At 41.4% G+C, this 144,179-nt stretch overlaps 6 protein-coding genes and 1 long non-coding RNA gene across 17 annotated transcripts in view; 3 read left to right on the top strand and 4 right to left on the bottom strand.

The window, feature by feature from the left end:
* Positions 1 to 682, bottom strand: part of LOC110487489 (NLR family CARD domain-containing protein 3) — a 36,153-nt gene extending 35,471 nt beyond the window's left edge. For all 3 annotated transcript variants that reach the window (XM_090197601.1, XM_090197600.1, XM_090197597.1), the window contains exon 1: positions 1 to 682. This exon is cut by the window's left edge and continues 602 nt beyond it. The gene's annotated coding sequence lies outside the window, so the exon portion shown is untranslated.
* A 518-nt stretch (positions 683 to 1,200) lies between these two features.
* On the bottom strand, positions 1,201 to 3,901 carry LOC149979013 (uncharacterized). Its single transcript, XR_016486122.1, has 2 exons — positions 3,291 to 3,901; positions 1,201 to 2,410 (listed from the first exon to the last, which is right to left on the bottom strand). It is a non-coding gene; the product is annotated as an uncharacterized LOC149979013 (long non-coding RNA).
* Positions 3,902 to 11,106: 7,205 nt separating this feature from the next.
* On the bottom strand, positions 11,107 to 44,879 carry LOC110487469 (NLR family CARD domain-containing protein 3-like). Of its 2 annotated transcripts, XM_090197595.1 has the most exons (9): positions 44,500 to 44,879; positions 20,314 to 20,430; positions 20,031 to 20,115; positions 19,675 to 19,903; positions 17,526 to 19,311; positions 17,089 to 17,262; positions 13,225 to 13,398; positions 13,015 to 13,061; positions 11,107 to 11,999 (listed from the first exon to the last, which is right to left on the bottom strand). In XM_090197595.1, the coding sequence occupies exons 1-9, from the start codon at positions 44,799 to 44,801 to the stop codon at positions 11,455 to 11,457; spliced, it is 3,459 nt and encodes a 1,152-aa protein (XP_090053721.1). In that variant the 5' UTR covers positions 44,802 to 44,879; the 3' UTR covers positions 11,107 to 11,454. The 2 variants fall into 2 exon arrangements, with proteins under 2 accessions (XP_090053721.1, XP_090053722.1); XM_090197596.1 differs by lacking the exon at positions 11,107 to 11,999 and having other exon boundaries at positions 13,004 to 13,061.
* A 21,804-nt stretch (positions 44,880 to 66,683) lies between these two features.
* Positions 66,684 to 74,395, top strand: LOC118937865 (NLR family CARD domain-containing protein 3-like). 2 transcript variants are annotated; one of them, XM_090197610.1, is made up of 7 exons: positions 66,684 to 66,818; positions 68,613 to 68,981; positions 70,904 to 71,020; positions 71,272 to 71,356; positions 71,486 to 71,714; positions 72,201 to 73,959; positions 74,206 to 74,395. In XM_090197610.1, exons 2-7 carry the CDS (start codon positions 68,629 to 68,631, stop codon positions 74,393 to 74,395), a joined length of 2,733 nt encoding a protein of 910 aa, XP_090053736.1. In that variant the 5' UTR covers positions 66,684 to 66,818; positions 68,613 to 68,628. The 2 variants fall into 2 exon arrangements, with proteins under 2 accessions (XP_090053736.1, XP_090053735.1); XM_090197609.1 differs by having other exon boundaries at positions 71,272 to 71,714.
* Positions 74,396 to 75,249: 854 nt separating this feature from the next.
* LOC149979012 (ribonuclease inhibitor-like) lies at positions 75,250 to 83,589 on the top strand. The gene is made up of 7 exons (XM_090194374.1): positions 75,250 to 75,269; positions 75,601 to 75,774; positions 77,333 to 77,506; positions 80,298 to 80,471; positions 80,669 to 80,715; positions 81,647 to 82,867; positions 83,196 to 83,589. The coding sequence occupies exons 1-6, from the start codon at positions 75,250 to 75,252 to the stop codon at positions 82,186 to 82,188; spliced, it is 1,131 nt and encodes a 376-aa protein (XP_090050500.1). The 3' UTR covers positions 82,189 to 82,867; positions 83,196 to 83,589.
* An 11,224-nt stretch (positions 83,590 to 94,813) lies between these two features.
* LOC110485296 (NLR family CARD domain-containing protein 3) lies at positions 94,814 to 116,924 on the bottom strand. 5 transcript variants are annotated; one of them, XM_090197586.1, is made up of 12 exons: positions 116,783 to 116,924; positions 116,208 to 116,296; positions 115,954 to 116,097; positions 109,017 to 109,133; positions 108,623 to 108,707; positions 108,265 to 108,493; positions 105,650 to 107,441; positions 100,894 to 101,067; positions 100,187 to 100,360; positions 99,021 to 99,194; positions 98,689 to 98,735; positions 94,814 to 96,564 (listed from the first exon to the last, which is right to left on the bottom strand). In XM_090197586.1, the coding sequence occupies exons 2-12, from the start codon at positions 116,285 to 116,287 to the stop codon at positions 96,008 to 96,010; spliced, it is 3,573 nt and encodes a 1,190-aa protein (XP_090053712.1). In that variant the 5' UTR covers positions 116,288 to 116,296; positions 116,783 to 116,924; the 3' UTR covers positions 94,814 to 96,007. The 5 variants fall into 5 exon arrangements, with proteins under 5 accessions (XP_090053712.1, XP_090053710.1, XP_090053713.1 ...); XM_090197584.1 differs by having other exon boundaries at positions 108,265 to 108,707; XM_090197587.1 differs by lacking the exon at positions 116,208 to 116,296 and having other exon boundaries at positions 116,783 to 116,904.
* A 7,225-nt stretch (positions 116,925 to 124,149) lies between these two features.
* On the top strand, positions 124,150 to 139,507 carry LOC110487488 (NLR family CARD domain-containing protein 3). Of its 3 annotated transcripts, none has more exons than XR_016486113.1 (9): positions 124,150 to 124,269; positions 128,985 to 129,211; positions 129,369 to 131,163; positions 131,496 to 132,685; positions 134,748 to 134,921; positions 135,015 to 135,188; positions 136,644 to 136,817; positions 138,053 to 138,099; positions 138,597 to 139,507. XR_016486113.1 is itself a non-coding variant. In XM_036942473.2 (9 exons), coding segments are annotated over exons 2-9 (3,099 nt in total). In that variant the 5' UTR covers positions 124,150 to 124,269; positions 128,985 to 129,210; the 3' UTR covers positions 139,154 to 139,507. The 3 variants fall into 3 exon arrangements, 2 of the variants coding, with proteins under 2 accessions (XP_036798368.2, XP_090053733.1); XM_036942473.2 differs by having other exon boundaries at positions 131,496 to 131,672; XM_090197607.1 differs by lacking the exons at positions 134,748 to 134,921; positions 135,015 to 135,188 and having other exon boundaries at positions 131,496 to 131,672.
* The last annotated feature ends 4,672 nt before the right edge of the window (positions 139,508 to 144,179 follow it).

Here is a 144,179-nt window from a genome sequence, read left to right as displayed (position 1 = left end):
GAAATACAACCAAACCAAATACAACCAAACCGTTTGACATAGAAACACCAGATTTTTTGGCGGGTCTTTTGAAATAATATTGAATAATTATGAAAACTATTAATAACATTCCACCAGGTGAAAGAAGAACAAGCAGTGATCCATCTCTCCTCTACTTTGAGTCATTAATTTAACATTTATTTAACTAGGCAAGTCAGGGAGAGATGGACATGCATATTATTCATGTTAGCTCTCTGTGTACATCCAAAGGCCAGCCGTGATGCCCTGTTCTGAAAGTCCCTCTTTGTGGCACCTGACCACACGACTTAACAGTAGTCCAGGTGCGACAAAACTAGGGCTTGTAGGACCTGCCTCGATGATAGCGTTGTTGAGAAGGCATAGCTAATATTAACTACCATCTAGATGTCACCTTGATACATACAATCTACTACTCAATGTGGAGGAAATTAAAGGTAACAACACCGGGACACAGGAACCCTTGGTTCCCGCTTGACAAGCACTACTGTCCGGCGACAGCGTGGGAAGTAGCTACCTAGCCAATATCAAGGTGACAGTCACAGTATTTGTTTTTATGTTGAACCTTTACTTAACTAGGCAAATTAGTTAAGAACAAATTCTTATTTACAATGAAGGCCTACCCCGGCCAAACCCGGGGTAGGCCAAACCAAACCCGGCTAAACACAATAGCCCATAATGACAAAACAAAAACTGTTTTTTTGACATGTGGCAAAAGGTCGCAAAGTTCAAGGGGGCCGAATACTTTCGCAAGGCACTGTAAATAGAGCAAGGGTTGAGGGAATAGGGAATGTTTTTCCTAAACAAATTAGGGATTTTGGTAACAGAACTTTTCAGTCAGAAATGGCTGTAATTACGTTGTAACACGGACAGCGCGATAAACACTTTGATGTTCTGTGCTGGTGACCTTTAGCAGGGAGCAGAGAGAGACAATGGTTGCTAGTCACAGTCACTGACTGTCTTGTTTTTTGACACAACTGAGCCAGGCCCGGCACTATCAAATCCATTGCTAGTCGGACTTCCTCAAGTAATTTGTGTCTTAATTATTTTATCAAACCCTATGCTTAAAGCATCAGACAACGTCAGTAAATATAGTTGATTTGATTAAAACACATAGGATGTGTCAATATACGAAGAAAAAAAAAAAGTGTCGACCAATCGACCAATCAAAAGAACAGACGACTCTTGGTCGACCAATATTTTCTTTAGTCTGATACAACCCTTCAAGTCACACAGAGAACTAAGACAAACCCTCAGCGCCACAATACTGGTAGACCAAACTGAGTATCACCCAGGTTGGTATACTGTGAAAAGTCATAAAAACAAGAACGAAACCCAAACGAGATGGCACCAAGCCAAACCGGGTGGGGGGACAGCAGAGCACCCTGATGGATAAGCTAGTTAGCTGTTCCAAGCTATTGAATAGCTATGGGTATACTTCTGATAGAGAGGCTAGCTGGCTGCTCCAAGCTATTGAATAGCTATGGGTATACTTCTGATAGAGAGGCTAGCTGGCTGCTCCAAGCTATTGAACAGCTATGGGTATACTTCTGATAGAGAGGCTAGCTGGCTGCTCCAAGCTATTGAATAGCTATGGGTATACTTCTGATAGAGAGGCTAGTTAGCTGCTCCAAGCTATTGAACAGCTATAGGTATACTTCTGATAGAGAGGCTAGCTGGCTGCTCCAAGCCATTGAACAGCTATGGGTATACTTCTGATAGAGAGGCTAGCTGGCTGCCCCAAGCTATTGAATAGCTATGGGTATACTTCTGATAGAGAGGCTAGCTGGCTGCTCCAAGCCATTGAACAGCTATGGGTATACTTCTGATAGAGAGGCTAGCTGGCTGCCCCAAGCTATTGAATAGCTATGGGTATACTTCTGATAGAGAGGCTAGCTGGCTGCTCCAAGCTATTGAACAGCTATGGGTATACTTCTGCGTTTATACACGCTAACATAGAGCTCTTACAAAGCGAATCGTTCTTCTTCGGGATTTGGTTGACAGATTGCATCCAACTTTTAGGTGCATACACTGCCACCTACCTACATTATATTCTTTGATACAATAATACAAAGTTGGGAAAGAGGGAAATGACCCTACTAACTATTATCCCTCTAAGAAAAAACACCACCCATTCCACTATTTAACCCGACCTCGTCCTAGTCCAGACCAACGGACTGAGAGGACATATCGCTACCACTCAACACCCCCTGCAGCTGTTTTGCAGTAAATCCTAGCTATCCCAAGTACTTCTCTGCAGCTGCCACCACAACCTCTATTTTCTGTGACTTTCATTCCATTTCTGCAGTACATTTGACATCCATGGCTATGAAGGGCAACAACAACAAAAAAATACCTTACTAAGCTATTCCTATCACTCTCAGTTAACCTTGGCCTACTCACAGGGATCCTGTACCCATCTTCCTCTACCACTCTCTTCACTGCTTCATCATACAACACTTTCTGTACTACTGTAACCCTGGCAACCTCAACCAGCCTTTCTCTCAACAGACACCTATGATCTCCAGCCCCTTGATCACCCCTACAACCAACACACACAACTTTCTCCACCGATACTTTACATTCCTTCGCCTCATGCCCTCCTGCACACTTCTCCTGCACACTTCCCACATCTAGGCATCTCCCTCCTACACAATGCATCGGTCATCGATCTATACGCTGATTCGTTGAGTGAGTTTATTAGGAAGTGCATTGGAGATGTTGTAACCACTGTGACCATTAAAACCTACCCCAACTAGAAACTGTGGGTAGACGGCAGCATGTGCGCAAAGCTGAAAGCGCGAACCACCCATTCAACCATGGAAAGAGGTCGGGGAATGGACGGATATAAACAGTGTAGTTATTCCCTCCGCAAGCAATCAAACAAGTGAAATGTCGGTATACGGACAAAATGGAATCGCAATTCAAAGGACCAGACACGAGACGTCTGTGGTCACGGACTACAAAAAGAAAAACATCCACGTCACGGACACCGACGTCTCGCTTCCAGACAAGCTAAACACCCTCTTTGCCCGCTTTGAGGATAAAACAGTGCCACCAATGTGGCCCGCTACCAAGGAATGCGGGCCCCCTCTCCTTCTCCGTGGCCGACGTGAGTAAGACTTTTACATGTGTTAACCCCCGCAAGGCTGCTGGCCCAGACGGCATCCCTAGTCATGTCCTCAGAGCATGAGCAGACCAGCTGGCTGGTGTGTTTATGAAATATTGAATCGCTCCCTATCCCAAAATGCTGTCCCCACATGCTTCAAGATGGCCTCCATTGTTCCTGTACCAAGAAGGCAACGATAACTGAAATAAATGGCTATCACTAAATAGCACTCACTTCTGTCATCATGAAGTGCTTTGAGAGGCTAGTTAAGGAACATATCACCTCTGCCTTACCTGTCACCCTAGACCCACTTCAATTTGCATATCGCCCCAACAAGTCCACAGACGATGCAATAGCCATCACACTGCACACTGCCCTATCCCATCTGGACAAAAGGAATGCCTATGTAAGAATGCTGTTCATTGACCATAGCTCAGAATTCAACACCATAGTACCCTCCAAGCTCATCTGTAAGCTTAAGGCCCTGGGTCTTGACTCCGCCCTGTGCAATTGGATCCTGGACTTTCTGTAGGGCCGCCCCCAGGTGGTGAAGGTAGGAAACAACATCTCCACTTCGCTGATCCTAAACACTGGGGCCCCACAAGGGTGCGTGCTCTGCCCCCTCCTGTACTCCCTGTTCACCCATGACTGCATGGCCATGCACACCTCCAACTCAATCATCAAGTTTGCAAACGACACAACAGTAGTGGGCTTGATTACCAACAACGACAACCTCTCTCTCAACATTAATAAGAAAACAAAGGAGATGATCGTGGACTTCAGGAAACAGCAGAGGGAGCAACCCCCCTATCCACATCGACGGGACAGTATTGGAGAAGATGGAAAGTTTTAAGTTCCTCGGCGTACACATGACGGACAAACTGAAATGGTCCTCCCACACAGACAGCGTGGTGAAGAAGGCGCAATAGCGCCTCTTCAACCTCAGGATGCTGAAGAAATGTGGCTTGTCACCTATAACTCTCACAAACTTTTACAGACGCACAATCGAGAGCAACCTGTTGGGCTGTATCACCGCCTGGTAAGGCAACTGCACTGCCCTCAACCACAAGGCTTTCCAGAGGGTAGTGCGGTGTGCACAACTCATCACCAGGGGCAAACTACCATCCCTTAGTTTAGCAAGTGATACAAATGCATGCGTTTTCCTACCGTGGGCTCTGCTGCCTCAGCAATACTGTCAATCTATCATCAATATGTCCACTCCTAATGATAGAGTTTATTTGTTTTCTCAACAAAACAACTTTTGTTATGTAGTGATCATGAGATAAGTGATCTCTCCTCTCTGGACTTCCTGATGCTATATATTATTATGGGTGAGGCTTGAGCTAGAATGTGAAGCGAACTGAAGATAGCTAACTTTAGAAAACCAGTATATCTAGCTTGCATCATAGTACACCCCTCAGGTTACGTTGAGGTTTCAGCATCAACCAGGCATCAACATGCCGAGTCATAGGCCACCACTACCTGGGTCGTATTCATTAGTTTACACCGCAGTCAACAGTTTTGCAACATTGCATAAACGGTTTCCTCCAAACACCGTAGAATGTGACGTAAACGGCTTAAGTTGCCAAACGTTTTGCTACAGTGAGCTCTAATGAATACACACAACTTGTTTTGAGGAAGTGTAAGTTGTTGTTAGTCTTTCCACAATATTTATTTGTCTCTCTTTCACACAAAATACTTTCCTGAGTGAAAAGAGTTAACAGTAGATTAGAAAGAGAACGTGTTTGTTCGTTGCTTGTTGTGTTTTAAGCCTGTTTTGAGAAGACAAGCCTATGATACAGTAGGAGATCACCCTGGAGAACACAGATGGGCACGGAACGAATCCTTCCCCCCATCTAATTTACATCAAATACATTTTAAGGAGTGTAGGACTATTATAACACTCTGTCTACCAAAAATATAAACTATATGAATATACATAACAATATCATCACCTATATGAACAGACATAACAATATCATCAACTATATGAATACACATAACAATACCATCAACTATATGAATACACACAACAATATCATCAACTATATGAATACACATAACACTATCATCAACTATATGAATACCCATAACACTATCATCACCTATATGAACAGACATAACAATATCATCAACTATATTAATACCCATAACAATCGTCTTACCTTTCATTTCTCTCTCAACAGAAGCAGAGTCTGAAATGATGGAATGATCACTCAGTCATACTTTTGTTTGCTCAACTAATTTACATATCAGGTTCTGCCTGTTCTCTCTCTCTCTCTCTCCCTCTCCCTCTCCCTCTCTCTCTCTCTCTCTCTGTCTCTCTCTCGCTCTCTCTCTCTCTCTCTCCCTCTGTCTCTCTGTCTCTCTCTCTCTCTCTCTCTCACAAGCACGCACACACAGGCAGGGAATGTATGTGAGAGACATGACCAGCATAAAGTACAACAACAGATCTATGTCAATGTAGACCAGCATAAAGTACAAGAACAGATCTATGTCAATGTAGACCAGCATAAAGTACAACAACAGATCTATGTCAATGTAGACCAGCATAAAGTACAAGAACAGATCTATGTCAATGTAGACCAGCATAAAGTTCAACAACAAATCTATGTCAATGTAGACCAGCATAAAGTACAACAACAGATCTATGTCAATGTAGACCAGCATAAAGTACAACAACAGATCTATGTCAATGTAGACCAGCATAAAGTACAACAACAGATCTATGTCAATGTAGACCAGCATAAAGTACAACAACAGATCTATGTCAATGTAGACCAGCATAAAGTACTAGAACAGATCTATGTCAATGTAGACCAGCATAAAGTACAACAGATCTATGTCAATGTAGACCAGCATAAAGTACAACAACAGATCTATGTCAATGTAGACCAGCATAAAGTACAAGAACAGATCTATGTCAATGTAGACCAGCATAAAGTACAACAACAGATCTATGTCAATGTAGACCAGCATAAAGTACAAGAACAGATCTATGTCAATGTAGACCAGCATAAAGTACAACAACAGATCTATGTCAATGTAGACCAGCATAAAGTACAACAACAGATCTATGTCAATGTAGACCAGCATAAAGTACAACAACAGATCTATGTCAATGTAGACCAGCATAAAGATCAACAACAGATCTATGTCAATGTAGACCAGCATAAAGTACAACAAATCTATGTCAATGTAGACCAGCATAAAGTACAACAACAGATCTATGTCAATGTAGACCAGCATAAAGTACAACAACAGATCTATGTCAATGTAGACCAGCATAAAGTACAACAACAGATCTATGGCAATGTAGACCAGCATAAAGTACAACAACAGATCTATGTCAATGTAGACCAGCATAAAGTACAACAACAGATCTATGTCAATGTAGACCAGCATAAAGTACAACAACAGATCTATGTCAATGTAGACCAGCATAAAGTACAACAACAGATCTATGTCAATGTAGACCAGCATAAAGTACAACAACAGATCTATGTCAATGTAGACCAGCATAAAGTACAACAACAGATCTATGTCAATGTAGACCAGCATAAAGTACAACAACAGATCTATGTCAATGTAGACCAGCATAAAGTATGTTGAAGCTCCTCTCTCCCCAGGGGGAGCAGCTCCTCTCTCCCCAGGGTTGAAGCTCCTCTCTCCCCAGGGTTGAAGCTCCTCTCTCCCCAGGGGTAGCAGCTCCTCTCTCCTCTCTCCTCAGGGGTAGCAGCTCCTCTCTCCCCAGGGTTGAAGCTCCTCTCTCCCCAGGGGTAGCAGCTCCTCTCTCCTCTCTCCTCAGGGGTAGCAGCTCCTCTCTCCCCAGGGTTGAAGCTCCTCTCTCCCCAGGGGTAGCAGCTCCTCTCTCCTCTCTCCTCAGGGGTAGCAGCTCCTCTCTCCCCAGGGTTGAAGCTCCTCTCTCCCCAGGGGTAGCAGCTCCTCTCTCCCCAGGGTTGATGCTCCTCTCTCCCCAGGGGTAGAAGCTCCTCTCTCCCCAGGGGTAGAAGCTCCTCTCTCCCCAGGGGTAGAAACTCCTCTCTCTCCAGTGGTTACAACTCCTCTCTCCCCAGGGGTAGAAACTGCTCTCTCCCCAGGGGTAGAAACTCCTCTCTCCCCAGGGGGAGCAGCTCCTCTCTCCCCAGGGTTGAAGCTCCTCTCTCCCCAGGGTTGAAGCTCCTCTCTCCCCAGGGGTAGAAACTCCTCTCTCTCCAGTGGTTACAACTCCTCTCTCCCCAGGGGTAGAAACTGCTCTCTCCCCAGGGGTAGAAACTCCTCTCTCCCCAGGGGGAGCAGCTCCTCTCTCCCCAGGGTTGAAGCTCCTCTCTCCCCAGGGTTGAAGCTCCTCTCTCCCCAGGGGTAGAAGCTCCTCTCTCCCCAGGGGTAGAAACTCCTCTCTCTCCAGTGGTTACAACTCCTCTCTCCCCAGGGGTAGAAACTGCTCTCTCTCCAGGGGTAGTAACTCCTCTCTCTCCAGCGGTAGAAGTTCCTCTCTCTCAGAGGTAGCAGTAGTGGTAGGTGGAGGTGGATGTAGCTGCGACTGGAACGCTCTCTACTCTGGAACACTCTCTACTCTGGAACACTCTCTACTCTGGAACACACTACTCTGGAACACTATCTTCTCTGGAACACTCTCTACTCTGGAACACTCTCTACTCTGGAACACTCTACTCTCTCTGCTCTGGAACACTCTCTACTCTGGAACACTCTACTCTCTCTGCTCTGGAACACTCTCTACTCTGGAACACTCTACTCTCTCTGCTCTGGAACACTCTCTACTCTGGAACACTCTACTCTCTCTGCTCTGGAACACTCTCTACTCTGGAACACTCTCTACTTTGGAACACTCTACTCTCTCTGCTCTGGAACACTCTCTACTCTGGAACACTCTACTCTCTCTGCTCTGGAACACTCTCTACTCTGGAACACTCTACTCTCTCTGCTCTGGAACACTCTCTACTCTGGAACACATACATCTACAGTGTTTTGCCAAAAACCACTCAACAACTTCAAAATACACTCTGACCTGTCCAATGAGCCAAACTGATTCAAGAATCCCACCGTACACAAAGTCTCTCTCTCTCTCTCTCTCTCTCTCTCTCTCTCTCTCTCGCTCTCTCTCTCTCTCTCTCTCTCTCTCACACACACATACACACAAATACACATACACACACAACAAACACAAATCACATGACACACTTATTATCAAAACAGTATCATGCTTTTAAAACTCATTGTGACTGATACATTTGAAGAAAGATGTTCAACAGGTTGAAACTGAGTGAAAAACATGGTCAGTGTGGATATTGTATGTTAGAACTTATGAATACACATAGACTATATCTGAGCCCAAGCCCGAACAAACTCTGAATAAAATAATGATTGTGCCATTATACAATGCAAAGCTTACCGCATATTAGGCACAGCAGAAAAACTATAAAAACAGAAAAAATATGTCTTCGGTACATAATTAGTCGAGCCTAGACTCCAAAATTAAACACATTCTGGTGATGGCCTTTGAGTGATGACTTTATTATTATACATACTGGATGGACTGGTTACCTTCTGATACACTCCAGACTGTCTATCCATGAGTCTGGGATGGAACGTATAGGAGATGATGTTGGATGGACTGGTTACCTTATGATACACTCCAGACATCCTCTCTATCAGTCTGGGATGGAACGTATAGGTGATGATGTTGAATGGACTGGTTACCTTATGATACACTCCAGACTGTCTATCCATGAGTCTGAGAGAGAACGTATAGGAGATGCTGTTGGATGGACTGGTTACCTTCTGATACACTCCAGAATGTCTATCCATGAGTCTGGGAGAGAACGTATAGGAGATGCTGTTGGATGGACTGGTTACCTTCTGATACACTCCAGAATGTCTATCCATGAGTCTGGGAGAGAACGTATAGGAGATGCTGTTGGATGGACTGGTTACCTTCTGATACACTCCAGACTGTCTATCCATGAGTCTGGGATGGAACGTATATGAGATGCTGTTGGATGGACTGGTTACCTTATGATACACTCCAAACATCCTCTCTATCAGTCTGGGATGGAACGTAAAGGAGATGCTGTTGGATGGACTGGTTATATTATAATGACAGAATAGTGGATATTATAATGACAGAATAGTGGATATTATAATGACAGAATAGTGGATAGTATAATGACAGAATTGTGGATATTATAATGACAGAATAGTGGATATTATAATTACAAAATAGTGGATATCATAATGACAGAATAGTGGATATTATAATGACAGAATAGTGGATATTATAATGACAGAATAGTGGATATTATAATTACAGAATAGTGGATATTTTACTTACAGAATAGTGGATATTATAATGACAGAATAGTGGATATTATAATATAGTGGATATTATAATGTCAGAATAGTGGATATTATAATGTAGTGGATATTATAATGTCAGAATAGTGGATATTATAATGTAGTGGATATTATAATGACAGAATAGTGGATATTATAATGACAGAATAGTGGATATTATAATGACAGAATAGTGGATATTATAATGACAGAATAGTGGATATTATAATGACAGGATAGTGAATATTATAATGACAGAATAGTGGATATTATAATGACAGAATAGTGGATATTATAATGACAGGATAGTGAATATTATAATTACAGTATAGTGGATATTACAATGACAGAATAGTGAACATTATAATTACTATATAGTGGATATTATAATGACAGAATAGTGGATATTATAATGTAGTGGATATTATAATGACAGAATAGTGGATATGATAATGACAGAATAGTGGATAATTTAATGACAGAATAGTGCATATTATAATGACAGAATAGTGGATATTATAATGACAGAATAGTGGATATTATAATGACAGAATAGTGGATATTATAATGACAGAATAGTGGATATTATAATGACAGGATAGTGAATATTATAATTACAGTATAGTGGATATTACAATGACAGAATAGTGAACATTATAATTACTATATAGTGGATATTATAATGACAGAATAGTGGATATTATAATGTAGTGGATATTATAATGACAGAATAGTGGATATGATAATGACAGAATAGTGGATAATTTAATGACAGAATAGTGCATATTATAATGACAGAATAGTGGATATTATAATGACAGAATAGTGGATATTATAATGTAAATACTGAATACACAGTATCACTTTCTGAAGCTGCTTGCTGCAACGTAACAAGGGTGTGTGTTTACACAGGAGACGTCATTGTAGACAACCAGTAACCTAGCAGGCTTAAAAGGAATGCCTGTACAAAAGAAGAAATCACATCACAGGATCTCTTTCCATTTCCCCTAAATGTTTCTGACCTCACAGAGGGTGTTGTGCCAGAGATGATAAAGGAGATTCACTTCAACACACCACTTCAATACAGCTACAACCCCATTGAAGTTGACATTTTACACTGTTAAGGTCTGTGTGTGTGTTTTCATAACAGCTTCCTCTTCAACTGAATGAGTCCCATTTCTATGTACTGAACACAACCCCTATTACTGTACTCCATTTACTGTACTGTCATATTGTGATCAGTATTAAAACATTTACACCTCTCTTCTTCCATCTATTACTGTACTGTCATATTGTGATCAGTATTAAAACATTTCCACCTCTCTTCTTCCATCTATTACTGTACTGTCAAATTGTGATCAATATTAAAACATTTCCACCTCTCTTCTTCCATCTATTACTGTACTGTCATATTGTGATCAATATTAAAACATTTCCACCTCTCTTCTTCTATCTATTACTGTACTGTCATATTCTGATTAGTATTAAAACATTTCCATCCTCTCTTCTTCCATCTATTAATGTACTGTCATATTCTGATCAATATTAAAACATTTACACCTCTCTTCTTCCATCTATTACTGTACTGTCATATTCTGATCAATATTAAAACATTTCCACCTCTCTTCTTCCATCTGATAGATTAACTTTATTAGTCACATCTGTCACATGTACATTTCATTCAGTGTATTTGAGTTGATACAGAAACATGATTGTTGTGTCAAGATTTTGACAAATAAACATTCAACAGACAACAATATGTACAAGCACCAAGAAGCCCAATAACAACAAGACAAATAGTTTGTAAATGAAATTTTTTTTTACAACACAGTGTGGTGATTCATTCTATTAGACTCCAGTTGACAATGTCTGTCAACTTCAATGGTGTTTATTCATGAATATTTACAATTATATGTTTACACACTAGAGATATTCTACATTGTTGCTCCAGTGTGTCTTACTGAACATGACCAGGATTAGAGTGAAACCACCTGACACAGGGACACTGAGGAGTCTCCATACCAAACCCTAAACCCTGGATAGAGGGTCTCAGTGAATGTGGTGTGGAATGTGTACAGGTGGGTCAGTGTGTCAGAGGAGACTCTGTAGAAGGACAGAGTGCCGGCTGGCCAGTCCAGATACACTCCTACTCTGTGGGAGCTGGAGGCGGGGACGTCTATGATAGTGAGATTGTGATTATGCCAGGCTCTATAACTGTTGTCATAGCAGAACAGACTCCAGGACCTGTCATTGTATCCAAGCCCACAGTCATTACCCAATCCTCTCCTTCTGATTCCATTATATGTCACTCCTATATCAGCACCTCTCCCACTCATCTCTACCTCCCAGTAACAGCGCCCAGTCAGACCCTCTCTACACAGCACCTGTGGCCAGACCTCAAATCTCTCTGAGTGATTAGGGTACGGCTGTTCCTCTGTCCTACATGTCACCTTTCTGTTCTCCTCAGACAGAGAGAGGAGTCTGTTTGCTGTGTTTGGGTCCAGTGTGAGATCACAGGCATCTGATGGATGAAACCAGACACAATATTATAAATCATCATCATTCACATTAGAATGTTAACTTACTTTTCACTAATTAATTTAATATAGATGTTTCTAGGTATCAAAAGGAGAAGTTAAGGTAACGTGAGACTTGTTGAATAATCATATATTATACTGTATGGTAATATAAAAAACTCTCATTCCCATTAATGTAACACACACAGAGACACACACACACACACACACACCTGTCTGCATGCATGAACACACACACACATTTCTAATGTAACATGAACACGCCACACACTGTCACGTTGTGTGAAGGATTGGGAGACAGGCGCAGGAATGCGTAATAAGGGTTTATATTGACCCAAATTACAGCGGGCCATGTAAAGGCACGGGGACGAAGACCAAACAAACACGTATACAAAACACAGGGTTGAACCCAAACAAACACGTATACAAAACACAGGGTTGAACCCAAACAAACACATATACAAAACACAGGGTTGAACCCAAACAAACACGTAACAAAACACAGGGTTGAACCCAAACAAAAGAGCGAAGAGTACTTAAAATAAATACAGAGGACGAGACCCGTAAACAAAAGCACACAATGAGGCCCGTAATCATATATGCACATCAAAGTGGCACGAAAGTCAAAACAACACAAGCACAGGTACTCACAGCCACAACAGACATTGCAACAATAAATGGTGAACCAAAGGGCACATTTATACAGACATAAATCAGTGAGGAAATGGAGACCAGGTGTGCGTAATGACACAGTTCAGTTCCTAGAGGCCGGTGACGTAGACCTCCGAAACTGGTGCAACAATACCGGAGGGATCAGTGATACCCACATACACAGACACACACATACACAGACACACACATTGTCAAAACAGCTCTTTCTAAACGTTGGTGTCCCTGACTTCTGATTCTGTAGAACTACAGCTGATATTTAATATGACCAAGTAAGTAATGACTTAAGACTTATTCTTAGTCATATTCTTCACAGCAGTCAACACTCACATTTTCTAAGTCCAGGTTTCATTGTGTACTCTCCACCATGTTCCACACTGTAGTGGTAAGCAGAAGAACAGACAGTCATTGAGTGATACACGTGAACACACACACACACAGCATATAACTTTGTCCAAGGGTTGGTAAGAATGTTTGTCTCAACTAGCTTGATAACTCAAACATGTCTGATATGATTATTGACATAAACCCTCTACATACTTGAGTTTCTCCAGTCTGCAGTTCGGATCCTCCAGTCTAGCAGAGAGCAGTCTGACTCCTGAGTCTCCTGGGTGATTGTAGCTCAGGTCCAGCTCTCTCAGGTGTGAGGGGTTTGACCTCAGAGCTGAGACCAGAGAAGCACAGCCTTCCTCTGTAACTTGACAGCGTGACAGCCTGCAAAGAGTCAAATAATTGTATTTATATTTCCTACTTTTTCAATCTTGGCTTTTCGCTGCAGGTCCCTAACGGGCTCGGGAGAGGTAAAGGTGGACTCATACATCCTCCGAAATATGACCGGCCTAACCGTACTCCTTAACACCCGCCAGCTAAGCCAGAAGACAGCCACAACAATGTGTCAGAGGAAACACCGTTCAACTGGCATCCGGGGTCAGCCCACAAGCACCTGGCCCGCCACAAGAGTCGGTAGAGTGCGATGAGCCAAGTAAAGGCCCACCAGCTAAACCCTCCCCTCCCCTGTGTTGTTCTATGGAACTCCCGCACTTGCTACCTAACGTTAATTTGTCCTATTTAGCTAGCTTGCTGTTGCTAGCTAATTTGTCCTGGGATATAAACATTGAGTTGTTATTTTACCTGAAATGCACAAGGACCTCTACTCCGACAATTAATCCACACATGAAACGGTCAACCGAATCGATTCTAGTCATCTCTCCTCCTTCCAGGCTTATTCATCTTTGAACTTATATGGTGATCGCATCTAAACTTTCATTGTATTACCACGACAACCGGCAACAAAGTTTGTCTTTCAATCACCCACGTGGGTATAACCAATGAGGAGATGGCACGTGGGTACCTGCTTCTATAAACCAATGAGGAGATGGCACGTGGGTACCTGCTTCTATAAACCAATGAGGAGATGGCATGTGGGTACCTGCTTCTATAAACCAATGAGGAGATGACTTTCAGCACGACCTGCGTCAGAAATAGGAATGACTTCTATTTTAGCCCTTGGTGTCGCAGATGCTCGTTGGCGTGCGCGAGCAGTGTGGGGGCAATATTTGAATAACATGGATCTCTAAATTTATTTTGCGACGCTCGCGCACGCGACGTGTCCAGTCTGGTCAGCATGTTAGACCGCTTCGCCACTCGGAAGCTGTAAAATCATTTTAAAACCACACTGCTATACTTGTGGTTTTGCTAGAATTGTTTTTCAGTTTTTGATTTGTTAAAAAAAGCTTGAAATATCCAATAAATGTCGTTCCACTTCATGATTGTGTCCCACTTGTTGTTGATTCTTCACAAAAAATACAGTTTTATATCTTTATGTTTGAAGCCTGAAATGTGGCAAAAGGTTGCAAAGTTCAAGGGGGCCGAATACTTTCGCAAGGCACTGTATGTGAACCCTTTGGAAATACCTAGATTTCTGCATCAATTGGTCATAACATTTGATCTGATCTTCATCTAGTTCACAACAATGGACAAACACAGTGTGCCAGCACCATACCACCCTGCATACCACTGCGGGTTTGTTTCTGAAGCTCAGCAGGGTTGGTCCTGGTCAGTCCCTGGATGGGAGACCAGATGCTGCTGGAAGTGGTGTTGGAGGCACTCTTTCCTCTGGTCTAAAAAATGCCCCAGGGCAGTGATTGGGGACAGTGCCCTGTGTAGGGTGCCGTCTTTTGGATGGGACGTTAAACGGGTGTCCTGACTCTCTGAGGTCATTAAAAGATCCCATGGCACTTGTCGTAAGAGTAGGGGTGTTAACCCCCGTGTCCTGGCTAAATTCCCAATCTGGCCCTCAAACCATCATGGTCACCTAATAATCCCCAGTTTACAATTTGCTCATTCATCCCCCTCCTCTCCCCTGTAAATGAGAATGTGTTCTCAGTCAACTTACTTGGTCAAATAAACTAAGAACACTAATTATTGTATTTTTCTTGTTTATATTGAATACATAATTTAAACATTCACAGTGTAGCATGGAAAAAGCATGTGAACCCCTAGACTAATGACTCTGAAAGGTAAGTGGAGTCAGCTAACCTAGAGTCCAATAAATGAGATGAGATTGGAGACATTGGTTAGAGGTTCCCTGCCCTATAATAAACACACCAAATTTGAGTTTGCTATTCACAAGAAGCATTGCCTGATGAATCATACCTCGAACAAAAGAGATATCAGAAGACCCAAGATTAAGAATTGTTGACTTGCATAAAGCTGGAAAGGGTTACAAAAGTATCTCTAAAAGCCTTGATGTTCATCAATCCACGATAAGACAAATGGTCTATAAATGGAGAGTTCGGCACTGTTGCTACTCTCCCTAGGATTGGTCGTCCTGCAAAGATGACTGGAAGAGCACAGCACAGAATGTGTCAGCTAAAGACTTACAGAAATCTCTGGAACATGCTAACATCTCTGTTGACGAGCCTACGATACGTAAAACACTAAACAAGAATGGTGTTCATGGGAGGACACCACTGAAGAAGCCACTGCTGTCCAAAAAAACATTGCTGCAAGTCTGAATTTCGCAAAATAGCACTTGGATGTTCCACATCGCTATTGGCAAAATATTCTGTGGACAGATGAAACTAAGATTGAGTTGTTTGGAAGGAACACACAGCAATATGTGTGGAGAAGAAAAAGGCACAGCACACCAACATCAAAACCTCATCCCAACTGTAAAGTCTGGTGGAGGGAGTGTCATGGTTTGGGGCTGCTTTGCTGCCTTAGGGCCTGGACAGCTTGATATCATCAACAGGTAAATTAATTCCCAAGTTTATCAAGACATTTTGCAGGAGAATGTACGGCTGGCTATCTGTCAGCCAATTTAAGCTCAACAGAAGTTTGATGATGCAACAGGAGAACGACCCAAAACACAGAAGTAAATCAACAACAGAATGGCTTCAACAGAAGAAAATACGCATTCTGGAGTGGCCCAGTCAGAGTCCTGACCTCAACCTGACTGACATGCTGTGGCATGACCTCGAGAGACCGGTTCACACAGACATCCCAAGAAAATTACTGAACTGAAACAGTTTGTAAAGAGGAATGGTCCAAAATTCCTCCTGACCATTGTGCAGGTCTGATTTGCAACTACAGAACACGTTTGGTTGAGGTTATTTCTGCCAAAGGTGGGTCAAACAGTTGTTAAATCCAAGGGTTCACATACTTTTCCCACCCTGCACTGTGAATGTTTACACGGTGTGTTCAATAAAGACATGAAAACGAATAATTGTTGAATTGTCTGTGTGTTATTAGTTTAAGCAGACTGTGTTTGTCTGTTGTTGTGACTTAGATTAAGATCAGATCAAATTTTATGACCAATTTATGGAGAACTCAAGATAATTCCAAAGGGTTCACATAATTTCCTTGCCACTGTATCACATATCCAAAATTCTGGAGCAGAGCACCAGATTTAATACTGTAAACTTCACTGTCCAAACACATATGATGTGGACTATGTGTCTGGTAAACACATATGATGTGGACTATGTGTCTGGTAAACACATATGATGTGGACTATGTGTCTGGTAAACACATATGATGTGGAATATGTGTCTGGTAAACACATATGATGTGGACTATGTGTCTGGTAAACACATATGATGTGGACTATGTGTGCCTGGTAAACACATATGATGTGGACTATGTGTCTGGTAAACACATATGCTGTGGAATATGTGTCTGGTAAACACATATGATGTGGACTATGTGTCTGGTAAACACATATGATGTGGACTATGTGTCTGGTAAACACATATGATGCGGACTATGTGTGTCTGGTAAACACATATGATGTGGACTATGTGTGCCTGGTAAACACATATGATGTGGACTATGTGTGTCTGGTAAACACATGTGAATCTGGTGAACAGTTATCACTTGTTGACCAACTACAGGAATACTGACCTCAGAGTCTCCAGTTTACAGTGGGGATTCCCAAGTCCAGCAGAGAGCAGCTTCACTCCTGAATCCTTCAGGTCATTGTTACTCAGATCCAGCTCCCTCAGGTGTGAGGGGTTTGAGATGAGAGCAGAGACCAGAGAATCACAGCATTTCTCTGTGACTCCACAGCCTGACAGCCTGATAAAGAGATCATCATGATTTCACGAACACACTGTTAATGTAACACCGGTAGTGTAGAAGGACAATGGCAGATGCATTTGGTTTATTCTCTCAAACAACATATAGATTCGTATTCTGTGTCCTAGAATTGTATGGGCATATTGTTATACTAATGTGAACATCAATGCATTGATTTAATATGTTTTTCAATAATTCATTTTTCTCTAAACTGAAAAGTTCTTTATGATGATCAGTACTTAAAAGTAATTTTATGTACTCACAGAGCAGCTCTGGAGGCTTTGACCACTGGCAGCAGCCTCAGAAGATCTTCCTCTGATCTGGAGTATTTCCTCATGTCAAATACATCCAGCTCCTTTTCTGAAGTCAGCAACACTAAGACCAGAGCTGACAACTGTGAAGGTGAGAGTTTGGCTTCTGAGAGACTTCCTGAGCTCAGGTATCTTTGGATCTCCTCCACTAGAGAATGGTCATTCAGTTCATTCAGACAGTGGAACAGATTGATGCACCTCTCTGGAGAGGGATTCTCCCTGATCTTCTCCTTGATGTACTTGACTGTTTCTTCATGGCTCTGTGAGCTGCTTCCTGTCTTTGTCAGTAGACCTCCTAATTGCTTCTGATTGGACTCCAGTGAGAGGCCCAGAAGGAAGCGGAGGAAAAGGTCCAGGTTTCCCGTCTCATTTTGTAAGGCTTTATCCACAGCGCTCTTGTAGACAGTAACTTCTGGCTTCAGTAGACAATCGTTACTAGATGTTGATTGCAGTTCGGCCATTAGATTCTCATTGTTGTTGCTGAATGAAAGGAACACATATACAGCAGCCAGAAACTCCTGAATGCTCAGATGCTCGAAGCAGTACACCTTGTCCTGGTACAGCCCACATTCCTCTTTAAAGAGTTGTGTGCACAATCCTGAGTACACTGCGGCTTCATTGACATCAATGCCAGCCTCTTTCAGGTCTTCTTCATAGAAAATCAGATTGTGATTCAGAAGCTGTTGAAAAGCCAGTTTTCCCAGTGACAAAATGCTCTCTTTATTCCAGTCTGGACCTGTCTCTTCTTTTCCAAGATACTTTTCATTCTTCTGTTTGGTGTGAAACACCACAAGGTGTGTGTACATCTCAGTCAGAGTCTTGGGCATCTCTTCTCTCTTATGTTTCAGTATGTCTTCAAGGACTGTTGCAGAAATCCAACAGAAGACTGGAATGTGGCACATGATGTGGAGGCTCCTTGATGTCTTTATGTGTGAGATGATTCTGCTGGCCAGGTCCTCATCATCACTGAATCTCTTCCTGAAGTACTCCTCCTTCTGTGGGTCATTGAACCCTCGTACCTCTGTCACCTGGTCAACACACTCTGAAGGGATCTGATTGGCTGCTGCAGGTCGGGTAGTTATCCAGAGGAGAGCAGAGGGAAGCAGATTTCCCTTGATGAGGTTTGTCAGCAGAACATCCACTGAGGTTGACTTGGTGACGTCACAACAGATCTTGTTCTTCTGGAAGTCTAGGGGCAGTCGGCACTCATCCAGACCATCAAAGATTAACAGAACTTTGTGCTTGTCATAGTTGGAGATTCTTGATTCTTTGGTTTCCATTGAGAAGTGATTGAGAAGTTCAATCAAAGTGTGTTTTTCCCTTTTCATCAAATTCAGCTCACGAAAAGGCAATGAAAATACAAATTGGACATCCTGATTTGCTTTTCCTTCAGCCCAGTCCAGAATGAACTTCTGCACAGAGACTGTTTTTCCAATGCCAGCGACTCCCTTTGTCAGCACAGTTCTGATAAGTTTGTCTTGTCCAGTTAAGGGTTTGAAGATGTCGTTACATTTCATCGCAGTCTCTGGTCTTGCTTGTTTCCTGGTTGTTGTCTCAATCTGTCTCAGCTCATGTTCATTATTGACCTCTCCTGTTCCACCCTCTGTGATGTAGAGCTCTGTGTAGATCTTACTGAGAAGTGTTGGGTTTCCTTGTTTAGCGATCCCCTCAAATACACATTGAAACTTCTTCTTTAGATTAGATTTGAGTTCACGTTGGCAAATCACAGCAAGCTCATCTGAATGAAGAAATAACATATGGAATATTAATATTTAGTCTGTTTTAATGCATCTGTTTTAATACAGTATTGTAGGACTATGTTAGAAAGTTGTACGTAATAATAATTGATAAATGCCTGTATAAATGTGTAACACTGTTGTATTTATATTGATTATATCATACCATCACGATCACCTGATTGGCTCACCCCCGTAACTATTCCCCAGGTTGTTGCTGTAAATGAGAATGTGTTCAGTCAACTTGCCTGCTAAAACAAGGAATCATTTTTTGTTTTTTAAACTCTCGCTCTCCCTGTACTTTAGCTTTAGCTTTTAAATGTTTGTTATAAAACAGCATTCAACATGAGGCAGACAGCTCTAACTTTTCTCCAGTGTGTCAGCAAGCTCCTTCTGGTTCATTTTCCTCAGGACGTGCAGTGTGATCTTCAGAGCCCCCTCTCTGGCACTGCTCTCCTGCTTCTCATCTTCAGCATCCACCACTTCCTTATCTTGCTTCTGACTCTCAAAGTCTTCTGGGAGTTCTGGACTAAGAATCCTCTTGAACATCTTCAGCTCGTTCTTCACAAATGTGATAATATTCTCTTCAAGCAACTGAAATAAATAAAGTAAATAAGTTAAGCAAGATAAATGCTTTCTCAATAAAAACACGAATGAATGATTGACAGATCAACTTTACTGGAGGTAAACAAAAACAAATGTACATAACAGGACCACATACATTGAATATAGAGGCCAGGTCTGTTTGATGACTCTGGGAAGACTGACCACTGAGAATCTCTGACTCTGATCTCTCCTGTTGGTTTCTGTGGACAAAACATCCAAGGATTGCACACACACACAAGGATGGAATGTTTAATATCATTTTAGGACTATGAAAATGGAAAAAACGATTTGCCTATGGATTATGAAAACAACAAAAAGAAATTGAAAAATGGGAGAGGACAAATGACTAGAGACAGTGTTGTTTAACTCCCTGACCAGGACCCATGAGTTCTTCTTACCTTTGTTCAGTAGAAAAGTCTCCCTCTCTAAACTCTATAGGTAGTTCCATAGACTGGTCACTCTTCATGGACACACAGCTGGGTACAAGGGAGGCTGGTCTCTCCTGCTTGATTGGGCTTCAACACAACAGGGACAAACATTAAGTATTTCATCTATTCTGGGTACAGATGGGGAAACATGAGAATAGATTAATTCCAAAATGCTATATATCCATTTTCAGAAAATGTTGTTAAATTAGCTTCTATTGTTTAATGAAATTATGAAGGATATTGGTATGTTTTTTCACTGTCTAACTGTGGCATGAGGTTGTTCAATGACAGACATGCATTTGCTTAAAAATGATCACTTGATGGTTTCATTTCAGACAAACGTTTTTTTGCTAAGTGCTAAATATCTGCTTCACTCTCAGAGAAATAACTAGTACTGCAAGGTTTTAATGGCTTCAAATGTAAAATAGTAAATACATTTTTGAATAAAAAACAAATGATACATGTCTGACATTAACATTAATATTTAAAAAAAATATCAATACAGTAATATGAGATTTTTATGTAAAACATTTACATTTGACATTTCAGTTAGGGACTTCCCACTTAGTATCTGGGTCATTCAGGTGGGTGTCTAGGGTATAGGGTTGTGGACCGTACCATTAAATTAGGACTTCTCCTTAGTATCTGGGTCATTCAGGTGGGTGTCTAGGGTATAGGGTTGTGGACCGTACCATTAAATTAGGACTTCCCACTTAGTATCTGGGTCATTCAGGTGGGTGTCTAGGGTATAGGGTTGTGGACCGTACCATTAAAATAGGACTTCTCCTTAGTATCTGGGTCATTCAGGTGGGTGTGTAGGGTATAGGGTTGTGGACCGTACCATTAAATTAGGACTTCTCCTTAGTATCTGGGTCATTCAGGTGGGTGTCTAGGGTATAGGGTTGTGGACCGTACCATTAAATTAGGACTTCTCCTTAGTATCTGGGTCATTCAGGTGGGTGTCTAGGGTATAGGGTTGTGGACCGTACCATTAAATTAGGACTTCCCACTTAGTATCTGGGTCATTCAGGTGGGTGTCTAGGGTATAGGGTTGTGGACCGTACCATTAAATTAGGACTTCTCCTTAGTATCTGGGTCATTCAGGTGGGTGTGTAGGGTATAGGGTTGTGGACCGTACCATTAAATTAGGACTTCTCCTTAGTATCTGGGTCATTCAGGTGGGTGTCTAGGGTATAGGGTTGTGGACCGTACCATTAAATTAGGACTTCTCCTTAGTATCTGGGTCATTCAGGTGGGTGTGTAGGGTATAGGGTTGTGGACCGTACCATTAAATTAGGACTTCTCCTTAGTATCTGGGTCATTCAGGTGGGTGTCTAGGGTATAGGGTTGTGGACCGTACCATTAAATTAGGACTTCTCCTTAGTATCTGGGTCATTCAGGTGGGTGTCTAGGGTATAGGGTTGTGGACCGTACCATTAAATTAGGACTTCCCACTTAGTATCTGGGTCATTCAGGTGGGTGTCTAGGGTATAGGGTTGTGGACCGTACCATTAAAATAGGACTTCTCCTTAGTATCTGGGTCATTCAGGTGGGTGTGTAGGGTATAGGGTTGTGGACCGTACCATTAAATTAGGACTTCTCCTTAGTATCTGGGTCATTCAGGTGGGTGTCTAGGGTATAGGGTTGTGGACCGTACCATTAAATTAGGACTTCTCCTTAGTATCTGGGTCATTCAGGTGGGTGTCTAGGGTATAGGGTTGTGGACCGTACCATTAAATTAGGACTTCCCACTTAGTATCTGGGTCATTCAGGTGGGTGTCTAGGGTATAGGGTTGTGGACCGTACCATTAAATTAGGACTTCTCCTTAGTATCTGGGTCATTCAGGTGGGTGTCTAGGGTATAGGGTTGTGGACCGTACCATTAAATTAGGACTTCTCCTTAGTATCTGGGTCATTCAGGTGGGTGTCTAGGGTATAGGGTTGTGGACCGTACCATTAAATTAGGACTTCTCCTTAGTATCTGGGTCATTCAGGTGGGTGTCTAGGGTATAGGGTTGTGGACCGTACCATTAAAATAGGATCATAAATAAATAATTAGATATCATTTATTTAAAAAATGCCGTTCCCCATGATAGGACAATAAATAAATCAAATGTATAATTTATTTTAAAACTGTTCCACCATGATAGGACAATAAATAAATAAGACATATAATTCATTATAAAAGTATATCCATCATCTGAACAACATTGAAAGCCCTCTCATACCCCGGCTCACAGCAATACATTGGCTCTGGGATATGCAACCATATCATTTCTCACTCACTCAACTTTCCCAAACCTAACAAATAAAATAAAACATAAACACACACCACACCAGCCACACATACTATGCCTTCTGTTTACATAGTTTTAATCTTCACCATGTTGAATTAGTGCTTGTGTGTTCCAATTAGTTATATGTGAAGACATATAGAAAAGCTATTTTTATTTTTATTGTATTGTTACAATTCATAACAGGGCTAGAATTGTGTTTCATTATTTTCCTCATCTATCAGAACTTTGTCATTTTTAAAATAGCCATGGAGTAGTGTGCTTTGTGTTGTGTCTCTGAACAACTGGTTATCGATACATAGTTTATCAACGACTCGTTTCCCTTTTAATCTAGTTTCTTTGAAAATTGGATACAGAACTTTACGCAGTTCTCCAATTTCCTTCGGGAACTGGTCATTCGTGCCAATTTTACCCAGGTTTTTAACCATTATTTTATCTTTAAATGAAGCAAATTTGGCAACGATTGGGTGTTCACACCTTTGGCCTCTCTGTCCGAAGTGGTGTACACGTTCAAGTTGGATTTTGTCAATAGCTTCACGTGGGATCTGAAGCGCTGTAAGGGGGAACTCTCTAACTACAGATTCAGGAACTTCTCCTTCTTTCTCCTGGATACCTGTAAGTACCACATTCTCTCTCATGGATCTAGTTTGTATGTCCAGTAAGGCTTCTCTCAGAACGGTGTTCTCCTTTTTAACTTCATTCACTTCGGTTTCGATCTTATTTTATTTTTTTATTTTTTTATTCCACATTTATTTAACCAGGTAGGCTAGTTGAGAACACCTTTATTTAACCAGGTAGGCTAGTTGAGAACACCTTTATTTAACCAGGTAGGCTAGTTGAGAACACCTTTATTTAACCAGGTAGGCTAGTTGAGAACACCTTTATTTAACCAGGTAGGCTAGTTGAGAACACCTTTATTTAACCAGGTAGGCAAGTTGAGAACACCTTTATTTAACCAGGTAGGCTAGTTGAGAACACCTTTATTTAACCAGGTAGGCTAGTTGAGAACACCTTTATTTAACCAGGTAGGCTAGTTGAGAACAAGTTCTCATTTACAACTGCGACCTGGCCAAGATAAAGCATAGCAGTGTGAACAGACAACAACACAGAGTTACACATGGAGTAAACAAACAAGTCAATAACACAGTAGAAAAAAAGAGTCTATATACATTGTGTGCAGAAGGCGGTAGGCGAATAATTACAATTTTGCAGATGAACACTGGAGTGATAAATGATCAGATGGTCATGTACAGGTAGAGATACTGGTGTGCAAAAGAGCAGAAAAGTAAATAAATAAAAACAGTATGGGGATGAGGTAGGTAAATTGGGTGGGCTATTTACCGATGGACTATGTACAGCTGCAGTGATCGGTTAGCTGCTCAAATAGAAGATGTTTGAAGTTGGTGAGGGAGATAAAAGTCTCCAACTTCAGCGATTTTTGCAGTTCGTTCCAGTCACAGGCAGCAGAGAACTGTAAGGAAAGGCGGCCAAATGAGGTGTTGGCTTTAAGGATGATCAGTGAGATACACTTGCTGGAGCGCGTGCTACGGGTGGGTGTTGCCATCGTGACCAGTGAACTGAGATAAGGCGGAACTTTACCTAGCATGGACTTGTAGATGACCTGGAGCCAGTGGGTCTGGCGACGAATATGTAGCGAGGGCCAGCCGACTAGAGCATACAGGTCGCAGGTGTGGGTGGCATAAGGTGCTTTAGTAACAAAACGGATGGCACTGTGATAAACTGCATCCAGTTTGCTGAGTAGAGTATTGGAAGCTATTTTGTAGATGACATCGCCGAAGTCGAGGATCGGTAGGATAGTCAGTTTTACTAGGGTAAGTTTGGCGGCGTGAGTGAAGGAGGCTTTATTGCGGAATAGAAAGCCGACTATAGATTTGATTTTAGATTGGAGATGTTTGATATGAGTCTGGAAGGAGAGTTTACCGTCTAGCCAGAAACCTAGGTACTTATAGATGTCCACATATTCTAGGTCGGAACCATCCAGGGTGGTGATGCTAGTCGGCGTGCGGGTGCAGGCAGCGAACGGTTGAAAAGCATGCATTTGGTTTTACTAGCGTTTAAGAGCAGTTGGAGGCCACGGAAGGAGTGTTGTATGGCATTGAAGCTCGTTTGGAGGTTAGATAGCACAGTGTCCAAGGAAGATCCAGAAGTATACAGAATGGTGTCGTCTGTGTAGAGGTGGATCAGGGAATCGCCCGCAGCAAGAGCAACATCATTGATACATACAGAGAAAAGAGTCGGCCCGAGAATTGAACCCTGTGTCACCCCCATAGAGACTGCCAGAGGACCGGACAACATGCCCTCCGATTTGACACACTGAACTCTGTCTGCAGAGTAGTTGGTGAACCAGGCAAGGCAGTCATTAGAAAAACCGAGGCTACTGAGTCTGCCGATAAGAATATGCTGATTGACAGAGTCAAAAGCCTTGGCCAGGTCGATGAAGACGGCTGCACAGTACTGTCTTTTATCGATGGTGGTTATGATATCGTTTAGTACCTTGAGCGTGGCTGAGGTGCACCTATGACCGGCTCGGAAACCAGATTGCACAGCGGAGAAGGTATGGTGGGATTCGAGATGGTTTGTTGACTTGGCTTTCGAATACATTAGATTGGCAGGACAGGATGGATATAGGTCTGTAACAGTTTGGGTCCTGGGTGTCTCCCCCTTTGAAGAGGTGGATGACTGCGGCAGCTTTCCAATCCTTGGGGATCTCAGACGATATGAAAGAGAGGTTGAACAGGCTGGTAATAGGGGTTGCGATAATGGCGGCGGATAATTTCAGAAATAGAGGGTCCAGATTGTCAAGCCCAGATGATTTGTAGGGTCCAGGTTTTGCAGCTCTTTCAGAACATCTGCTATCTGGATTTGGGTAAAGGAGAAGCTGGGGAGGCTTGGGCGAGTAGCTGTGGGGGGGGGGGGGGGGCAGAGCTGTTGGCCGAGGTTGGAGTAGCCAGGAGGAAGGCATGGCCAGCCGTTGAGAAATGCTTGTTGAAGTTTTCGATTATCATGGATTTATCGGTGGTGACCGTGTTACCTAGCCTCAGTGCAGTGGGCAGCTGGGAGGAGGTGCTCTTGTTCTCCATGGACTTTACAGTGTCCCAGAACTTTTTGGAGTTAGAGCTGCAGGATGCAAATTTCTGCTTGAAGAATCTGGCCTTTGCTTTCCTGACTGACTGCGTGTATTGGTTCCTGACTTCCCTGAACAGTTGCATATCGCAGGGACTATTCGATGCTATTGCAGTCCGCCACAGGATGTTTTTGTGCTGGTCGAGGGCAGTCAGGTCTGGAGTGAACCAAGGGCTATATCTGTTCTTAGTTCTGCATTTTTTGAACGGAGCATGCTTATCTAAGATGGTGAGGAATTTACTTTTAAAGAATGACCAGGCATCCTAAACTGACGGGATGAGGTCAATATCCTTCCAGGATACCCGGGCCAGGTCGATTAGAAAGGCCTGCTCACAGAAGTGTTTTAGGGAGTGTTTGACAGTGATGAGGGGTGGTCTTTGACTGCGGACCCATAGCGGATACAGGCAATGAGGCAGTGATCGCTGAGATCCTGGTTGAAGACAGCGGAGGTGTATTTGGAGGGCCAGTTGGTCAGGATAACGTCTATGAGGGTGCCCTTGTTTACAGATTTAGGGTTGTACCTGGTGGGTTCCTTGATGATTTGTGTGAGATTGAGGGCATCTAGCTTAGATTGTAGGACTGCCGGGGTGTTAAGCATTTCCGGAAGCAGGCGGCAACAGTGAGAGACTTATTTCTGGAGAGAGTAATTTTTTAAATTAGTAGTTCGAACTGTTTGGGTATGGACCTGGAAAGTATGACATTACTTTGCAGGCTATCTCTGCAGTAAACTGCAACTCCTCCCCCTTTGGCAGTTCTATCTTGACGGAAAATGTTATAGTTGGGTATGGAAATCTATTGACTGTCCCTTTTAGCAACAAGAAGGTCTGATATCATTATTACTGAAACAGGACCCAAGTGGTATATATAAACATCCAGTCCATTAAAAAAATTGGAGACCTCTTACACTTCAGTGTTGTGATGCAAAAATCCTAGCAAAATGGTTGGCGCATAGAATTTAAAAAGTATTGTCAGATATTATTCATCCTAATCAGACAGGTTTTTTACATGGACGACACATTGGAGATAATATAAGACAAGTACGGGAAACAATAGAATACTATGAAATATCGGGGACACTAGGCCTGGTTTTCATAGCTGATTTTGAAAAGGCTTTTGATAAAGTACAACTGGAGTTTATATATAAATGCCTAGAATATTTCAATTTTGTGGAATCTCTTATAAAAAGTTATGTATAGTAACACTAGGTGTAAAATAGTAAATAATGACTACATCTCAGAAAGTTTTAAACTCTCTAGAGGACTAAAACAAGGTTGTCCACTTTCGGCATATCTATTTATTATTGCCATCAAAATGTTAGCTGTTAAGATTAGATCAAACAATAATATTAAGGGATTAGTAATCAGTGGCTTAAAAACTAAGGCGTCATTGTACGCTGATGATTCATGTTTTCTTTTAAAACCTCAATTAGAGTCTCTCCACGGCCTCATAGAGGATCTAGATACTTTTGCTATTCTCTCTGGATTAAAACCAAATTGTGATAAGTATATTACGTATTGGATCACTAAAAAAATGCTAATTTTACATTACCATGTAGTTTACCAATTAAATGGTCTGACGGAGATGTGGACATCTCGGTATACAAATCCCAAAATAAATAAATGATCTCACTCCAATAAATGTTTATAGAACGTTAGCAAAAATAGATCAGATGTTGCTACCATGGAAAGTAAAATACCTGTCTATTTGTGGAAAAATCACCCTGATCAACTCTTTAGTCATATCACAGTTTACCTATTTGCTAATGGTTTTGCCTACACCTAGTGACCTGCTTTATAAATTATATGAACATAATATATATATTTTTCAAATACATTTTTAAAAAATGTATAATTTTTGTGAATGATATCATAAATAGGACTGGTGGAGTTATGTCACACATGCAGCTAACACAGACATATGGAAATGTCTGCTCTACCCAAAATTACAACCAATTAATTGCAGCATTACCACAAAAATGGAAGAGGCAAGTAGAAGGGGAAAAAGTAAGGAACTTGTATGTCGGCCCTGAATCAAAGAACATAAATAGTTAAAGAAAAGTGTGATCAATAAAAACATATACCAATTTCATTTAAGGACCAAAACATTGACAGCTGTGCCATGTAAACTGCAAAATAGTTGGGAAGAGATTTTCGATGTACCCCATTCGATGTACCCATTTGCCGGATGCAAAACTTTGAATTTTTCAATCTAAATTACTATACAAAATTATTGCAACTAATACAATGTTACACATATGGGGGATACAATCTTCCCAGCTCTTTAGATTCTGCTGTGAGGAGGCAGAGTCATTAGATAATTTATTTTGGTATTGTCCATATGTAACTCTTTTTTGGTCACAGGTCCAGGAATGGCTGAAGAATTGCAACATTTGCCTAGAACTAATGCTAACTAACGATTTGAAAAGTCATAGTCAATCAATCAATAATGTAATAATTATTTTAGCAAAAATGTGTATTTTTAATTTACAATCTGTAGAAGCTATGAGAATAGAAAGGTTCAATTCGTTTGTGAAGCATCACAGCACAGTTGAAAAATATATGGCAAATAGAAATCCGAAATGGATGATGTTGAGACAGATGGGAGGGATTGAATGCAGCTGAAGGGTGGAACTAATGAGACAGATGGGAGGGATTGAATGGAGCTGAAGGGTGGAACTAATGAGACAGATGGGAGGGATTGAATGGAGCTGAAGGGTGAACTAATGAGACAGATGGGAGGGATTGAATGGAGCTGAAGGGTGGAACTAATGAGACAGATGGGAGGGATTGAATGGAGCTGAAGGGTGGAACTAATGAGACAGATGGGAGGGATTGAATGGAGCTGAAGGGTGGAACTAATGAGACAGATGGGAGGGATTGAATGGAGCTGAAGGGTGGAACTAATAACAAGATAAAACATGTTAAACGTACGTGGTCTGTAAAATGTATATAGGTTCAGAAATGTTGTGAAATAGCACAGTGACAAATAGAAATCAAACTGGATGGACATCAGAAATAGAGGAACGACTAAAAATAAAGAAAAAAGAACAATTGTAAAATAGACTATGTAAAATGTGTATAAGATGTTAAATTGAAGGTAGAAGCAGAAGTGTTTATTAGTTTACTTCAATTGGGGGATCGGCGGAAGGGTTTGCGGGGAATAATAATAAAGGTCTATTCTTTTTTAAAAGTATGTATGTCTATATAGGTATGTTTATGTATATATGGTTATATGTATGCATGCGTGTATGGATATATATATTTACCCCAAAAATATATGGGGGATTGGAAATGATGCAGACAATTACATTGATGGAACCAATATTCTTACCTCAATATTAAGCTGATCCACTCCTTTAAAAAATAAAAAAAATTAAAAGAGGAAATTGGCTCCAATTAAGCGCCCTCCACAGAGTATTGCATGGCGTTGACAAATGGAGCAGCACTTATGGTAGAGTGGTCAGACGTAAACCCCTCTTCAATTAAAGGCACATAACAGCCCTCTTGGAGTTAAAGACTAAAAGACTCTCAGACCATGAGAAACAATATTCTCTGGTCTGATGAAACCAAGATTGAACTCTTTGGCCTGAATGCCAAGCTTCACGTTTGGAGGAAACCTGGCATATTGGTGGCAGCATCATGCTGTTGGGATGTTTTTCAGCATCAGGGACTGTGAGACTAGTTAGGATCGAGGGAAAGATGAACGGACTAAAGTACAGAGAGATCCTTGATAAAATCCTGCTCCAGAGCACTCAGGACCTCAGACTGGGACGAAGGTTCACCTTCCAGCAGGACAACGACCCTAAGCACACAGCCAAGACAACATAGGAGTCGCTTCGGGACAAGTCTCTGAATGTCCTTGAGTGGCCCAGCCAGAACACAGACTTGAACCCAATCGAACATCTCTGGAGAGACATGAAAATAGCTGTGCAGCGACGATCCCCATCCAACCTGACAGAGCTTGAGAGGCTCTGCAGAGAAGAATGCGAGAAACTCTGCATAATACAGGTGTGCCAAACTTGTAGCATCATACCCAAGAAGATATCACTGCCAAAGGTGATTCAACAAAGTACTGAGTAAAGGGTCTGACTATTTATCTAAATGTTCTGTTCTTGCTTTGTCATTATTGGGTATTGTGTGTAAATTGATCAGGACAAAAAAAGTATATATTATCAATTTTAGAATAAAAAAACTTTGAAAAAGGCAAGGGGTCTGGAAACTTTCCGAATGCACTATTCTCTATGTAACAAATATATCCCCCCTCTCCTTCTCCTCCATCACCTCTATGCAACAGATATATCCCCCCCTCTCCTCCATCACCAATATGCAACAGATATATCCCCCCTCTCCTTCTCCTTCATCACCTATATGTAACAGATATATCCCCCCTCTCCTTCATCACCTATATGCAACAGATATATCCCCCCTCTCCTTCTCCTCCATCACCTATATGTAACAGATATATCCCCCCTCTCCTTCTCCTCCATCACCTCTATGCAACAGATGTATCCCCCTCTCCTTCATCACCTATATGTAACAGATATATCCCCCCTCTCCTTCTCCTTCATCACCTATATGTAACTATATATCCCCCTCTCCTTCTCTCCATCACCTATATGTAACAGATATATCCCCCTCTCCTTTTCCTTCATCACCTATATGTAACTATATATCCCCCTCTCCTTCTCTCCATCACCTATATGTAACAGATATATCCCCCCTCTCCTCCATCACCTATATGTAACAGATATATCCCCCCTCTCCTCCATCACCTATATGTAACAGATATATCCCCCCTCTCCTCCATCACCTATATGTAACAGATATATCCCCCCTCTCCTCCATCACCTATATGTAACAATATATCCCCCTCTCCTTCTCCTCCATCACCTATATGTAACAGATATATCCCCCTCTCCTTCTCCTCCATCACCTATATGTAACAGATATATCCCCCCTCTCCTCCATCACCTATATGTAACAGATATATCCCCCCTCTCCTCCTCCACCTATATGTAACAGATATATCCCCCCTCTCCTTCTCCTCCATCACCTATATGTAACAGATATATCCCCCCTCTCCTCCATCACCTATATGTAACAGATATATCCCCCCTCTCCTTCTCCTCCATCACCTCTATGCAACAGATATATCCCCCCTCTCCTTCTCCTCCATCACCTATATGTAACAGATATATCCCCCTCTCCTCCATCACCTATATGTAACAGATATATCCCCTCTCCTTCTCCTCCATCACCTCTATGCAACAGATATATCCCCCCTCTCCTCCATCACCTATATGTAACAGATATATCCCCCCTCTCCTTCTCCTCCATCACCTCTATGCAACAGATATATCCCCCCTCTCCTTCTCCTCCATCACCTCTATGCAACAGATATATCCCCTCTCCTTCTCCTCCATCACCTATATGTAACAGATATATCCCCCCTCTCCTTCATCACCTATATGTAACAGATATATCCCCTCTCCTTCTCCTCCATCACCTCTATGCAACAGATATATCCCCCCTCTCCTCCATCACCTATATGTAACAGATATATCCCCCCTCTCCTTCTCCTCCATCACCTCTATGCAACAGATATATCCCCCCTCTCCTTCTCCTCCATCACCTCTATGCAACAGATATATCCCCCCTCTCCTCCATCACCTATATGTAACAGATATATCCCCCCTCTCCTTCTCCTCCATCACCTCTATGCAACAGATATATCCCCCCTCTCCTCCATCACCTATATGTAACAGATATATCCCCCCTCTCCTCCATCACCTATATGTAACAGATATATCCCCCCTCTCCTTCTCCTTCATCACCTATATGTAACAGATATATCCCCCTCTCCTTCTCCTCCATCACCTATATGTAACAGATATATCCCCCTCTCCTTCTCCTCCATCACCTATATGTAACAGATATATCCCCCCTCTCCTTCTCCTCCATCACCTATATGTAACAATATATCCCCCCTCTCCTCCATCACCTATATGTAACAGATATATCCCCCCTCTCCTCCATCACCTATATGTAACAGATATATCCCCCCTCTCCTCCTCCACCTATATGTAACAGATATATCCCCCCTCTCCTTCTCCTCCATCACCTATATGTAACAGATATATCCCCCTCTCCTTCATCACCTATATGTAACTATATATCCCCCTCTCCTTCTCCTCCATCACCTATATGTAACAGATATATCCCCCTCTCCTTCTCCTCCATCACCTATATGTAACAGATATATCCCCCCTCTCCTCCATCACCTATATGTAACAGATATATCCCCCCTCTCCTTCTCCTCCATCACCTATATGTAACAGATATATCCCCCTCTCCTTCATCACCTATATGTAACAGATATATCCCCCCTTTCCTTCTCCTCCATCACCTATATGTAACAGATATATCCCCCCTCTCCTTCTCCTCCATCACCTATATGTAACAGATATATCCCCCCTCTCCTCCATCACCTATATGTAACAGATATATCCCCCCTTTCCTTCTCCTCCATCACCTATATGTAACAGATATATCCCCCCTCTCCTTCTCCTCCATCACCTATATGTAACAGATATATCCCCCCTCTCCTCCATCACCTATATGTAACAGATATATCCCCCCTCTCCTTCTCCTCCATCACCTATATGTAACAGATATATCCCCCTCTCCTCCATCACCTATATGTAACAGATATATCCCCCCTCTCCTCCATCACCTATATGTAACAGATATATCCCCCCTCTCCTTCTCCTCCATCACCTATATGTAACAGATATATCCCCCTCTCCTCCATCACCTATATGTAACAGATATATCCCCCTCTCCTCCATCACCTATATGTAACAGATATATCCCCCCTCTCCTCCATCACCTATATGTAACAGATATATCCCCCCTCTCCTTCTCCTCCATCACCTATATGTAACAGATATATCCCCCCTCTCCTCCATCACCTATATGTAACAGATATATCCCCCCTCTCCTCCATCACCTATATGTAACAGATATATCCCCCCTCTCCTTCTCCTCCATCACCTATATGTAACAGATATATCCCCCCTCTCCTCCATCACCTATATGTAACAGATATATCCCCCCTTTCCTTCTCCTCCATCACCTATATGTAACAGATATATCCCCCCTCTCCTTCTCCTCCATCACCTATATGTAACAGATATATCCCCCCTCTCCTCCATCACCTATATGTAACAGATATATCCCCCCTTTCCTTCTCCTCCATCACCTATATGTAACAGATATATCCCCCCTCTCCTTCTCCTCCATCACCTATATGTAACAGATATATCCCCCTCTCCTTCTCCTCCATCACCTATATGTAACAGATATATCCCCCCTCTCCTCCATCACCTATATGTAACAAAATATCCCCCCTCTCCTTCTCCTACATCACCTATATGTAACAGATATATCCCCCTCTCCTTCTCCTCCATCACCTATATGTAACAGATATATCCCCCCTCTCCTCCATCACCTATATGTAACAGATATATCCCCCCTCTCCTTCTCCTCCATCACCTATATGTAACAGATATATCCCCCCTCTCCTCCATCACCTATATGTAACAGATATATCCCCCCTCTCCTTCTCCTCCATCACCTATATGTAACAGATATATCCCCCCTCTCCTCCATCACCTATATGTAACAGATATATCCCCCCTCTCCTCCATCACCTATATGTAACAGATATATCCCCCCTCTCCTTCTCCTCCATCACCTATATGTAACAGATATATCCCCCCTCTCCTCCATCACCTATATGTAACAGATATATCCCCCCTCTCCTCCATCACCTATATGTAACAGATATATCCCCCCTCTCCTCCATCACCTATATGTAACAGATATATCCCCCCTCTCCTCCATCACCTATATGTAACAGATATATCCCCCCTCTCCTCCTCCATCACCTATATGTAACAGATATATCCCCCCTCTCCTCCATCACCTATATGTAACAGATATATCCCCCTCTCCTCCATCACCTATATGTAACAGATATATCCCCCCTCTCCTCCATCACCTATATGTAACAGATATATCCCCCCTCTCCTCCATCACCTATATGTAACAGATATATCCCCCCTCTCCTCCATCACCTATATGTAACAGATATATCCCCCCTCTCCTCCTCCATCACCTATATGTAACAGATATATCCCCCCTCTCCTCCATCACCTATATGTAACAGATATATCCCCCTCTCCTCCATCACCTATATGTAACAGATATATCCCCCCTCTCCTCCTCCATCACCTATATGTAACAGATATATCCCCCCTCTCCTCCATCACCTATATGTAACAGATATATCCCCCCTCTCCTCCTCCATCACCTATATGTAACAGATATATCCCCCCTCTCCTCCATCACCTATATGTAACAGATATATCCCCCTCTCCTCCATCACCTATATGTAACAGATATATCCCCCCTCTCCTCCATCACCTATATGTAACAGATATATCCCCCCTCTCCTCCTCCATCACCTATATGTAACAGATATATCCCCCCTCTCCTTCTCCTCCATCACCTATATGTAACAGATATATCCCCCCTCTCCTCCATCACCTATATGTAACAGATATATCCCCCCTCTCCTTCTCCTCCATCACCTCTATGCAACAGATATATCCCCCCTCTCCTTCTCCTCCATCACCTATATGTAACAGATATATCCCCCCTCTCCTCCATCACCTATATGTAACAGATATATCCCCCCTCTCCTTCTCCTCCATCACCTCTATGCAACAGATATATCCCCCCTCTCCTTCTCCTCCATCACCTCTATGTAACAGATATATCCCCCCCTCTCCTCCATCACCTATATGTAACAGATATATCCCCCCTCACCTCCATCACCTATATGTAACAGATATATCCCCCCTCTCCTCCATCACCTATATGTAACAGATATATCCCCCCTCTCCTCCATCACCTATATGTAACAGATATATCCCCCCTCTCCTCCATCACCTATATGTAACAGATATATCCCCCCTCACCTCCATCACCTATATGTAACAGATATATCCCCCCTCTCCTCCATCACCTATATGTAACAGATATATCCCCCCTCTCCTTCTCCTCCATCACCTCTATGTAACAGATATATCCCCCCTCTCCTCCATCACCTATATGTAACAGATATATCCCCCTCTCCTCCATCACCTATATGTAACAGATATATCCCCCCTCTCCTCCATCACCTATATGTAACAGATATATCCCCCCTCTCCTCCATCACCTATATGTAACAGATATATCCCCCCTCACCTCCATCACCTATATGTAACAGATATATCCCCCCTCTCCTCCATCACCTATATGTAACAGATATATCCCCCCTCTCCTCCATCACCTATATGTAACAGATATATCCCCCCTCACCTCCATCACCTATATGTAACAGATATATCCCCCCTCTCCTCCATCACCTATATGTAACAGATATATCCCCCCTCTCCTTCTCCTCCATCACCTCTATGTAACAGATATATCCCCCTCTCCTCCATCACCTATATGTAACAGATATATCCCCCCTCTCCTTCTCCTCCATCACCTATATGTAACAGATATATCCCCCCTCACCTCCATCACCTATATGTAACAGATATATCCCCCCTCTCCTCCATCACCTATATGTAACAGATATATCCCCCCTCTCCTCCATCACCTATATGTAACAGATATATCCCCCCTCTCCTCCATCACCTATATGTAACAGATATATCCCCCCTCTCCTCCTCCATCACCTATATGTAACAGATATATCCCCCCTCTCCTTCTCCTCCATCACCTATATGTAACAGATATATCCCCCCTCTCCTCCATCACCTATATGTAACAGATATATCCCCCCTCTCCTTCTCCTCCATCACCTCTATGCAACAGATATATCCCCCCTCTCCTTCTCCTCCATCACCTATATGTAACAGATATATCCCCCCTCTCCTCCATCACCTATATGTAACAGATATATCCCCCCTCTCCTTCTCCTCCATCACCTCTATGCAACAGATATATCCCCCCTCTCCTTCTCCTCCATCACCTCTATGTAACAGATATATCCCCCCCTCTCCTCCATCACCTATATGTAACAGATATATCCCCCCTCACCTCCATCACCTATATGTAACAGATATATCCCCCCTCTCCTCCATCACCTATATGTAACAGATATATCCCCCCTCTCCTCCATCACCTATATGTAACAGATATATCCCCCCTCTCCTCCATCACCTATATGTAACAGATATATCCCCCCTCACCTCCATCACCTATATGTAACAGATATATCCCCCCTCTCCTCCATCACCTATATGTAACAGATATATCCCCCCTCTCCTTCTCCTCCATCACCTCTATGTAACAGATATATCTCCCCTCTCCTCCATCACCTATATGTAACAGATATATCCCCCTCTCCTCCATCACCTATATGTAACAGATATATCCCCCCTCTCCTCCATCACCTATATGTAACAGATATATCCCCCCTCTCCTCCATCACCTTATGTAACAGATATATCCCCCCTCTCCTCCATCACCTATATGTAACAGATATATCCCCCCTCACCTCCATCACCTATATGTAACAGATATATCCCCCCTCTCCTCCATCACCTATATGTAACAGATATATCCCCCCTCTCCTCCATCACCTATATGTAACAGATATATCCCCCCTCACCTCCATCACCTATATGTAACAGATATATCCCCCCTCTCCTCCATCACCTATATGTAACAGATATATCCCCCCTCTCCTTCTCCTCCATCACCTCTATGTAACAGATATATCCCCCTCTCCTCCATCACCTATATGTAACAGATATATCCCCCCTCTCCTTCTCCTCCATCACCTATATGTAACAGATATATCCCCCCTCACCTCCATCACCTATATGTAACAGATATATCCCCCCTCTCCTCCATCACCTATATGTAACAGATATATCCCCCCTCTCCTCCATCACCTATATGTAACAGATATATCCCCCTTCTCCTCCATCACCTATATGTAACAGATATATCCCCCCTCTCCTCCATCACCTATATGTAACAGATATATCCCCCCTCTCCTCCATCACCTATATGTAACAGATATATCCCCCCTCTCCTCCATCACCTATATGTAACAGATATATCCCCCTCTCCTCCATCACCTATATGTAACAGATATATCCCCCCTCTCCTCCATCACCTATATGTAACAGATATATCCCCCCTCTCCTCCATCACCTATATGTAACAGATATATCCCCCCTCTCCTCCATCACCTATATGTAACAGATATATCCCCCCTCTCCTCCATCACCTATATGTAACATATATATCCCCCCTCTCCTTCTCCTCCATCACCTATATGTAACAGATATATCCCCCCTCTCCTCCATCACCTATATGTAACAGATATATCCCCCCTCTCCTTCTCCTCCATCACCTATATGTAACAGATATATCCCCCCTCTCCTTCATCACCTCTATGTAACAGATATATCCCCCTCTCCTTCTCCTCCATCACCTATATGTAACAGATATATCCCCCCTCTCCTCCATCACCTATATGTAACAGATATATCCCCCCTCTCCTCCATCACCTATATGTAACAGATATATCCCCCCTCTCCTCCATCACCTATATGTAACAGATATATCCCCCCTCTCCTCCATCACCTATATGTAACAGATATATCCCCCCTCTCCTCCATCACCTATATGTAACAGATATATCCCCCCTCTCCTCCATCACCTATATGTAACAGATATATCCCCCCTCTCCTCCATCACCTATATGTAACAGATATATCCCCCCTCTCCTCCATCACCTACATGTAACAGATATATCCCCCCTCTCCTCCATCACCTATATGTAACAGATATATCCCCCCTCTCCTCCATCACCTACATGTAACAGATATATCCCCCCTCTCCTCCATCACCTATATGTAACAGATATATCCCCCCTCTCCTCCTCCACCTATATGTAACAGATATATCCCCCCTCTCCTCCATCACCTATATGTAACAGATATATCCCCCCTCTCCTCCATCACCTACATGTAACAGATATATCCCCCCTCTCCTCCATCACCTATATGTAACAGATATATCCCCCCTCTCCTCCATCACCTATATGTAACAGATATATCCCCCCTCTCCTCCATCACCTACATGTAACAGATATATCCCCCCTCTCCTCCATCACCTATATGTAACAGATATATCCCCCCTCTCCTCCTCCACCTATATGTAACAGATATATCCCCCCTCTCCTCCATCACCTATATGTAACAGATATATCCCCCTCTCCTCCATCACCTATATGTAACAGATATATCCCCCCTCTCCTCCATCACCTATATGTAACAGATATATCCCCCCTCTCCTCCTCCACCTATATGTAACAGATATATCCCCCCTCTCCTTCTCCTCCATCACCTATATGTAACAGATATATCCCCCCTCTCCTCCATCACCTATATGTAACAGATATATCCCCCTCTCCTTCTCCTCCATCACCTATATGTAACAGATATATCCCCCCTCTCCTCCATCACCTATATGTAACAGATATATCCCCTCTCCTTCTCCTCCATCACCTATATGTAACAGATATATCCCCCCTCTCCTCCTCCACCTATATGTAACAGATATATCCCCCCTCTCCTCCATCACCTATATGTAACAGATATATCCCCCCTCTCCTCCATCACCTATATGTAACAGATATATCCCCCCTCTCCTCCATCACCTATATGTAACAGATATATCCCCCCTCTCCTCCATCACCTATATGTAACAGATATATCCCCCCTCTCCTCCATCACCTATATGTAACAGATATATCCCCCCTCTCCTCCATCACCTATATGTAACAGATATATCCCCCCTCTCCTCCATCACCTATATGTAACAGATATATCCCCCCTCTCCTCCATCACCTATATGTAACAGATATATCCCCCCATGTGGGGCAGCAGGTTGATTTTACTGGGATTTTAAAGTTACATCCATTTTCTCTGAAGCGGAAGATAATTGAACTAGGATACTTTGTCACTAGATATAACAGATATTACTACAAAGCCTGATTTTGGTCTTGACCCATCTTTCACCAAATGTGTAGCGGCAGTTTGCAATTGTACGCCATAGTAGCTGTGCTCATAATCCTAATACCTCTTCATGGACTACAGTTGAACATTGTCTTCTCATAAGGTGTGAACTGGTCTGGTCAGCTTGAATTTTAACAATGCTGGTTATACATCTTGTTGACATTCATCCAAAGACACGTTGACTTGCATTACCCTTTCACTGCAGAAAATGTTTCTCATGAAATCATGTGATTTATAGTTAGAGGAAAGGATTCCTGTAAACGAGGCCTGCTACAAGCAGGAACCACATTATGGACGAACCAGAAATGTGACATATCTGTTTGATAGTAACCCTAAATGATGAATGTGTGAACTATCTTTTCATCTTTTTGGTAATGAACTGGCAGAACAGGTTTAAGCAAAGTATGGTGTCATTGTTTTCAGAAAAGTGTACCCATGGCGATAGGAGGGACAGGAGGCAGATTAAGGCAAAGAGCCACCTGAACTACTGTCCTACAAAGGCAAAGAGCAGCTACACTGACAGTGAATCTGAGACAAATGTTTCTTTTGCTCTCCATGCATATCAACCACGACCAATGACCTGACCTATGACCCCTAAAAAATGGATACTGCACTCTGCCTTTGTTTGACCTTAAACAGCGATATGGGTAATGCAAAAAGCAAAGTGCAGTATCTTGAAATCTAAATGTGTTGATCCAACTTTCATGTTGGTTTTCTGTTGGATGGAAACAGTTTGAGAGTTCCAACCACATTCAACTGTATTTAAATGAATTGAAACCTTTATTTAACTAGGCCAGTCAGTTAAGAACAAATTCTTATTTACAATGACGGCCTGTTCAGGCCAAACCCGGATAACGCTGGGCCAATTGTGCGCTGCCCTATGGGACTTCCAATCAAGGCTGATACAGCCTGGATTTGAACCAGGGACTGTAGTGATGCCTCTTGCACTGAGATGCAGTGCATTAGACCGCTGCTCAACTCAGAAGCCCCTAATGGTGTTATGTAGTTTTGTTTTCCTGTTTTGGCCAACAATTTTTTGGCCATGAGGTTATTTCATTAAATATACTAAAAGATTACTATCAATTCTGTCATTTTCTTATTGTTAGCTATTATTTATATATTTTGTTTGCCCTCTTTTTTACCATTATCTGGGTATTTGCGTTTCAATATGAGTTCAACCGTTGTGCCATGTTTATTCTGGTGATAACTGAATCACTGGCTGTCTCATTTTTTATTTTATTTTACCTTTATTTAACTCGACAAATTCTTATTTTCAATGACGGCCTAGGAACAGTGGGGGCAGAACGACCCCCTAGTCAGCTCGGGGGTTTGAACTTGCAACCTTCCGGTTACTAGTCCAACACTTTAACCACTAGGCTACCCTGCCGCCCCTCATGGAGTGTGTGAGGGTGGTTGACATGGTGGTATGGCCTGATATCGGAGTCTGATAGAATAACAAGGTAAAACCTCAGTAACTGCAGTAAAACATGGTGGTATGGCCTGATATCGGAGTCTGATAGAATAACAAGGTAAAACCTCAGTAACTGCAGTAAAACATGGTGGTATGGCCTGATATCGGAGTCTGATAGAATAACAAGGAGAACCTCAGTAACTGCAGTAAAACATGGTGGTATGGCCTGATATCGGAGTCTGATAGAATAACAAGGTAAAACCTCAGTAACTGCAGTAAAACATGGTGGAATGGCCTGATATCGGAGTCTGATAGAATAACAAGGACAACCTCAGTAACTGCAGTAAAACATGGTGGTATGGCCTGATATCGGAGTCTGATAGAATAACAAGGACAACCTCAGTAACTGCAGTAAAACATGGTGGTATGGCCTGATATCGGAGTCTGATAGAATAACAAGGACAACCTCAGTAACTGCAGTAAAACATGGTGGTATGGCCTGATATCGGAGTCTGATAGAATAACAAGGAAAACCTCAGTAACTGCAGTAAAACATGGTGGTATGGCCTGATATCGGAGTCTGATAGAATAACAAGGTAAAACCTCAGTAACTGCAGTAAAACATGGTGGTATGGCCTGATATCGGAGTCTGATAGAATAACAAGGAGAACCTCAGTAACTGCAGTAAAACATGGTGGTATGGCCTGATATCGGAGTCTGATAGAATAACAAGGTAAAACCTCAGTAACTGCAGTAAAACATGGTGGTATGGCCTGATATCGGAGTCTGATAGAATAACAAGGTAAAACCTCAGTAACTGCAGTAAAACATGGTGGTATGGCCTGATATCGGAGTCTGATAGAATAACAAGGAGAACCTCAGTAACTGCAGTAAAACATGGTGGTATGGCCTGATATCGGAGTCTGATAGAATAACAAGGTAAAACCTCAGTAACTGCAGTAAAACATGGTGGTATGGCCTGATATCGGAGTCTGATAGAATAACAAGGAGAACCTCAGTAACTGCAGTAAAACATGGTGGAATAAAGTAAAATGCAGCACTTACTGCTGTTTCCTTGGTTTTTTATGGAATTTGGTCATTTGACACTCTATTTCCTCTGAAACAGAAGGCAATTGAACCAGGACACTTTGTCCCAAGATAAAACAGATACTACTAAGCTTGATTTTGGTCTTGGCCAAACTTGAGTTTGAAGATAGAGGAAGCAACATCCCAAAAAATAAACAAAAAAAGATTTGCCCTTATAATAAAGTATTGCATAAGTTAGGTAAATAATATAACTGACTATACATATAGTTAATAACGTATTACTATCCACTTTAGGAATGGGAGGCTGTTTTACATTAGTCTGCAAATGCATTGATAGATCTATCAATGCATTTGCAGACTAATGTAAAACAGCCTCCCATTCCTAAAGTGGATAGTAATACGTTATTAACTATATATATAGTCAGTTATATTACTAACTTATTACTATCCAATCTACTATTATCTATATATACAGTCAGTTAAATTATTAACTGATTACTATCTACTATTAACGATATATATATAGTCAGTTACATTATTAGTAGATGGTATAGTAATAAGTTAATAATTTAACTGACTATATATATATATATAGTTAATAGTTGATTGGATATTAATAAATTAATAATATAACTGACTATATATATATATATATATATATAGTTAATAGTAGATTGGATAGTAATCAGTTAATAATATATATATAGTGATTATAAAGACAACACTCACTGGGGCTGATGTTCTCTGCTATATAGTGATGATAAAGACAGCACTCACTGGGGCTGATGTTCTCTGCTATATAGTGATGATAAAGACAACACTCACTGGGGCTGATGCTCTCTGCTATATAGTGATGATAAAGACAGCACTCACTGGGGCTGATGCTCTCTGCTATATAGTGATGATAAAGACAGCACTCACTGGGGCTGATGCTCTCTGCTATATAGTGATTATAAAGACAACACTCACTGGGGCTGATGTTCTCTGCTATATAGTGATGATAAAGACAGCACTCACTGGGGCTGATGCTCTCTGCTATATAGTGATGATAAAGACAGCACTCACTGGGGCTGATGTTCTGTGCTATATAGTGATGATAAAGACAACACTCACTGGGGCTGATGCTCTCTGCTATACAGTGATTATAAAGACAACACTCACTGGGGCTGATGTTCTCTGCTATATAGTGATGATAAAGACAGCACTCACTGGGGCTGATGTTCTCTGCTATATAGTGATTATAAAGACAGCACTCACTGGGGCTGATGTTCTGTGCTATATAGTGATGATAAAGACAGCACTCACTGGGGCTGATGTTCTGTGCTATATAGTGATGATAAAGACAGCACTCACTGGGGCTGATGTTCTCTGCTATATATTGATGATAAAGACAGCACTCACTGGGGCTGATGTTCTCTGCTATATAGTGATTATAAAGACAGCACTCACTGGGGCTGATGTTCTCTGCTATATAGTGATTATAAAGACAGCACTCACTGGGGCTGATGTTCTCTGCTATATAGTGATTATAAAGACAACACTCACTGGGGCTGATGTTCTCTGCTATATAGTGATGATAAAGACAGCACTCACTGGGGCTGATGTTCTGTGCTATATAGTGATGATAAAGACAGCACTCACTGGGGCTGATGTTCTGTGCTATATAGTGATGATAAAGACAGCACTCACTGGGGCTGATGTTCTCTGCTATATAGTGATTATAAAGACAGCACTCACTGGGGCTGATGCTCTCTGCTATATAGTGATTATAAAGACAGCACTCACTGGGGCTGATGTTCTCTGCTATATAGTGATGATAAAGACAGCACTCACTGGGGCTGATGTTCTCTGCTATATAGTGATGATAAAGACAGCACTCACTGGGGCTGATGTTCTCTGCTATATAGTGATGATAAAGACAGCACTCACTGGGGCTGATGTTCTCTGCTATATAGTGATGATAAAGACAGCACTCACTGGGGCTGATGTTCTCTGCTATATAGTGATGATAAAGACAGCACTCACTGGGGCTGATGTTCTGTGCTATATAGTGATGATAAAGACAGCACTCACTGGGGCTGATGTTCTCTGCTATATAGTGATTATAAAGACAGCACTCACTGGGGCTGATGTTCTCTGCTATATAGTGATGATAAAGACAGCACTCACTGGGGCTGATGTTCTCTGCTATATAGTGCCGAATAAGATATTACTGTTCACTCAATAGCCTATTGCGAGTTGAGGATTTTGATGACCTAAAGACAGGTTACTTGTTTCTATGTCTCCTCTCTTTTGTGTTTACCAGTGATTGTAGACTATTCTGAAATATAGGCCTTTTTTAGATGCTTTTCACTGACAAGCGTAAACAAAAATTCAGCTATTTGATATGCCGAGAGCACCGTTCAAATGACGTGCTTCCAGTCTGCCTGTCAGAATACATTCTTCCGTCTTATGGTTCTCGCAACTTGAATGTGCCTGGAGACAAATATTTCACAACAACAAGCCAACTAGGTAAATAGGTCAACTATTCCACTTTGGGGTTGTATCACTAAGAAAAAAATAAATCAGCTAATTATAAATGTTAAGGAAAGATTTGAATGGAGAAACTGATCTGAGAGCCCTTTCTTTCCATCCTATCAGTATCGACACATGCTCCAAGATGCACTTAGCAACAGTTCTCTCTGCGTGGTGTTTTAGGAAACTGCATGTTATGTCTTCGGCCGTTGTAGGGAAGATGCTTCTTTAAAACACTCCTCGTAAGCCTAAATTCCATCGCTATCGGAAACCAGACCAAGAGAGTTAGTGTACGGTTGGTGTATCTTAATTTGATCATCCTGTAATTGCAGGAATTTTCCTGCACGGCAGGAAATTCAAACTTGTAGTTTATTTAAGGTTTAAAAAGTATTCTAAAGTTCGTAATGTCCATTTTAAAATGCCAGAATGAATTTGCCCTGATGAAAATGTTTTATACACACTGAGAAAGGTAATATTGAAGCTACCCACCCATAAACAATCATTTCTGATGGAATAAAAAATAAAAAAATTACGCGATGTATCGTTTTGGAAAGAAAGCCTTCATAAATTCTTAAAGAAAATGTTTATCTCACCTCTTAGCTTTGGTGTCATGTTCCCCAGAGAGACCCATTTCAGCAGGGCCCCCCTCCTCTCTCTCCCCAGAGAGACCCATTTCAGCAGGGCCCCCCTCCTCTCTCTCCCCAGAGAGACCCATTTCAGAGGCAAGGCCCCCTTCCTCTCTCTCTCCAGAGAGACTCATTTCAGAGGCAAGGCCCCCTTCCTCTCTCTCCCCAGAGAGACCCATTTCAGAGGCAAGGCCCCCTTCCTCTCTCTCCCCAGAGAGACCCATTTCAGAGGCAAGGCCCCCTTCCTCTCTCTCTCCAGAGAGACTCATTTTAGAGCTCTGACCCCTAAACAGAGAATGTTGGTTGAGGTTAACACAGTGACAAGAAATTCTTGATTGTAAATTATTCTCTTTCATTCATAAAATTCCCAAAATATTTACAAACAGAAACATCCAAACAGTCAGGTGATTTAATGCGATCATATGAATATTGCTACATTCCCCAACAATAAAGAAATCAAAGAGTCACCAACAACAACCTAGAAGAAACAGGTGGGGTTTTAGGAAGGTTTCTCAAAGACACTCCTGTGTCCAGTAGTGTCCAGCAGAGGAAATGGAGAAGAATATCTAGAATAAGAGACTGTAAGTAGTGTCCAACAGAGGAAATGGAGAAGAGTATCTAGACTAAGACTGTAAGTAGTATCCAGCAGAAGAAATGGAGAATAATATCTAGACTAAGACTGTAAGTAGTGTCCAGCAGAGGAAATGGAGAAGAATATCTAGAATAAGACTGTAAGTAGTGTCCGGCAGAAGAAATGGAGGAGAATATCTAGAATAAGACTGTAAGTAGTGTCCAGCAGAGGAAATGGAGGAGAATATCTAGACAGACTGTAAGTAGTGTCCAGCAGAGGAAATGGAGGAGAATATCTAGACTAAGACTGTAAGTAGTGTCCAGCAGAGGAAATGGAGGAGAATATCTAGACTAAGACTGTAAGTAGTGTCCGGCAGAAGAAATGGAGGAGAATATCTAGACTAAGACTGTAAGTAGTGTCCAGCAGAGGAAATGGAGGAGAATATCTAGACTAAGACTGTAAGTAGTGTCCAGCAGAGGAAATGGAGGAGAATATCTAGACTTAGCCTGTAAGTAGTGTCCAGCAGAGGAAATGGAGGAGAATATCTAGACTAAGACTGTAAGTAGTGTCCAGCAGAGGAAATGGAGAATAATATCTAGACTAAGACTGTAAGTAGTGTCCGGCAGAAGAAATGGAGAATAATATCTAGACTAAGACTGTAAGTAGTGTCCAGCAGAGGAAATGGAGGAGAATATCTAGACTAAGACTGTAAGTAGTGTCCGGCAGAAGAAATGGAGGAGAATATCTAGACTAAGACTGTAAGTAGTGTCCGGCAGAGGAAATGGAGAATAATATCTAGACTAAGACTGTAAGTAGTGTCCAGCAGAGGAAATGGAGAAGAATATCTAGACTAAGACTGTAAGTAGTGTCCAGCAGAGGAAATGGAGAAGAATATCTAGACTTAGCCTGTAAGTAGTGTCCAGCAGAGGAAATGGAGGAGAATATCTAGACTAAGACTGTAAGTAGTGTCCGGCAGAAGAAATGGAGGAGAATATCTAGACTAAGACTGTAAGTAGTGTCCAGCAGAGGAAATGGAGAAGAATATCTAGACTAAGACTGTAAGTAGTGTCCAGCAGAGGAAATGGAGAATAATATCTAGACTAAGACTGTAAGTAGTGTCCAGCAGAGGAAATGGAGAAGAATATCTAGACTTAGCCTGTAAGTAGTGTCCAGCAGAGGAAATGGAGGAGAATATCTAGACTAAGACTATAAGTAGTGTCCGGCAGAAGAAATGGAGGAGAATATCTAGACTAAGACTGTAAGTAGTGTCCAGCAGAGGAAATGGAGGAGAATATCTAGACTAAGACTGTAAGTAGTGTCCAGCAGAGGAAATGGAGGAGAATATCTAGACTTAGCCTGTAAGTAGTGTCCAGCAGAGGAAATGGAGGAGAATATCTAGACTAAGACTGTAAGTAGTGTCCAGCAGAGGAAATGGAGAATAATATCTAGACTAAGACTGTAAGTAGTGTCCGGCAGAAGAAATGGAGAATAATATCTAGACTAAGACTGTAAGTAGTGTCCAGCAGAGGAAATGGAGGAGAATATCTAGACTTAGCCTGTAAGTAGTGTCCAGCAGAGGAAATGGAGGAGAATATCTAGACTAAGACTGTAAGTAGTGTCCGGCAGAAGAAATGGAGGAGAATATCTAGACTAAGACTGTAAGTAGTGTCCAGCAGAGGAAATGGAGGAGAATATCTAGACTAAGACTGTAAGTAGTGTCCAGCAGAGGAAATGGAGGAGAATATCTAGACTTAGCCTGTAAGTAGTGTCCAGCAGAGGAAATGGAGGAGAATATCTAGACTTAGCCTGTAAGTAGTGTCCAGCAGAGGAAATGGAGGAGAATATCTAGACTTAGCCTGTAAGTAGTGTCCAGCAGAGGAAATGTAGGAGAATATCTAGACTTAGCCTGTAAGTAATGTCCAACAGAGGAAATGGAGGAGAATATCTAGACTTAGCCTGTAAGTAGTGTCCAGCAGAGGAAATGGAGGAGAATATCTAGACTAAGACTGTAAGTAGTGTCCGGCAGAAGAAATGGAGAATAATATCTAGACTAAGACTGTAAGTAGTGTCCGGCAGAAGAAATGGAGAATAATATCTAGACTAAGACTGTAAGTAGTGTCCAGCAGAGGAAATGGAGAATAATATCTAGACTAAGACTGTAAGTAGTGTCCAGCAGAGGAAATGGAGAATAATATCTAGACTAAAACTGTAAGTAGTGTCCAGCAGAAGAAATGGAGAATAATATCTAGACTAAGACTGTAAGTAGTGTCCAGCAGAAGAAATGGAGAATAATATCTAGACTAAGACTGTAAGTAGTGTCCGGCGGAGGCTGATGTTTTGGAAGCAACAGTGGGATCCACGGACTGAGGGATCAAACCAAGCTTTGTATATCATTTATCATGTGGTAACTGCTTGTCAACTTTGCTTCGCTTTTGAATTAAACTTTTTCAACTCACTTTTAAATATTAACAAAACAATTTACTTTTTATGGCTGGGTGGCAGTATTGAGTAGCTAGGATGAATAAGGTGCCCAGGGTAAACTGCCTGCTGCTCAGGCCCAGAAGCTAAGATATGCATATTAGTAGTACACTCTGAAGTTTATAAAACTGTTTGATGATGTCTGTGAGTATAACAGAACTCATATGGCAGGCAAATATCTGAGAAAAAAATCCAACCAGGAAGGTGGAAATATGAGGTTTGTAGGTTTTCAAGTCATTGCCTATCGAATATGTGTGTCTATGGGGTCATATTGCACTTCCTAAGGCTTCCACTAGATGTCAACAGTCTGTAGAACCTTGTTTGAGGCTTCTACTGTGAATGGGGAGAGAATAAGAGCTGATTGAGTCAGGGGTCTGCCATGAGCTGGTCAAGCACGCTCCCGTGAGGGGTAGGTGCATTCCTCTTGATTTCTAAAGACAAAGAAATTCTTCGGTTGGAACATTATTGAAGATTTATGTTAAAAACATCCTAAAGATTGATTCTATACATCGTCTATACATCGTACATGCATGGTGTTTTGGGAAACAAGCCTCAACGACCCACTTTCTAAATGTTCTGTCTGCATGGTGTTTTGGGAAACAAGCCTCAACGACCCACTTTCTAAATGTTCTGTCTGCATGGTGTTTTGGGAAACAAGCCTCAACGACCCACTTTCTAAATGATCTGTCTGCATGGTGTTTTGGGAAACAAGCCTCAACGACCCACTTTCTAAATGTTCTGTCTGCATGGTGTTTTGGGAAACAAGCCTCAACGACCCACTTTCTAAATGTTCTGTCTGCATGGTGTTTTGGGAAACAAGCCTCAACGACCCACTTTTTAAATGTTCTGTCTGTATGGTGTTTTGGGAAACAAGCCTCAACGACCCACTTTCTAAATGTACATGTAGTCCAGAACTACCAGTATGCCCATCTTTCCTTCAAAACAACATATTTATCTGACTTTTAATGTTGAAGAGAAATGTGCGCCACAGTTTTAACAGCCATTTTGTAACTAAGTAGGCTAAACACTTACTTTCACTTTCATATGAGGAAATCACATAACTTTTGACGCCCACTGGTGCAGCCGCCCACTTGGTGGGAATTGTAACACGGCTCACACTGCCCCCTCTGAACAAGAAGGCACATCCCCATGCTTCAACTACTCTGGCCCCTCACATGTCCAGTCATTCTGATGGCCTCACAGCCGCCATACCACTTCTGACACCAATGTAGCAAGTGAACCCGGGTTGGTGGAGTGAAAGGCAAACACACTAGCTTGCATAATAGTATACCCCTCAAGCTATGTTCAGGTTTCAGCATCAACCAGGCATCAACAACCGAGTTATAGGCTACTACCTGGGTTGTATTCACTAGTTTACTCCACAGCCAATAGTTGTGCAATGTTGTATCAACGGTTTGCTCTAAACTCTGTACAACGTGACACAAACGGGTTCCGTTGCCAAATGTTTTGCTACGGTGGACACTAATGAATACACACAACCTGTTTTGAGGAAGTGTAAGTTGCTGTTAGTCTTTCCACAATATTTAATTGTTTCTCTTTCACTAAAAATACCTTCCTGACTGAAAAGAGTTAACAGTAGATTAGAAAGAGAACATGATTGTTTGTTGCTTGTTGTCTTTTTAGCCTGTTTTGAGAAGACAAACCTATAGGCCACCTGTGTTCCCCAGGGTGATCAGTAGGAGATCACCCTGGGGAACACAGGTGGGCACTGAACGAATTCAACCCCCGCATCTAATTTACATGAAATACATTTTAATGAGATTAGGCCTATTATAACACTGTCCAACAAAAATATAATATCATCAACCACATGAATACACATAACACTATCATCAACTATATGAATACACACAACACTATCATCACCTTTATGAATACACATTACAATCATCGTCTTACCTTTTATCTCTGTCTCAAAAGAAGCAGAGTCTGAAATGATCTTTACTTTCCTTTGCTCAACCCACTTACATACCAGGCTCTCTCTCTCTCACACATACATATGCATACACAGCCAACCAATGGAAAAAAAATACAAAATTAAGTAAATTAAACAGACATGTACAGAAACATCTCCTTGACTCAAAAGTTCCAAGAATTATTATATTTTAGTGCCAACTGATATTGTATTCTAATGACATCATCATGATATGTCAATGGAACTTTCATTTGAGGCATTAGAATGTACGCAAGAGACATGATTGTGTAAAATCTATGTCAATGTAGACCAGCATAAAGTACAACAACAGATCTATGTCAATGTAGACCAGCATAAAGTACAACAACAGATCTATGTCAATGTAGACCAGCATAAAGTACAACAACAGCTCTATGTCAATGTAGACCAGCATAAAGTACAACAACAGATCTATGTCAATGTAGACCAGCATAAAGTACAACAACAGATCTATGTCAATGTAGACCAGCATAAAGTACAACAACAGATCTATGTCAATGTAGACCAGCATAAAGTACAACAACAGATCTATGTCAATGTAGACCAGCATAAAGTACAACAACAGATCTATGTCAATGTAGACCAGCATAAAGTACAACAACAGATCTATGTCAATGTAGACCAGCATAAAGTACAACAACAGATCTATGTCAATGTAGACCAGCATAAAGTACAACAACAGATCTATGTCAATGTAGACCAGCATAAAGTACAACAACAGCTCTATGTCAATGTAGACCAGCATAAAGTACAACAACAGATCTATGTCAATGTAGACCAGCATAAAGTACAACAACAGATCTATGTCAATGTAGACCAGCATAAAGTGCCAGAACAAATGGACACCCTCGAATTCAGTAAATTCTCAATGACTTTATCGACAAGACCTTGCATCCCTTCCTTGAGTACAACAACAAATCCATGATAGAGTTGACTTATGTAATCATGCCATATAGTGGGGCTAGTCATTACAAATCAGTAAGGACAGACGTGGTAACGACAACTTGTCAAACATTATTTTATTTGTCGTTCGGCTGTGGAAGTTATTTTGTGTTTTTGAATTTCTGATGTTTAATTCATGTATTACATCTTTGAAATCTGCTGTTAAATATTTATTCAACTGTAATTGAGTCAAAGTAAAGATACCTTAATAATAGAAAATGACTCAAGTAAAAGTGAAAGTCAGCCAGTAAAATACTACTCGAGTAAAAGTCTAGAAGTATTTAGTGCCAAATATACTTAAGTATCAAAGTTAAAATCAAAATAATTTCAAATTCCTTATCTATGTCAATGTAGACCAGCATAAAGTACAACAACAGATCTATGTCAATGTAGACCAGCATAAAGTACAACAACAGATCTATGTCAATGTAGACCAGCATAAAGTACAACAACAGATCTATGTCAATGTAGACCAGCATAAAGTACAACAACAGATCTATGTCAATGTAGACCAGCATAAAGTACAACAACAGATCTATGTCAATGTAGACCAGCATAAAGTACAACAACAGATCTATGTCAATGTAGACCAGCATAAAGTACAACAACAGATCTATGTCAATGTAGACCAGCATAAAGTACAACAACAGATCTATGTCAATGTAGACCAGCATAAAGTACAACAACAGATCTATGTCAATGTAGACCAGCATAAAGTACAACAACAGATCTATGTCAATGTAGACCATCATAAAGTACAACAACAGATCTATGTCAATGTAGACCAGCATAAAGTACAACAACAGATCTATGTCAATGTAGACCAGCATAAAGTACAACAACAGATCTATGTCAATGTAGACCAGCATTAAGTACAACAACAAAGCAGACGGCATAACATTATGGAATAAAATTTACATTATTATCTTAAGGAATGTCGTGAAGTAAAAGTAAAAGTAATCAAAAATATACAGTAAATAGTGAAGTACAGATACCCCAAAAAATGTAGTACTTTAAAGTATTTATCCTGAAGTACTTTACACCACCACGTAGAAGGACAGAGAAGCTCAGTTCTGGTGACTTTTCAAAAAGGACATTCTACTGCAAAATGAATGAAGATACAACGATGCTGACTCCATCTAAAACATAGGTTCCTCCTCCAGAAATGAGCCCAATAAATTATTTTTACATTTTGTACCATGCATATAGCCTGTATTGATGGTCTATTACCAGATGTACTCTTAGCAATAAGCATGATCACCTGTAGTCCAACTGATGGAGCATGGTGACTAGAAATACATGGGCTGAAGCATGGGGTTTGTATCTGTATCTACCCCATTGAACACAACATCCTGATTGTTATTATTATTCAGTATCATTTTGTTGTTGTTGTTTTTGTTTCTATTACAAAGTATATGATCACCCATTTAAGATGCCATTGCCCGTTTAAGAGCTCTGTTGAAAATCTGCCTAAATCAAGCTTGAAACTTCGGTTGTAACTGCATTTGTAAAACGATGCCACAGCGCAATTGAAGGATTATAGAGATAAACGTGTTCGCAATGGAAAGCTTCGATCCCCACTCTTTTTCTTAACTAAGGCCAAAAACTGCTTTCAAAAGTGTTTCCCCTGTGATTACATTAATAATTGTTTTGGGTTGACTGCTTGCATACTGACCTACAAAGGCAAAGAGCAGTAACAAGTAACAGTCAAACTGAAGATACAAATGGCTTTAAGGTTGTACTGCTGTCCAGCCAAACATGTTGTAAGTGATAATGCACTGATGTAATATCTTCCTATTTTATATATGTCAACCATGACCACTGATCTGACCTACGACCCCTAAAATACTGATACTGCACTCTGCCTTTGTATGAATTTAAACAGCTGTATGGGTAATACAAGAGCAAAGAAATGTAAATGTGTTGATCCAACATTTTGTTGTTTTTCTGTTTGATGGAAACAGTTTGAGAGTTCTAACTACATTCCAACTGTATTAATGGTGTTATGTAGTTGTGTTGTCATGTTTTGAATGTTGTATTGTAGTATCCCTCAACTGTATTAATGGTGTTTTGTAGTTGTGTTTTCATGTTTTGAATGTTTTAACCCAATTTAACCCAATTGAACACTAATGGGAGATCCTGGAGCGGTGCCTGAGACAGTATATTCCACCAACATCAACAAAACACCAAATTACGGAGTTTCTTGTGGAGGAATGATGTCGCATCCCTCCAATAGAGTTCCAGACACTTGTAGAATGTATTTCAAGGCATATCTACACCAAGGAGCATTGTTCTGGCGGCTCATGGTGGCAAAACGCCCTGTTAAGACACTGTGTTTACTCTATTTTGTCAGATACCTGTAGGGGTATGTCGCTCATCACTGCAATCCATCTGTTGTTGTACTTTATGCTGGTCTACATTGACATAGATCTGTTGTTGTACTTTATGCTGGTCTACATTGACATAGATCTGTTGTTGTACTTTATGCTGGTCTACATTGACATAGATCTGTTGTTGTACTTTATGCTGGTCTACATTGACATAGATCTGTTGTTGTACTTTATGCTGGTCTACATTGACATAGATCTGTTGTTGTACTTTATGCTGGTCTACATTGACATAGATCTGTTGTTGTACTTTATGTTGGTCTACATTGACATAGATCTGTTGTTGTACTTTATGATGGTCTACATTGACATAGATCTGTTGTTGTACTTTATGCTGGTCTACATTGACATAGATCTGTTGTTGTACTTTATGCTGGTCTACATTGACATAGATCTGTTCTTGTACTTTATGCTGGTCTACATTGACATAGATCTGTTATTGTACTTTATGCTGGTCTACATTGACATTTTTATCTTATATTTTGTTCCATTGGTTGGCCTTATCTGTGTGTGTGTGAGAGAGAGAGAGAACAGGCAGAACCTGATATGTAAATTAGTTGAGCAAACAAAAGTATGACTGAGTGATCATTCCAGACTCTGCTTCTGTTGAGAGAGAAATTAAAGGTAAGACGATTGTTATGTGTATTCATATAGTTGATGATATTGTTATGTCTGTTCATATAGGTGATGATAGTGTTATGTGTATTCATATAGTTGATGATATTGTTATGTGTATTCATATAGTTGATGATATTGTTATGGGTATTCATATAGTTGATGGTATTGTTATGTGTATTCATATAGTTGATGATATTGTTATGTGTATTCATATAGTTGATGATATTGTTATGGGTATTCATATAGTTGATGGTATTGTTATGTGTATTCATATAGTTGATGATATTGTTATGTGTATTCATATAGTTGATGATATTGTTATGGGTATTCATATAGTTGATGGTATTGTTATGTGTATTCATATAGTTGATGATAATGTTATGTATATTCATATAGCTGATGATATTGTTATGTGTATTCATATTGTTGATGGTATTGCTATGTGTATTCATATAGTTGATGATAATGTCATATAGTTGATGATATTGTTATGTATATTCATATAGTTGATGATATTGTTATGTGTATTCATATAGTTGATGGTAGTGTTATGTGTATTCATATAGTTGATGATATTGTCATATAGTTGATGATATTGTCATATAGTTGATGATATTGTTATGTGTATTCATATAGTTGATGGTATTGTTATGTGTATTCATATAGTTGATGATATTGTTATGTGTATTCATATAGTTGATGATATTGTCATATAGTTGATGATATTGTCATATAGTTGATGATATTGTTATGTGTATTCATATAGTTGATGGTATTGTCATGTGTATTCATATAGTTGATGATATTGTTATGTGTATTCATATAGTTGATGATATTGTTATGTGTATTCATATAGTTGATGATATTGTTATGTGTATTCATATAGTTAATGATATTGTTGTGTGTATTCATATAGTTGATGATATTGTTATGTGTATTCATATAGTTGATGATATTGTTATGTGTATTCATATAGTTGATGATAATGTTATGTGTGTTCATATAGGTGATGATATTGTTATGTATATTCATATAGTTTATGTTTTTGGTAGACAGAGTGTTATAATAGTCCTACTCTCCTTAAAATGTATTTGATGTAAATTAGATGGGGGGAAGGATTCGTTCCGTGCCCATCTGTGTTCTCCAGGGTGATCTCCTACTGTATCATAGGCCTATCTTCTTGTCTTCTCAAAACAGGCTTAAAACACAACAAACAACAAACAATCATTTTCTCTTTCTAATCTACTGTTAACTCTTTTCACGCAGGAAGGTATTTTGTGTGAAAGAGAGACAATTAAATATTGTGGAAAGACTAACAGCAACTTACACTTCCTCAAAATCGGTTGTGTGTATTCATTAGTGTCCACCGTAGCAAAACATTTGGCAACTTAAACCGTTTAGATCACCTTGTACGGCGTTTGGAGCAAATCGTTTCTGCTTTGTTGCAAAACTCGTGGCTGCGGTGTAAACTAATGAATACGACCCAGGTAGTGGTGGCCTATGACTCGGCATGTTGATGCCTGGTTGATGCTGAAACCTCAACGTAACCTGAGAGGTGTACTATGATGCAAGCTAGATATACTGGTTTTCTAAAGTTAGCTAGCTTCAGTTAGCTTCACATTCCAGCTCAAACCCTCATCCATAGGAATGTAGAGAGCGCTAGTCATCAGGAAGGTGCTCTCAGCAGAACAGAAAATATACAATGACTTGACAGTTTAATCATACAAAATGGCGCTAACTGGACGTGAGCATGTCAAATTCAATCAGTGCAGGCTGCTGAGGGGAGGACTTTCCACCTATTCCACTCCAGCCATTAACACAAGCCCGTCCTCCCCAATTAAGGTGCCACCAACCGCCTGTGAATTCAATATATACAATATTCATTCATCATAATTATACATTTGATAAATGTATGATAAATGTAATTGTATCATAGTTCTACTACAGTGTAGTGATCTATACAACTTCCAACCTGCGTTTACTGTGAACACTGAGGCTGTACCCGCCTCAGTTACAGTTAACAGTGACCAAGAAGGCTATTTGATCACAACGTAGGCCTACCAGAGTGTCCTACCAGAGTGTCCTACCAGAGTGGCCTACCAGAGTGGCCTACCAGTGTCCTACCAGAGTGTCCTACCAGAGTGTCCTACCAGAGTGGCCTACCAGAGTGGCCTACCAGAGTGTCCTACCAGAGTGGCCTACCAGAGTGGCCTACCATCAAAAACAATGTAAAAAAGGCATCCAATAACATTTAACATGGAAGTAGATGTTCTATCATTCAGTCTGCAGTAGCAGCCAATGTGTGGTGTTCAATGTAAGTCTTCATTCCACGAGAAAAACACATGCAGAGCTTCACATGAACCTGTTGATCTACTTGTCCTTCACACAAGGAGGTGACTGAAAATGTTGTTGTGTTTGATGCAAGAAGCCACTTCCCTAAATAAAACTCATCATTATTCCCACACCATTATTAGAGCGAATCAGACACATTATGCTTCCCTCTGCCCATTGGCTGCTTAGTTTTTTCAAACCTGTTTCAAAATACGACACTGCCAAGCGTGTTCAAAGCTGTCATCCAAACAACGGCATTCCAGGTGAAGCTGGTTGAGAGAATGCCAAGCGTGTGCAAAGCTGTCTTCCAAACAACGGCTTTTCGGGCATTATCACTTAAATACAGTACAGTCGGTAAACAGTTGATTTACATAAATATATCTAAGAGAGATAACAAAAAAAAGTGCAAATGCAGTGTCGTGCAATTCTCTAGTGTCCAGTTCAGAGATGACTTGATGTTCTGTGCAGCATAGACAGCATAGTCCTTTAGTCTCTATGGGCCAGATGGCTGGTTGGAGAGGGCCACAGCATAGTCCTTTAGTCTCTATGGGCCAGATGGCTGGTTGGAGAGGGCCACAGCACAGTCCTTTAGTCTCTATGAGCCAGATGGCTGGTTGGAGAAGGCCACAGCATAGTCCTTTAGTCTCTATGGGCCAGATGGCTGGTTGGAGAGGGCCACATCATAGTCCTTTAGTCTCTATGGGCCAGATGGCTGGTTGGAGAGGGCCACAGCATAGTCCTTTAGTCTCTATGGGCCAGATGGCTGGTTGGAGAGGGCCACAGCACAGTCCTTTAGTCTCTATGGGCCGGATGACTGGTTGGAGAGGGCCACAGCACAGCGAAAGTAACTGTTTAGATGGGGGGTCTATAACATCCAATCACATAGGTTTACAGCAGCTGACAGATGCAAAGTCACTGCCAAAAACTCCAATTGCCCTGGTTTAGGTAATGTCAAGCTCTGTACAGTTAGATGATCTTAATTTAATCTAACTGTTGCAGGATAACTCAACATTGTTGGGCTAAAGGGTAGAGCTGCCACTTTCAAGGAGCGGTACTGTAACCCGGAAACTTATAAGAAATCCCGTTATGAGGGATATCCGACGAACAATCAAACAGGCAAAGCGTCAATACAGGACTAAGATCAAATCGCCCTGCTCGTCTCGGCTGGGGAAGCCCAGCCGAGAGCTGCCCAGTGACACGAGCCTACCAGATGACTTCTATGCTCGCTTCGAGGCAAATAACACAGCTGATGACACAACAGTGGTAGACCTGATCACCGACAATGATGAGACAGCCTATAGGGAGGAGGTCAGAGACCTGGCCGTGTGGTGCAAGGACAACAACCTCTCCCGCAACGGGATCAAGACAAAGGAGAGGATTGTGGACTACAGGAAAAGGAGGGCCGAGCATGCCCCCATTCTCATCGATGGGGCTGTAGTGGAGCAGGTTGAGAGCTTCAAGTTCCTTGGCGTCCACATCACCAACAAACTAACATGGTCCAAGAACACCAAGACAGTCGTTTTTAGCCAGGTCTAGGCTAAAAACCTATTCCTCCTCAGGACACTGAAAAGATTTGGCATGGGTCCTCAGATCCTCAAAAGGTTTTACATCAGGACCTCTATACCATGCAGTGTCAGAAGAAGGCCCTAAAAATTGTCAAAGACTCCAGCCACCCTAGTCATAGAATGTTCTCTCTGCTTCCGCACGGCAAGCAACACCAGTGCACCAAGTTAAGGTTCAAGAGGCTTCTAAACAGCTTCTACCCCCAAGCCATAAGACTCCTGAACAGCTAATCAAATGGCTACCCAGACTATTTTCGCCCCCCCCCCAATATGCTGCTACAACTCCCTGTTAATATCTATGCATAGCCACTTTAATAACCCTTCCTGCATGTACAAAATTACCTCAATTACCTAGACACCGATGCCACCACACATTGACTCTGAACCAGTACCCCCTGTATATAGCCTCCACATTGACTCTGTACTGGTACCCCCTGTATATAGCCTCCACATTGACTCTGAACCGGTACCCCCTGTATATAGCCTCCACATATATAGCCTCCACATTGACTCTGAACCAGTACCCCCTGTATATAAGCCTCCACATTGACTCTGTACTGGTACCCCCTGTATATAGCCTCCACATTGACTCTGTACCAGTACCCCCTGTATATAGCCTCCACATTGACTCTGAACCAGTACCCCCTGTATATAGCCTCCACATTTACTCTGAACCGGTATATATCAGGTCTAGTCTACCTGCTCTGTCCTGACACTGGTAGGCCTATATTAAATGAAATAGCACTAACAAACCACTATTATACAGTTGAAGTCAGAAGTTTACATACACTTAGGTTGGAGCCATTAAAACTAGTTTTCTAACCACTCCACAAATGTCTTGTTAACAAACTATAGTTTTAGTTGGTTAGGACATCTACTTTGTGCATGACACAAGTCATTTTTCCAACTATTGTTTACAGACAGATTATTTCACTTATAATTCACTGTATCCCCATTCCAGTGGGTCAGAAGTTTACATACACTAAGTTGACTGTGCCTTTAAACAGCTTGGAACATTCCAGAAAATGATGTCATGGCTTTAGCAATTCTGATAGGCTAATTGACATTATTTGAGTCAATTGGAGGTGTATCTGTGGATGTATTTCAAGGTCTACCTTCAAACTCAGTGCCTCTTTGCTTGACATCATGGGAAAATCAAAAGAAATCAGCCACAACCTCAGAAAAAAAATTTTAGACCTCCATAAGTCTGGTTCATCCTTGGGAGAAATTTCCAAACGCCTGAAGGTACCGCGTTCATCTGTACAAACAATATAACAAACAATATACTGTACAAATAATAGTACGCACAAACAGTGCCTTGCGAAAGTATTTGGCCCCCTTGAACTTTGCGACCTTTTGCCACATTTCAGGCTTCAAACATAAAGATATAAAACTGTATTTTTTTGTGAAGAATCAACAACAAGTGGGACACAATCATGAAGTGGAACGACATTTATTGGATATTTCAACATTTTTTAAACATCTCAAAAACTGAAAAATTGGGCGTGCAAAATTATTCAGCCCCCTTAAGTTAATACTTTGTAGCGCCACCTTTTGCTCCGATTACAGCTGTAAGTCGCTTGGGGTATGTCTCTATCAGTTTTGCACATCGAGAGACTGACATTTTTTCCCATTCCTCCTTGCAAAACAGCTCGAACTCAGTGAGGTTGGATGGAGAGCATTTGTGAACAGCAGTTTTCAGTTCTTTCCACAGATTCTCGATTGGATTCAGGTCTGGACTTTGACTTGGCCATTCTAACACCTGGATATGTTTATTTTTGAACCATTCCATTGTAGATTTTGCTTTATGTTTTGGATCATTGTCTTGTTGGAAGACAAATCTCCGTCCCAGTCTCAGGTCTTTTGCAGACTCCATCAGGTTTTCTTCCAGAATGGTCCTGTATTTGGCTCCATCCATCTTCCCATCAATTTTAACCATCTTCCCTGTCCCTGCTGAAGAAAAGCAGGCCCAAACTATGATGCTGCCACCACCATGTTTGACAGTGGGGATGGTGTGTTCAGCTGTGTTGCTTTTACGCCAAACATAACGTTTTGCATTGTTGCCAAAAAGTTCAATTTTGGTTTCGTCTGACCAGAGCACCTTCTTCCACATGTTTGGTGTGTCTCCCAGGTGGCTTGTGGCAAACTTTAAACAACACTTTTTATGGATATCTTTAAGAAATGGCTTTCTTCTTGCCACTCTTCCATAAAGGCCAGATTTGTGCAATATACGACTGATTGTTGTCCTATGGACAGAGTCTCCCACCTCAGCTGTAGATCTCTGCAGTTCATCCAGAGTGATCATGGGCCTCTTGGCTGCATCTCTGATCAGTCTTCTCCTTGTATGAGCTGAAAGTTTAGAGGGACGGCCAGGTCTTGGTAGATTTGCAGTGGTCTGATACTCCTTCCATTTCAATATTATTGCTTGCACAGTGCCCCTTGGGATGTTTAAAGCTTGGGAAATCTTTTTGTATCCAAATCCGGCTTTAAACTTCTTCACAACAGTATCTCGGACCTGCCTGGTGTGTTCCTTGTTCTTCATGATGCTCTCTGCGCTTTTAACGGACCTCTGAGACTATCACAGTGCAGGTGCATTTATGCGGAGACTTGATTACACACAGGTGGATTGTATTTATCATCATTAGTCATTTAGGTCAACATTGGATCATTCAGAGATCCTCACTGAACTTCTGGAGAGAGTTTGCTGCACTGAAAGTAAAGGGGCTGAATAATTTTGCACGCCCAATTTTTCAGTTTTTGATTTGTTAAAAAAGTTTGAAATATCCAATAAATGTCGTTCCACTTCATGATTGTGTCCCACTTGTTGTTGATTCTTCACAAAAAAATACAGTTTTATATCTTTATGTTTGAAGCCTGAAATGTGGCAAAAGGTCGCAAAGTTCAAGGGGGCCGAATACTTTCGCAAGGCACTGTATAGTTTGAGGATATATATAGTTCATTTTCTGTCTGTATTGGCCGGATTGAACCCTATTTCTAGTCCTTCTTACATTCACGGTAACAAAATGAAACCCTGATGTCCTGTGTTCAGGAGTCTATTGAGTCTGTCATGAGAGGATGTGCTGTGGTGTTCAGGAGTCTATTGAGTCTGTCATGAGAGGATGTGCTGTGGTGTTCAGGAGTCTATTGAGTCTGTCATGAGAGGATGTGCTGTGGTGTTCAGGAGTCTATTGAGTCTGTCATGAGAGGATGTGCTGTGGTGTTCAGGAGTCTATTGAGTCTGTCATGAGAGGATGTGCTGTGGTGTTCAGGAGTCTATTGAGTCTGTCATGAGAGGATGTGCTGTGGTGTTCAGGAGTCTATTGAGTCTGTCGTGAGAGGATGTGCTGTGGTGTTCATGAGTCTATTTAGTCTGTCATGAGAGGATGTGCTGTGGTGTTCATGAGTCTATTTAGTCTGTCATGAGAGGATGTGCTGTGGTGTTCATGAGTCTATTTAGTCTGTCGTGAGAGGATGTTCTGTGGTGTTGAGGAGTCTATTGAGTCTGTCATGAGAGGATGTGCTGTGGTGTTCATGAGTCTATTTAGTCTGTCATGAGAGGATGTGCTGTGGTGTTCAGGAGTCTATTGAGTCTGTCGTGAGAGGATGTGCTGTGGTGTTCATGAGTCTATTTAGTCTGTCATGAGAGGATGTGCTGTGGTGTTCATGAGTCTATTTAGTCTGTCATGAGAGGATGTGCTGTGGTGTTCAGGAGTCTATTGAGTCTGTCATGAGAGGATGTGCTGTGGTGTTCAGGAGTCTATTTAGTCTGTCATGAGAGGATGTGCTGTGGAGAGAGAGAGAGAGAGAGAGAGAGACAGAGACAGAGACAGAGACAGAGAGAGAGAGAGAGAGAGAGAGAGAGAGAGAGACAGAGAGAGAGAGAGAGAGAGAGAGAGAGAGACAGAGAGAGAGAGAGAGAGAGAGAGAGAGAAGACTGGATAACATTCAGTCTGCCTCCTCAGATGGCATCCTATTCCCCTTAATGTACCACACAGCCCTATGGGCCCTGCTCAAAACTAGTGCACCACACAGCCCTATGGGCCCTAGTCAAAGGTAGTGCACTATGAAGGGAATAAGGTGCCTTTTGGAATGGATCCTCAGACTTGAGTCACTGGTCCTGGCGACTGCTAGTTGTTCATACCGTATTGTTTTAATGATTAACCTTGTACTGCAGTGGGCTAAATCAGGCCACACAGAGTGTTTCTGGGTAGTCTTAAACAAATCTACTTCGAAACAAAAGTATACACCTCACACACATGGTTATGGGCTTAAATGTTTACCTTGTCAGATATAGAGTTTAAATATATTCCAATTTGATTTACATCCCAATACTATACTTTATATACATCACAGAAGACTGAAATATAACAAAACCAAACATTGTATTTTCTGATTAAAATTTTTTAATTCTGTTTATTAATTATGAAAAATGTTAGCACTCCACCCATGAGGCCACTAGGTAATCTGACTGAATGTTGAAGTTGGGATAGTAGTAAGGATCCTACCAGGGATTATTTATGTATGATGTTGGTAGAATGTTGAAGTTGGGATAGTAGTAAGGATCCTACCAGGGATTATTTATGTATGATGTTGGTAGTTGATAGTTGGGATAGTAGTAAGGATCCTACCAGGGATTATTTATGTATGTATGATGTTGGTAGAATGTTGAAGTTGGGATAGTAGTAAGGATCCTACCAGGGATTATTAATGTATGATGTTGGTAGAACGTTGAAGTTGGGATAGTAGTAAGGATCCTACCAGGGATTATTTATGTATGATGTTGGTAGAATGTTGAAGTTGGGATAGTAGTAAAAGGCTGGTGTGTAAATGACTAAGATTCAAGCCTCCCGTCAATTAGGGAGCTTTGTTTCATTATTGTGTGTTTATCTGTATGTTACCTTCCTGTAGTCGGCCACCTGGGAGGATTCTGTATGTTACCTCCCTGTAGTCGGCCATCTGGGAGGATTCTGTATGTTTCCTTCCTGTAGTCGGCCATCTGGGAGGATTCTGTATGTTACCTTCCTGTAGTCGGCCATCTGGGAGGATTCTGTATGTTACCTTCCTGTAGTCGGCCATCTGGGAGGATTCTGTATGTTACCTTCCTGTAGTCGGCCATCTGGGAGGATTCTGTATGTTACCTTCCTGTAGTCGGCCATCTGGGAGGATTCTGTATGGAGGAATGGTCTAAGATCACCCCAATGTGTTCTCCGACTCATAAAACATTTAAGAAAAAGTCTTAGTGCTGTTATCCATGCAAGGTGGAGGCAGGTAGCTTAGTGGTTAGAGTGTAGGGGCGGCAGGTAGTCTAGTGGTTAGAGTGTAGGGGCGGCAGGTAGCCTAGTGGTTAGAGTGTAGGGCGGCAGGTAGCCTAGTGGTTAGAGTGTAGGGGCGGCAGGTAGCCTAGTGGTTAGAGTGTAGGGGCGGCAGGTAGCCTAGTGGTTAGAGTGTAGGGCGGCAGGTAGCCTAGTGGTTAGAGTGTAGGGGCGGCAGGTAGCCTAGTGGTTAGAGTGTAGGGGCGGCAGGTAGCCTAGTGGTTAGAGTGTAGGGGCGGCAGGTAGTCTAGTGGTTAGAGTGTAGGGGCGGCAGGTAGCCTAGTGGTTAGAGTGTAGGGGTGGCAGGTAGTCTAGTGGTTAGAGTGTAGGGGCGGCAGGTAGTCTAGTGGTTAGAGTGTAGGGGCGGCAGGTAGCCTAGTGGTTAGAGTGTAGGGGCGGCAGGTGGCCTAGTGGTTAGAGTGTAGGGCGGCAGGTAGCCTAGTGGTTAGAGTGTAGGGGCGGCAGGTAGCCTAGTGGTTAGAGTGTAGGGCGGCAGGTAGCCTAGTGGTTAGAGTGTAGGGGCGGCAGGTAGCCTAGTGGTTAGAGTGTAGGGGCGGCAGGTAGCCTAGTGGTTAGAGTGTAGGGGCGGCAGGTAGCCTAGTGGTTAGAGTGTAGGGGCGGCAGGTAGCCTAGTGGTTAGAGTGTAGGGGCGGCAGGTAGCCTAGTGGTTAGAGTGTAGGGGCGGCAGGTAGCCTAGTGGTTAGAGTGTAGGGGCGGCAGGTAGCCTAGTGGTTAGAGTGTAGGGCGGCAGGTAGCCTAGTGGTTAGAGTGTAGGGGCGGCAGGTAGCCTAGTGGTTAGAGTGTAGGGGCGGCAGGTAGCCTAGTGGTTAGAGTGTAGGGGCGGCAGGTAGCCTAGTGGTTAGAGTGTAGGGGCGGCAGGTAGCCTAGTGGTTAGAGTGTAGGGGCGGCAGGTAGCCTAGTGGTTAGAGTGTAGGGGCGGCAGGTAGCCTAGTGGTTAGAGTGTAGGGGCGGCAGGTAGTCTAGTGGTTGGAGCGTAGGGGTGGCAGGTAGTCTAGTGGTTAGAGTGTAGGGGCGGCAGGTAGTCTAGTGGTTGGAGCGTAGGGGTGGCAGGTAGTCTAGTGGTTAGAGCGTTGGACCAGGAACCGAAAGGTTGCAAGATCGAATCCCTGAGCTGACAAGGAAAGAACCTGTCATTCTGCCCCTGAACAAGGCAGTTAAGCCACTGTTCCTAGGCCACTGTTCCTAGTTAAATAAATGGGGGGAAAAGGTGAGGTGTTGAAGGGGAGTAATTTTTGAGAAATTGAGAAAATAATTATTACTTTCTTAAACAAAATCTCTTTCTCTGAGCAATTGTATTGGTTTAAAAAATCATTTAATTTTCCCATTTTGTTTGAGCATGCAATATATTTCAGTCTTTGAATCATGTATTTCATACAGTCATTTCTGCTACTCTTTATAAAGGCTGTCAATCATTTGGGACCCCACTGTATACTTCATACAGTCATTTCTGCTACTCTTTATCAAGGCTGTCAATCATTTGGGACCCCACTGTATACTTCATACAGTCATTTCTGCTACTCTTTATCAAGGCTGTCAATCATTTGGGACCCCACTGTATACTTCATACAGTCATTTCTGCTACTCTTTATCAAGGCTGTCAATCATTTGGGACCCCACTGTATACTTCATACAGTCATTTCTGCTACTCTTTATCAAGGCTGTCAATCATTTGGGACCCCACTGTATACTTCATACAGTCATTTCTGCTACTCTTTATAAAGGCTGTCAATCATTTGGGACCCCACTGTATACTTCATACAGTCATTTCTGCTACTCTTTATCAAGGCTGTCAATCATTTGGGACCCCACTGTATACTTCATACAGTCATTTCTGCTACTCTTTATCAAGGCTGTCAATCATTTGGGACCCCACTGTATACTTCATACAGTCATTTCTGCTACTCTTTATCAAGGCTGTCAATCATTTGGGACCCCACTGTATACTTCATACAGTCATTTCTGCTACTCTTTATCAAGGCTGTCAATCATTTGGGACCCCACTGTATACTTCATACAGTCATTTCTGCTACTCTTTATCAAGGCTGTCAATCATTTGGGACCCCACTGTATACTTCATACAGTCATTTCTGCTACTCTTTATCAAGGCTGTCAATCATTTGGGACCCCACTGTATACTTCATACAGTCATTTCTGCTACTCTTTATCAAGGCTGTCAATCATTTGGGACCCCACTGTATACTTCATACAGTCATTTCTGCTACTCTTTATCAAGGCTGTCAATCATTTGGGACCCCACTGTATACTTCATACAGTCATTTCTGCTACTCTTTATCAAGGCTGTCAATCATTTGGGACCCCACTGTATACTTCATACAGTCATTTCTGCTACTCTTTATCAAGGCTGTCAATAATTTGGGACCCCACTGTATACTTCATACAGTCATTTCTGCTACTCTTTATCAAGGCTGTCAATCATTTGGGACCCCACTGTATACTTCATACAGTCATTTCTGCTACTCTTTATCAAGGCTGTCAATAATTTGGGACCCCACTGTATACTTCATACAGTCATTTCTGCTACTCTTTATCAAGGCTGTCAATCATTTGGGACCCCACTGTATACTTCATACAGTCATTTCTGCTACTCTTTATCAAGGCTGTCAATCATTTGGGACCCCACTGTATACTTCATACAGTCATTTCTGCTACTCTTTATCAAGGCTGTCAATCATTTGGGACCCCACTGTATACTTCATACAGTCATTTCTGCTACTCTTTATCAAGGCTGTCAATCATTTGGGACCCCACTGTATACTTCATACAGTCATTTCTGCTACTCTTTATCAAGGCTGTCAATCATTTGGGACCCCACTGTATACTTCATACAGTCATTTCTGCTACTCTTTATCAAGGCTGTCAATCATTTGGGACCCCACTGTATACTTCATACAGTCATTTCTGCTACTCTTTATCAAGGCTGTCAATCATTTGGGACCCCACTGTATACTTCATACAGTCATTTCTGCTACTCTTTATCAAGGCTGTCAATCATTTGGGACCCCACTGTATACTTCATACAGTCATTTCTGCTACTCTTTATCAAGGCTGTCAATCATTTGGGACCCCACTGTATACTTCATACAGTCATTTCTGCTACTCTTTATCAAGGCTGTCAATCATTTGGGACCCCACTGTATACTTCATACAGTCATTTCTGCTACTCTTTATCAAGGCTGTCAATCATTTGGGACCCCACTGTATACTTCATACAGTCATTTCTGCTACTCTTTATCAAGGGTGTCAATCATTTGGGACCCAACTGTATACTTCAAAATTAGAGATATGTTGAACCTGGATCCATCATAATGATTCTACATGTTATAGTATGAACCTGGATCATCATAATGATTCTACATGTTATAATATGAACCTGGATCATCATAATGTTATAATATGAACCTGGATCATCATAATGTTATAATATGAACCTGGATCATCATAATGATTCTACATGTTATAGTATGAACCTGGATCATCATAATGATTCTACATGTTATAGTATGAACCTGGATCATCATAATGATTCTACATGTTATAGTATGAACCTGGATCATCATAATGATTCTACATGTTATAGTATGAACCTGGATCATCATAATGATTCTACATGTTATAATATGAACCTGGATCATCATAATGATTCTACATGTTATAGTATGAACCTGGATCATCATAATGATTCTACATGTTATAATATGAACCTGGATCATCATAATGATTCTACATGTTATAATATGAACCTGGATCATCATAATGATTCTACATGTTATAATATGAACCTGGATCATCATAATGATTCTACATGTTATAATATGAACCTGGATCATCATAATGATTCTACATGTTATAATCTGCCATGGCCTCTACTGGCCAAAGGTTAAACTATTGTTATGTTTATGATATAATATGGTATTGTGTCACTAGACTTTGACCAGATATTATTACATCCAAAGATCAACTGTACATAGAACATAGATACAGAGCCACTTGTCATCAGGAAGGTGCTCTCTCAGCACAACGGAAAATATCTCAATGATTTGAGTTCTGGTTGTGAATTCAGGCTACAAGGTAAGACTCTTCCCAGGGATTATTGTGAAGTGTGTAGAGACATTAAGTGTATGTTGTTATTTTACTAGTGAATGAAATTAAAACAATCAGATCGAACAGTCACTTTCACCTGGGACAGCTACGTGACAGTTCAATCATACAAAATGGCGCTAACTGGGTGTTGACGATAAAATTCAGAAACATATTGTTCATATGTCGTATTGTAGGATGCGTATATCTGGTTATTTTACCATTTGTAAAAATGTTCATGTATCATAGTTCTATTCTGACAGAATATCAGAACATTTGTTGTTTTCATAATTACCAGATTTCCTGCTTCCTGTGTAATTTGGGGTGAAACCACTGAACATACCTTTCTTAACATTGTTATTATGAATTAAATGTAGTAATAGTATAATAATAGTATAATAATAGCATAATAATAGTATAATAATAGTATAATAATAGTATAGTAATAGTATAATAATAGTATAATAATAGTATAGTAATAGTATAATAATAGTATAATAATAGTATAATAATAGTATAATAATAGTATAATAATAGTATAGTAATAGTATAATAATAGTATAATAATAGTATAGTAATAGTATAATAATAGTATAATAATAGTATAATAATAGTATAGTAATAGTATAATAATAGTATAATAATAGTATAATAATAGTATAATAATAGTACAATAATAGTACAATAATAGTATAATAATAGTATAATAATAGTATAGTAATAGTATAATAATAGTATAATAATAGCATAGTAATAGTATAATAATAGTATAATAATAGTATAATAATAGTATAATAATAGTATAATAATAGCATAGTAATAGTATAATAATAGTATAATAATAGTATAATAATAGTATAATAATAGTATAATAATAGTATAATAATAGTATAATAATAGTATAGTAATAGTATAATAATAGTATAATAATAGTATAATAATAGCATAGTAATAGTATAATAATAGTATAATAATAGTATAATAATAGTATAATAATAGTATAATAATAGTATAATAATAGTATAATAATAGTATAATAATAGTATAGTAATAGTATAATAATAGTATAATAATAGTATAGTAATAGTATAGTAATAGTATAGTAATAGTATAATAATAGTATAATAATAGTATAGTAATAGTATAATAATAGTATAATAATAGTATAGTAATAGTATAATAATAGTATAATAATAGTATAATAATAGTATAATAATAGTATAATAATAGTATAGTAATAGTATAATAATAGTATAATAGTATAGTAATAGTATAGTAATAGTATAATAATAGTATAATAATAGTATAATAATAGTATAATAATAGTATAGTAATAGTATAATAATAGTATAATAATAGTATAATAATAGTATAATAATAGTATAATAATAGTATAGTAATAGTATAATAATAGTATAATAATAGTATAATAATAGTATAATAGTATAGTAATAGTATAATAATAGTATAATAATAGTATAATAATAGTATAATAATAGTATAGTAATAGCATACCTGTTGAATAAAGCAACACACTAGAATGATTGAAATGATTAACAGAGAAAGTGAGATATTATTATCAATAGTTTCTCTACATGGAGAAGAGGAGAAACATATCAGTCACCACTACATGTTCATGTGATGCATTAAATCACCTGACTGTTTGGATGTGTCTGTCAGTAAATGTTTTATTTCTAAGAGATAATTAATACAATAGAACAATTTAACTTCAATAATTATTTGTCACTGTGTTAACCACAACCAACATGTTGGATCTCTGTTTAGGGGTCAGTGCTCTGAAATGAGTCTCTCTGGAGAGAGAGAGGAGGGTGGCCCTGCCTCTAAAAGGAGTCTCTCTGGGGAGAGAGAGGAGGGGGGCCCTACCTCTAAAATGAGTCTCTCTGGGGAGAGAGAGGAGGGGGGCCCTGCCTCTAAAATGAGTCTCTCTGGGGAGAGAGAGGAGGGGGGCCCTACCTCTAAAATGAGTCTCTCTGGGGAGAGAGAGGAGGGGGGCCCTGCCTCTAAAATGAGTCTCTCTGGGGAGAGAGAGGAGGGGGGCCCTGCCTCTAAAATGAGTCTCTCTGGGGAGAGAGAGGAGGGGGGCCCTGCCTCTAAAATGAGTCTCTCTGGAGAACATGACACCAAAGCGAAGAGGTGAGATGACAATATTACTTAAGAACTTCTATAGAGTTTATTTCTAAAACCTTATATCAACAACAACAAAAATGGCATGTTATTTTTAATCAGAAACGATTGCTTATGGGGAACCTTCATGTGTCTGTAAAATATTGTTGTTCTAAGATTTTAATTCATTGATTTGTGGATGAATTTTTGTTTTGCAAAACACTATATTGCTGGAATGAAATGTGTGTATCCTGTATTTTTGACTGTTATATGTGGTTGTCTCACCAGCACACACACACGCACACACACACACACACACACACACACACACACACACACACACACCACAAACACACACACACACACACACACACACACACACACACACACACACACCACAAACACACACACACACACACACACATCTTTAGACCTGGCCCCCATATTCAGTGTATGTGGTCCTGACAGGACATAGCCCCAGCAGAAGTCCTCTTGTATTAGCAGTATGGAAAGGGACAGGACATAGCCCCAGCAGAAGTCCTCTTGTATTAGCAGTATGGAAAGGGACAGAACATAGCCCCCGCAGAAGTTCTCTTGTATTAGCAGTATGGAAAGGGACAGGACATAGCCCCAGCAGAAGTCCTCTTGTATTAGCAGTATGGAAAGGGACAGAACATAGCCCCCACAGAAGTTCTCTTGTATTAGCAGTATGGAAAGGGACAGGACATAGCCCCCGCAGAAGTTCTCTTGTATTAGCAGTATGGAAAGGGACAGGACATAGCCCCAGCAGAAGTCCTCTTGTATTAGCAGTATGGAAAGGGACAGAACATAGCCCCCACAGAAGTTCTCTTGTATTAGCAGTATGGAAAGGGACAGGACATAGCCCCCGCAGAAGTTCTCTTGCATTAGCAGTATGGAAAGGGACAGGACATAGCCCCCGTAGAAGTTCTCTTGTATTAGCAGTATGGAAAGGGACAGGACATAGCCCCAGCAGAAGTCCTCTTGTATTAGCAGTATGGAAAGGGACAGAACATAGCCCCCACAGAAGTTCTCTTGTGAGGGGGAGTGGTGGTGTAGCCAGGGAGAGAACTACACTAATCTTCTGAAATTTCATTCATGGTCTTATGCTTCCATCTATTGGAATTATTTAGCAACTGCAGTAGTACTGAATAATGGGTAATTCCTTACTAAAGTAGGAGTTACCCAGAATTGCAAAATGTTAAATTGTCTAATTCATTTTACCACTTACAAGCATGAAATAACCATGTATAACATAACAAACAATGAAACTGTCATAAACCAAAAACACCATACATTTAGTTCATTATATATATATATATATATATATATATATATATATAAATGTTTATTTAGATAGGTGACACCACTGTAGACAAAGAAGAGCTCTCCAGTAGGTGTACCAAAACATTCAAGGATCATTATCTGAAAAGTGAGGTTTCAAGTTTATCATCTTCCAAAGCAGAATTGCTTTCCCATTGTTCCTCAACTGTAGTGTCTGATATAACATTTTCTAGCTCTGAGTTTCTACTTTAATCCAATGTAAAAAACACCATTCATAATGTTGCTCCATAAGAATGAATCTAGCCAGTCAGTAACATTTGACTGTATAAAACCGAGCAGTACTACATATTTCTCTGAAAGTGAGGCAGACGTAACATTTTGCAATAAAACATGATTATTTGTCTCTCTGAAATGAAACCATCAAGTGATAGATTTGAAACAAACACATGGCTGTCAATAAACAATCGCATGCCATGATTAACTAGTAAAAAAACACATCTATCACTTTTATAATTTCTTTAAACAATAACATCTAATTTACCAACTTTTCTGAAAATGGATATATAGCGATTTGGAATGAAACTATTATTATGTTTCCCCATCTGAGCTCAGAGTAGATGAGAGATGTAATGTTTGTCTCTGTGTTGAAGTCCAATCAAGCAGGAGAGACCAGCCTCCCCTGTGCCCAGCTGTCTGTCCATGAAGAGTGACTGGTCTATGGATAAATTGATAGACTTCAGAGAGGGAGATTATTCTCCTGAACAAAGGTAGGAAGAACTCATGGGTCATGGTCGGTGAGTTAAACAACACTGTCTCTAGTCATTTCTCCTCTCCCATATTCCCATTTATTCTTGTTGTTTTCAAAATCTATGGGCTTATGCTTTTTTCCATTTTCATAGTCCAAAAGCAATTTAAAAAAAACACGACATTCCCTCCCTCCCTGTGTGTGTGTGTGTGTGTGTGTGTGTGTGTGTGCCCTCCCTGGTTGAGGAAATGTAATCTCATGTTTTGTCCACAGAACCCAACAGGAGACATCAGAGTCAGAGATTCACAGTGGTCAGTCTTCCCAGAGTCATCAAACAGACCTGGCCCCCATATTCAGTGTATGTGGTCCTGTTATGTACATATGTTTTTGTTTACCTCAAGTAAAGTTGATCTGTCAATCATTCATTAATGTGTTAATGAGAAAGTATTTATTATCTTGCTTAACTTATTTACTTTATTTATTTCAGGTGCTTGAAGAGAAAATTATGACATTTATGAAGAACGAGCTGAAGATGTTCAAGAGGATTCTTAGTCCAGAACTCCCAGAAGGCTTTGAGAGTCAGAAGCAGGATAAGGAAGTGGTGGAAGCTGAAGATGAGAAGCAGGAGAGCAGTGCCAGAGAGGGGGCTCTGAAGATCACACTGCACGTCCTGAGGAAAATGAACCAGAAGGAGCTTGCTGACACACTGGAGAAAAGTAAGAGCTGTCTACCTCAAGTTGAATGCTGTTTTATAACAAACATTTAAAAGCTGTAACTAAAGTACAGCTAAAGTAGTCGTGTAACACAATTATATTGTAGAAGCCTTAATACAACACTTAGTGACCTCATCAAGTAGCAGCAGCGATGTGTTGATTCATTTAGACAGGAGAGACGAGGAGAGACAGAGGAGAGACAGAGGAGAGACAGAGGAGAGACAGAGGAGAGACAGAGGAGAGACAGAGGAGAGACAGAGGAGAGACAGAGAAAGACAGTGATAGACAGACAACATTAATGATACTGTCTGCAATATGAATAATAATAATATAATCAGTCACTCCAGTGTGTAATGCATTATGAAATAATTTACACATTTATACAGGCAGTGAAGAGAATAATGTATTATAATGTACACCTTATAACACAGTCCTACAGTATTAAATCAGACATAATATTAATATCCTCTGTGTTATTGCTTCATTCAGATGAGCTTGCTGTGATTTGCCAACGTGAACTCAAATCTAATCTAAAGAAGAAGTTTCAATGTGTATTTGAGGGGATCGCTAAACAAGGAAACCCAACATTTCTCAGTAAGATCTACACAGAGCTCTACATCACAGAGGGTGGAACAGGAGAGGTCAATAAGGAACATGAGCTGAGACAGATTGAGACAACAACTAGGAAACAAGCAAGACCAGAGACTGCAATCAAATGTAACGACATCTTCAAACCCTTAAGTGGACAAGACAAACTGATCAGAACTGTGCTGACAAAGGGAGTCGCTGGCATTGGAAAAACAGTCTCTGTGCAGAAGTTCATTCTGGACTGGGCTGAAGGAAAAGCAAATCAGGATGTCAAATTTGTATTTTCATTCCCTTTTCGGGAGCTGAATTTGATGAAAGAGGACAAACACACTTTGATTGAACTTCTCAATCACTTCTCAATGGAAACCAAAGAATCAAGAATCTCCAACTATGACAAATACAAAGTTCTGTTCATCTTTGATGGTCTGGATGAGTGCCGACTGCCCCTAGACTTCCAGAAGAACAAGATCTGTTGTGACGTCACCAAGTCAACCTCAGTGGATGTTCTGCTGACAAATCTCATCAAGGGAAACCTGCTTCCCTCTGCTCTCCTCTGGATAACTACCCGACCTGCAGCAGCCAATCTGATCCCCCCTGAGTGTGTTGACCAGGTGACAGAGGTACGAGGGTTCAATGACCCACAGAAGGAGGAGTACTTCAGGAGAAGATTCAGTGATGAGGACCTGGCCGGCAGAATCATCTCACACATAAAGACATCAAGGAGCCTCCACATCATGTGCCACATTCCAGTCTTTTGTTGGATTTCTGCAATAGTACTTGAACCAATGCTGAAACATAAGAGAGAAGAGATGCCCAAGACTCTGACTGAGATGTACACACACCTTGTGGTGTTTCATACCAAACAGAAGAATGAAAAGTATCTTGGGAAAGAAGAGAGCATTCTGTCACTGGGAAAACTGGCTTTTCAACAGCTTGTGAATGGCAATCTGATTTTCTATGAAGAAGACCTAAAAGAGTCTGGCATTGATGTCAATGAAGCCTCAGTGTACTCTGGATTGTGCACACAGATCTTTAAAGAGGAATATGGGCTGTACCAGGACAAGGTGTACTGCTTCGTGCATCTGAGCATTCAGGAGTTTCTGGCTGCTGTATATGTGTTCCTTTCATTCAGCAACAACAATGAAAATCTAATGGCCGAACCTCAAACAACATCCAGCAACGATTGTCTACTGAAGCCAGAAGTTACTTTCTACAAGAGTGCTGTGGATAAAGCCTTACAAAGTGAGACGGGAAACCTGGACCTTTTCCTCCGCTTCCTTCTGGGCCTCTCACTGGAGTCCAATCAGAAGCACTTACAAGGTCTACTGACAACGAAAGGAAGCAGTTCACAGAGCCATGAAGAAACAGTCAAGTACATCAAGGAGAAGATCAGTGAGAATCCCTCTCCAGAGAGGTGCATCAATCTGTTCCACTGTCTGAATGAACTGAATGACCATTCTCTAGTGGAGGAGATCCAACGCTACCTGAGATCAGGAAGTGTCTCCAGTGATGAACTCTTACCTGCACAGTGGTCAGCTCTGGTCTTTGTGTTGCTGACTTCAGAAAAGGAGCTGGATGTGTTTGACCTGAAGAAATACTCCAGATCAGAGGAAGGTCTTCTGAGGCTGCTGCCAGTGGTCAAAGCCTCCAGAGCTGCTCTGTATGTACATAAAATTACTTTTAAGTACTAATCATCAGGAAGAAATATTCACTTTATTCAGAAAAATATATTGAATCAATGCATTGGTGTTCATATTGTATAACAATACGACAATACAATTCAGGGAGACGGAAGGTAAATCTATATGTTGTTTGGTAGAATAAACCAAATGCATCTGTCATTGTCCTTCTACACTGCTGGTTTTAAATTAACATTGTTTTTGTGAAATCGTGATCTCTTTGTCAGGCTGTCAGGCTGTGGAGTCACAGAAGAAGGCTGTGCTTCTCTGGTCTCAGCTCTGAAGTCAAACCCCTCACACCTGAGACAGCTGGATCTGAGGAACAATGACCTGAAGGATTCAGGAGTGAAGCTGCTCTCTGCTGGACTGGGGAATCCCCACTGTAAACTGGAGACTCTGAAGTCAGTATTCCTGTAGTTGGTCAACAAGTGACAACTGTTCACCAGATCCACATGTGTTTACCAGACACATAGTCCACATCATATGTGTTTACCAGGTACACATAGTCCACATCATATGTGTTTACCAGACACATAGTCCACATCATATGTGTTTACCAGACACATAGTCCACATCATATGTGTTTACCAGACGCACATAGTCCACATCATATGTGTTTACCAGACACATAGTCCACATCATATGTGTTTACCAGACACTTAGTCCACATCATATGTGTTTACCAGACACTTAGTCCACATCATATGTGTTTACCAGACACATAGTCCACATCATGTGTTTACCAGACACATAGTCCACATCATGTGTTTACCAGACACATAGTCCACATCATATGTGTTTACCAGACACATAGTCCACATCATATGTGTTTACCAGGCACACATAGTCCACATCATATGTGTTTACCAGACGCACATAGTCCACATCATATGTGTTTACCAGACACACATAGTCCACATCATATGTGTTTACCAGACACTTAGTCCACATCATATGTGTTTACCAGACACATAGTCCACATCATATGTGTTTACCAGACACTTAGTCCACATCATATGTGTTTACCAGACACTTAGTCCACATCATATGTGTTTACCAGACACTTAGTCCACATCATATGTGTTTACCAGACACTTAGTCCACATCATATGTGTTTACCAGACACTTAGTCCACATCATATGTGTTTACCAGACACACATAGTCCACACCATATGTGTTTGGACAGTAAATCTTACAGTTTTAAATGAGTCTCTCTGCTCCAGTATTTAGGATTGGATATATTATGTTTTATGTTAGGTGACAGTACAGAATGTCACCTTTATTTTTAAGGTACTCATAAAAATCTGTTTTAGCTTTTAGAAATGAAAGCACTTCATGGACCTAGTTCTCCCATTTGAATAAGTACTACAAGTTTATTTTTTTAAAGCTAACATCAGAGGTGAAGGTCTGGCCAGTCAACTCAGATATTTGTAAAATACATTTCTCTCTCTTCAAGCAATGTTATGATAATTTCTAATAATGATACATTCATTCATTTATGAATAGATATGGCAGGTTTCAGGACACTGATGTGTCTGAATATGTTGAAAAATAGATACTGCCACTATTTTCACTACCAAATAATAGCAGTGTGGTTTAAATATGATTTGACTCTTTGCAGGCTGTCAGGCTGTGGAGTCACAGAGGAAGGCTGTGGTTCTCTGGTCTCAGCTCTGAAGGCAAATCCCTCACACCCGAGAGAGCTGGATCTGAGTAACAATGACCTGAAGGATTCAGGAGTGAAGCTGCTCTCTGCTGGACTGGGGAATCCCCACTGTAAACTGGAGACTCTGAGGTCAGTATTCCTGTAGTTGGTCAACAAGTGATAACTGTTCACTAGATCCACATGTGTTTATCAGGCACACATAGTCCACATCATATGTGTTTACCAGGCACACATAGTCCACATCATATGTGTGTTTACAGTGAAGTTTACAGTTTTAAATTTGGCGCTATGCTCCAGCATTTTGGATTTGAGATCAAATGTTTCATATTAGATGACAGTACAGAATTTCACCTTTAATTAGAGGTTAATGGTGAGAGGTTAGAATGTCTTGTTGTAGCCTCTGTAACTCTCTCACTCGTTATTATTAATGATTAATTCATGATCTTTCTCAAGTCACAGGTTTGATGTAGTCATTGCGTTAAAGAATATGGGACCAAATACAATTATTTTGACTACTTGAATACACTATAAGTGAATTGGTCAGAATAGTTATGGCTTCTCCAAATGGAGGGACTAGATACATAAGGGCTTTCAATTCTAAACGGTGAAACAGATATGTATGAAAATACCCTCAAATTAAAGGTGACACTATATACTGTCACCTTAGATGAAACATTAGACCTCAAATCCAAAATGTTGGAGTACAGATCCACATTTAAAATGTTATCTTCACTGTCAAAATAGATATGTACTGAGTGTACAGTCCACACCAATCTAAATCTGATACCTCACTGTTTGTCTTTTAACTGATACTGCTTTTTAAACTGGTCTGGTCAGTCTACTCAAATATGTGAATGTGAGGAATTTTATGAATAATGACTAAACAATATTTACATTTAAATAGAACTATAACTAATTAAACTCTACCCTGTTTTACAATATCTGATTAATAATGTTAGTTCCTAAGAAAGAGGTTATGTAGCATGGATAAGGGGTAATTGGAAATGATAACCATGTGGAAGGAGGAATGTATGTGTGTGTCTAAAGTAAGCAAAGAGGGTCATTAACCTATGTTTGAACCGACTCAGCTATAACTCGATCAATGGCGATCAAATAAGACAGCGAGAGCCCCTCCAGGTTTTCCTTATCTGGAACTGTCTGCTAAGTGGTAATAAACTATGTTGAGACTTCAGGAGTTAATCCAGATATAGTGTGTGTCAGGTATGTGCGCTAGTGAGTTGGAATTAACTTTTGAACCTGCTTTGTCCTGGTCGAGAGGAGGAGATACATTTTATAACCTATGACGTCATATTTGATAAGCTGATGTACATGGTTCTATGTGCAGCGCTCTCGAGAATAAATACTATTGGCTAATTTTGATAGACTGGTCTCTGTCTATTTTATGCAAATGACGATCTTACAAATTCTTAGAAACAGACAGAGTGATTTAAATTGAATTGGTTAATGAATATATATAGGAATTGTTAAATTCCTTTGACAGTGAACTACACATTTGTCTCTCTTCAAGCAATATTATGATCATTTCTAATGATGATACATTCATTTCTGAATAGATATGTCAGGTTTCAGGACACTGTTATCTGAATGTGTTGAAAAAAATATGCTTCCACTATTCTCACCACCAAAGAAAATCACTGCGGTTTTAATATGATTTGACTCTTTGCAGGCTGTCAGGCTGTCTAGTCACAGAGGAAGGCTGTTCTTCTCTGGTCTCAGCTCTGAGGTCAAACCCCTCACACCTGAGAGAGCTGGATCTGAGTAACAATGACCTGAAGGATTCAGGAGTGAAGCTGCTCTCTGCTGGACTGGGGAATCCCCACTGTAAACTGGAGACTCTGAGGTCAGTGTTACTGTATTTGGTCAACAAGAGGGGGAGATCATGCTGATCCTAACTGTTATAGGCCTATTTCTATTTTGCCCTGTTAATCAAAACTGTTGGAAATACTTGTCAATAATCAACTTACTGGCTTTCTTGATGTCTATAGTATTCTCTCTGGAATGCAATCTAGTTTCTACTCAGGTTATGGATTTGTTATTACAACCTTCCTTAAAGGTCCTCAATGATGTCACCATTGCCCTTGATTAATAGCAATGTTATTGTCTTGGCCAAAGCTTTTGATAAGGTAGACCATTCCATTCTTGAGGGCCGTCTGAGTATTGGTGTCTCTGAGGGGTCTTTGGCCTGGTTTGCTAACTACATCTCTCAGAGTGCAGTGTATAAAGTCAGAAAGAGGCTTGATCCTAGACCCCACGCTCTTCTCAATTTACATCAACAACATAGCTCAGGCAGTAGGAAGCTCTCTCATCCATGTATATGCTCTATATACAGTCTTAAACTCAGCTGGCCCCTCACCGGATTTTGTGTTAAACGCTCTACAACAATGCTTTCTTAGTGTTTAACACGCTTTCTCTGTCCATAACGTTGTACTGAACACCTCATGTGGTTTGGTCAGAAGAATGCCCCTCTCCCCACAGAAAGGTGATTACTACCTCTGAGGATTTAGAGCTTGAGATAGTCACCTCATACAAGTACTTGGGAGTATGGCTAGACAGTAAACTGTCCTTCTCTCAGCACATATCAAAGCTGCAGGCTAAAGTTAAATCTAGACCAATAATGTTTTTTACCATGTTTTGTGCTGCTACCATGTTGTGCTGCTGCCATGTTGTGCTGCTGCCATGGTGTGTTGCTGCCATGGTGTGCTGCTACCATGTTGTGCTGCTGCCATGTTGTGCTGCTGCCATGGTGTGCTGCTGCCATGGTGTGTTGCTACTATGTTGTTGTCATGTTGTGTTGCTACCATGCTGTGTTGTCATGTGTTGCTGCCTTGCTATGTTGTTGTCTTAGGTCTCTCTTTATGTAGTGTTGCGGTGTCTCTCTTGTCGTGATGTGTGTTTTGTCCTATATTTATATTTATATTTAATCCCAGCCCCCGTCCCCACAGGAGGCCTTTTGGTAGGCCGTCATTGTAAATACGATTTTGTTCTTAATAACTGACTAGTCTTGTTAACCTTTTGCGTGTAGGGGGCAGTATTTTCGTTTTTGTCTGAAAAACATACCCATTTGAAACTGCTAATTGCTCAGCCCCAGTGTTGCGGTGTCTCCCTTTTCCTGATGTATGTTTGTCTTATATACATATATATGTTGTTTTTAATTTAAAAAATAAATAATAATAATCCCAGCCCTCGCCCCCGCAGGAGGCCTTTTGCCTTTTGGTAGGCCGTCGTTGTAAATAAGAGTTGGTTCTTAACTGACTTGCCGAGTTAAATAAAAGTGAGAACTGTTCACCAGATCCACGTGTTTACCTGGCACACATAGTCCACAGCATATATGTTTGCTGCAAAATGCCCCAGCATTTTGGATTTGAGATCAAATGTTTCATTTTAGGCAACAGTATATAATGTCACCTTTTATTTGAGGATATTTCATACTGTGTTACTGTTTAGAAGAGAAAGCACTTTGTGTCTAGTTTCCCATTTGAAAAATGTAATAATTTGGACCACAGTGATCACGTCAGGCCTGTGACTCTACACACTTGTTGGATGCATTTGTGGTTTGCTTTGGTTGTGTTATGGATTATGTTTTTCAAATAGAAACTAAATGGTGAATAATGTCCTGTCATTTTGGAGTCACTTCACTTGTATTGTCAGTAAGAGTAGATGATGTTTCTGAACACTTCTACATTCATGTGGATGCTACCATGATTACAGTGGGTAGCAGTACAGTGGGTTAACTGCCTGTTCAGGGGCAGAACGACAGATTTGTACCTTGTCAGCTCGGGGATTTGAATTTGCAACCTTTCGGTTACTAGTCCAACACTCTAACCACTAGCCTACACTGCCGCCCCAAGTGGTAATGGTGAGGGGTTAGCATGTTTTGTTGTAGCCTCTGTTAGTGGTAATGGTGAGGGGTTAGCATGTTTTGTTGTAGCCTCTGTTAGTGGTAATGGTGAGGGGTTAGCATGTTTTGTTGTAGCCTCTGTTAGTGGTAATGGTGAGGGGTTAGCATGTTTTGTTGTAGCCTCTGTTAGTGGTTATGGTGAGAGGTTAGCATGTTTTGTTGTAGCCTCTGTTAGTGGTAATGGTGAGGGGTTAGCATGTTTTGTTGTAGCCTCTGTTAGTGGTTATGGTGAGGGGTTAGCATGTTTTGTTGTAGCCTCTGTTAGTGGTAATGGTGAGGGGTTAGCATGTTTTGTTGTAGCCTCTGTAACTTTCTTATTCATCATTTCTCATGACTGATTCATGATTTGTATTAATCAGGGAATCATCATGATTCATTTAGTAGTGTTTAGAAACCTGTTATCTACTCACTTAGACAGAAGATTAATCCAGTCACCATCCACCATGTAGTTACTATTGGGCAAAACACAACCCCAAACACAACCTCAAACACAACCCCAAACACAACCTCAAACACAACCTCAAACACAACGAGTTTAAATACTAACCGTTTTACAACTTTAATACATGAAGTAAATTGGTAAGAAAACATCACTTCTTCAAATAGGGGGATTAGATACATAACTTCTTCAAATAGGGGGATTAGATACATAACTTCTTCAAATAGGGGGATTAGATACATAACTTCTTCAACTAGGGGGATTAGTAATATGATATGATTTTAATCTTTGCAGGCTGTCAGGCTGTCTAGTCACAGAGGAAGGCTGTGCTTCTCTGGTCTCAGCTCTGAGGTCAAACCCCTCACACCTGAGAGAACTGGACCTGAGCTACAATCACCCAGGAGACTCAGGAGTCAGACTGCTCTCTGCTAGACTGAAGGATCCACACTGCAGACTGGAGAAACTCAAGTATGTAGAGGGTTTATGTCAATGTTCATATCAGACACGTTTGATTTAACAGGCTGGTTAAAACAAACATTCTTACCACCACTTGGACAAAGTGTGTGAGTGAGAGAGTGAGAGAGTGAGAGAGTGAGTGAGTGAGTGAGTGAGTGAGTTCACGTGTATCCCTCAATGACTGTCTGTTCTTCTGCTTACCGCTACAGTGTGGAACATGGTGGAGAGTACACAATGAAACCTGGACTTAGAAAATGTGAGTGTTGACTGCTGTGAAGAATTTGACTAAGAATAAGTCTTAATTCAAGTTAAGTCAAAGACCACCATCATTAATTACTTGGACATATTAAATATCAGCTGTAGTTCTACAGAAGCAGAAATCAGGGACACCAAAGTTTAGAAAGAGTTGCTTTGACAGTGTGTGTGTCTGTGTATGTGTGTTGCATGTTTGTGTTACATCAGAAATGTGTGAGTGTTCATGCATGCATCCTGGGGTGTGTGTGTGTGTGTGTGTGTGTGTAATTAATGGGCATAAGTGTGTTTTATATTACCATACAGTATAACAGTTGATCAATCAAAAGTCTCAAGTTACCTTAACTTCTCCTTTTGATACCTAGAAACATCTACATTAAATTAATTAGTGAAAGGTGAGTTAACATTCTAATGTGGCCTCCCAGGTGGCACAGCTGGCGCTGCAGTACAGAGCCCTTTACCACTGTGCCATCAGAGACTCTGGGTTTGCGCCCAGGCTCTGCCGTAACCGGCCGCGACCGGGAGGTCCGTGGGGCGACGCACAATTGGCCTAGCGTCGTTCGGGTTAGAGTGAGTTTGGCCGGTAGGGATATCCTTGTCTCATCGCGCACGAGCGACTCCTGTGGCGGGCCAGGCGCATTGCGCGCTAACCAAGGTTGCCAGGTGCACGGTGTAGCCTCCGACACATTGGTGCGGCTGGCTTCCGGGTTGGATGCGCTGTGTTAAGAAGCAGTGTGGTTTGGTTGGGTTGTGTATCGGAGGACGCATGACAACCTTCGTCTCTCCCGAGCCCGTACGGGAGTTGTAGCGATGAGACAAGATAGTAGCTACTAAAACAATTTATACCACGAAATTGGAGAGAAAAAGGGGTAAAAAAAAACATTCTAATGTGAATGATGATGATTTCTAATATTGTGTCTGGTTTCATCCATCAGATGTCTGTGATCTCACACTGGACCCAAACACAGTAAACAGACTCCTCTCTCTGTCTGAGGAGAACAGAAAGGTGACATGTGGGAGACAGAAGCAGCCGTATCCTGATCACCCAGAGAGGTTTGAGGTCTGTAGACAGGTGCTGTGTAGAGAGCGTCTGACTGGGCGCTGTTACTGGGAGGTAGAGTGGAGTGGGGGATGGCCGGTTATAGGAGTGACATATAAAGGAATCAACAGGAGAGGAGAGGGTAAGGACTGTGGACTCGGATGGAATGACAAGTCCTGGAGTCTGTTCTGCTCTGACAACAGTTACACTGCCAGGCACAATTGTAATACCACTCTCATAGTCCCTTCCTCCAGCTCCCACAGAGTAGGAGTGTATCTGGACTGGCCAGCCGGCACTCTGTCCTTCTACAGAGTCTCCTCTGACACACTGACCCACCTGAACACATTCTACACCACATTCACTGAGCCCCTCTATCCAGGGTTTTGGGTTTATGATGACTCTTCAGTGTCCCTAATCAAACACAACACAATATTTTAATAAAATATAAAATAAGAATATAAATAACTGTGTCACACACACTGGACACTGACACAAAAACACACACACACACACACACACACACTGGCCTGAGAACTCACCAGACATGTCACCCATTGAGTATGTTTGGGATGCGCTGTCCGACAGCGTGTTCCAGTTCCCGCCAACATCCAGCAACTTTGCACAGCCATTGAAGAGGAGTGGGACAACATTCCACAGGCCACAACCAACAGCCTGATCAACTCTATGTAAAGGAGATGTGTTTGCATGAGGCAAATGATGATCACACCAGATACTGACTGGTTTTCTGATCCACAATCCTACTTTTATACTAAGGTATCTGTGACCAACAGATGCATGTCTTTATTCCCAGTCATGTTAAATTCATAGATTAACGCCTAATGAATTTATTTTCAATTGAATGTAACTCAGTAAAATCTTTGAAATTGTTGCCAGTTGAGTTTAGATTTTAAATCAGTGTAATACAAATGAGCAGTTTAAAATGTTTTATGTTTATGATGTTAGTAACACTAAGTAATTCCATACTTTCACTAAAGATCTAAAGTAACTTTTTATTGACAGATGCCTCATGTCAATGTTCTGGATTTTGATTAAAGGAAATCCCATATAGCCTACTGGACAGGACTTTGCTATGGCATCTTCTGTTTGGGTGTCTCAGGTCAGGACTTTGGTATGGCATCTTCTGTTTGGGTGTCTCAGGTCAGGACTTTGCTATGGCATCTTCTGTTTGGGTGTCTCAGGTCAGGACTTTGCTATGGCATCTTCTGTTTGGGTGTCTCAGGTCAGGACTTTGGTATGGCATCTTCTGTTGGGGTGTCTCAGGACAGGACTTTGCTATGGCATCTTCTGTTTGGGTGTCTCAGGTCAGGACTTTGCTATGGCATCTTCTGTTTGGGTGTCTCAGGACAGGACTTTGGTATGGCATCTTCTGTTTGGGTGTCTAAGGACAGGACTTTTCTATGGCATCTTCTGTTTGGGTGTCTCAGGTCAGGTCTGAGCCATAATCAGAATGTGTCTCTGTCTCTATTTCCAGCCCTGCCATTTCTACCTGTCCTGATCTAGTGTTTGACCCCTGACCTCCTCACACCATCTCACTGTCCGTGTCTGCTTTTAGCTCCCACCTCTACTTCACTGTGTTATAATGGACCTTATGCTTGTTATGTCACCTCTGTAACCAGCTATCAAACATACTGACCTTTCTGACTCTATCCCATAGCCCTACTTTCTAGAACTGAACATTTCAATTCCTCTATGAGTTTTGTTTAGTGTCCATTTACTTATTTATGTATGTATTTGTTGTATATTGGGGTTGTGCTGCAGAGCATCATGGGTGTTTGTATGTGTTGAGATGATCACATTCCAGATAAATGGTTGAACTGATTCCTGTCTCATCATTATTGAATTGTTATACAGACGTGGTTATGAAACCCACCAGACATAACAGATTGGTGATGAGTCTGAATCTACAGGAACTATTCTGTCTGTAAGAAGTCGATTTTTACAACTGTCTAAACTGTTATTTTCTGTGGTAAAGACCTCCCCAATTAAGGTACCGCCAACCCCCTGTGATGCAGCTGTAAACAAGACAGAGTCAGATGGACTTTCCAGGTTACTACTAGCTGTGGTCTAGACAGAGTCAGATGGACATTCCAGGTTACTACTAGCTGTGGTCTAGACAGAGTCAGGACAAAATGGACAAAATGTTAATGCTCAAAACTATGTTTGGTGAAAACTGCTATTCAAATGTTAAAGTCAATGAGATCTTGATTAAAACCTGTTGAGGATATGGCAGATATACGCCCCCTTTGGAGAGATTGGGTACCCCTAGTAAACTGGAAAAAAAATCTTTCAAAAATTGTTAATATATGCAAATAAAAATTATTATTGGATAGAAAACACTCTAAAGATTCTAAAACCGTTGGAATTATGTCTGTAAGTATAGCAGAACTCACAGGGCAGGCATTCTTCCAAACTAGTTTCTGTGGCCATGAAAGTTGGAGCAACTTTGACGTCATGCCCCCACCCCTCCCAACCAGCTATGATTCTGGGGACACTTTCTATCTCTTCCGCTAGATGTCCTCTTTCATTAGAGCTTCAAACCGTTCAAATCGCGCGAGAATTGACCCTATGGGAGTGAAATTAGTGCGTGCCACGAGAGAATAGGCTGTGCGTATGGGCGCGAATTGGTCACAGTCATTCCTTTGTTTCCAGCACTGAAGAGAAGGGCAGACGATGGGCGATTGAATTGAAGTTTGTTTTGCACGTCTAAAACATCATAAAGCTTGCTTCTGCACTTAGTTTGACCTGTTTAGTCGACATATAATGTGTAATTTTGAAGTTTTGATGCGCAACTTATCCGGACCAGAGGACGTTTTGGGTGCATTTCAGCTGATGTTATTAGCAGTAGCTAATACAAAGACGCAAGACTTGAAACCAAACGATGTATTGGGTAAGTATGAAGCCTTCCAGAACATTCTGAACGAAGACCATCGAAGGTAAGGGAATATTTATGCTTAAATCTGTGTTTCTGTTGACTCCAACATTACGTGGAAATGTAGCTTGGAACTGAGCGCTGTCTCACAATATGGAATAGTGTGCGATTTCTGTAACGTTAAAAATAAATCTAACACAGCGGTTGCATAAAGAAGCAGTGTATCTTTCTAACTATATGTAGAACATGTATATTTAGTCAAAGTTTATGATGTCTATTTTACGTTATCTTGCCGCGCTACATAGATTTCCTGCGGGCGTTTTTGAGTAATTTCTGAAGGTGAACTCACTGTAAATGGACATTTATGGATATAAATGGCATATTATTGAAAAAAAAAAATATGTACTGTGTAATATGTCATATTACTGTCATCTGATGAAGATTTTCAAAAGGTTAGTGAGCGATTTATTTTTTAATCCTGCGTTTGTTGATTGCATGTTTTGGCTATTGAAATGAGCTGTGTCTGGTGGTGGTTTTACATATATATGTGCTATGTTTTCGCCGTAAAACATTTTAGAAATCTGACTTGCTGGCTAAATGAACAAGATGTTTATCTTTCATTTGAGCTATTGGACTTGTTAATGTGTGGAGGTTAAATATTTTTAAGAATATTTTTGCGTTCCATGCGCCACCGTTCCAGCTGCACGTGGGAGGGTTGATTCCCAATTGGGAACCAGTATCGTAGACAGGTTAAAAAAGGTTAATTACTTGCACGGGTGGCTGCATCTTGCATCAATGTCCTCCATGAAGATGAGATTGATATTCTTGCCTCTCATCTCCTCCATTTCTCAGCAGGTAAACGGCGTTGGACAAACTACAGAAGAGATACATCATTATTTGCAAACAAAATGAATCAAACACTGAAAAAGAAATAGAAATCCCCTCATTATTACTGCATCCCACCTTTCACCAAACCACCAACACGCCTGTCTCGTCCAATGTCCTTGTTTTGGGTTTGGACCTGATGGTGTTGCCTGCTTGAAGTCTATGGTAACCCTAAACATTTTTTAAATATCAAGTACAGTACATGTATACCGTACTGAGCGGTTGCTTGGAGCAGATCACACAGTTGTGCCAGGTTCAGTATCTAAATGGATGTTGCATGACACAACCAATAATATTACATTCAACATACATAATACCAACATACCGTCTCCAACCATCAGCCCACTGAGACCACCAATAATATTACATTCAACATACTGTGGCAAACCTCTTCAAGGTTAGGAGCGTTTGTCACAAATTAAGTGGTAAACTGTCACCAAATCACCCAAGAATGAGAGTTCTTTCGAACAGGACAGTACCTGTGTGTTTGTTTCTCCGTCCTGGTCCTCCCAGGCCGTAGGCGAGGTCAAGGATAGCAGGGTTCGGTACACGAATCGGGTTCTCGGTAGGTCCAGGTCCAAACGCCAACAGGTAAGTCCAAAACAATCCAGCTCATACACGGTAAATCCAGCCAATCTCTATTGTCTCTTTCTCTATTGTTCATAGATCCTTCCAGCACTCTCTCTCTCTCTTCCTGGTTTTTCTTGACCCTTTATCTGCTGGTCGGCTCCACCTTCTGAGGGTTCCCCTTGCTTCTGGGACTTGTAGTTTTGGCGGTCGGCCATTTTGTGATCTGTAGTTCTGACAGGGGTGGCCATTTTAGTGATCGGGCAAAGCCCGTTTATTAGTTCTGCTCTCACATATCTGCCATTTATCATACGGCAACATGCAATCCCAGTTTTTCCCATCCTTATCGATTACCTTCCTGAGCATTGACTTCAGGGTTCGGTTGAATCTCTCAACCAGCACGTCCGTCTGAGGATGGTAAACCGATGTCCTCAACTGTTTCACCTGCCACAGTTTACAAAGGTCCGCCATAAGGCGGGACATAAAGGGGGTCCCCTGGTCGGTAAGGATCTCCTTTGGAACCCCTACCCTGGTGAACAAGAGCACTAATTCCTTTGCAATATTTTTGGAAGCCATCGTCCGAAGGGGAATGGCTTCTGGGTAGCGAGTGGCATAATCTAGAATGACCAGAATGTATTGGTGCCCTCTGGCGGATTTGGGTAGTGGGCCCACTAAATCCATCGCTATCCTCTCAAATGGCGTTTTGATTATGGGGAGTGGCACTAACGGGCTTCTAACAGCTGGTCGGGGAGCTGTTAACTGGCACTCCGGGCACTCTCCACAATGCTGAGCCACTTCAGCTTGAATTCCTGGCCAGTAAAACCTCCTTACAATCCGGTCTCGGGTTTTATCGATACCAAGGTGTCCACCCAGAATGTGCCCATGAGCTAGATCCAGTACTGTCCTCCGGTACCGAATGGGAACCAACAACTGTTCCACCACATCAACCCCTATTTTCGAGACTCTGTACACCAAACCCTTTTTCATGATGAAGTGGGGAAAACTATTAGGCATCATCCCAACATTTATGGGCGTACCATCTACGACCTGCACATCTGCTCTGGCTTGCTGCAGGATTGGATCCTGGTTTTGGGCCGTCCCGAAATTAGTCAAGGACCCTGCCAGGTCTGCTGGTTCTAGATCGTCGTCCTCTGGATTCAGATCGACCCCAGCCCCACTAGTACCGGGCTGTTCGTTATCAGCGAGGTTTGCCACTTCATCCTCCTCCCCTACTAGCACCTGTGATGTTGTCCCCTGGGAGACCTATTTTCTTGGCTTTGGTTGAAGGCCCCATGCTTCTTCCTGCTTGGTCAGGGTTGTTGGCTTCTCAAATATGCCATTCTTGTGGCCTAACTTCACAAAGTTAGGAAAGTCTCTACCCAATATTACATCATATTTTTTTTACTTTGGGACCACGCCGACCTCATAATCCAGCAGACCGTCCTCTGTTTGTATGCTCACTAAGGCCGTGGGGTACAGACGGGTATCCCCATGAATGCATGTAACACTAATATCCTGTCTTGTATCCAGTTTATGATTCGGCACTAGGCTTGCAACGACCAGGGTTAGCATACTGCCGGAATCCAGCAGTGCTTCAACCTCTTTCCCTTCAACCTTCACCCTGCACATATGTTTGTTTCTTGATCTTTCAAGTACAGTGGTTACAACAGGACATGCATACCGTATATCATCTTCATTTTCACAGAGGTTACATTGCATTGGCTCTTCTTTAATAGGGCAGTAGGCTGCAATATGTCCCAGGTTGATTACAATTGTAACAGATAATAGGGGTTCGGGGGGGAGACCCCCTCGACACCCAGTCCCGGTTTCCGTTTTTTTCCTAAGTGTCTCGGCCTGATTCTGATTCTTTCCTCATGGCCCCACGCTGCTCTCTTCCCCCTCTATATGTTGGGACAGCCTTACCCTGTCCGCTGGTTCGCCCAGGCCTGGGGAACGGGAATCTTTCCTCCTGTGCCTGCTCAGCTGTTCCTGCCGTACAATACCGTTCAACCAGGCCCACGAGATGGTCGGCGGAAAGTACCTTGTTCTGGCCAACCCATCGTCTCACTTCTTGGGGTAGACCTCGCTGAAACTGGTTGAGTACGATGGTCTCGACGATCTCGGCGGATGACCGGGTCTCTGGTCGCAACCATTTCCGTGCCAGGTGAATCAAGTCGAACATCTGTGTTCGTGGGGGTTCTCCCAGTCGGTAGGACCACTGGTGGAAGCGGTGTGTCCTCACGGTATCGGTCACTCCCAGTCTAGTCAAGATCTCTCCCTTTAGTTTATTGTAATCCTGTGCATCTTTCAACTCCAGGTCAAAATATGCTTTTTGAGCATCCCCTGCCAGGTATGGTGCCAGAAGCCCTGCCCATTCTTCTTTCGGCCACTTCTCCCTCTCTGCCGTCCTTTCGAAGGTGGTAAGATATGCTTCCACATCATCCTGTGCTGTCATTTTCTGAAGAAAATGATTGGCCCGCCTCTGGGTATTTGCAGCTGGTAATTGAGCCCCAATTTGGTCCGCTAGCCCCTTTAGGCCTTCTCTTAACTCCCGGGTGTTTCTCTCTTGCTCTTCTCTGAGCAGCTGGTTGGTGCAGTGCTGGACCTGTAACGTGTCCTGATACATTCGCATTGCATCCTGATGAGCTATTTGTTGAGCTCTAGTTGCCTCTTGTTGGGCGGCCACCGCTTGTAACAGGGCCTGTATGGCTCCCTCCATACTCATTTTCCTGAGAAACTGTCCTAACCAAACAAAGCCACAAAAAAAAAACCTGACTCCCCTTTGGAGTGCTAACTGAACATTTTATTTTTATTTTTCGAACAGCCCGTTTATTAGTTCTGCTCTCACATATCTGCCATTTATCACTCGACCCCCTTCTTTGCCACAATACACAATACCAACATACCGTCTCCAACCATCAGCCCACTGAGACCACCAATAACATGACATTCAACATACACAATACCAACATACCGTCTCCAACCATCATCCCACTGAGTCAAACAGATGAGGTGGAGGGATAACTGCATCATTTAAAAATGAATTAGTGGTCAGGTTTGATATCATGAGTTCAAATAATTCTAGATTTCATTCACAGTCCCTTCTAGTTGTGCATAAGGTAACAATGTAAGGTATCCTTAAAATGCAGTGAATATTACATTCAGGCATAATGTTATCACTTTCCCTCTGTTGGTGATGTGGGCTTCAAAACTAATCGATCCACATCAGCTTGGTTTGCAAAGTACTTTCCCCCATGATTTGGTGACTCATAACTTGATCCAGACGACTTCCTCCTGGGCAAACCAAAAAGTCCATCCGCTGTTACCACCCCTGTTCCATTGTCCTGTAAAGAGATGTCTAATATACCTGGAGACAACTTTATAGTTGTTGGACTCCAGGAAGAGTAGCTGCTGCTTTGTAACAGATGATGGGGATCCCAATAAACACATAACATGAAAGACTAGAAGTCTGTTAGTCTGTACAATTGTTTGACAAAAATGGAACAGATTATTAGCATTGTTGCATCACAGGCTGGAGAGAACATTTTGGAACCCCCAAGAATGGCTGAATTTACCAAGTAGCTCTGAGAATGAGATTATTACAGAGAATGAAATAATGTTAGTTAGGGAGCCAATAAACCCACTGAAGACGTTCATGTTTGAGCCGATCGTTGCCTCAGATCAATGAGTTTGATCTCGTAGCAGTAACACAAACATGCTGCCTGAAACACCTCAGCTAGAGGGTCTGCATAGCCAAACACGAACAGGTGTGAGTGGGGGTGCTGCCAGATAATGACTAGAGTAGGAGTGTGTGTGTTTTAGAGAGATGGTGGCGATACAGCAAGCAAACTGGGTACATGGTAGTGGAAACAGATCAGCATTACAATGTTGATATCATGGATGGTCAGTGCCTGCAGCTTTTTACCGAAAGAGGAGCAGGGAGACACTGTGTTATTATTTCTGCTGCTGATGGCCACTTTAAGAAGTTAAGATGGAGATTAAATATGTTACAGATACTATATAAATGTCCCATCACTCAGACAGTTAGTGAATACACAGCATCCAGCACAGCAAACAATCATTCAAATGTATTTCACAAAAGCCCTTTTTACATCAAAATAATAACCACAGTGGTTATAGAGGATGCAACAGTTCAACACCTCAGGAGCAAATGTCAGTTGTCTTTTCATAGCTGAGCATTCATAGGTTGAGAGAGGGTCAAAACAGCAGGATCGGGACAAGGTAGCACATCCATTGAAATGGGTAAAAAAATGTGTGGAAAAACTATTCCACCCCGTTTCCCTTTATGGGTGGGTGTTTTTTTGAATTCGATGTTGAATGGCTCTTTCTCCATTTTCAGAACAGCAGCCCGCTCCCCCAAAGAGATCGATAGTATATTTTGGCTCTGATTCTGAGCTCTCAGCTTCATACAGGGAGTTATGGTCTTCACTGATCTCTCTCTGCGTCAGCTCCATCTGTGGCGTATAAGGGCAGGACTCGGTTGTATATACTGATGGTCATGAGCACAATCTAGCTGGGCCCTGAGCTCTTTAGTGATGGTCCCAGTGGACCTCTTCTCCACCGCAGCACAGGAACACTTTGGCACCCAGAGGTCAGTTTGGCATGCTGTACTAACCATTCTTTCCTGTTGGTAGATAACAATTAAGGCATCTATTAGGCTATAGTGACATTCAAGAATCACTGCATATACTTGAAATAAACAATAGCCTTAGAAATAACATGGATTTGCATCTATCTCCTCTGTCTCCTCCAGGATGAAAACGTTTTCAGGGATGAAGATGTCATCCTGAAAACAAACATTTTGTTAAGACAACTGAACCCAAATATATGAGTTGGCATAAACAAGCTACCCGTTGTATGATTTGTCAACAACAAAAACACACACACACACACACACACATTTATTTTTCAGCAAACATTAGCTATGTCAACTTCAGTCTAGCTAAATGAGTTGGAGCTAACGAAACATTCCAAAAACAAATCTGTCAACAAAATGTATTACAGTACTTGAGTATCTGAGGTGGCAGCTAGCTACAGTAACTAATGTTTCCTAATAACAGGAGTACACAGAGAAACTGTGTTGCAATTTTAGTTACTAATGTTATTTGCTGGGGGGTGTTACACAAAACACTTCCGACGCAATTAGCTAGTTACCTTCAACTACAGTGGCTAACGTTAGCCTAGTCAACAACAGTCATGACCGGTTAACGTTCATTCAGGCTTCATTGCATTGACTCGTGATGCCTCCTACGTTCAATCGCTTTTGCTTGACTCTCCAAAGGCAGCGATGTTGATGATGGTCGGTCGGTACACCATAACCCTCTTAATGTCAAATGGAGGTGCAAGCAGAGGGCTTCAACGTAGACCTATGACTTCTTTCCATTCGGAAACTCCCAGTTGCCGCATCAAACGTGCCCTTCATCGAGAAATCCCGTGAAATGCTGTCTGCACATCCTGCTAGCTCGGGCTGACACGTCCTTCCTCTTCAAAACATGGAGCCACTTCTACAAAAGTTGTAGGTCCTTGGGCAAGCCGATGGTAGTTTACCAAGATATTGTTTTGGGGGAGCCAAATTCATACAGCCTGGCGCTATACAGTTCATGTTTGATTTACTACTTGTTGTTGCCCGTGACACACTGGCGTCAGTCATTACTATGGCAATTTAAAATGGAGTGACCATAGTTCAAATAAACCAGGTCGGCGATCAAAATACTAAACATAGAGATGTGTTTATGTTAAATGCACGTGTTTAGTATTCGTGGATTGACTACATCTCTTTACTTAGATCAAATCAAATTTTATTTGTCACATACACATGGTTATCAAATTTTATTTGTCACATACACATGGTTAGCAGATGTTAATGTTCACATACACATGGTTAGCAGATGTTAATGCGAGTGTAGCGAAATGCTTGTGCTTCTAGTTCCGACAATGCAGTAATAACAAGTAATCTAACTAACAATTCCAAAACTACTGTCTTGTACACAGTGTAAGGGGATAAAGAATATGTACATAAGGATATATGAATGAGTGATGGTACAGAGCAGCATAGGCAAGATACAGTAGATGGTATCGAGTACAGTATGTACAAATGAGATGAGTATGTAAACAAAGTGGCATAGTTTAAAGTGGCTAGTGATACATGTATTACATAAGGATGCAGTCGATGATATAGAGTACAGTATATACGTATGCATATGAGATGAATAATGTAGGGTAAGTAACATTATATAAGGTAGCATTGTTTAAAGTGGCTAGTGATATATTTACATAATTTCCCATCAATTCCCATTATTAAAGTGGCTAGTGATACATGTATTACATAAGGATACAGTCGATGATATAGAGTACAGTATATACGTATGCATAGGAGATGAATAATGTAGGGTAAGTAACATTATATAAGGTAGATTTACTACCTAAAGTGTTTCCATTCACCGTTAAGTGCTGTCAATCAATAGCAGTAACATGGCAGCTCTGATTGACTGCAACTGGTAACAGGGTTACAGAGTCCGTCTGCCTGCCTATTGGCTGTTACACTGCCTGAGTGTGCTTTGGCTAAACTCAGCAGTGAGTTAATCAATGGACTCCATTATGGCTATCATAAACTTTATCCGATCAACATTTATCCTTCAACATGGCTTGTTTCGTGGTCTGTTGAGTATCACGATCTCCTTTTACAAAATGATGTTAGGTAGCTAAGTAAGGGTAGGCCTAATGCACTCGAGAGAGTGAGTTTAGGGAGGACTCGGTAATTGCTTTACTCTTCGATGGCCGCCACAACAAACCCAACACATACTAGTGTAAATTGTTGATGAGGACTTTGTAGCTGAGGTTTGTTTGAGTGACATTTTAAAATCCCTTGAATGGACTTAATTTGGGCCTACAAGGGGAGGGGTTAAACAGTTATTGGCATGCTTGAAACAATGTATTGCTTTTCAAAATACATTTATTTTCTTCTCTGATTTGAGCCCAGAATAAAATCATCAATTTCCCTATTGTGCATAACTATATCCAGTCATCATCAGTACAGATGACTCCCGTGATGTCAGAGTTTTTAGTTAAACTGAAATATAACTTTGAAACAAGACTTGATGAGTTTAGTCTCCCCACAGAGGTGACGCAGTTTGTTAGGGACCCCGTTCTATGCTGATCAAGAGAGCGGAGAGGAGACTTCTCTGCAAAAGCCAAACAGGTCACATGATGAGGGTTCCCTCTACCTAAAGTTCGTAGACATGTCTGTGGGCTGTGCAAAGCTTTGGACTGAGCATATTATTGCAGAATAATTCCCAAACATACAGGTGTCAATGTTTTGTTTTCTCTACAATACAACAATATACAAACAGCACAACTAAAGAATGATGTGTGTGTAGATTGTGTGTGTTCGAGTGTGAGAGAGTGCACGTTTAACTATACTTGTGGGGACCAACTGGGGCATTTTGCTGATACCCACAAGGAAAAAGGTCCTTTCTAGGGGGTTTAAGGTTAGAATTACAGTTAGGGGTGAAATGTTAGGGTTAGGTTTTGACATGGTCTGCCTTACAGGGATAATTATTTTGTCACCAGTTTGTCAAGATGTCCCCACACGGGATGTGTGCAAACAGTTCAATGTCCCCATAAGGTCAGCACAACAGTTCAATGTCCCCATAAGGTCAGCACAACAGTTCAATGTCCCCATAAGGTCAGCACAACAGTTCAATGTCCCCATAAGGTCAGCACAACAGTTCAATGTCCCCATAAGGTCAGCACAACAGTTCAATGTCCCCATAAGGTCAGCACAACAATTCATGTTTTTGATTTAATCAACCGGGAATACCAAGTGTGTTGAATTGATCAATTAGGTCAGTTGGTCAGGTTTGTTGTCTAGTTGGATCAGAATCCTGCTGCAGGCTACCTGCTGTACTCCATGAAACGGGTTTACCCCCGGAGGAATGTACATGTTTCCTGGAGACAGGACCAGCTCTGATAACGGGTTTACCCCCGGAGGAATGTACATGTTTCCTGGAGACAGGACCAGCTCTGAAACGGGTTTACCCCCAGAGGAATGTACATGTTTCCTGGAGACAGGACCAGCTCTGATAACGGGTTTACCCCCGGAGGAATGTACATGTTTCCTGGAGACAGGACCAGCTCTGAAACGGGTTTACCCCCAGAGGAATGTACATGTTTCCTGGAGACAGGACCAGCTCTGATAACGGGTTTACCCCCAGAGGAATGTACATGTTTCCTGGAGACAGGACCAGCTCTGATAACGGGTTTACCCCCGGAGGAATGTACATGTTTCCTGGAGACAGGACCAGCTCTGATACGGGTTTACCCCCGGAGGAATGTACATGTTTCCTGGAGACAGGACCAGCTCTGACAACGTGTTGATGTGCTGTTTGTATTCAGGTTTTCCTACTGCTGCCTTCTTGACCAGGTCTCCCTAGCCAAAGAGACTGTGTCATAGTGGGTGTGTAGATTGAGAGTGTGTGTGTGTGTGTGTGTGTGTGTGTGTGTGTGTGTGTGTGTGTGTGTGTGTGTGTGTGTGTGTGTGTGTGTGTGTGTGTGTGTGTGTGTGTGTGTGTGTGTGTGTGTGTGTGTGTGTGTGTGTGTGTGTGTGTGTGTGTGAGAGAGAGAGTAAATACCCAGATAATGGTCAGAAAGATAAACAAAATATAGAAATAATAGCTAACATAAAGAAAATGACAGCATTGCTAGTGATACAAAATCAAATATTTATTAAGTATGAACATTCTCCGTGATTAAATAACCTTATGGCTAAAAACAGCTTGAGGGTTACTACAATACATCAGTCAAAACATGAAAACACAACTACGTACAAAACACCATTAAATACAGTTGGAATGTAGTTAGAACTCAAACTGTTCAAATCAAACAGAAAAACAACTAAATGGTGGATTAACACATTTACATTTCTAGATACTCTACTTTGCTCTTGCATTACCCATACAGCTGTTTAAAGTCATACAATATGTCACATTCTGTTTCATCGATTACTTGTTTCTTGCTTGTAATCAGGGCACGTTTATAGGAATCATTTTCTCTAACTAGAAGTCTCATCATTTCATGAAAATGTTTTTCTGCAGCGAGTGTAATGCAAGTCAAGGTCTCCATGGATGAAGGTCAACAATATTTATAACCAGCATTGTTAAAATAACTGCTGTAATTCAAATCAGACCATACCAGTTCACACCCTAAAACAAGACAATGTTCAACTGTAGTCCATGAAGAGGTATTAGGATTATGAGCACAGCTATTCTGCCGTACCATTGCAAACTGCTGCTACACATTTGGTGAAAGATGAATTCAGACTGAAATCAGGCTTAGTAGTATATGTTATATCTTGTGACATAGTGTCCTGGTTCTATTAGCTCCTGTTATATCTTGTGACAAAGTGTCCTGGTTCTATTAGCTTCTGTTATATCTCGTGACAGAGTGTCCTGGTTCTATTACCTTCTGTTATATCTTGTGACAGAGTGTCCTGGTTCTATTACATTCTGTTATATCTTGTGACAAAGTGTCCTGGTTCTATTACCTTCTGTTATATCTTGTGACAAAGTGTCCTGGTTCTATTAGCTCCTGTTATATCTATATATATCCAGTGTGTGTTATTGGGTGTCCAGTTTGTCCAGTGTGTGTTATTGTGTGTCCAGTTTGTCCAGTGTGTGTTATTGTGTGTCCAGTTTGTCCAGTGTGTGTTATTGTGTGTCCAGTTTGTCCAGTGTGTGTTATTGTGTGTCCAGTGTGCGAGTGTGTGTGTCCATTGACACAGAGTTACCATGGTTATTATTTCCAGGAATAAATTGATCCAAACTGGTGTGTGTGTTCCTCCATGTATTTAAATGTCATATTGTGATCAAACATAAAACACATGATTAGAGTGAAACATCATCTTTTTTTTGGCCCCATGAACACCTGACACAGGGACACTGAGGAGTCAACATCATTAACCTTAAACCCTGGATAGAGGGGCTGAGTGAATGTGGTGTAGAATGTGTACAGGTGGGTCAGTGAGTCAGAGGAGACTCTGTAGAAGGACAGAGTGCCAGCTGGCCAGTCCAGAAACACTCCTACTCTGTGGGAGCTGGAGGGGGGGACGTCTAAGGTAATGTGAACATTATTGTGCCTGGCATTGTAACTTTTGTCAGAAAAGAACAGACTCCAGGACTTGTCATTGGATCCAAAAACACAGTCATTACCCCTTCCTCTCCTGCTGATTCCTTTATATGTCACTCCAATGTCAGCCAATCCCCCACTCCCCTCTACCTCCCAGTAACAGCGCCCAGTCAGACCATCTCTACACAGCACTTGCTGCCAGAACTCAAATCTCTCCTGGTGATCAGGATACGGTTGTGTCTCCCTGCTACGTGTCACCTTTCTGTTATCCTCAGTCAGAGAGAGGAGTCTGTGTGCTGTGTTTGGGTCCAGTGTGAGATCACAGGCATCTGGTGGATGAAACCAGACACAATGTTAGAAATCATCATCATTCACATTAGAATGTTAACTCCCTGGCGACCTGAATGCTCTCGTTGGCTGGCCCTCACTACATATCTGTCACCAAACCCACTGGCATTTATAAGTCTTTGCTAGGTACAGCCTGGCCTTATCTCAGCTCACTGGTCACCATAGCAACACCCACCCGTAGCATACGCAGCAGGTATATCTCACTGGTCACCATAGCAACACCCACCCGTAGCATACGCAGCAGGTATATCTCACTGGTCACCATAGCAACACCCACCCGTAGCATACGCAGCAGGTATAGCTCACTGGTCACCATAGCAACACCCACCCGTAGCATACGCAGCAGGTATATCTCACTGGTCACCATAGCAACACCCACCCGTAGCATACGCAGCAGGTATATCTCACTGGTCACCATAGCAACACCCACCCGTAGCATACGCAGCAGGTATAGCTCACTGGTCACCATAGCAACACCCACCCGTAGCATACGCAGCAGGTTTATCTCACTGGTCATCCCCAAAGCCAACACTTACTTCGGCCGCCTCTCCTTCCAGTTCTCTGCTACTGGAATGAATTGCAAAAATCACTGAAGCTGGAATCTTATATCTCCAGAGCAGCTTACCGATCACTGTAGCTGTACACAGCCCATCTGTAAATATCACACCTGACTACCTCATCCCCATATTATTACTTACCCTCTTGTTCTTTTGCTCCCCAGTATCTCTACTTGCACATCATCATCTGCACATCTATCACTCCAGTATTAATGCTTAGTTGTAATTATTTTCACCTCTATGGCCTATTTATTACCCACCTCCCTACTCTTCTACATAAGCTGCACTGTACATAGATTTTTCTATTTTTCTTTTAATTTGTGTTATTGACTGTATGTTTGTTTATGTGTAACTCAATGTTGTTTTTGTTGCACTGCTCTGCTTTATATTGGCCAGGTCGGAGATGTTTTTTTTATTTTATTTTTTATTTTACCTTTATTTAGCAAGTCAGTTAAGAACAAATTCTTATTTTCAATGACGGCCTAGGAACAGTGGGTTAACTGCCTGTTCAGGGGCAGAACGACAGATTTGTACCTTGTCAGCTCGGGGGTTTGAACTTGCAACCTTCCGGCTACTAGTCCAACGCTCTAACCACTAGGCTTCCCTGCAGCCCCGGTAAATGAGAACTTGTTCTCAACTGGCCTACTTACCTGCCTGTCTCTCTATGTCTGTCACTGCCTGCCTGTGTGTCTGTCACTGCCTGCCTGTGTGTCTGTCCCCCTGCCTGCCTGTGTGTCTGTCCCCCTGCCTGCCCGTCTGTCTGTCCCCCTGCCTGCCCGTCTGTCTGTCCCCCTGCCTGCCCGTGTGTCTGTCCCCCTGCCTGCCCGTGTGTCTGTCCCCCTGCCTGCCCGTCTGTCTGTCCCCCTGCCTGCCCATCTGTCTGTCCCCCTGCCTGCCCGTCTGTCTGTCCCCCTGCCTGCCCGTCTGTCTGTCCCCCTGCCTGCCTGTGTGTCTGTCCCCCTGCCTGCCCGTCTGTCTGTCCCCCTGCCTGCCCGTCTGTCTGTCACCCTGCCTGCCCGTCTGTCTGTTAAATAAATGTGAAATAAAAAATTAAAATTATGAAGCCAATTTTGACTTTGAATAATAATAATAATAATAATAATAATAATAACTTTAAATAAAGGTGCAATAAAAATAAGAAAAAAATGACTAATTAATTTAATGTAGATGTTTCTAGGTATCAACAGGAGAAGTTAATGTAACTTGAGAGTTGTTGAATGGTCATATGTTATACTGTATGGTAATATAAAACACACTTATTCACATTAATTATATACACACACACACACACACACACACACACATCCTGAGCACACACACACCTGTATGTATGCATAAATACACATTTCTAGCGTAACACGAACACACCACACACATACACACACACTGCCAAAGCTGCTCTTTCTAAACTTTGGTGTCCCTGATTTCTGCTTCTGTAGAACTACAGATTGTATGTAATATGACCAAGTCAGTAATGATGGTGGTCTTTGACTTAACTTGAATTAAGACTTATTCTTAGTCATATTCTTCACAGCAGTCAACACTCACATTTTCTAAGTCCAGGTTTCATTGTGTACTCTCCACCATGATCCACACTGTAGCGGTAAGCAGAAGAACAGACAGTCATTGAGTGATACACGTGAACACACACACACACACAGCATATAAGTTTGTTCAAGTGGTGGTAAGAATGTTTGTCTTAACTAGCCTGATAACTCAAACATGCCTGATATGAACATTGACATAAACCAAATCAAATCAAATCAAATCAAATTTTATTTGTCACATACACATGGTTAGCAGATGTTAATGCAAGTGTAGCGAAATGCTTGTGCTTCTAGTTCCGACAATGCAGTAATAACAAGTAACCCTCTACATACTTGACTTTCTCCAGTCTGCAGTGTGGATCCTCCAGTCCAGCAGAGAGCAGTCTGACTCCTGAGTCTCCTGGGTGATTGTAGCTCAGGTCCAGCTCTCTCAGGTGTGAGGGGTTTGACCTCAGAGCTGAGACCAGAGAAGCACAGCCTTCTTCAGTGACTAGACAGCCTGACAGCCTGCAAAGAGTCAAATCATATTTAAACCACACTGCTATTCTTTAGTGGTGAAAATAGTGGCAGTATATTTCCTCAACATATTCAGATATATCAATGTCCAGCAACCTTTCATATCTATTCGTAAATTAATGATTAATTGAAATGACAAAAAATCAAAGTATGGCTGGTAGAGAGAAAAATATAAAGTCCAAATATTATAGTAGACTGACCAGACCAGTTTAAAAAGCAGTATCAGTCAAAAGACAGATAGTGAGGTATCAGATTTAGATTGGTGTGGACTGTATACTCAGTACATATCTATTTTGACAGTGAAGATAACATTTTAAATGTGGATATGTACTCCAACATTTTGAATTTGAGGTCTAATGTTTCACATGAGGTGACAGTATATAGTGTCACCTTTAATTTGAGGGTACTTTCCTACATATCTGTTTCACCGTTTAGAAATGAAAGCACTTTATGTATCTAGTCCCCCTATTTGAAGAAGTCAAGTATTCTGACCAATTCACTTATAGTGTATTCAAGTAGTCAAAATAATAGTATTTGGTCCCATATTCTTTGAACACAATGACTACATCAAACCTGTGACTTGAGAAAGATCATGAATTAATCATTAATAATAATGAGTGAGAGAGTTACAGAGGCTACAACAAGACATTCAAACCTCAAATTAAAAGGTGACATTCTGTACTGTCATCTAATATGAAACATATGATCTCAAATCCAAAATGCTGGAGCATAGCACCAAATTTAAAACTGTAAACTTCACTGTCCAAACACATATGATGTGGACTATGTATCTGGTAAACACATATGATGTGGACTATGTATCTGGTAAACACATATGATGTGGACTATGTATCTGGTAAACACATATGATGTGGACTATGTGTGCCTGGTAAACACATATGATGTGGACTATGTGTGCCTGGTAAACACTTGTGGATCTGGTGAACAGTTATCACTTGTTGACCAACTACAGGAATACTGACCTCAGAGTCTCCAGTTTACAGTGGGGATTCCCCAGTCCAGCAGAGAGCAGCTTCACTCCTGAATCCTTCAGGTCATTGTTACTCAGATCCAGCTCTCTCAGGTGGGAGGGGTTTGACTTCAGAGCTGAGACCAGAGAAGCACAGCCTTCCTCTGTGACTCCACAGCCTGACAGCCTGCAAAGAGTCAAATCATATTAAATATCACACTGCTATTATTTGGTAGTGAAAATAGTGGCAGTATATATTTTTCAACATATTCAGATACATCAGTGTCCTGAAACCTGCCATATCTATTCATAAATGAATGAATGTATCAGTATTAGAAATTATCATAACATTGCTTGAAGAGAGAGAAATGTATTTTACAAATATCTGAGTTGACTGGCCAGACCTTCACCTCTGATGTTAGCTTTAAAAAAATAAACTTGTAGTACTTATTCAAATGGGAGAACTAGGTCCATGAAGTGCTTTCATTTCTAAAAGCTAAAACAGATTTTTATGAGTACCTTAAAAATAAAGGTGACATTCTGTACTGCCGCCTAACATGAAACATAATATCTAAAATCCTAAATGCTGGAGCATAGAGACTCATTTAAAACTGTAACTTCACTGTCCAAACACATATGGTGTGGATTATGTGTGTCTGGTAAACACATGTGGATCTGGTGAACAGTTATCACTTGTTGACCAACTACAGGAACACTGACCTCAGAGTCTCCAGTTTACAGTGGGGATTCCCCAGTCCAGCAGAGAGCAGCTTCACTCCTGAATCCTTCAGGTCATTGTTACACAGATCCAGCTCTCTCAGGTGTGAGGGGTTTGACTTCAGAGCTGAGACCAGAGAAGCACAGCCTTTGTCCGTGACTCCACAGCCTGACAGCCTGACAAAGAGATCATCATGATTTCACAAACACACTGTTAATTTAACACCAGTAGTGTAGAAGGACAATGGCAGATGCATTTGGTTTATTCTCCCAAAAAACATATAGATTAATCTTTAATCTCCTAGAAATGTATAGTCACATTGTTGTAATATTTGTGTTGTGGAGAAATGACCAAGCAGTAGACGGGAGTACAGTTAGTTTTTGTTTAGTCAGAACCCCTCGTGCTCTACATTTCCCGACACCCCAGTGCGCATGTGCATTTCCTATTAGGTGTAGTAACGTAACACTGCCGTAATGCATTACTGCTTAGTAACAGCACAGTAACTAATATAAACAGATGTAGATCCCAGATACTACACTCCTCCCCCATAGTGTTTAACTCCCAGAGAACAAGGTAAATATGTTAGGTAACTACTAATGCAATATCTGAACAATGCATTCTTAAAAAAAATTCAACTATTGGGTTGAAGCAGACTTTTCAGAGCCCAGCACAAATCCAGGGGATTATTCTGCCCCAAAGATGCCCCAAAGATGGAGTTTGTGTCCTAATAACTAACCCAAGTAATGTCTGTTTTCTTTCCTTTTATCTAGGACATATTAAAGTGTTTGTTTGTTTTACTGTCTGTTACCTCCTTAACCAGCTCAACTCACAGGTCAAGCTTTTGAGGTGTCCTTCGCTGTCGAATAGGATATCTCCGCTCCTCCTGGGCTTCCTGTGGTGGGCCAGGTTCGGGTGGAAGGTCAGGCTCTGTCTCTCCCGTACGTCCACAGTCAGGAGAATAGTCCTGGGGGTCGTTATTGTTCTTGTTCTCTCGGCATGTCTCTGCTGGGGCGTTGGACCGTAGCAGATGATCCACATGAACGTTGACCTGGCGATGACCAATTTGGACTTGGTAAGTCAAAGGTCCTCTGCATTGCAAGATCACACCTGAGTTCCACAGGCGCTTGGGGTGTCTGAAATCACGTACCATCACCCTCTCTCCCTCTTTGAATTCTCTGACAGTCTTTGAGTGTCTATCATGAGCTTTCTTCTGCTGTAGCTGGTGCTTTGCCACAGTGCTTGACAAGTCTGGTTTCAACAATGTCAGGCGGGTACGTGGTTGGCCTTTCAGAAACAGTTCAGCTGGTGTACATTCCTTTACTGTGTGTGGTGTGTTACGGTAAGTAAACAGGAACTGAGGAAGCCTTTGGTGGGTGGGCACAGACTGAACCTCGAGTATAGTCCAGGCCTTCTTAAAGGTTTGCTCTCTCCACTTCTCCGTTTGATTGCGGATGGTAAGGTGGTGACAGGATTTTTTATTTTTTTTACCTTTTTTTAACCAGGCAAGTCAGTTAAGAAAAAAATCTTATTTTCAATGACGGCCTAGGAACAGTGGGTTAACTGCCTGTTCAGGGACAGAACGACAGGATGTGCCTTACTCCGTTGTTCTTGAGAAACGTTTCAAAATCGTTTGACGTGAACGGAGGGCCATTGTCTGATACGAGCTCCTTGAATAGTCCAAAGGATGCAAACAGGTGTCTGAGAAGATTGATGGTCTTCTCGGCTGTGGTCAGTTGAGTAGGGAACACTTCAATCCACTTGGAATGGACATCGACGACAACAAGGAAATGTTGCTTGTCAATTTCAGCGTAATCCACATGGATGCGTTCCCAAGGTGTAGCAGCCCAGGACCATGGATGAAGAGGTGCAGCAGCAGGCTTGTTGCGAACAGCTTCATAAGGTGAGCAGTGGCCTACATTCTGTTGAATGTCCTGATCCAGTCCAGGCCACCACAGATAACTGCGAGCGAGTGCTTTCATTTGAGTGATCCCTGGATGTCCCTCGTGCAGGTCAGATAGCAGTCTCCTCTGGAATTTGTGAGGTACCACCACCCTTGATCCCCACAGAACACATCCTTGATCAGTGGACAACTGGTCTTTCTTGTCGATGAATGGACGAAGGTTATCGTCATTTACGAAGGTTGGGCAACCGCCTAATGTTAAGTCCAAGACTTTGGAAAGCACTGGGTCTTTCCTTGTTTCCTCTGCTATGTCAGAAGCAGATATGGGCAGTTCATCAATGAGAGAGATCTGGAAGACTGCTCTATCATCTTCACTGTTGGAGTCACTATTGCATGGTAGTCTCGATAGTGCATCGGCATTTGCGTGATCACTGGATCGTCTGTACTCAATCTCGTAGTCGTAGGCTAACAATATCAGAGCCCAACATTGCATTCGAAGTGCAGCAAGGGTTGGTATAGCTGATTTTGGTCCAAGGATGGCCAACAGAGGCTTGTGATCTGTCAGCAGTTGGAACTTCCTTTCGTAGAGGTATTTGTGAAACTTCTTCACTCCGAATATGATGCTCAGGGCTTCCTTCTCAATTTGAGCATAATTTTTCTCACTTGGTGACAGAGTATGTGATGCAAATGCAATAGGGTGTTCTTCACCTGACGGTAGAACATGTGAGATGACGGCTCCTACTCCGTATGGAGATGCATCACACGCGAGTCTCAGCTTCATCTCTGTGTTATAGTGGGCAAGCCACTTGCTCTTTAGCAGATGCTGTTTGCAAGTATTGAATGCTTCTTCGCATTGTGGGGAGAAATTCCACTTTGTATCGGCCTGCAGCAGTTGGTGAAGCGGATGCAACAATGTGGACAAGTTTGACACAAACCTTCCGTAATAGTTCAGGAGCCCCAAAAATGACCTCAGCTCTGAGATATTTGTGGGTGCTGGTCCACTCCTTCCCCTCATACCGGACTGGTACCTGGATCTGCCTTAACACAGGAATAGTGTCACCAGTGTATGAAGAAAGGCGGATGGACGCGGGCTGAAGAGGACACTCTTTCAGTTTTTCTTTGTAGAGTCTCTCTGGAACCAGAGATACAGACGCTCCGGTGTCCAGCTGCATTTTAACCTGTTTTCCCGCTAACTCCATGTTGAGATAGATTCCATCTTTTAGTTGTTGAGCTGTGTACACTGTCAACAGTTCCACTACTGTTTCAGTTGTACCTTACTCTTCTTGTGCTGCGTCTGACACTTTGTGCGCTCTTGCTGTGCGTTTCGAGGCCTTACACACTCTCTGTAAATGTCCAACCTTTCCACAATTGTGGCACTTTTCATTTTGGAATCGACATTCACTGTGCTGATGATTATCTCCCCCACATCTGTAGCAACTTGGCTTAGACCTTTGAGATGTGGGCTGCTTTGTTCTTGTGTAACCTTGAGGACGGGACTGAGAAAAGTGTGACTTTTGTGAGCTTTTTTCACCACGTGCATCACTGACCTTCTGAACACCTTTCTGATGTTCTGCATGTCCCGATAGCTCAATAGTATCCCTGTGGGCAAGCTCGAGTCCAAGTGCTATATCACAGGCTTTCTTAAAGGTCAGGTCCTTCTCTGACAGGAGCCTTCTGTGATATGCTTCACCTGTGAGACCACATACAAAACTTGTCTCGGAGAGCATCATCAAGAAATCGTGCAAACTCACATGTACTTGCCAGCCTTTTCAAAGCAAGGATGTAGTCAGCCACGGTTTCCCCTTGACTCTGGTGACGTTGGTAATATCTGAAACGTTCTGCAATGAGAATTGGCTTAGGCTTGAAATACCTTGAAAGAGTTTCAGTCAGTTCTGCATAGTTCAACTCCACTGCTTTTATTGGTTCAATGAGACCTTTCAGCAATCCATACTCCGTTGGACCCAAAACACATGATAAATACGTCTGCTTCTTTTCATCTTTGATTTCATTTGCAGCCAGCCAACGTTCAAAATGCTCCAAATAGGAATCAAAATCCTCTTTTGTAGCCTCAATCTCTGGTACTCGACCAATGGTTGCCATTTTCACAGTTAATTGTTCAGTTTCCTTATTCCTTGTATTCCTTAATTTTCATCTAATTCTTCACTTCAGAAGTTTCTGCAATTACTTAATTTACTGCACTCATTTGTAATAATGTGTTACGGTCCTTCTTCCTTTTTCTTCTTGCCAATATTTCTCCACTGATATCGCCTAATTTCAATGGGTTCAATGACCGTTTTTTAAATTGAACCACCAGAGAGCAGTGTCGCTATTCTGGACTCCAATAGTCTTGCTACTTGGCAGCTCCTGAATACAGTACTAGCAGTGCTTAGCCTTCTCTACTGGCGAAAGAAAATAAAAAATAACTGACGAATTACAGAATTATTTTAAGTTTCATTACTCACGCAACATTCTTCCCTTCAAGCAATGTCCGTTTATGTAGTTTAATCACCTCGTCGCCACTGTGATATTTGTGTTGTGGAGAAATGACCAGGCAGGAGCCGGGAGTACAATTAGTTTTCGTTTAGTCAGAACCCCTCGTGCTCTACAGGTCCCGGGCACCCCAGTGCGCATGTGCATTTCCTATTAGGTGTAGTAACGTAACACTGCCGTAATGCATTACTGCTTAGTAACAGCACAGTAACTAATATAAACACATGTAGATCCCAGATACTTCAATTGTTATACTAATGTGAACAGCAATGCACTGAGTAAATATGTTTTTCAACAATTCTTATTTTTCTCTAAAGTGAATATTTCTTCCTGATGATTAGTACTTAAAAGTAATTTGATGTACTCACAGAGCAGCTTTGGAGGCTTTGACCACTGGCAGCAGCCTCAGCAGACCTTCCTCTGATCTGGAGTATTTCTTCAGGTCAAACACTTCCAGCTCCTTTTCTGAAGTCAGCAACACAAAGACCAGAGCTGACCACTGTGCAGGTGACAGTTTAGCTTCTGAGAGACTTCCTGATCTCAGGTAGCTTTGGATCTCCTCCACTAGAGAATGGTCATTCAGTTCATTCAGACAGTGGAACAGATTGATGCACCTCTCTGGAGAGGGATTCTCCCTGATCTTCTCCTTGATGTACTTGACTGTTTCTTCATGGCTCTGTGAGCTGCTTCTTGTCATTGTCAGTAGACCTCGTAAGTGCTTCTGATTGGACTCCAGTGAGAGACCCAGAAGGAAGCGGAGGAAAAGGTCCAGGTTTCCTGTCTCACTTTGTAAGGCTTCATCCACAGCACTCTTGTAGACAGTAACTCCAGGCTTGTTTCTGAACAGCGCAAAAAGGTTCCTGGATGTTGATTGAGGTTTGGCCATTAGATTCTCATTGTTGTTGATGAATGAGAGGAACACATATACAGCAGCCAGAAACTCCTGAATGCTCAGATGCACAAAGCAGTACACATTGTCCTGGACCAGCCCACATTCCTCTTTAAAGAGCTGTGTGCACAATCCTGAATACACTGAGGCTTCATTGACATCAATACCAGCCTCCTTCAGGTCTTCTTCATAGAAAATCAGATTGCCCTTCACAAGCTGTTGAAAAGCCAGTTTTCCCAGTGACAGAATGCTCTCTTTATTCCAGTGTGGACCTGTCTCTTCTTTCCCAAGATACTTTTCATTCTTCTGTTTGGTATGAAACACCACAAGGTTTGTGTACATCTCAGTCAGAGTCTTGGGCATCTCTTCTCTCTTATGTTTCAGCATGTGTTCAAGCACTATTGCAGAAATCCAACAGAAGACTGGAATGTGGCACATGATGTGGAGGCTCCTTGATGTCTTTATGTGTGAGATGATTCTGCTGGCCAGTTCCTCATCACTGAATCTCTTCCTGAAGTACTCCTCCTTCTGTGGATCATTGAACCCTCGTACCTCTGTCACCTGATCAACAAACCCTGAAGGGATCTTATTGGCTGCTGCAGGTCGGGTAGTTATCCAGAGGAGAGCAGAGGGAAGCAGATTTCCCTTGATGAGATTTGTCAGCAGAACATCCACTGAGGTTGACTCTGTGACGTCACAACAGATCTTGTTCTTCTGGAAGTCTAGGGGCAGTCGGCACTCATCCAGACCATCAAAGATGAACAGAACTTTGTACTTGTTGTAGTTGGAAATTCTTGATTCTTTGGTTTCCATTGAGAAGTGATTGAGAAGTTCAATCAAAGTGTGTTTTTCCCCTTTCATCAAATTCAGCTCCCGAAAAGGGAATGAAAACACAAATTGGACATCCTGATTTGCTTTTCCTTCAGCCCAGTCCAGAATGAACTTCTGCACAGAGACTGTTTTTCCAATGCCAGCGACTCCCTTTGTCAACACAGTTCTGATAAGTTTGTCTTGTCCAGTTAAGGGTTTGAAGATGTCGTTACATTTGATTGCAGTCTCTGGTCTTGCTTGTTTCCTGGTTGTTGTCTCAATCTGTCTCAGCTCATGTTCATTATTGACCTCTCCTGTTCCACCCTCTGTGATGTAGAGCTCTGTGTAGATCTTACTGAGAAGTGTTGGGTTTCCTTGTTTAGCGATCCCCTCAAATACACATTGAAACTTCTTCTTTAGACTAGATTTGAGTTCACGTTGGCAAATCACAGCAGGATCATCTGAATGAAGAAATAACACAGAGGATATTAATATCACGTCTGTTTTAATGCATACAGTGTTGTTGGACTGTTATAAAGTTATACATTACAATAATGTTTTCCCTTAAAAATGTGTAAATTATTTCATAATGCATTACACACTGGAGTTACTGATTATATTATTATTATTATTATTATTATTAATGTTGTGTAACGACTTTCCTCTTCTGAGGAGGAGTAGCAAGGATCGGACCAATACGCAGCGTGGTTTTTAATAAGAACACTGAACAAAACAATAAACGACAACGTGAAAAAACAAAACCTAAACAGTTCCGTGCTACACGGAAAATAAACACGAAACACAAAAGGAAAAGTACCCAAGTATGATTCTCAATCAGAGACAACTAACGACACCTGCCTCTGATTGAGAACCGTACCAGGCCAAACACATAAATACTACATAGAAAACGGAACATAGACAACCCACCCCAACTCACGCCCTGACCATACTAAAAGAAAGACATAAGAAAGGAACTAAGGTCAGAACGTGACATGTTCTCTCTCTCTCTCTCTCTCTCTCTCTCTCTCTCTATCTCTCTCTCTCTCTCTCTCTCTCTCTCTCTCTCTCTCTCTCTCTCTCTCTCTCTCTCTCTCTCTCTCCTCATCTCTCTGTCTAAATTAATCACCACAACAAATCCCTGCTGCTACTTGATGAGGTCACTAAGTGTTGTATTAAGGCTTCTACAATATCATTGAGTTACAAAGCTACTTTAGCTGTACTTGAGCTACAACTTTTAAATGTTTGTTGTAAAACAGTATTCAACATGAGGCTGACAGCTCTTACTTTTCTCCAGTGTGTCAGCAAGCTCCTTCTGGTTCATTTTCCTCAGGACGTGCAGTGTGATCTTCAGAGCCCCCTCTCTGGCACTGCTCTCCTGCTTCTCATCTTCAGCGTCCACCACTTCCTTATCCTGCTTCTGACTCTCAAAGCCTTGTGGGAGTTCTGGACTCAGAATCCTCTTGAACATCTTCAGCTCGTTCTTCAAAAATGTCATAATATTCTCTTCAAGCAACTGAAATATATAAAGTAAATAATTTAAGCAAGATAAGAAATACTTTCTCATGAACACATTAATAAATGATTGACAGATCAACTTTACTTGAGAAAAACAAAAACAAATGTACATAACAGGACCACATACACTGAATATAGAGGCCAGGTCTGTTTGATGACTCTGGGAAGACTGACCACTGAGAACCTCTGACTCTGATCTCTCCTGTTGGTTTCTGTGGACAAAACATCTGAGGAGTATATATTTATAGCCATATATATATATATATATATATATATATATATATATATATATATATATATATATATATATACATACATACATACATACATACATACATACATACATACATATACACACACACACACACACACACAGGGAGGGAATGTTGTGTTTACATGAAAATGGAAGAAAAGGATAAGCCTATGGATTATGAAAACAACAAAAATAAATGGGAAAATTGGAGAGGACAAATGACCAGAGATAGTGTTGTTTAACTCACTGACCCATGAGTTTTTCTTACCTTTGTTTCAGAGAAAAGTCTCCCTCTCTAAACTTTATAGGTTCACCCATAGACTGGTCACTCTTCATGGACACACAGCTGGGCACAGGGGAGGCTGGTCTCTCCTGCTTGATTGAACTTCAACACAACAGAGACAAATATTACATCTCTCATCTACTCTGAGCTCAGATGGGGAAACATAATAATAGTTTCATTCCAAAACGCTGTTTATCCATTTCCAGAAATGTTGGTAAATTAGCGTTTATAGTTCAAATAAATTATGAAAGGTGTGTTTTATCACTGTCTAATTATGGGGTTGGTCAATGACAGACATGTGTTTGTTTAAAATCTATCACTTGATTGGTTTCAATTCAGAGAGACAAATATTCATGTTATTTTTGTTTTTAAAATCAAGATATCTGCCTCACTCTCAGAGAAATCAGTAGTACTGCTAGGTTTTACACAGTAATAATATATATCTGCCTCACTCTCAGAGAAATCAGTAGTACTGCTAGGTTTAACACAGTAATAATATATATCTGACTCAGTCTCAGAGAAATCAGTAGTACTGCTAGGTTTAACACAGTAATAATATATATCTGACTCACTCTCAGAGAAATCAGTAGTACTGCTAGGTTTAACACAGTAATAATATATATCTGACTCACTCTCAGAGAAATCAGTAGTACTGCTAGGTTTTACACAGTAATAATATATATCTGCCTCACTCTCAGAGAAATCAGTAGAACTGCTAGGTTTAACACAGTAATAATATATATCTGCCTCACTCTCAGAGAAATCAGTAGTACTGCTAGGTTTAACACAGTAATAATATATATCTGCCTCACTCTCAGAGAAATCAGTAGTACTGCTAGGTTTAACACAGTAATAATATATATCTGTCTCACTCTCAGAGAAATCAGTAGTACTGCTAGGTTTAACACAGTAATAATATATATCTGCCTCACTCTCAGAGAAATCAGTAGTACTGCTAGGTTTTACACAGTAATAATATATATCTGCCTCACTCTCAGAGAAATCAGTAGTACTGCTAGGTTTTACACAGTAATAATATATATCTGCCTCACTCTCAGAGAAATCAGTAGTACTGCTAGGTTTCACACAGTAATAATATATATCTGCCTCAGTCTCAGAGAAATCAGTAGTACTGCTAGGTTTTACACAGTAATAATATATATCTGCCTCACTCTCAGAGAAATCAGTAGTACTGCTAGGTTTTACACAGTAATAATATATATCTGACTCACTCTCAGAGAAATCAGTAGTACTGCTAGGTTTAACACAGTAATAATATATATCTGACTCACTCTCAGAGAAATCAGTAGTACTGCTAGGTTTTACACAGTAATACTATATATCTGACTCACTCTCAGAGAAATCAGTAGTACTGCTAGGTTTTACACAGTAATAATATATATCTGACTCACTCTCAGAGAAATCAGTAGTACTGCTAGGTTTTACACAGTAATAATATATATCTGCCTCACTCTCAGAGAAATCAGTAGTACTGCTAGGTTTAACACAGTAATAATATATATCTGACTCACTCTCAGAGAAATCAGTAGTACTGCTAGGTTTTACACAGTAATAATATATATCTGCCTCACTCTCAGAGAAATCAGTAGTACTGCTAGGTTTAACACAGTAATAATATATATCTGACTCACTCTCAGAGAAATCAGTAGTACTGCTAGGTTTTACACAGTAATAATATATATCTGACTCACTCTCAGAGAAATCAGTAGTACTGCTAAGTTTTACACAGTAATAATATATATCTGCCTCACTCTCAGAGAAATCAGTAGTACTGCTAGGTTTAACACAGTAATAATATATATCTGACTCACTCTCAGAGAAATCAGTAGTACTGCTAGGTTTTACACAGTAATAATATATATCTGCCTCACTCTCAGAGAAATCAGTAGTACTGCTAGGTTTAACACAGTAATAATATATATCTGCCTCACTCTCAGAGAAATCAGTAGTACTGCTAGGTTTAACACAGTAATAATATATATCTGACTCACTCTCAGAGAAATCAGTAGTACTGCTAGGTTTTACACAGTAATAATATATATCTGCCTCACTCTCAGAGAAATCAGTAGTACTGCTAGGTTTAACACAGTAATAATATATATCTGACTCAGTCTCAGAGAAATCAGTAGTACTGCTAGGTTTAACACAGTAATAATATATATCTGACTCACTCTCAGAGAAATCAGTAGTACTGCTAGGTTTAACACAGTAATAATATATATCTGACTCACTCTCAGAGAAATCAGTAGTACTGCTAGGTTTTACACAGTAATAATATATATCTGCCTCACTCTCAGAGAAATCAGTAGAACTGCTAGGTTTAACACAGTAATAATATATATCTGCCTCACTCTCAGAGAAATCAGTAGTACTGCTAGGTTTAACACAGTAATAATATATATCTGCCTCACTCTCAGAGAAATCAGTAGTACTGCTAGGTTTAACACAGTAATAATATATATCTGCCTCACTCTCAGAGAAATCAGTAGTACTGCTAGGTTTAACACAGTAATAATATATATCTGTCTCACTCTCAGAGAAATCAGTAGTACTGCTAGGTTTAACACAGTAATAATATATATCTGCCTCACTCTCAGAGAAATCAGTAGTACTGCTAGGTTTTACACAGTAATAATATATATCTGCCTCACTCTCAGAGAAATCAGTAGCACTGCTAGGTTTTACACAGTAATAATATATATCTGCCTCACTCTCAGAGAAATCAGTAGTACTGCTAGGTTTCACACAGTAATAATATATATCTGCCTCAGTCTCAGAGAAATCAGTAGTACTGCTAGGTTTTACACAGTAATAATATATATCTGCCTCACTCTCAGAGAAATCAGTAGTACTGCTAGGTTTTACACAGTAATAATATATATCTGACTCACTCTCAGAGAAATCAGTAGTACTGCTAGGTTTAACACAGTAATAATATATATCTGACTCACTCTCAGAGAAATCAGTAGTACTGCTAGGTTTTACACAGTAATACTATATATCTGCCTCACTCTCAGAGAAATCAGTAGTACTGCTAGGTTTAACACAGTAATAATATATATCTGACTCACTCTCAGAGAAATCAGTAGTACTGCTAGGTTTTACACAGTAATAATATATATCTGACTCACTCTCAGAGAAATCAGTAGTACTGCTAAGTTTTACACAGTAATAATATATATCTGCCTCACTCTCAGAGAAATCAGTAGTACTGCTAGGTTTAACACAGTAATAATATATATCTGACTCACTCTCAGAGAAATCAGTAGTACTGCTAGGTTTTACACAGTAATAATATATATCTGCCTCACTCTCAGAGAAATCAGTAGTACTGCTAGGTTTAACACAGTAATAATATATATCTGCCTCACTCTCAGAGAAATCAGTAGTACTGCTAGGTTTAACACAGTAATAATATATATCTGACTCACTCTCAGAGAAATCAGTAGTACTGCTAGGTTTTACACAGTAATAATATATATCTGCCTCACTCTCAGAGAAATCAGTAGTACTGCTAGGTTTAACACAGTAATAATATATATCTGACTCAGTCTCAGAGAAATCAGTAGTACTGCTAGGTTTAACACAGTAATAATATATATCTGACTCACTCTCAGAGAAATCAGTAGTACTGCTAGGTTTAACACAGTAATAATATATATCTGACTCACTCTCAGAGAAATCAGTAGTACTGCTAGGTTTTACACAGTAATAATATATATCTGCCTCACTCTCAGAGAAATCAGTAGAACTGCTAGGTTTAACACAGTAATAATATATATCTGCCTCACTCTCAGAGAAATCAGTAGTACTGCTAGGTTTTACACAGTAATAATATATATCTGCCTCACTCTCAGAGAAATCAGTAGTAATGCTAGGTTTAACACAATAATAATATATATCTGCCTCACTCTCAGAGAAATCAGTAGTACTGCTAGGTTTAACACAGTAATAATATATATCTGCCTCACTCTCAGAGAAATCAGTAGTACTGCTAGGTTTAACACAGTAATAATATATATCTGTCTCACTCTCAGAGAAATCAGTAGTACTGCTAGGTTTAACACAGTAATAATATATATCTGCCTCACTCTCAGAGAAATCAGTAGTACTGCTAGGTTTAACACAGTAATAATATATATCTGCCTCACTCTCAGAGAAATCAGTAGTACTGCTAGGTTTCACACAGTAATAATATATATCTGCCTCACTCTCAGAGAAATCAGTAGTACTGCTAGGTTTAACACAGTAATAATATATATCTGCCTCACTCTCAGAGAAATCAGTAGTACTGCTAGGTTTAACACAGTAATAATATATATCTGCCTCACTCTCAGAGAAATCAGTAGTACTGCTAGGTTTTACACAGTAATAATATATATCTGACTCACTCTCAGAGAAATCAGTAGTACTGCTAGGTTTAACACAGTAATAATATATATCTGCCTCACTCTCAGAGAAATCAGTAGTACTGCTAGGTTTAACACAGTAATAATATATATCTGCCTCACTCTCAGAGAAATCAGTAGTACTGCTAGGTTTTACACAGTAATAATATATATCTGCCTCACTCTCAGAGAAATCAGTAGTACTGCTAGGTTTTACACAGTAATAATATATATCTGCCTCACTCTCAGAGAAATCAGTAGTACTGCTAGGTTTAACACAGTAATAATATATATCTGACTCACTCTCAGAGAGAAATCAGTAGTACTGCTAGGTTTAACACAGTAATAATATATATCTGCCTCACTCTCAGAGAAATCAGTAGTACTGCTAGGTTTAACACAGTAATAATATATATCTGACTCACTCTCAGAGAGAAATCAGTAGTACTGCTAGGTTTAACACAGTAATAATATATATCTACCTCAGTCTCAGAGGAATCAGTAGTACTGCTAGGTTTAACACAGTAATAATATATATCTGCCTCACTCTCAGAGAAATCAGTAGTACTGCTAGGTTTTACACAGTAATAATATATATCTGACTCACTCTCAGAGGAATCAGTAGTACTGCTAGGTTTAACACAGTAATAATATATATCTGCCTCAGTCTCAGAGAAATCAGTAGTACTGCTAGGTTTTACACAGTAATAATATATATCTGCCTCAGTCTCAGAGAAATCAGTAGTACTGCTAGGTTTTACACAGTAATAATATATATCTGCCTCACTCTCAGAGAAATCAGTAGTACTGCTAGGTTTAACACAGTAATAATATATATCTGCCTCACTCTCAGAGAAATCAGTAGCACTGCCAGGTTTTACACAGTAATAATATATATCTGACTCAGTCTCAGAGAAATAAATAGCACTGCTAGGTTTAACACAGTAATAATATATATCTGACTCAGTCTCAGAGAAGTAAATAGCACTGCTGTAAATAAATAACTAATAACTATCTAAAATGTTTACAGTAATAACATCTATAATGTTTACAGTAATAACATCTATAATGTTTACAGTAATGACATCTATAATGATTACAGTAATAACATCTATAATGTTTACAGTAATGACAGCTATAGTGTTTACAGTAATAACATCTATAATGTTTACAGTAATGACATCTATAATGTTTACAGTAATAACATCTATAATGTTTACAGTAATGACATCTATAGTGTTTACAGTAATAACATCTATAATGTTTACAGTAATAACATCTATAATGTTTACAGTAATGACATCTATAATGTTTACAGTAATAACATCTATAATGTTTACAGTAATGACATCTATAGTGTTTACAGTAATAACATCTATAGTGTTTACAGTAATAACATCTATAATGTTTACAGTAATGACATCTATAATGTTTACAGTAATGACATCTATAATGTTTACAGTAATGACATCTATAGTGTTTACAGTAATGACATCTATAATGTTTACAGTAATGACATCTATAATGTTTACAGTAATGACATCTATAATGTTTACAGTAATGACATCTATAAGGTTTACAGTAATAACATCTATCATGTTTACAGTAATGACATCTATAATGTTTACAGTAATGACATCTATAATGTTTACAGTAATGACATCTATAATGTTTACAGTAATGACATCTATAATGTTTACAGTAATGACTATTACCCATCATGAGCTATTTTAATCCCGCCCCTCTGCTCCTCTCAGCCCAGTCCACCTGTCTCTGTAGAACATCCTCTTGATTTCCACCCCACATATATTATTCAACTGTGTTGTGAGTCTTACATGGATTTGAACCTTTCTAGTCTCATAGTATCCACAGACTGTCAGTTAAAGATACATATTTTTCATAAGAGTATTATTCTACTGTTGATTGACTGACTATGTCTTTCCAAATCCCCCAGCACTGCTATTTCTATGTAACGGTTTTCTTTAGGTGAAGGAGAGTCGGACCAAAATGTTATTCATGATTTTTAATGAAGAAAAAAACTATACATGAATAAACTAAACAAGAAAAGTGAAAACCTAAACAGTCCTATCTGGTGCAAAGGAACAATCACCCACAAAACACACAGTGAAACCCAAGCTACCTAAATATGGTTCCCAATCAGAGACAATGACTAACACCTGCCTCTGATTGAGAACCATATCAGGCCAGACATAGAAATAGACAAACCAGACACACAACATAGAATGCCCACCCAGCTCACGTCCTGACCAACACTAAAACAAGGAAAACACACACGAACGATGGTCAGAACGTGACAGGCGAAAGATCATTTTAAACTAATATTGTGACTTTTCAACAATTTCCCTGTAAATTCTATTCTTAGCTAAAAATGTTACAGACACATGAAGGTACCTATAAGCAATCATTTCTGATGAATATTTTTTTTTTAATGTGAATTTTGGGGGGATTTAATGATTTAGAAATAAAGTTCTTTATTGACAATGTCATCTCACCTCTTGGCTTTGGTGTCATGTCCCCCAGAGAGTCTCATTTTAGAGGCAGGGCCCCCCTCCTCTCTCTTCCCAGAGAGTCTCATTTTAGAGGCAGGGCCCCCCTCCTCTCTCTCCCCAGAGAGACTCATTATAGAGCACTGAGCCCTAAACAGAGATCCAACATGTTGGTTGTGGTTAACACAGTGACAAATAATAATTGAAGTTAAATTATTCTCTTTTATTAATTATCTCTTAGAAATAAAACATTTACTGACAGACACATCCAAACAGTCAGGTGATTTAATGCATCACATGAACATGTAGTGGTGACTGATATGTTTCTCCTCTTCTCCATGTAGTGGAACTATTGATAATAACAATACAATAATAATATTAATAATAAATTCTCACTTTGTCTTTTAATCATTTCACTCATTCTAGTGTGCTGCTTTGTTCAACAGTTATTAATTTAATTCATAATAGCAATGTTAAGAAAAGTATTTGTGGTTTCATACCAAATTACACAAGAAGCAGGAGCTCATTCTAATTTTTAAAAACAACAAATGTTTTGATATTCTGAAAGATGATTTAGAACTATATAATTAACATTTTTACAAATGGTAAAATAACCAGATATACGCATCCTATAATACGATATATGAACAATATGTTTCTGAATTCTATCATCAACACCCAGTTAGCGCCATTTTGTACGATTGAACTGTCACGTAGCTGTCGCAGGTGAAATGGACTGTTAGATCTGAGTGTTTTAATTTCATTCACTAGTAAAATAACAACATACACTTAATGTCTCTACACACTTTACAATAATCCCTGGGAAGAGTCTTACCTTGTAGCCTGAATTCACAACCAGAACATGTCAAGTCATTGAGATATTATCCGTTGTGCTGAGAGAGCACCTTCCTGATGACAAGTGGCTCTGTATCTATGTTCTATGTACAGTTGATCTTTGGATGCAATAATATCTGGTCAAAGTCTAGTGACTCAACACCATAATATAGAATAAACATAACAGTAGTTTAACCTTTGGCCAGTAGAGGCCATGGCATATTATAACATGTAGAATCATTATGATGATCCAGGTTCATATTATAACATGTAGAATCATTATGATGATCCAGGTTCATACTATAACATGTAGAATCATTATGATGATCCAGGTTCATATTATAACATGTAGAATCATTATGATGATCCAGGTTCATACTATAACATGTAGAATCATTATGATGATCCAGGTTCATACTATAACATGTAGAATCATTATGATGATCCAGGTTCATATTATAACATGTAGAATCATTATGATGATCCAGGTTCATACTATAACATGTAGAATCATTATGATGATCCAGGTTCATATTATAACATGTAGAATCATTATGATGATCCAGGTTCATACTATAACATGTAGAATCATTATGATGGATCCAGGTTCATATTATAACATTATGATGATCCAGGTTCATACTATAACATTATGATGATCCAGGTTCATATTATAACATGTAGAATCATTATGATGGATCCAGGTTCATATTATAACATTATGATGATCCAGGTTCATACTATAACATTATGATGATCCAGGTTCATATTATAACATGTAGAATCATTATGATGGATCCAGGTTCATATTATAACATTATGATGATCCAGGTTCATACTATAACATTATGATGATCCAGGTTCATATTATAACATGTAGAATCATTATGATGATCCAGGTTCATACTATAACATGTAGAATCATTATGATGATCCAGGTTCATATTATAACATGTAGAATCATTATGATGGATCCAGGTTCATATTATAACATGTAGAATCATTATGATGATCCAGGTTCATATTATAACATGTAGAATCATTATGATGATCCAGGTTCATATTATAACATGTAGAATCATTATTATGGATCCAGGTTCATATTATAACATGTAGAATCATTATGATGATCCAGGTTCATACTATAACATGTAGAATCATTATGATGATCCAGGTTCATATTATAACATGTAGAATCATTATGATGATCCAGGTTCATATTATAACATGTAGAATCATTATGATGATCCAGGTTCATATTATAACATGTAGAATCATTATTATGGATCCAGGTTCATATTATAACATGTAGAATCATTATGATGATCCAGGTTCATACTATAACATGTAGAATCATTATGATGATCCAGGTTCATACTATAACATGTAGAATCATTATGATGATCCAGGTTCATATTATAACATGTAGAATCATTATGATGATCCAGGTTCATATTATAACATTATGATGATCCAGGTTCATACTATAACATGTAGAATCATTATGATGATCCAGGTTCATACTATAACATGTAGAATCATTATGATGATCCAGGTTCATACTATAACATGTAGAATCATTATGATGATCCAGGTTCATACTATAACATGTAGAATCATTATGATGATCCAGGTCCATCTCCAACTTTGAAGTATACAGTGGGGTCCCAAATTATTGACACTCTTGACACCCTCAAACCAACTCTTAGTGTCCTGATTCAGATCTGTTTAAACCAACTCTTAGTTTCCTGATTCAGATCTGTTCAAACCAACTCTTAGTGTCCTGATTCAAATCTGTTTAAACCAACTCTTAGTTTCCTGATTCAGATCTGTTTAAACCAACTCTTAGTTTCCTGATTCAGATCTGTTTAAACCAACTCTTAGTTTCCTGATTCAGATCTGTTTAAACCAACTCTTAGTGTCCTGATTCAGATCTGTTCAAACCAACTCTTAGTGTCCTGATTCAAATCTGTTTAAACCAACTCTTAGTTTCCTGATTCAGATCTGTTTAAACCAACTCTTAGTTTCCTGATTCAGATCTGTTTAAACCAACTCTTAGTGTCCTGATTCAGATCTGTTCAAACCAACTCTTAGTGTCCTGATTCAGATCTGTTTAAACCAACTCTTAGTTTCCTGATTCAGATCTGTTCAAACCAACTCTTAGTTTCCTGATTCAGATCTGTTCAAACCAACTCTTAGTTTCCTGATTCAGATCTGTTCAAACCAACTCTTTGTGTCCTGATTCAGATCTGTTCAAACCAACTCTTAGTGTCCTGATTCAGATCTGTTTAAACCAACTCTTAGTTTCCTGATTCAGATCTGTTTAAACCAACTCTTAGTGTCCTGATTCAGATCTGTTTAAACCAACTCTTAGTGTCCTGATTCAGATCTGTTTAAACCAACTCTTAGTTTCCTGATTCAGATCTGTTTAAACCAACTCTTAGTTTCCTGATTCAGATCTGTTCAAACCAACTCTTAGTGTCCTGATTCAGATCTGTTTAAACCAACTCTTAGTGTCCTGATTCAGATCTGTTTAAACCAACTCTTAGTGTCCTGATTCAGATCTGTTTAAACCAACTCTTAGTTTCCTGATTCAGATCTGTTTAAACTAACTCTTAGTTTCCTGATTCAGATCTGTTTAAACCAACTCTTAGTGTCCTGATTCAGATCTGTTTAAACCAACTCTTAGTTTCCTGATTCAGATCTGTTCAAACCAACTCTTAGTTTCCTGATCAGATCTATTTAAACCAACTCTTAGTGTCCTGATTCAGATCTGTTTAAACCAACTCTTAGTTTCCTGATTCAGATCTGTTCAAACCAACTCTTAGTTTCCTGATTCAGATCTGTTCAAACCAACTCTTAGTTTTATTTAACTCTTTATTTAACTAGGCAAGTCAGTTAAGAACAAATTATTATTTACAATGACGGCCTACCAAAAGGCAAAAGGCCTCGTGGGGGGTAGTGTCTGGGATTAAAAATATAAATAAATAAAAAATATAGGACAAAACACACATCACGACAAGAGAGACAACACAACACTACATGAAGAGAGAACTAAGACAACAACATAGCATGGCAGCACCACATGACAACGCAGCAGGGTAGCAACACAACATGACAACAACATGGTAGCAACAAAACAGGGTACAAACATTATTGGGCACAGGCAACAGCACAAAGGGCAAGAAGGTAGAGACAACAATAAATCACGCAAAGCAGCCACAACTGTCATTAAGAGTGTCCACGATTGAGTCTTTGAATGAAGAGATTGAGATAAAACTGTCCAGTTTGAGTGTTTGTTGCAGCTCGTTCCAGTCGTTAGCTGCAGCGAACTGAAAAGACGAGCGACCCAGGGATGTGTGTGCTTTGGGGACCTTTAACAGAATGTGACTGGCAGAACAGGTGTTGTATGTGGAGGATGAGGGTTGCAGTAGATATCTCAGACTGGGGGAGTGAGGCCTAAGAGGGTTTTATAAATAAGTATCAACCAGTGGATCTTGTGACGGGTATACAGAGATGACCAGTTTACAGAGGAGTATAGAGTGCAGTGATGTGTCCTGTAAGGAGCATTGGTGGCAAATCTGATGGCAGAATGGTAAAGAACATCTAGTCGCTCGAGAGCACCCTTACCTGCCGATCTATAAATTATGTCTCCGTAATCTAGCATGGGTAGGATGGTCATCTGAATCAGGGTTAGTTTGGCAGCTGGGGTGAAAGAGGAGCGATTACGAGAGAGGAAACCAAGTCTAGATTTAACTTTAGACTGCAGCTTTGATATGTGCTGAGAGAAGGACCCCGTACCGTCAAGCCATACTCCCAAGTACTTGTATGAGGTACTTGTACAAGTACTTGTACCTCATGCTCTAAACCCTCAGAGGTAGTAATCACCTTTCTGTTGGGAGAGGGGCATTTGTCTTACCAAACCACATGACCTTTGTTTTGGAGGTGTTCAGAACAGGGTTAAGGGCAGAGAAAGCTTGTTGGACAATTGACTGGGGCACAGTGCTGTGTTCTGCTGGTGGTGGTGGTGTGAGGCCTTAACCTCTGCCTCCCTCTCTCATTCCCTCTTCCTGGTGGTGGTGTGAGGTCTTAACCTCAGCCTCCCTCTCTCATTCCCACTTCCTGGTGGTGGTGTGAGGTCTTAACCTCAGCCTCCCTCCCTCTCTCATTCCCTCTTCCTCAGTACGATGTAGAAGAGACCACTGACCAGACACAGAGGGAAGGACACCCAGGCCAGAATGTAGGCAAAGCCAAACACAGCATCCTCCTCCCCATCCGGACGCATTACCGTGTAGATTATAGCTCCACACATCACAAACAGACCTGGAGAGAGGGGGAGGAAAAGGAAGGGAGATGGGAGAGGAGAGGAGAAGGGAAAGAGAGAGAGAGAGGGAAAGGGAGAGTGGGGGAGAAGGGAAAAACGCATGGTTAGTTTTAGACAGCTGTTGAGGATCATTCATTTTTTCCAAGTTGACACACCTAATATTTTGTGACAGACTTGGTTATGTTCTGTATATTGGGACAGGGCTGAATCTTCTAGCTTCCACTAGTTAACATCCTGAGCCAGAGAACCACGGCCATATGCAGATTCTTTATTTTTATCCAGCCAACTCTGCCCACAGGATCAAATTGAGTTAGCTAGCTAAGACACGGTATCTAGCATGAGATTTGATTGGGTTCCAACTCAGAGATTATGACACACCTAACATAGAGACATTAAACCAAACCTTGTGTTAAGGGACCTGACATTGAGGCAGTAAACCAACCGTTGTATCCGGCCCTGTTGTGACCATTCTGAGAAATCATATGAATCAATCATATCAATCAACTTCTTTGAATCACACCTTCATGATGCAGAATATATTACTTGTTTGCTGATAAGTACAACTTTAACTTCTCTAGAGCCTGTAAAGTATAAACTTTTTTCTCTCACTATTGTGACTGGTGGGATTAAATGTGTTAAGGCTGCGATAATATCATTGAGTTACACGGCTACTTTAGCTACAGCTTTTAAACGTTATAAAACAGCATTCAACATGAGGCAGACAGCTCTTACTTTTCTCCAGTGTGTCAGCAAGCTCCTTCTGGTTCATTTTCCTCAGGACGTTCAGTGTGATCTTCAGAGCCCCCTCTCTGGCACTGCTCTCCTGCTTCTCATCTTCAGCATCCACCACTTCCTGCTTCTGACTCTCAAAGCCTTGTAGGAGTTCTGATCTCAGAATCATCTTGAACATCTTCAGCTCGTTGTTCATGTCATAATATTCTCTTCAAGCAACTGAAATAATGTCAATAAGTGTATGAATGATTGACATATCAACTTTACTTGAGGTAAACAAGTGTCTAAACTCACAGATACTAAAGGCTACTTCAATAAACAGATTAATACAGGTGTATATATCTATTGTTTAAATGTTTTATGTAACCTTTATTTAACTAGGCATGTCAGATAAAGAACAAATTCTTATTTACAATGTCAGGACTCCCAATCTGCCCTATTGGACACCCAATCCGCCCTATGGGACTCCCAATCCGCCCTATTGGACACCCAATCCGCCCTATGGGACTCCCAATCCACCCTATGGGACTCCCAATCCGCCCTATGGGACTCCCAATCCGCCCTATTGGACACCCAATCCGCCCTATGGGACTCCCAATCCGCCCTATTGGACTCCCAATCCGCCCTATGGGACTCCCAATCCACCCTATGGGACTCCCAATCCGCCCTATGGGACTCCCAATCCGCCCTATTGGACACCCAATCCGCCCTATGGGACTCCCAATCCGCCCTATTGGACTCCCAATCCGCCCTATGGGACTCCCAATCCGCCCTATTGGACTCACAATCCGGCCTATGGGACTCCCAATCCGGCCTATGGGACTCCCAATCTGCCCTATGGGACTCCCAATCCGCCCTATGGGACTCCCAATCCGCCCTATGGGACTCCCAATCCGCCCTATGGGACTCCCAATCCGCCCTATTGGACTCACAATCCGGCCTATGGGACTCCCAACTCACGGTCAGATGTGAAACAGCCTGGATATGGTTCCTTACATGTTTCCAAAGATGAAAGGAGAATTTCTGTCTCAGTTCAAGTGTATTTATTACTCACAAGTTAATGGTCCATAGTTTGTCACACAGATTCCAGGTTGGTGAAAGAAAGCATTGTGATCCAGATGAGGTTAAACAGGTTCCATGTGATATGAATGGCAAAAAGGTCAAATCCCAGCATACAAAATGATAAGTAGCAACAGGATAATTAAATCCCAAAAGAAACGGTAGCACCCTGTATCTCTACTAGGTGTCTTCCATCAGGTCAATCACCTGTCCTAATGAGTTACTGACGCCATCTTTACCCATAACCCTCCATTCTCTAGACTTACAGGTGAACCATAGGAGTCTTCCATCAGGTCAAACACCTGTCCTAATGAGTTACTGACGCCATCTTTACCCATAACCCTCCATTCTCTAGACTTACAGGTGAACCATAGGAGTCTTCCTTCAGGTCAATCAGGGCCTTCAGAACATTCAATTAGATTTTAAAATAGAAAGGTTGAACTGACCTGAAACAAGATACTTTTATCCTCATTGAAATGGGCATTGTGTTTTTCCCCTTTTGTGTAAAATGTTAAATCCCTACTGTAACTATGGCAACTAGGACCAGACATACTGAATTACTGTGTTGTTGTGTCTCTACAGCTGAACAACATGATGGAGGACCAGACATACTGAATGACTGTGTTGTTGTCTCTACAGCTGAACAACATGATGGAGGACCAGACATACTGAATTACTGTGTTGTTGTGTCTCTACAGCTGAACAACATGATGGAGGACCAGACATACTGAATTACTGTGTTGTGTCTCTACAGCTGAACAACATGATGGAGGACCAGACATACTGAATTACTGTGTTGTGTCTCTACAGCTGAACAACTCTTTCCATGATGGTCTTGTCATTGAACCATCCCAGAAGACCAAGGTGAGAATACAGCACTTAGAACATCATGTTGCCCAATACAATAGCCATGATAATAGCCTGGAAACCCTACAATATAACCCCACTAAATAGAATTATAAGAAACGTGGTATTGTCCATCCAGGTGTTATGTGGAGTGGCTGAGTGACTTGTTCTCTCTGCCCCTCAACAATGAGTCATAGCTGTTCTCCAACTGTAGTGGTGGAGCGCTACACAGTCTGTATCCTGAATCCTGAACAGATCAGACAAGACAATAAGAGGTAGCTGAGTAGGTCAAAGGTTAATCTCGGTTAACGCGGAACTAAAATCTTCAGTAATTTGGTAAGTTATGTTTCCGTGTTGTAATTTGTCCACGAGAGATTAGCCAAAGGTAGGATACACAACACACACCCAGAGTCCAAAGATCAACTGTACCTAGAACATAGATACAGACATCAGGAAGTTGCTCTCTAAGCAGAACGGGAAATATCTCAATGATTTAACATGTTCTGGTGGTGAATTCAGGCTAAGAGGTGAGATTATTGTGAAGTGTGTAGAGACATTAAATGTGTGGTGTAATTATAGTATAGTGAATGGAAGTCAAACACTCAAACTGTTTTGGTTTAGATGCATTTCTGTAGCAATCCGGGTTGGGCTCAATTCAGAATTTAGGAATTGACTCCCATTCAACTAATGAGAAAAGTTCCCTCTAATTGTATTCAGCATTGAGCAAATTTTAGGTCTGCTGAGCGCACACTTGAATGTTGTGAAAATTCGGTGCAACTTCCGGGACATGTTTATTGTGAACACTGAGGCTGTACCAGCTCTAAGTTACAGTTTTAACAGTGACCATGTACTGTAGCTTTAAGTTAGTTTTGACAGTGGCCAAGTGGATTTAAGTTACAATTTTAACAGTGGCCAAGTGGATTTAAGTTACAATTTTAACAGTGGCCAAGTGGATTTAAGTTACAGTTTTAACCGTGGACAAGTAGCTTTAAGTTACAATTTTAACAGTGGCCAAGTAGGTTTAAGTTACAGTTTTAACAGTGGCCAAGTAGCTTTAAGTTACAGTTTTAACAGTGGCCAAGTAGCTTTAAGTTACAGTTTTAACCGTGGCCAAGTAGGTTTAAGTTACAGTTTTAACAGTGGCCAAGTAGGCTACTGTGGCTATTTGATCATAATGTAAGCCTACCATCAAAAACGACGGGAAAAATGCATAATCAATAATAATAACATAATCATGCTGAAAGTTTGTTGTTAACTTGTTTACAGAGAAAGCATTGTATTTGGTAAAACAACAGTTTACTTAGAGTTGGCAGCAGGCTGACAGGTCTGCTGTTAAAACCAGTAATGGCCGATTTAACAGTCTTGGGTAGCGTTATGACTGTGGCTCCCCTCAAGGCCTGAGGAAAACCACTTTCCTCTAGGCTCAGGTTAAAGATCTGACAGATAGTAGTGGTCATAGAGTCAGCTACCATCCTCAGTAGCTTTCCATCTAAGTTGTCAATGCCAGGAGGTTTGTCATTATTGATCGATGACCAAAAAAATCCACTTCTCCCACACAAACTTTACAAAATTCGTTTTTTTTATGCATGAGTACAAAGGCTCAGAGTATGGGCCTGAGTTGTGCCTGTCAATCCTATAGAATCCTACTCTGATGCACTCTGCCTACAAAATCTGCCTACAAAAATGTTCAAATACTCTTTTAACCTTAGCGCTTAGAATAGCCAATTCTATTTCCACCAACCATTTCATTTGTATGGCTTCAGGATCAACTTGAGGATTAAACTAATGCAGTCTGGGAAATATTGTACTTTCCCCATATTGAATCAAATGTAAGTGACTTAGGACATTTTATAACTTAAAATATTCACATACAGCTTTCCTTGATCATTCATTTTCACATGTTGAAAAAACGACGATTTTCACATGTTGCTACCAACCTTATTATAACACCAAAATGAAATATTTGTTAACAAAAACATTCGTTCTCACATATTAGTGTTATTTAATACTGTAAATTATAGGAATGAGTGGTTTTGGGTTGATTTTTCTTTTAGTAAGGAAATGCATCCCAATGCCTATGCGCCATGACCGGGGCCCATAGGGCAGCGTACAGTTGTCCCAGTGCCATTCAGGGTAGGGGAGGGTTTGGCCGGGGCCCATAGGGCAGCGTACAGTTGTCCCAGGGCCATTCAGGGTAGGGGAGGGTTTGGCCGGGGCCCATAGGGCAGCGTACAGTTGTCCCAGTGCCATTCAGGGTAGGGGAGGGTTTGGCCGGGGCCCATAGGGCAGCGTACAGTTGTCCCAGGGCCATTCAGGGTAGGGGAGGGTTTGGCCGGGGCCCATAGGGCAGCGTACAGTTGTCCCAGGGCCATTCAGGGTAGGGGAGGGTTTGGCCGGGGCCCATAGGGCAGCATACAGTTGTCCCAGGGCCATTCAGGGTAGGGGAGGGTTTGGCCGGGGCCCATAGGGAAGCGTACAGTTGTCCCAGTGCCATTCAGGGTAGGGGAGGTTTTGGCCGGGGGCCATAGGGCAGCGTACAGTTGTCCCAGTGCCATTCAGGGTAGGGGAGGGTTTGGCCGGCGCCCATAGGGCAGCGTACAGTTGTCCCAGGGTCATTCAGGGTAGGGGAGGGTTTGGCCGGGGCCCATAGGGCAGCGTACAGTTGTCCCAGTGCCATTCAGGGTAGGGGAGGGTTTGGCCGGGGCCCATAGGGCAGCGTACAGTTGTCCCAGGGTCATTCAGGGTAGGGGAGGGTTTGGCCGGGGCCCATAGGGCAGAGTACAGTTGTCCCAGTGCCATTCAGGGTAGGGTAGGGTTTGGCCAGGGCCCATAGCGCAGCGTACAGTTGTCCCAGTGCCATTCAGGGTAGGGGAGGGTTTGGCCGGGGCCCATAGGGCAGCGTACAGTTGTCCCAGTGCCATTCAGGGTAGGGGAGGGTTTGGCCGGGGCCCATAGGACAGCGTACAGTTGTCCCAGTGCCATTCAGGGTAGGGGAGGGTTTGGCCGGGGGCCATAGGGCAGAGTACAGTTGTCCCAGTGCCATTCAGGGTAGGGGAGGGTTTGGCCGGGGCCCATAGGGCAGCGTACAGTTGTCCCAGTGCCATTCAGGGTAGGGGAGGGTTTGGCCGGGGGCCATAGGGCAGCGTACAGTTGTCCCAGTGCCATTCAGGGTAGGGGAGGGTTTGGCCAGGGCCCATAGGGCAGCGTACAGTTGTCCCAGGGTCATTCAGGGTAGGGGAGGATTTGGCCGGGGCCCATAGGGCAGCGTACAGTTGTCCCAGTGCCATTCAGGGTAGGGGAGGGTTTGGCCGGGGCCCATAGGGCAGCGTACAGTTGTCCCAGTGCCATTCAGGGTAGGGGAGGGTTTGGCCGGGGCCCATAGGGCAGCGTACAGTTGTCCCAGTGCCATTAAGGGTAGGGGAGGGTTTGGCCGGGGCCCATAGGGCAGAGTACAGTTGTCCCGGTGCCATTCAGGGTAGGGGAGGGTTTGGCCGGGGCCCATAGGGCAGAGTACAGTTGTCCCAGTGCCATTAAGGGTAGGGGAGGATTTGGCCGGGGCCCATAGGGCAGCGTACAGTTGTCCCAGTGCCATTCAGGGTAGGGGAGGGTTTGGCCGGGGCCCATAGGGCAGCGTACAGTTGTCCCAGGGTCATTAAGGGTAGGGGAGGGTTTGGCCGGGGCCCATAGGGCAGAGTACAGTTGTCCCGGTGCCATTCAGGGTAGGGTAGGGTTTGGCCGGGGCCCATAGCGCAGCGTACAGTTGTCCCAGTGCCATTCAGGGTAGGGGAGGGTTTGGCCGGGGCCCATTGGGCAGAGTACAGTTGTCCCAGTGCCATTCAGGGTAGGGAGGGTTTGGCCGGGGGCCATAGGGCAGCGTACAGTTGTCCCAGTGCCATTCAGGGTAGGGGAGGGTTTGGCCGGGGGCCATAGGGCAGCATACAGTTGTCCCAGGGTCATTCAGGGTAGGGGAGGGTTTGGCCGGGGCCCATAGGGCAGAGTACAGTTGTCCCAGTGCCATTCAGGGTAGGGGAGGGTTTGGCCGGGGCCCATAGGGCAGCGTACAGTTGTCCCAGTGCCATTCAGGGTAGGGGAGGGTTTGGCCGGGGCCCATAGGGCAGCGTACAGTTGTCCCAGTGCCATTCTGGGTAGGGGAGGGTTTGGCCGGGGGCTTTTCTTGTCTCATCTTTGGCTCACCATGCTCTAGCGACTCGTTGTGGCAGGCCAGGTGCATGCAAGCTGACTTCAGTCGAACGTTGTTTGCTCTGACACATTAGTGTGGTTGACTTTTGGTTTAAGGGAACAGTGTTAAGAAGTAGGCGGCCAGGCGGGTCTCAACGTTTAACCTTCGGCCTCTACGATCCCATTGAGGAGTCGTAACTATCAATGGGAGAAAATGGGGTTAAAATATAACTCACAGGTAGTTTGAAAGAAGAGCGAACACGCGATGGTGGTAGGCTATAGCAGGGTTTCCCAACCTCGGTCCTGGGGCCCCCCTGGGGGCAGTTTTCTTTATTTTTACCCAGGTTGGACAACCATCGCTGTAGCTCGGCCACCTTCCACCACAGAAGCAGAAGGCCAACAGGCAAATGTGGTGAATTAAGAGGATATCTCTATCTTAAACTGACAGATTTTGATGGGGATTTTTTTTACTTATATTGACGTCAATAGACTCTTAAGGATTAATGGCAATCCCTGCATAATGTAAAAACTAGTCTCATGCAATGTAGGCCTGCATTGAACACCACATATAGGCTAAAACTATTTCTATGTAAAAATGTTATGGGATTTGTTGCATTGGTGTGGTTGGTAGGCCCTTCTAAGAGGCCTACATTATGCTCAAATAGCCACAATAGCCTATTGGCCACTGTCTACAACTGTAAGGGTACAGCATCCGTGTTCACTGTAAATGTGCACCGGAAGTTGCACAGAATTTTCTTGTTCAAGTTTCCGCTCCGAAGACCAGGAATTTGCTTAGTGTCCCAAAACATTAGAGGGAACATTGGTGGATGGTCTACTCTGCCAGAGGATCAGTATTAACATCTATACGTATCTCTCTCCTTTATCTCTGTAGTGGATGGTCTACTCTGTTAGAGGATCAGTATTAACATCTACACGTATCTCTCTCCTTTATCTCTGTAGTGGATGGTCTACTCTGTTAGAGGATCAGTATTAATATCTACAATATTTGAGAAATAGCCGTGAAGGATCACAATGTCTTTATGTTTTAATAATGTTCTTTCAGCTCTCTGCCAGAGGATCAGTCCAGGTGTCCAGTGTGTCAGCAGGTGCAGAGGGATCCTGTCTCTATCACCTGTGGACACACGTTCTGCAGACAGTGCATCACCAGATACTGGGAGAGACCTGCTCCTTCAGGAAACTATGACTGTCCTCAGAGTAGAAAGAAATCCAGAACACTTCCTGTACTACGGCACCTGAGTGAACCCAATGATGCAAGAGGCTCTAAAAATAGTAAGACAACTTGCACAGGCCAAGACCTCAATATAATTTACAGTAGTTAATTACAATAGTATGAGATAATATAAATTACTGTAGTTATGGAAGGCCCACTTCTTATCCTGTCAACGAATGTTTCTGATACACATAATTTTTTACTTTTCCTTTGAAGTGGACGACAGCCTACAGAGAGCTATAGTAAACCACAAAGACAGTCTGAAAAGGAGGTATGAATGTGTGATAGGCATTGAAAAAGCAGGGATTCAAAGTCCCCTCAACAGGATTTACACAGAGCTTTACATTACAGAGGGAAAGCGTGAAGGGTTTAACAATGAACATGAGGTGTGGCAGCTAGAGACAGCATCCAGGACACCAACCTCACGTGACACAGCAATCCACTGCAATGACATCTTTAAACCCTTACCTGGCCAAGAGAGAAGCATCAGAACCGTGCTGACGAAGGGCATCGCTGGCATCGGAAAAACTGTCTCTGTGCAGAAGTTCATCCTAGACTGGGCTGAAGGGAAGGCAAACCAAGATGTGGATATCATGTTTGTTCTTTCTTTCTGGGAGCTGAACTTGATTAAAGATCAGCAGTACACTCTTCTTGGACTTCTAAATTATTTCCACACAGAACTAGACATAGGCAATGCAAAGAAACTCACTGCCTGTAAAGTTATGTTAATCTTGGATGGTTTGGATCAAAGCAGATTTCCATTGGATTTCCAGCACAACAAAAATGTGTCTGATGTCACACAGACATCGTCTGTTGATGTTCTGTTGACAAACCTCATCAAGGGGAATCTGCTTCCCTCTGCTCTCCTTTGGATAACCTCCCGACCAGCAGCAACCAATCAGATCCCCCCTGAGTATGTTGACCAGGTGACAGAGGTACGAGGGTTCAATGACCCACGGAAGGACGAGTACTTCAGGAAGAGATTCAGTGATGAGGACCTGGCCAGCAGAATCATCTCACACATAAAGACGTCAAGGAGCCTCCACATCATGTGCCACATGCCAGTGTTCTGTTGGATTTCTGCAATAGTCCTTGAACACATGTTGAGTACAGACAAGAGGAAAGAGATGCCCACGACTCTGACTGAGATGTCCATACACTTCCTGCTCATTCAGACCAGACTGAAGAACCAGAAGTATCATGGAAGAGATGAGATGGATCAAGAGGAGCTCGTGGAGTCAGATAAGGAGATTATTCTGAAGCTGGGGAAGCTGGCGTTTGAACATCTGGAGAAGGGTAATCTCATGTTCTATGAAGAAGACCTGAAAGAGTGTGGCATTGATGTCAAAGAAGCCTCGGTGTACTCAGGATTGTGTACACAAATCTTTAAAGAAGAGTCTGTGTTCTTTCAGAGAGTGGTGTACTGCTTTGATCATCTGAGCATTCAGGAGTTTCTCTCAGCTGTCTACATATACCATTGTTACACAAACAAGAAAATGGATGAACTGAAGCCCTTCCTCAAGAGAAAGTCTAGAGCTGCGTCTGAAGAGCTAACCTTGCATGAGCTGCTGAAGAGTGCTGTGGATAAAGCCTTGGAGAGTAAGAATGGACACCTGGACCTTTTTGTCTGCTTCCTTCATGGCATGTCACTGGAGTCCAATCAGAAACTCCTGCGAGGTCTGGTGACACAGACAGAAAGCAGTCCAGAGAGCATCCAGAGAACGATCCGATCCCTTAAGGTGATGCAGAAGAACATGTCCCCTGAGAGGTGGATCAATCTTTTCCACTGTCTGATAGAGATGAAAGACCAGTCAGTCCAGGAGGAAATCCAAGCATACTGGAGGTCAGAGAACACATCCAAAATCCTCACACTTGCTCACTGTTCAGCGCTGGCCTACATGCTGCAGATATCAGAGGTGGTTCTGGATGTGTTTGACCTGAAGGTATACAAGACGTCAGAGGAGGGTCGTAGGAGACTGGTCCCAGCTGTGAGGTGCTGCAGGAAAGCTCTGTAAGTATTCATGTCAATATCGCATACCAGAATAAATTGTAGTTACAGCAGCATTTTCATTGGCTGACTGGATTTGTAAGTACTATTGTGACATTTTCTCAGTTTAAACTTTACCACATGTAGGAACAACATTATTTTAATTAGCTGACTAAACGTTCTATCAGCTGAAAACTCTTCAACAACTTTTAACACCAACTGATCAGAAACAGTATAATTGAGTCATGTATACAAGGCCTACATATTAGTTGTGCAGGGCTAACAGGGTTAGCAGGGAAAGCTAAGCGTAACATTATAATAACTTATCTGTCATGGTATTTACCCTGTGTTGACAGACTCACTGACTGTCACTTCTCAGACACGTTATGTGAAGTGTTGGCTTCAGTTCTCAGCTCAAACTCATCGCATCTGGTAGAGCTGGATCTGAATGAATGTTATGGCCTGACGGATTCAGGAGTGAAACTGCTCTCTGCTGGACTGGGAAATCCACAATGTAAACTGGAGACTCTGAGGTCAGTGTTCCTTTACTTGATCAGTAAGTGATACCTGTTCAGTAAAATCCATGTGTTTCTAATATAATAATGGACCTTAATTTAGGGACCTCTATTTTGATAGCAATTGCTGTGGCTCTGAGTTTAATCAGCAGAGGTTGCTGGGATACCTGCAGTTTATGGTTTGGTGCCATTGCAGGTGCCAGATCTCTGCTCATAGTATTTCATCCTTTTTTAATAATTTTTTTTACATCTACCCTGAAGTTGTGTAGCTCTAATTAATTGTGTCCATGGATAAATGTTTTACCCCGGCCTTGACTGCTCCTGTTATCAGCTTTAAATCCAAATCAGTGAAGGGACGTTGGAGACTGGGCCTAGTTGTGGAGTGCTGCAGAAAGGCTCTGTAATTACTCATGTGTCGGTGCTTTCAAGACAACTGGGAACTCAAAAAAACAAGGTCAAATCATGACGTTGGTGATCTTCAGGTCGGAAAGTCAGAGCTCTAGAAAGATGCCGGAGTTTCCGACATGGAATTCTGAGTTGAAAGACCGTTCAAATAGATTTTTCCCCGTCGGAGCAAGTTTTTTTTGTCCCCGGAGTTACCAGTTGTCTTGAACGCACCGAAGTCGGAATTCTGAGATTCCCGTGTTCAGAGTTCCCTGCTGGAAGGAACTTGTTTGAAGTGTTGCAATCAAGTGAAAGTGACAAAGATTTGTGGTGACTGTTAGGACAAGGGAAAACATCTAAATGAGATCCAACTGTTGCTTAAATACGCTCACAATTCTGTAAGCACGAGCGAGGCCACAAATAATGTGTCCAATAACTGACAATAATATACTCTTTTTGACCGCTGTCATATTGACACATATTCATTATGCCACTATTGGTTTTGTGTTGATTTTCACGATTCATAAGCACGCTTGGCGTCTATACTCCAAGCCACAAGCTGTCACCAAGCTAAGAACCCTGGGACCGCACACCTCCCTCTGCAACTGGATCCTGGACTTCCTGACTGGTCAACCCAGGTAGTGATGGTAGGTCACATCACCTCAACCACGCTGACCCTCAACACGGGGCCCCACAGGGCTTAGCCCCGCTCCTGTACTCCCTGGACTCAAAGATGGCCGCCTTGTTCCTGGCTCCTAAGCAACTTTGTTGTTGTGTATTATTAGCCCAGAACGTTATTTTGCATTATCACATACAGACAGAAATAACTTTTGGATTTCATAGAGGTGGTTACTCACCAACCAACATTTATACCAGGAATACAACTTTCTTGAAATGTATCCTTTGTTCGTACCCTCCAAGGCTATTGCACTTATCCCAGAGGCTGCTCCAAGACGCCGTGCCTCTTCACCACATCGTCTATGTGGGTGGACCAGTTCAGATTGTCAGTGATATGTACACTGAGTAAGAAGTTTTCGGAGAGACTTTTAGTTCGACTCAGGAGGTGTGCACTACATCCACGGCTTCCGAGTATATTAATCGCTAATGTTCAGTCCCTGGACAATAAAGAAGACGAGCTCAGGGCGAGAATCTCCTTCCAGAGATGCATCAGGGACTGTAACATACTCTGTTTCTAAACACCTTCTTTGCCCGCTTTGAGGTTAACACAGTAACGCCAACACGGGCCGCCCCCAATGACTGTGAGCTCTCGTTCTCTTTGGCCAATGTGAGTAAGACATTTTAAACGTGTTAACCCTCGCAAGGGTGATCCCTAGTCGCGTCCTCAGAGCATGCACAGACCAGCTGGCTCGACTATTTACGGACATATTCAACCTCTCCCTATCCCAGTCTACTGTCCCCACTTGCTTCAAGATGTGCACCGTTGTTCCTGTACCCAAGAAAGTGAAGATAACTGAACTAAATGTCTATCGCCACATAGCACTCACTTCTCTAACCATGAAGTGCTTTGAGAGGCTAGTTAAGGATCATATCACCTCTACCTTACCTGACACTCTAGACCCACTTCAATTTGCTTACCGCCGAAATAGATACACAGACGATGCAATCGCCATTGCGCTGCACACTACCCTTTCCCATCTGGACAAGAAGAATACCTATGTAAGAAACATTGAACACTACTGATTACTTTAGTACGTGACATTGAACACTAATGATTGGTTTAGTACGTGACATTGAACACTACTGATTAGTTTAGTACGTGACATTGAACACTACTGATTAGTTTAGTACGTGACATTGAACACTACTGATTAGTTTAGTACGTGACATTGAACACTACTGATTAGTTTAGTACGTGACATTGAACACTAATGATTAGTTTAGTACGTGACATTGAACACTACTGATTAGTTTAGTACGTGACATTGAACACTACTGATTAGTTTAGTACGTGACATTGAACACTACCGATTAGTTTAGTACGTGACATTGAACACTACCGATTAGTTTAGTACGTGACATTGAACACTACTGATTAGTTTAGTACGTGACATTGAACACTACTGATTAGTTTAGTACGTGACATTGAACACTACTGATTAGTTTAGTACGTGACATTGAACACTACCGATTAGTTTAGTACGTGACATTGAACACTACTGATTAGTTTAGTACGTGACATTGAACACTACTGATTAGTTTAGTACGTGACATTGAACACTAATGATTAGTTTAGTACGTGACATTGAACACTACTGATTAGTTTAGTACGTGACATTGAACACTACCGATTAGTTTAGTACGTGACATTGAACACTACTGATTAGTTTAGTACGTGACATTGAACACTACTGATTAGTTTAGTACGTGACATTGAACACTACTGATTAGTTTAGTACGTGACATTGAACACTACTGATTAGTTTAGTACGTGACATTGAACACTACTGATTAGTTTAGTACGTGACATTGAACACTAATGATTAGTTTAGTACGTGACATTGAACACTAATGATTAGTTTAGGCTGCTGATATTTTCTCCATCCATGTTTTTATTCGTTTTGTTAACATTAGCTAATGAAAAAGTTCAAATATTTACATTTGGTGCACTGGTAAATGTGTAAGAAATGAAAGCTAAACGTACCATTATAATACAGCCTGTCTGTAATGGTGTTTACTCTGTGTTGACAGAGTCACTGACTGTAACCTCACAGACACGTCCTGTGAAGTGTTGGTCTCTGCTCTCAGTTCAAACACCTCACATCTGAGAGAGATGGATCTGAGTAACAATGACCTGAAGGATTCAGGAGTGAAGCTGCTCTCTGCTGGACTGGGGAATCCCCACTGTAAACTGGAGACTCTGAGGTCAGTATTCCTCTAGTTGATCAACAAGTGATAACCTTTAATTAGATCCACATAGAATGGTTTTATATTTAAATGCTTACTCTGTGTTCATAGACTCGCTGGCTGTAAACTCACAGAAGCATCTTGTGAAGTGTTGGCCTCAGTTCTCAGCCGAAACTCCTCACATCTGAGAGAGCTGGATCTGAGTAACAATGACCTGAAGGATTCAGGAGTGAAGCTGCTCTCTGCTGGACTGGGGAATCCCCACTGTAAACTGGAGACTCTGAGGTCAGCGTTCCTGTAGTTGGTCAACAGGTGGTAGATGTTCACCAGATCCACGTGTGTTTAAGGACGAAAATACACAATTCAATGTAAATCTGACCATCTGACCTTTGACTGACAGTGTGTGTGTATATATATATATATATATATATATACATACATACACATACAGATGTAGACTTTACTGTATCTGCAGTATATTTGGAAAGGATTCAGACCCCTTAATTTTTTCCACATTTTGTTACGTTAATCTCCAATGGATTAAATAGTTTTTTCCCCTCATCAATCTACACACAATACCCCATAATGACATCACAATACCCCATAATGACATCACAATACCCCATAATGACAAAGCAAAAACATGTTTTTAGATTTTTTTTTGCAAATGTATAAAAAAAAAAGATCTGAGAATTTCACATTTACATAAGTATTCTGACCCTTTACGCAGTACTTTGTTGAAGCACGGATCCATCCATCCATCCATGATTACAGCCTCGAGTCTTCTTGGGTATGACGCTACAAGCTTGGCACACCTGTATTTGGGGAGTTTCTCCCATTCTTCTCAGGTTGGATGGGGAGCACTGCTGCACAGCTATTTTAAGGTCTCCAGAGATGTTTGATCGGGTTCAAGTCCGGGCTCTGGCTGGGCCACTCAAGGACATTGAGACTTGTCCCAAAGCCACTCCTGCATTGTCTTGGCTGTGTGCTTAGGGTCGCTGTTCTGTTGGAAGATGAACCACCGCCCCAGTCTGAGGTCCTGAGCGCTCTGGAGCAGGTTTTCATCAAGGATCTCTCTGTATTTTCCTCTGTTAATCGTTCCCTCAAACCTGACTGGTCTCCCAGTCCCTGCCGCTGAAAAAGAGCCCCACAGCATGATGCTGCCACCACCATGCTTCACCTTAGAAATGGTGCCAGGTTTCCTCCAAACGTGCTTGGCATTCAGGCCAAAGAGTTCAATCTTGCTTTCATCTTATTTCTCATGGTCTGAGTCCTTTAGGTGCCTTTTGGCAAACTTCAAAGGGCCTGACTACTTTCCTACGAGACTTTTGGTAAAGTTCAAGGAGCCTGACTACTTTCCTAAGAGACTTTTGGTAAACTTCAAGGGGCCTGACTACTTTCCTAAGAGACTTTTGGTAAACTTCAAGGGGCCTGACTACTTTCTTAAGAGACTTCTGGTAAACTTCAAGAGGCCTGACTGCTTTCCTAAGAGACTTTTGGTAAACTTCAAGGGGCCTGACTACTTTCCTAAGAGACTTTTGGTAAACTTCAAGGGGCCTGACTACTTTCCTAAGAGACTTCTGGTAAACTTCAAGGGGCCTGACTACTTTCCTAAGAGACTTTTGGTAAACTTCAAGGGGCCTGACTGCTTTCCTAAGAGACTTTTATTGTTTTTAGCTGCATCTTTTTATGTTCAAAGAATAGCAGTGTGATTTTGAAATCATGTTTAACTCTCTGCAGCTTGTCGCTCTGTGGAGTTGAAGAGGAAGGCTGTGCATCTCTGGTCTCAGCTCTGAGGTCAAACCCCTCACACCTGAAAGAGCTGGACCTGAATAACAATCGCTCAGGAGACTCAGGAGTCAGACTGCTCTCTGCTGGACTGGAGGATCCACACTGCAGACTGGAGAAACTCAAGTATGTAGAGGGTTTGCGTCAATATGTGTTGATGATTGACATACTGTAATAGAGCTTCAGACCACCTGAGTGGAGGGACAGGTACTGGTAGATCAGAGTAGACCACCTGAGTGGAGGGACAGGTACTGGTAGATCAGAGTAGCATGGCTATGTGGATAAACAAGCCCTGTGGTATAATGATAGGCTATGTGGATAAACAAGCCCTGTGGTATAATGATAGGCTATGTGGATAAACAAGCCCTGTGGTATAATGATAGGCTATGTGGATAAACAAGCTCTGTGGTATAATGATAGGCTATGTGGATAAACAAGCTCTATGGTATAATGATAGGCTCTGTGGATAAACAAGCTCTGTGGTATAATTATAGGCTCTGTGGTATAATGATAAGCTCTGTGGTATAATGATAGGCTCTGTGGTATAATGATAAGCTCTGTGGTATAATGATAAGCTCTGTGGTATAATGATAGGCTCTGTGGTATAATGATAGGCTATGAGCATCATTACGCACTAGAAGGTGACACCTTGCACAAAAGTGATACTCCACAAACATGTGAATTCACTGCTGACAGGGAACATTAGCCCAGTACACACCATAGTGATACAGTCATATAGGACCCAGCCCACTTTAAGATCCACAGTCTGCAAAAGCTTTGCTCTAGTTCAGGCTAATTATTTAAGTCGGATACAAAAAGAACATGCTACAGCAAGCAGCCTGCTCTATTCCCAAGGTGTAGGGGAGAGGATGAGCACCCCTTGAAACCCAACTATTTGATCTGGTCCCCCAAATTCCCCCTCACTTCCTGCCTTCATCCCCGGCAGCGCTACCCAGCACAGACTTGTAGGTTACGAAACCCAACGCTCATTAAAGCACCAGCTCCCCTCAATCACCTGCCAGAACTCTCTGCCTTATAACAGTTTCTCAGAGACCCAGGAGGAGGTGGCAAGGAGGCAGAGGCATAGAGCCATTACTTCATGATTTGAGGAAATCATTCCTTGCCAGCTATAATCACAGCTTCACCACAATACTGTAAGACATTTTTCTGAGTTTAGGTTGGTTATGATGATTGATAGTTAGCAGGTTAGTTATAATGATTAATAGTTATCAGGTTAGGTATGATAATTGTCATGCACTGTGAGCTGTCTACTTTACTTACCACCACATGAACAGTGTGATATGCTGACCGTCTGTGTGTAAGGCAGATAGATTTACTGCCTGTTCTCCTGCTCCCCACAGTGTGGAACCTGGTGGAGTGCACACAATCAAACCTTGGCCTAGAAAATGTGAGTGTTGACTGCTGTGAAGAATTAGCTTGTTATTGCTCAGTCTTATTTCAAGTAAGGGGTTAGAAAATAATGAAATAATTTTTCACAGCTTGATTGATAAGTAATGTATGCATGTGTGGTTACCCTAATAGGACTTCACTCTGTGGTTTTTTGTTGCTGTGTGTCTCTGTTTTATATGACCATACAGTATAACGTGTCATCACTCAGCAAGTCTTAAATAATCTTTGTTTGGTCCTTTAATACCTAGAACCATTAACATTCTGATGTGGTCCTTTATTACCTAGAACCATTAACATTCTGATGTGGTCCTTTATTACCTAGAACCATTAACATTCTGATGTGGTCCTTTATTACCTAGAACCATTAACATTCTGATGTGGTCCTTTAATACCTAGAACCATTAACATTCTGATGTGGTCCTTAAATACCTAGAACCATTAACATTCTGATGTGATATGAAGATGATTTGTAATATCCCTGGTCTTCCCCATCAGATGCCTGTGATCTCACACTGGACCCAAACACAGTAAACATAAAGCTCTCTCTGTCCGAGGACAACAGAAAGGTGACACGTAGCGAAGAGGCTCAGCCGTATCCTGATCACCCAGAGAGATTTGTGGACTGTGAACAGGTGCTGTGTAGAGAGGGTCTGACTGGGCTCTGTTACTGGGAGGCAGAGAGGAGTGGGATAGGGGCTGATGTAGGAGTGACATATAAAGGAATCAGCAGGAGAGAAGGGGGGGATGAGGACTGTGTGATTGGACAGAATGACAAGTCCTGGAGTCTGAGCTGCTTTAACAACCGTTACACTGCCTGGCACAATGATAATTACACTGACATAGACGTCCCCTCCTCCAGCTCCCACAGACTAGGGGTGTATCTGGACTGGCCAGCCGGCACTCTGTCCTTCTACAGAGTCTCCTCTGACACACTGACACACCTGTACACATTCCACACCACATTCACTGAGCCCCTCTATCCAGGGTTTCAGCTTTGGGATGACTCCTCTTCAATGTCCCTGTGTCAGGTGGTCCCTGTGCCAAACACTTGATGTTTGACTCTAATCATGGTTATGTTCAGTAAGACACACTGGACCAAATATTGATATTAACTCTCTAGTCATGAGTTAACAGATGATTATTATATCTAAATATTCATGATTATACCCCACTGAAATTGATAGACAATGTAAAATAACAATGAATAGAATGTATCACCACTGTTGTTAAAACGTCTCATTTAGACATCATTGATCGTGCTGTTATTGCTTTTTCATGTTTGTAAATATTCCTGTCTGTAAAATTGCTGACAAAACGATCTTGCTTCTGTATAAACACAATTCCACTGAATGAAATGTACAGGTCACAGATTTGACTAATAAAGGTTAATCAACCAGATGAAAGAAGTGCAGTTCTCAATGTTTTATTTTTTATAAGAGTATGACATTTAAATCAGTGGAGGCTCCTCAGAGGAGGAAGGGGAGGACCATCCTCCTCTGTGAAAATATTTAAAGTTATCCTTTTTAAATAAAAATTATATAAAATATATTAACTTCACCCCCCAAAAAATATTAAAACACCCTGTTTTGCAATGAAGGTCTACAGTAGCCTCAACGGGTAGCACCATGGTATAGCCGGAAGACCTTCCGTCCTCTGGGTATATTGACTTCAATACAAAACCTGGGAGGCTCATGGTTCTCACCCCCTTCCGTAGACTTACACAGTAATTATGACAACTTCCAGAGGACGTCCTACAACCTATCAGAGCTCTTGTAGCATGAACATGTTGTCCACCCAATCAAAGGATCAGAGAATTGATCTAGTACTGAAAGCATAAGCTACAGCCAGCTAGCACTGCAGTGCATAACATGTGGTGAGTAGTTGACTCAAAGAGAAAGATAATAGTTGAACAGTTTTGAACAAATTTAATTTCTTCCCAAATGTTTTTGTATTTATTTAACCAGGCAAGTCAGTTAAGGACAAATTCTTGTTTATAATATTATTATTATATTATTATACTTATTATTTTCAATGATGGCCTAGGAACAGTGGGTTAACTGCCTGTTCAGGGGCAGAACGACAGATTTGTACCTTGTCAGCTCGGGGGTTTGAACTTGCAACCTTCCGGTTACTAGTCCACCGCTCTAACCACTAGGCTTCTCCTAGGAGAAGGAGAAGCTAGAGATTCACTTTCAGTTTCACTTGCTTAGCTAGAAAATGCAGCTAGATACAGTTGTTTAGCCTATTCAAACACCCTGCTAAAACAGAGGGATGATATGTTAGCTAGCTGGCTATGACTATCCAACTTGCTTAGCTAGAAAATGCAGCTAGATACAGTTGTTTAGCCTATTCAAACACCCTGCTAAAACAGAGGGATGATATGTTAGCTAGCTGGCTATGACTATCCAACTTGCTTAGCTAGAAAATGCAGCTAGATACAGTTGTTTCGCCTACTCAAACACCCTTCTAAAACAGAGGGATGATATGTTAGCTAGCTGGCTATGACTATCCAACTTGCTTAGCTAGAAAATGCAGCTAGATACAGTTGTTTCGCCTACTCAAACACCCTGCTAAAACAGAGGGAAGATATGTTAGCTAGCTGGCTATGACTATCCAACTTGCTTAGCTAGAAAATGCAGCTAGATACAGTTGTTTAGCCTACTCAAACACCCTGCTAAAACAGAGGGAAGATATGTTAGCTAGCTGTCTATGACTATCCAACACAACACTGGAACTCTTCCAAGGTAAGCTTTGGTTTGACACATTTTTTGAAATCGGGGCCTCTGCCGTAACCGCTTACTGACTGTCAAATGTAACATTACTTCATGATTGTAGCAGCTTTACTAACTCGTTAGTTCTATTAGCTATGTTGACTGGTGTTACTGTAGCTAATACGGTGACAACGATGTAGGCTGTGTGTAGTGGTTATGATGTGGTTTGGCTTGGAAAGGTTTTTTTTTGCCTGGTCACATACAGCTGATGTGTTGTACATTGAAGGCCACAAGCAAAGTGAAAAGGTGAGAGGAGGGGAGCACATAGATGCGAGAAGGAATACAACATGGCTGCTGTGAAAGTGAACTGTGTTTACGCGTGATCAGGGGTGTATTCATCCCGCCGATTCTGTTTAAACATTTTTTTTAACAGAAGCAAACGGAACGAAACGGGGAAAAAATGATGAAAAGTAACACAATAGAATAACAATAACGAGGCTGTACACAGGGGGTACTGGTACCAAGTCAATGTGCGGGAGTACAGGTTAGTCCAGGTCATTTGTACAGCACCGTTGTAAGGAAAATTTGAGTATCATGTATTAGCCTAAACCTACAGTTGAAGTCGGAAGTTTACATACACCTTAGCCAAATACCTTTAAACTCAGTTTTTCACAATTCATGACATATAATCCTCGTGAAAATGCCTTGTCTTAGGTCAGTTAGGATCACCACTTTATTTTAAGAGAATGTGAAATGTCTGAATAATAGTAGAGTGATTTATTTCAGCTTTTATTTCTTTCATCAAATTCCCAGTGGGTCAGAAGTTTACATGCTACCAAATACTAATTGAGTGTATTGACTTTAAATTGTTCAACTTGGGTCACACGTTTCGGGTAGCCTTTCACAAGCTTCCCACAATAAGTTGGGTGAATGGTGGCCCATTCCTCTTGACAGAGCTGGTGTAACTGAGTCAGGTTTGTAGGCCTCCTTGCTCGCACACGCTTTTTCAGTTCTGCCCACAAATTTTCTATGGGATTGAGGTCAGGGCTTTGTGATGGCCACTCCAGATACCTTGACTTTGTTGTCCTTAAGCCGTTTTGCCACAACTTTGGAAGTATGCTTGGGATCATTGTCCATTTGGAAGACCCATTTGCGACTAAGCTTTAACTTCCTGACTGATGTCTTGAGATGTTGCTTCAAGATATCCACATAATTTTCTTTCTTCATGATGTCATCTATTTTGTGAAGTGCACCAGTCCCTCCTGCAGCAAAGCACCCCTACATCATGATGCTGCCACCCCCGTGCTTCACGGTTGGGATGGTGTTCTTCAGCTTGCAAGCCTCCCCATTTCCTCCTAACATAACGATGGTCATTATGGCCAAACAGTTCTATATTTGTTTCATCAGACGAGAGGACATTTCTCCAAAAAGTACAATCTTTGTCCCCATGTGTAGTTGCAAACCGTAGTCTGGCTTTTTTATGGCTGTTTTGGAGCAGTGGCTTCTTCCTTGCTGAGCGGCCTTTCAGGTTATGTCGATATACTGTGGATATAGATTATTTTGTACCTGTTTCCTCCTGCATCTTCACAGGGTCCTTTGCTGTTGTTCTGGGATTGATTTGCACTTTTCGCACCAAAGTACATTCATTTCTAGGAGATAGAGCGTGTCTCCTTCCTGAGGGGTATGACTGTTGCGTGGTCCCATGGTATTTATACTTGCGTACTATTGTTTGTACAGATGAACGTGGTACCTTCAGGCATTTGCAAATTGCTCCCAAGGATGATCCAGACTTGTGGAGGTCTACACATTTTTTTCTGAGGTCTTGGCTGATTTTTTAAATTTTTCTTATGATGTTAAGCATAGAGGCACTGAGTTTGAAGGTTGGCCTTGAAATACATCCACAGGTACACCTCCAATTGACTCAAATGATGTCAATTAGCCTATCAGAAGCTTCTAAAGCCATGACATCATTTTCTGGAATTTTCCAAGCTGTTTAAAGGCACTGTCAACTTAGTGTATGTAAACTTCTGACCCACTGGAATTGTGATACAGTGAATTATAAGTGAAATAATCTGTCTGTAAACAATTGTTGAAAAATGACTTGTGTCATGCACAAAGTAGATGTCCTAACTGACTTGCCAAAACTACAGTTTGTTAACAAGAAATGTTAATGTTCACTCCAATGCTTCCTATAGTTGTGTCAAGTTGGCTGGATGTCCTTTGGGTGGGGGACCATTCCTGATACACACAGGAAACTGTTCAGTGTGAAAAACCCAGCAGCGCTGCAGTTCTTCACACACTCAAACCGGTGCACTTGGCACCTACTACACCTCAAACCGGTGCACTTGGCACCTGGCACCTGGCACTAGGTGGACCCCTATAGAACTCTGGACAGGGGAACTCTGTGTGGACACCACTAGGTGGACCCCTATAGAACTCTGGACAGGGGAACTCTGTGTGGACACCACTAGGTGGACCCCTATAGAACTCTGGACAGGGGAACTCTGTGTGGATACACCACTAGGTAGAGGCAGAGTGTCACTGTCACACCATGATTTATTACCACAACTACAAGTTATTGTTGAAATGGAATGGAGAGAAGTCTGTACGGTATTGTATTTCAGAAACAGTAATGTAACAGCCAGAACAGAGGGTGAATACTGAAGTAAGGGACAACTTGTGTTATTATTAGATGGGTGTTTGATGGAGGTATGATGTGTCAATCTGTGTAGTACTGCATGTCTTTACGAGCCTGTTACACACTAGTAAGTTTATGTTTGATCAAGGAAGTGTGTGTGACTCTTTATAGCGCTGTATTTCTGGAAGTTGGAACATGCCCCTAAGATGAATGTCTCTGAGGAGAGAGAGGAGGGGGGCGCTGCCAACCCCCACACCCAGAGAGCAGTACCCAGCTGTCTCTCTATGACTGCTCCAGGGACAATCCTCAATGTTATCAGTGGACCAATGCCCTTTTGCCCTAAAGTAAGGTTACTTCTATACATGATACATTATAAAAAAGGGGAATTTCTCATAGATTTGTGGAGAATGTGAGAATGTAACAGACTACGACCTGGTTGGGAGGTTGGGGGTTCAACGTTCAATGCCTTTTCATATTACTGATCATCATTACTGTATGAAATACTAGGGGTTAAATAATGATACAGGCAGCTTTCTACTACTACTGATCATCATTACTGTATGGAATACTAGGGGTTAAATAATGATACAGGCAGCTTTCTACTACTACTGATCATCATTACTGTATGGAATACTAGGGGTTAAATAATGATGCAGGCAGCTTTCTACTACTACTGATCATCATTACTGTATGGAATACTAGGGGTTAAATAATGATACAGGCAGCTTT

The sequence above is a fragment of the Oncorhynchus mykiss genome, chromosome 13, assembly GCF_057628025.1.
Source record: "Oncorhynchus mykiss isolate SJ-2025 chromosome 13, ASM5762802v1, whole genome shotgun sequence".
Classification (NCBI taxonomy): domain Eukaryota; kingdom Metazoa; phylum Chordata; class Actinopteri; order Salmoniformes; family Salmonidae; genus Oncorhynchus; species Oncorhynchus mykiss.
The sequence above is the reverse complement of the archived record's forward strand: the minus strand, read 5'-3'. Positions and strand labels throughout refer to the sequence as shown.

Coding starts and splice junctions, on each gene's coding strand:
- LOC110485296 (XM_090197584.1), bottom strand. CDS start 116,287: ATGGAGAAGAGGAGAAACATATCAGTCACCACTACATGTTCATGTGAT. Junction 99,195..100,186: donor TGTAAACTGGAGACTCTGAG/GTCAGTATTCCT, acceptor GACTCTTTGCAG/GCTGTCAGGCTGTCTAGTCA. Junction 96,565..98,688: donor GAAACCTGGACTTAGAAAAT/GTGAGTGTTGAC, acceptor TTCATCCACCAG/ATGCCTGTGATCTCACACTG.
- LOC110487488 (XM_036942473.2), top strand. Junction 131,673..134,747: donor TGTAAACTGGAGACTCTGAG/GTCAGTGTTCCT, acceptor CTGTGTTGACAG/AGTCACTGACTGTAACCTCA. Junction 138,100..138,596: donor CAAACCTTGGCCTAGAAAAT/GTGAGTGTTGAC, acceptor CTTCCCCATCAG/ATGCCTGTGATCTCACACTG.
- LOC110487469 (XM_090197595.1), bottom strand. CDS start 44,801: ATGAGTCTCTCTGGAGAGAGAGAGGAAGGGGGCCTTGCCTCTGAAATG. Junction 20,431..44,499: donor CATGACACCAAAGCTAAGAG/GTGAGATAAACA, acceptor GTTGTGTTGAAG/CCCAATCAAGCAGGAGAGAC. Junction 19,904..20,030: donor ACCTGGCCTCTATATTCAAT/GTATGTGGTCCT, acceptor TATTTATTTCAG/TTGCTTGAAGAGAATATTAT.
- LOC118937865 (XM_090197609.1), top strand. CDS start 68,629: ATGAGTCTCTCTGGAGAGAGAGAGGAGGGTGGCCCTGCCTCTAAAAGG. Junction 68,982..70,903: donor CATGACACCAAAGCGAAGAG/GTGAGATGACAA, acceptor TCTGTGTTGAAG/TCCAATCAAGCAGGAGAGAC. Junction 73,960..74,205: donor AAAGCCTCCAGAGCTGCTCT/GTATGTACATAA, acceptor TCTCTTTGTCAG/GCTGTCAGGCTGTGGAGTCA.
- LOC149979012 (XM_090194374.1), top strand. CDS start 75,250: ATGTCACCTTTATTTTTAAG. Junction 77,507..80,297: donor TGTAAACTGGAGACTCTGAG/GTCAGTGTTACT, acceptor TAATCTTTGCAG/GCTGTCAGGCTGTCTAGTCA. Junction 80,716..81,646: donor GAAACCTGGACTTAGAAAAT/GTGAGTGTTGAC, acceptor TTCATCCATCAG/ATGTCTGTGATCTCACACTG.